The sequence below is a fragment of the Schistocerca serialis genome, chromosome 3 (assembly GCF_023864345.2).
Source record: "Schistocerca serialis cubense isolate TAMUIC-IGC-003099 chromosome 3, iqSchSeri2.2, whole genome shotgun sequence".
Taxonomy (NCBI): Eukaryota; Metazoa; Arthropoda; class Insecta; order Orthoptera; family Acrididae; genus Schistocerca; species Schistocerca serialis.
In genome coordinates this window covers 795,023,933-795,168,111 of record NC_064640.1, presented here as the reverse complement: position 1 = coordinate 795,168,111, position 144,179 = coordinate 795,023,933, and the positions used below count along the sequence as shown (strand labels likewise).

At 40.0% G+C, this 144,179-nt stretch overlaps 2 protein-coding genes and 1 non-coding gene across 5 annotated transcripts in view; 2 read left to right on the top strand and 1 right to left on the bottom strand.

The window, feature by feature from the left end:
- The first annotated feature begins 32,944 nt into the window (after positions 1 to 32,944).
- On the top strand, positions 32,945 to 86,418 carry LOC126470636 (metaxin-2). Of its 2 annotated transcripts, none has more exons than XM_050098616.1 (7): positions 32,945 to 33,086; positions 41,169 to 41,336; positions 43,492 to 43,568; positions 71,051 to 71,143; positions 78,908 to 79,072; positions 82,692 to 82,768; positions 86,161 to 86,418. In XM_050098616.1, exons 1-7 carry the CDS (start codon positions 33,041 to 33,043, stop codon positions 86,318 to 86,320), a joined length of 786 nt encoding a protein of 261 aa, XP_049954573.1. In that variant the 5' UTR covers positions 32,945 to 33,040; the 3' UTR covers positions 86,321 to 86,418. The 2 variants fall into 2 exon arrangements, with proteins under 2 accessions (XP_049954573.1, XP_049954574.1); XM_050098617.1 differs by lacking the exon at positions 32,945 to 33,086 and adding an exon at positions 33,133 to 34,297.
- Positions 86,419 to 101,737: 15,319 nt separating this feature from the next.
- On the top strand, positions 101,738 to 101,811 carry Trnat-ugu (transfer RNA threonine (anticodon UGU)). Its single transcript has one exon. It is a non-coding gene; the product is annotated as a tRNA-Thr (tRNA).
- A 20,010-nt stretch (positions 101,812 to 121,821) lies between these two features.
- Positions 121,822 to 144,179, bottom strand: part of LOC126470635 (cuticlin-4) — a 253,555-nt gene continuing 231,197 nt past the window's right edge. For both annotated transcript variants that reach the window (XM_050098614.1, XM_050098615.1), the window contains exons 4-9: positions 143,108 to 143,325; positions 138,852 to 138,991; positions 138,256 to 138,486; positions 135,693 to 135,855; positions 130,498 to 130,662; positions 121,822 to 124,671 (exon numbers count right to left, since the gene is read on the bottom strand). In XM_050098614.1, coding sequence (XP_049954571.1) covers positions 124,465 to 124,671; positions 130,498 to 130,662; positions 135,693 to 135,855; positions 138,256 to 138,486; positions 138,852 to 138,991; positions 143,108 to 143,325 — 1,124 coding nt within the window. In that variant the 3' untranslated portion in view covers positions 121,822 to 124,464. The remainder of the gene's footprint in view (positions 124,672 to 130,497; positions 130,663 to 135,692; positions 135,856 to 138,255; positions 138,487 to 138,851; positions 138,992 to 143,107; positions 143,326 to 144,179) is intronic.

The window sequence follows — 144,179 nt, the reverse complement described above, 5'->3', positions numbered from 1 at the left end:
TCATGCTTTTCAGTTTCATCATTAATTTTTTTTATGTTTCTAAAACCATCTTTCATCCATTTACATCATCTCCAAATGGCAAACATGGTATGCAAAACAGTGCGCTTTTCACTTCACAGTCAGAAAACAACTTTTCCTTTCGAACCATTCAGAATTAAAACTATAAATATATTTCTTGTTGTTACCTGTGCCTGAATAAGATATTAGAACATGAGGTGCTCGTCGACCTCCTTTCTTAAATGTAGCTTCCTCATGGACAGACAGCTGCGAAAACTTAAGCTGTTGAAATTCGCTTACAGGCACAGAACTTATTCCTTGCAGATGCAAGGCTGTAGGTGAAGTATTATGTAAAATAAAAGGATTGGAGAAAGAAAGAATGAAATAGCATAGCTGAAAGTAGGCTAATGACCTATTTGCACACTTTACATTATTTAAGAAAATGGTACACAGTACACAGTTAAGCACAACACAGGTGGTGCGGGGAAGGGGGGGGGGCGAGGGGGGACTACCTTCCACGAGCACGCTGGGGTTAGCGCTGCAGAAGCGACAGAGCTTCCTGTCTTTCTCTCCGTTGCAGCCTCATTCATGTAATTCCTTGTGTGCACAGGTGCACAACAGCCAAACTCCATGCCACCGGTACTGTGAAGTGCACAATTCCATATAAAGATTTTGGTAGTTTTTTCATATACTGGTAGATGTCTACTGACATGCTTAAGGATTATATAATGTACAAGTATAAAGAAAGAATTAAAGTAAACAGGACTCATTATACTAAATATTATCGATAATGTCAAGCATAAATACAGAGTGCTAACAGTTTCACAGTGCCTGTACACGAGCTGCCTCTGCTGGTAAAGCTTGCTTGATCATGGAGAGCAATGCAGGCGAATTATTATTTTGTTTTTAATTCGTGAGTAATAAACTATTGTAACACATGAATAACTGGGGTGAAAGGAATGGAAATGAAACGGGATGGGAAAGAGATAGGAAGGAAAATAATGACTTCCAGTCGCACATTTTTTAATCAAAATATTTATTTGAGATTATAACAAGAAAACAACTCCATTGAAAGGAATTACAATTACAATTTTAAACCTTTTTTCATTCTTTTTCTGAGTTCTGAAGTAGGCATTACTCATTGTAGTTTTTCTTATTTTCTTTTCAGGCTTTTTGTTGTTCATTTTTCTTTTGTTCTTTATTTAGTATAATACTTCAGTTCCATTTTCATTGCCGTTTAAGTGGTAGTCATGACATGACAGGTATTCAACAATTATTTTAATTTTAGTTTCACTTGCACTGTTTCATTTTCAGTTGAGATGAGGGTAATAAAATGTTTCTTATGTATGTGGTATATATAGTTATTTGAATTGCGTAATTGCAAACAAGGTATGAGAACATATTAGAACAATACAAGGGAGAGCATCATGGGGAAATCTGAATGGCTGTACTAGTGTTACAGGGCACTTTGACTTGTTTTTCTTGTTCCTTTTAGAAGGAGACTTGAAGCCATGTGTTGTGGTAGTGGCTTGCGTACACAGCTTGCTAAATGTATCTAACATTCAGGATAACCTTTTAACATAGTTAACATATTAGTTACATGAGAAACAATTTTCATATATTTTCTTGGTCTGGCAGTCTAGATATGACAGTCAAAGTGAGGAAGGAGTAAAGTAGAAATGAGTGAAAGATTTTATGAGCATTTTGTGATGCAACTAGGTGTATTCGTTACTTACTTGCTGCGTGCATTAGTGAGAATCTTCTTCATGCACTTTGGTGGTTTGTATACAGACATATCATTGGGATAGAAGTAATGGCACTGGAGGAGCAATTTTAAACACTTTTAAACTAAACCTATTAGTTTGTGGAGTGTGGGAAATTGTACCAGTGAAGTCTAAAACGTGGGAATATATACAGAGAAAGCATGTTTTATTTCTTTTTACTTTGATATATTGCTTGATCGGTTTGGGAGTACTTTTTACTTTCACTATTACTTTTTAGATTTATACTTTAATTACTACACCTCACTTTGGAGGTTGCTGTAAGTCTGTGCAGATGATCGTGGGAGGGCTGTTGGTGGTCACATGGCGCTAGGGAGGGTGTCGTCGATGGTTGCCTGCAGAGTACCCGGAGGAAGGTCTGGAAGTTCTCGTGGGTGCTGCTGAGCACCCTTATGTTCCTCCCAGAGGTCCAGCAGGAAGTCGACGTGGTCTGTCTGTCGCTTCATTATGATTGCGTGACCTGTCATCCCGAGGGTCCACGCAACAGTTGCAGGCATCACATTTGTCTGTTTCTTTAGGCTTTATCTGAACTAGTTTTTGGTTTGCTGGTTCCACCCTGTTGACTATTCGGTACAGCTCCCTTTCACATGCTTTGGTAGCGTGCTTTCCAAAATGTTTGACCATATTTGTGGATAGCTGAAATGTGGGGACTTATTTTCTATTTTGTTACTGGCAGGCCTTCTTCTCAGCACCCTCTATATTTTCTTTGCTGTACTGTGTCTGGAATTGGTCACAGTTGTGATCGCATAGCTCTTATCTATGAAATGATGTTTTATGTGCCGAAGCTTATATGGTATGTGGCTAGGATCTATTGGCGGTTCTTGCGATGCTTGTTGCGTTATTCCCAACAATGCTGCACTGGTGCTGTCTTGATTCTTGTCCTTTATTTCTAGAGTCCTTTCGAGAAGCAGCGCTGCACATTTCATTTTGACAGGACATCTCTACATGTGAACCATCTGTAGCATGAAGAACATTGCATCTGTATTAAATTTCTTGCCATGTTTTTCATAACATGTCCTCTGCCCCCATGTTGCAGTCACATCAGTGATACGATGTCTTACACAGGAATACCATACTTTGGTTGCATACATAAGGTCCCTCACGAATGCCCACGAGAAGTAATCCAACAGCGTAATAGGGGAATGTGGTGGCCAGGAAATTGGTCCTCCACATCTGATCCGGCGACTACAAAATTTCGTATCCAGGAAATTGCAAATAGCTGTTCACCAATGTGGCAGAACTCCACTTTGGAAGATGATGTTGAGCTGCAAGTCTTGTATCTTAGGATATACAAACAGCTCCAATATATCCAGATACACCGACACGTTCACTGTGTTTTCTGCTAAGAAGAACACTCCAATAATCCTGTCACGCACTAGCCTACAGCACACATTTAGTTTAGGGCTAATCACGAACATGTTCAATGCTAGCTTGCAGATATTGTGGGTCCCAAATTCGACCATTATACTGGTTAACTGTTCCTGATGCATGGGAGGCTGCCTTATGTGAGAATATACATCCTTTCAGGAAGCAGACATTCATGTGAAAATGCTACAGCATATGCGTAGCAAATTGCTATCGGCGTGGTTGGCCGTTCAGCATCAGATTTTGCAGAATTTTTACTTTGTAAGCATACAGACGAGACGCTGGTGTACTATACATTCAGTGTTGCTCAAGATAATTGTGTTGCCCAGATGCCTGCCAAACTGACTTAGGTGGGTCTCTGAGAAACGCTCGCCAGATGCCCTCCACTGTCCCTTATGAAACACTATGGTGTGCACTGCCATAATGTTTCAGAACACTTCTAGTTGCCAGAAACTTATGATACCATTCCTTAATAGTTTTCCCATCAGCTGACTCACCTCCATGCAACCCACGATAATGTCTTTGCACAATATCCGATTATTTTGTTTTTGCAAACCACACTAATCCTTGTGTGCATTGCTGTGGAGTCCCCATTTTCAATTCATACAATCATGCTGCACTCTGGTGACAATAGTTGGCACACCTGACTCATGGATATTTGTTCTTTCAGATATTGTAGCATATGGTACAATTTCATTATCATATCTACTGTAGGTTTATTTATTTATTTTTTTAAACAGGACACCCTGTTCCTCTACGATGTAACATGCTCAGTATGTTCACCACTGTTCTTGTATGCAGGTACAATCGGGTTCTTCCTCTTTGTTGTGGGTATATCTTATATTAACTCACATTTAAAGAGAGCTACCATTCCCCCAGTGCATGTCCCTATCTTAGTGTATATAAACTCCCATCATCTCTATTTACCGTGTTTTTTATGTCCCCCTTTTTATGTAATCACCCTTCTGTATATTTGTAAAGCCAATTGGCTGAAGAGCAGTGGACTGTGCCGCTGCCAGCCCTCCCCTGCCCATATGGGGCAGGGGAATGAAATTACGATAAAGAAAAAAAAAAAAGGAGCTACCATTCATTACACCAACTAGAAATGTTGTCCAAGTCTTCCTGGAATTTCTTACAGTAGTCCAACGTCGATATTTACTGATACACAAAATCATCAGCAGCGAACAATATTATAGCCCTGTTGGTCCTCTCTGATATATTGTTTATGCATATTGAAAACATTAGAGGTCATATTATGCTTCCTTGGAGCAACCCGATGTTACTCTCGTTTCTGTGGAACATTCGTCGTTCAAGTTAACGTACTGGTTTCTATTAATGAAATATTCGTCGAACCTCTCATATGTTTGCGATCGTGTGTTGGTCAGTAGTCGGCAATGTGGTAGTATCGAAAGCCTTTCACAAATCTAGGAAGTCGGAACCTACCTATTGTTTGCAAGATGTACTATATGAATAAAGAAAGATGTGAGTCACACTAGTGGTTTTTTTCTGAATCCACATTGATTCTTTGAGAGAGACTTGTTTTCCCCCAGGAACGTCGTGAATAATGTTTGAGCTTCAGACTATGCTCCAGAATCCTGCCACAGAAAGACGTCAGTGATACACTAATAAGCCAAAACATTTTGACCACCTGCTTAATAACTTGTTTGTGCGTTTTTGGAACGGAAAAACATCACTGATTCTGGTTATCAGTGATACGACAGCTAGTTAGTAGGTTTGTGGAGGTATGTGCCATCTGATGTCTACGCACAGGTCATAAAATTCGCGTAAATAACGGGTCACTGATTTGCATGATGGCGCCCGACGGCGACCTAGATAGGTTCCATAGGATTTACATCAGGCGAATTGGGTCCTCGAGAAATCAACGTGAGTTCACTCATAATGCTCCTCAAATGACTGTGCGGTTCTAGCTCCGAGAAAAGAACAGTTGTTCTGCTGAAAGATGACACATCGCCATGGGTGATGACGTCAAGCACGAAGGGATGCAGGTGGTTCGCAACTGTCAGAGTGTCTTCAATTACCATCACAGGTCCCATGCAAGCGAAAGAGAATGTCCCTCATAACGTAATACTGCTCCCACCAGTCTGCGTCCGTTGCGTGCAGCACGTTTCGAGCCGCCATTCACCTCGATGACAGCGTTTGCGGAGACGATCAGCGACGTAGAGTAGCAAAAATTTGAATCACCCCAAGAGCTGACACGTTTCCATCGTCGAATCCCGATGGTCCAGTGCCCACTGCAATCGTAATTGACGATATAGTTGTGTCAACATCTGAACACATAATGGTGGTCTGCTGCGGAGCTCCATGTTCGACAGTGTATCATGAATAGTGTGCTACAGATCACTTGTGTCTGCACCAGCATTGTGCTCTTTCGGCAGAGATGCCACAGATCACCATCTATCCTACCTTACACAGCAGACAAGCATCCGAATCGTTCTGTGAAGAGTCGTGGACGTCCAATCATTTAGCGCCTAGTGGTAGTTTAACTGTCTTTCTACCTCTTTCCATAGATGCTCACGATAGTAGCACGTGAACATTCGACAAGCTTCGCATTTTTCGAGATACTCGTTCAAGGGCTCTGGGTAGTAATAATCTGCTCTTTGTCAAAGTCACTTATCTCAATGGATTTCCCTCTTTGCAGCCCATATCTTCGCTAGTGTGATCTCCAACCCTGTCTGCTCCGCTTACATACTTTTGTCACGGATTCATGTGCCCGCAACTGAGCACCCAACATCGCGGTGTGCAGTGGTCATAATGTTTTGGCTGATCAGTGGATTGGTCTGTAATTCTGTGCAGTCAGTCGTTTACAACTTCCTGTAAACGGGAATGATGAGCGCTCTTTTCCAGTTGCACAAAGCTATTCGCTGTACAAGAGATTCTCTATAAATATGAACTAGGAAAGAACATAGTTCTGCGGTATATTCGATGTAACGTCTAACTGGAATTCCGTCACGGCCTGATGCCTTTTTCCCCTAGTACGTGATGATGATGATGATGATGATGATGATGATGATTGGTATGTGGGGGCGCTCAACTGCGTGTCCATCAGCGCCCATACAAAGTCCCAATTTTTGCACAGTCCAATCTATCCACTGTTACGAATGATGAGGATGATGATTAAATTATGAGGACTACACAAACACCCAGTCCCCGGGCAGAGAAAATCCCCAACCCGGCCCCCGTGATCCAGAGATAGCAACGCTAGCCACTATACAACGAGGTGCGGACTCACTAGTACGTGAATACAGTTTCAAATGCTAAATTATGTCTGTGTCTTTATTTTCAACATCAGAGGGAGCCACAAGAAACTGAATGGATGTTTTGAAAGCATTTGTTGACTTTACGTGTGATCAGAACTTACATTCATCGGAATCTGACGGAAAATTATTATAGATTTCACACATGGCCAAGTCGAGATTGTAAGGAAATGTCGCGTTTGACGATTGGCGTATAAAGACTTCAGTGACAAAATACAAACTGTCAATCCATCCGTCACTGAATCTGTCTCTGTCTCCGTATGACTGGAGTGACGATAACCCATAAGATTCCTCTTGCATTCGGCAACATAACTGACCTACTTGCAGAGTAACTATTCATCATGCTGAAATAACAATAAAGCCGTTCGTAGTAGATCAGAATATTTAAGGAAAGATTAGGATCACAACAATCCCACTGGTTTCTTTTTTTCTTTTTTTTTTCTTGTCTTCCTTGCATATTCAGATTTCAGCTATAAATAGCCATCTTCCTTCTTAAAACACAAGGAAGCTACAGAATAACGTTATACAAATGTATATCGTTCTTTGCAAGCAGTGTACAGCAACTGGAGCTACACCAGACGTTACGTAAGAAATTTACGCCAGTAGAGGACTTTTTATTAAATGTACCTGGTTAAATTAGCCTTGTCATAGTGATCAAAGGTATTTATCTATGAGGTTAACAGATCTTCATAAAAACGATTTCTATTAACCTGTTTATGTTTATCTTGTATTAGTCAAAAGTGGTTCAAATGGTTCTGAGCACTATGAAACTTAACATCGGAGGTCATCAGTCCCCTAGAACTTAGAAATACTTAAACCTAACTAACCTAAGGACATCACACACATCCATGCCCGATGCAGGATTCCAACCTGCGACCGTAGCGATCGCGCGGTTCCAGACTGCAGCGCCTAGAACCGCTCGGCCACTCTGTCCGGCTCTTATATTAGTCATTTAGCAGATCACTGAACCACTGTAATATGAGCGACTACGCTAGATTTTAGCTTTTGACGAATTTCAAATTGATAGGGAAATATAGTTTATCAATACGATCTTTAAAAAATCTTTTTTTTTTAATTTCTAATGTGATACAACATTTATGCACAGCACGGTTGTATGAACCTATTAATGATCTTTTACGTAAGATTTGGTGAATCGCTTCACCACTAATATATAATCAAACATATTGTAAATCAGCCAACGGCCTTGCCGCAGTGGTAACACCAGTTCCCGTTAGTTCACCGAAGTTAAGCGCTGTCGGGCTTGGCTAGCACTTGGATGTGTCACTGTCCGGATCTTCCGAGTACTGTTGGCTAGTGGGGTGCACTCAGCCCTTGTGAGGCCAATTGAGAAACTACGTGATTGAGAAGTAGCGATATCGTTCACGAAAACTGACAACGACCGGGAGAGCAGTGTGCTGATCACATGCTCCTTCGTATCCGCATCCGGTGATGCCTAAGGGCCGCGCAGAGTGGCCGTGCGGTTTAAGGCCTGGCCAGACAGAATCCGGCCTGCCGCTGCGACGGACGGCGCAGCGGTGGGCCGGAGCTGTCAGCGGCCAGGGACGCCACACAGGCAATGGCCGGCCGGCCGCAGCGACTCTTGATGCGTCAGCTGTTACGCTGTGGAAGGGGCCAAACCCCATTATTAAGCTTGCATGCGTAGCGCGATTTGCTTGGCGTTAGACGATTTGGAAGCTTCACGAGGGACACGTTACCTTTGTGCGAGTCCTTTTTTTCTTTTAAGTGCAGAAATGAGTAGCTCGCACTAGCGATACGGATACGAAATGGCACCAAGAAGAGGAGATGTTGGGTGCACAACGTTAATAGCAAGAGAGAAAGCTTAGGAGAATACCATCGTCTTTGTATTGATCTAGAGTCTGACGAGGATAGGTTCTTCAAATATTTTCGTATGTCGCGAGAATGTTTCGAGGAACGAGGAACTGCATCGCCTGATAAAACGGTAGCACCGAGAAGTGCACAACTGGAGAAAGCCAATTGATACAAGGCACAGACTAGCCATTTGTTTGAGGCAAGTTTTACCGTTTGTAGCCTCTTTGTGCTTCAAACAGTGTTTACGAGTACAGCAAACGATAGTAACATGTAGTTCCGTATGTTCCGCTAGAGAGAACTTTCTACTTAATTGATTGTTGTCTTTCATTGTATTCATAACATTGTCATTGAATTTAAACAAACTTATCTTTGGTCGTTAACTTATCTATTCGTTCTATCGGCAATTTATTTTAATCTTTTCCAGATACTTGACTACAAGCGACAGTCACCAGAACATACCTTTTTCTTTTCGGTTAGGACGTTCAACAGTTTCAGAAATTGTGAAACAAGTGTGCCAGGCAATACGGACTGTTCTACAGCCCAAGTATTTACCTACTCCTACAACAGAGATGAGGAAGAAATCTGAAGAAGGATTTCTAGAACTTTGGGAGTTTCTGAACTGCCTTGGAAGCATAGACGGAAATCATATCAGGTTAAAATGCCCGAAGGATAGAGGATCCCAGTTCTTCTGTTACAAACAATGCTTTTCGCTGCTTCTCCTGGCGATCGTTGATCCATACTACGAGTTTACAGTAGTTGATATTAGAAGTTATGGATGTCACAGTGACAATACTGTTTCTGAGAATTTAGCTTTCTATCAAGAGTATATCGAGGACAAAAGTATTCTATCTCCAAATCAGGATCCCGGGTGTTATACAATAAGTTGTATTCTCTAACCTCCTACGTAAGTCCTTCTGTGTCCATGATGCATGCACTATGAGCTGCAAGACAGAAACCGCCTCACGCAGCTGCTTCCAGTGTGACCACAGAGCAGTTGAGTGCGCCAACAGGGCCAAGCAGCCGCTCCGGCTTGCGGCGAATCTGTAATCTGTGACAACCCGGCGGCGGCCGGTGCGGCAGGCCGCATGCCGGTGCGTCAGAGCCGCACTCTGGCGTGACGGCCGCCATACAATAACGAGAGATTCAACAGTGCGGCCTGCCGGCTGCGGTTCAAGGCCACAGGCCGGACGGCCAGGCCGCATTCTGTCTGGCCAGGCCTTTAGAGGCTTCATATCACTGATTCTGCGGTCCCTCCCGCCGGAGGTTCGAGTCCTCCCTCGGGCATGGGTGTGTGTGTGTGTTGTTCTTAGCATAAGTTAGTTTAAGTAGTATGTAAGTCTAGGGACCGATGACCTCAGCAGTTTGGTCCCTTAGGAATTCACACACATTTGAACATTTGATGCCTGTGGGTTGAGGATGACACGACGGTCGGTCGGTGTCGTTAGGTCCTCAAGCCTGTGTGGAAGATATTTTTTTATATTGCAAATCGGCATTTCTTGATTATTTTAAAGAGATACGCGAATATACCTGCTACTTTTATTTGTTAAAAAGGGTTTTAAACAAATATATTGGAAACAAACTGGGGTAGTTATTTTTGTAATATAGAGGAGATAATTTCTACTACTTGACGCAAACTGAGGCTGCTGTACTTGTCGTATACAAAAACATCAGTTTCCTTCTGCCTATACACCATGGTGAGATGTACGTCTACGAGTTTGTTGGATGGTAACTCACTCACATGGTTTGTTGACTAAAATGGAACCGAGCGAGGTGGCGCAATGGTTAACAAACTGGACTCGCATACGGGTGGACGACGGTTCAAACCCGCCCCCGCCCATCCTGATGTAGGTTTTCCTCCATATATCGCTTCAGGCAAATGTTGGGATGGTTCCTTTGAAACTGCGCGGCCGACTTCCTTCCGCATCCTTCCCTAATCCGATGGGACCGATGACCTCGCTGTTTGGTCCCCTCTGCAAATCAACAAACCAACCAATTGTTATCGGATAATGTAGTGTTTTAATTACTGTTTTATTCAAATCTGTTCTGATTCTGTAATTTCCTTTTATTTTAGCGCTGGAGATGGCTATTTATAGCTGACATTTGAATATGCAAGAATAATAAAAAACCAGCGGGGTGGCGACTGATTGTTGTATTCCTGTTTATCCTTAATTAATCTACAGTCGCTTTGCACAACGGTTCCTTATGGAGTCAAAGTTGGTTAAAATCAAAATATTTATGGCATGAACACCCTTGTCTTAGAGCAAGTAACCAACTTAGCTGATCTGATCTGTAGTCCCCAATGTTGTTTTTAATTTAAGGTGGGTACTGAAAAGTTTACTACCTACCATGATTCCCACTGGACTGTTATGTTTCTGAAAAATTAACCACTTTGGAAAAAAATATAAGGCTGAAATGAATTTTACACCATAGATTCCATACAATCTTTATCATAATACCTGGCCTCATTGGAACGTCACAGCAAGTAAAGGTGACCTAGCTACGTAATGCGACATGAAATCTGATGGCTCTTTAATTGTTAGCGCAACAATGTGCACAAAGTTACAATTTTTTTGGCTGATGGAGATAGGGGAGAAAGGGCTCTATCCCTCCCGTGCTGTATGTGATCGTAGTCTACTAATAAATTGCTTTCAGTATAAATACGACGTGCAGCATTCGAGCACACTTACTGGATAATTCTTTTGTATCGTATTTCTTCTGTAGGCCAAATTTATGTGCTCAGTGGGAGCACGCTCACACTTAATCACTTTCAGACACTCCAGAAATATTTTCGTATCTGTGCTCTTTGCTGGCAACCCGTCTCAGAACAGTTTGTGCTGGCAGTCAGCAGACGACCATCGTCCAGACAGTCCCTACGCATCGCAGCGAGCACCTATAACCTACAGCACCACTTCTTGTTCTAGCGGTGACAAGCCTAGAGATGTTTATCGTTGTGTACTTTGTACGAGAATTGTCATCGGTAACACTAGTGAATACCATGTTACTTTCGAGAGAAATGCAGACAGTCTATCACTTACATGGATTGAGCCATAAAGACCTTAAGCAGCCCAAAAGTGATATAATACGCATTCAGCTACATTTTATCGAAACCAAACTACACACGTCACAAAATGGTTTGCATCATCTCGGTTCCGAGAGTTCCGGAACCTGTACAGAAAATTGGAATAGAGATCAACATAAACATCATTTCCGCCCTTTTTATTGCTCATGAAAACCACACATTGCATGTTGTAACACCATACAGCGAGACCTTCAAAGGTGGTGGTCCAGATTGCTGTACACACCAGTACCTCTAATACCCAGTAGCACGTCCTCTTTCATTGATGTATGCCTGTATTCGTCGTGGCATACTATCCACAAGTTCATCAAGGCATTGTTGGTCCAGATTCTCCCACTCCTCAACGGCGATTCGGCGTAGATCCCCCAGAGTGGTTGGTGGGTCACATCGTCCATAAACAGCCTTTTCAATCTATCCCAGGCATGTTCTATAGGGTTCGCGTCTGGAGAAAATGCTGCCCACTCTAGTCGAGTGATGTCGTTATCCTGAAGGAAGTCATTCACAAGATGTTCACGATGGGTGCGCGAATTGTCGTCCATGAAGACGAATGCCTCGCCAATATGCTGCGGATATGGTTGCACTATTGGTCGGAGGATGGCATTCACGTATCGCACAGCTGTTACAGCGCCTTCCATGACCACCAGCGGCGTACGTTGGCCCGACATAATGCCACCCCAAAACAACAGGCAACCTCCACCTTGCTGCACTCGCTGGACAGTGTGTCTAAGGCGTTCAGCCTGACTGGGTTGAGTACAAACATGTCTCCAACTATCGTCTGGTTGAAGGCATATGCGACACTCACCAGCGTAGAGAACGTGATGCCAATCCTGAGCGGTCCATTCGGCATGTTGTTGGGCCCATCTGTAACGTGCTCCATGGTCTCGTGGCAAAGATGGCCCTCGCCATGGACGTTGGAGTGAAGTTGCGCATCATGCAGCCTATTGCGTAAAGTTTGAGTCATAACACGAAGTCCTGTGCCTGTACGAAAAACATTATTCAACATGGTGGCGTTGCTGTCTGGGTTCCGCCGAGCAATAATCCATAGGTAGCGGTCATCCACTGCAGTAGCAGTCCCTGGGCGGCCTGAGCGAGGCATGTCATCGACAGTTCCTGTTGCTCTGTATCCCCTCCATGTCCGAACGAAAACGCTTTGGTTCACTCCGAGACGCCTGCACACTTCCCTTGTTGAGAGCCCTTCCTGGCACAAAGCAACAATGCGGACGCTATCGAACCGCAGTATTGACCGTCTAGGCATGGTTGAACTACAGACTACACGAACCGTGTACCTCATTCCTGGTGGAATGACTGGAACTGATCGGCTGTCGGTCCCCTTCCGTCTAATAGGCGCTGCTTATGCATGACTATTTACATCTTTGGACGGGTTTAGTGACATCTCTGATCAGTCAAAGGGATTGTGTCTGTGGCACAATATCCACAGTCAACGTCTATCCTTAGGAGTTCTGGGAACTGGGGTTATGTAAAACTTTTTTTGATGAGTGTATTTTTTGAAGCTATTGGTGAGGATTGGTGCGTGATCTTGGTGGCTACCAGGGCTGATGTCACAAAATTTCGGCGTGGTGACAGCAATTGCTCATGCAACACGCAATCCAAGGAACGTTAAAACACACGATTAAAATTTGCATTGAAATACAAATTATTTAGATTTAGATTAGCTTAAAGCAGGTGATTACCTTCATAAAACAAAAAAGTGCCTGGATAACTAGTTTACTCAAAATATCATGAAGCAAAACTTCACTCAACAATCATCTTTGAGTGTACGAAAACAATACAGGTAATTTCCAAATTAATAAACATCAGGACTATTTTTTGACCAGCGATGAAATTGTCTCGAAATCTGGTATAAAATGTAGAGTGATTCAGAGAGTATGTAAAAATATACCAACAGCAAGACAATCAAAGCCTTTACCGTGCCATAACAGTGGTATGTTACCAACGACAGCGTCACCAAAGCGGCGTTACTAAACACGGCTTTCCGAAAGTCCTTCAGCATAGAAGACGCAATAAATATTCTAGTATAATTTAGTACGAGAGTCCTTCAATAATTACAGCAACACATTTTCTTCTCCGCCAGTTTTTCTTGAACAAATGCAGAATTTGCTGTAGCACATCGCTGGAATATTCTCTCTCCAGCCTCTGTAGTTTCGTGAAGTTCAGATACATGGCGACGCTACACCTACCAAAATGACGTCTATAACGGACGTGCGTTCCAAGCAGAGTGCTGCATTGAGTTTCTTTTGGCGGAAAAGTAGTACAGCGCAGATAATCATAGGCGGTTGCTGAATGTCTACGGAGACCTGGCAGAGAACAAAAGCACGGCGAGTCGTTGCGCGAGACGCCGGTCATCATCGAAACTCGGTAGCGCAGACCTGTCCGACCTCCCGCATGCCAGCCGACCGTACATAGCCATGTCTCCTGCACGGTGTTCGTCGCCACAAAATTCAGACGAACTTCTGCTGCTTCATGACAATGCAAGGCCTCGCGCAAGTCTGCGCACCTGAGAGGAACTCACAAAACTTCGTTGGACTGTTCTTCCTCATAAGCACTACAGGCCAGGTCTCGCAACTTCCGACTCTCATCTGTTTGGCCCAGTGAAGGATGCACTCCATAGGAAGATGCATATGGATGATGGGAAAGTTATTAATGCAGCAGAACTTTGGCTCCGACGTCGACCAGAAGGGTGGTACCGTGCGGGCATACAGGCCTCCCCAGTAAGGTGGCATAAGGCTATATCATTGAACGGACATGATGTTGAAAAATAGGATTTGTGGCCAAAAGTCTGGGGAATAATATGATCTATAAGAATCCTGAATAAAACCAACTTGCTTTCAAGAAAGAAAAAAAAGTGTTACATTACTTACGTAACATCCCTCAGTGTAGCGAAGAAATTTAAGTCACTTAGAAAGGAAAGTCGTCTGTTCCATATTGTGTACCAGTTAGGCTCCTTTATGACTATGCTAATGTAATAGCTTCATATTTATTGAATACAAACAAGCGCTCGCACGATGGCAGAACCATACCTACTGACTGAAAAGCTGTACACGCCACACAAATGCACAAGAAAGGAAATACACTGCCTGACAAAAATGTGAAGCATTCCTAAAGCCTGGAAAGTAGCACAGGTCACGCCAATATTCAAGAAGGGCAATAGGAGTAACCCATTAAATTACAAACCCATATCACTGACCTCAATTTGCAGTAGGAGTTTGGAGCATATACTGTACTCTAACATTATGAATCACCTTGAAGAAAATGACTTATTGATATATAACCAACACGGATTCAGAGAATATCGTTCTTGTGCAAAGCAGCTAGCTCTTTATTCCCATGAAGTAATGAGTGCTGTCGACAAGGGATTTCAGATTGATTCTATATTCCTAGATTTCCAGAAGGCTTTTGATACCGTCCCTCACAAGCGACAATTAATCAAATTGCGTGCATATGAAGTATCGCCTCAGTTGTGTGACTGGATTCGTTATTTCCTCTCAGAGAGGTCACAGTTCGTAGCGATAGACGGTAAATCATCGAGTAGAACAGAAGTGATATCTGGTGTTCCGCAAGGTAGTGTCATAGGCCCTCTGCTGTTCCTGATGTATTTTCATGATATAGGTGATAATCTGAGCAGCCCACTTAGATTGTTTGCAGATGACGCTGTAATTTACCGAGTAGTAAAATCATCAGACGATCAATTCCAATTACAAAATGATCTAGAGAGAATTTCTGTATGGTGCGAAAAGTGGCAATTAGCACTAAACAAAGAAAAGTTCGAGGTCATCCACAGGGGTACTAAAAGAAATTCGATAAATTTTGGGTATACGATAAATCGCACAAATGTAAGGGCTGTCAATTCGACTAAGTACCTAGGAATTACGATTACGAGCAACTTAAATTGGAAAGACCACATAGATAATATTGTGGGGAAGGGGAAGCAAAGACTGCGCTTTGTTGTCAGAACACTTAGAAGATGCGACAAACCCACTAAAGAGACATCCTATATTACACTTGTCTGTCCTCTGCTGGAATATTGCTACGCGGTATGGGATCCTTACCAGGTAGGATAGCGCAATAGGGGTGAGAGTGACACTGATATGATACGCGAGTTGGGGTGGTAGTCACTGAAACAAAGGCGGTTTTCTTTACGGCGAGATCTATTTACGAAATAATCACCAACTTTCTCTTCCAAAAGCATAAATATTTTGTTGACATCCACCTACGTTGGGAGAAATGATCATCATAATAAAATAAGAGAAATCACAGCTCGAACGGAAAGATTTAGGTGTTCCTTTTTCCCACGCGCCATTCGAGAGTGGAGTGGTAGAGAAGTAGTATGAAAATGGTTCGATGAACCGTCTGCCAGGCACTTATGTGTGAATTGCAGAGTAACCATGTAGATATAGATGTAGAGGAGGAAAAGAAATGAAACATCATGGGTTGATAGGGGTGTGATGTTAGCGCAGTGATTCCAAAATTTAGTCAAATTAACAAATAACTTGGCAGTATGAACACACTTATCAACATTACTGCACCCCCTCTTGCCTGGATGCATGCACTGACCCCACTGACAAAGGTCAATTGCCCTATGTATAAAATGGCAGTAAATTCAAATTTTGCCGTTCAATTCAAAATATGGCAGGAAATTCAAAAAATAGCCAGGTTATGCTAGTGTCTTTCCTAAGGAAGTAGGGCTGTTGTCCTAACTATAGACTGATGGGAACTCCAAAATGGTGCATTGTGTCCCCCTCCTGACGCAAGCTGGCTCACAGCTGTTGTAACTGGTAGTAGATATCCTAGATACTGGCACTGAGGTGGAGTTGACATTTGAGGTGTTCTCACACATGTTCTATTGGAGACACACATGGGGATCTTGCTGACCACAGGTTTACCTCAACATCACTCAGACAGTTCATAGGGACACGTACTGTGAGGACAAGCATTGTCCTATTGAAAAATGGCACCATGATAATGTCACATGAAAGGTAACACACGAGGATACAGGGTGCCTGTGATGTACCATTGTACCATCGTAGTTCCTTCAATCTTTATTAGCCATGACATGAAGTCACACCTGATGGTTACTCACACCATAATGCCAGGAGTACCACTGCTTTGACTCTCCAGAACATTGGAAGAATGGGGACCTCTCCACAGGTAGTCACCATACTTATTGAGGATGGTCATCGTGGACATACAGAATTGTGATTCATCAATGAACCCAATGCGATGCCATTCATCAGCAGTCCTGGTTATGACACCACTAAAACCCAGCCATTTGTGTTGTGGTTTTAACTACAGCCTTTGCTACAGACGGTAACTCCTTTGTCTGGCTTAGTCTAGCCAATGGTGCAGATGACAGAGAATGTTACAGCAGAGTCGATTATGGTGCTTGTTCTCAGATGGCAGACATAGATGCGAAGGTGCATGGTACAGCAATCCTCCCTTGTGGTGATCAACTGAAACCTTGGCGAGTAAACCTGTGTAGTTATTCTAGGAGAGTTCACAGGCAAAGTAGGTCACTGATGACGTCATCAATAAGTCATGGGGTTTCCCTGCCTCCACCTGGCAGTAAATTCAAATTTTGGCGTTCAGCCCAAAATATGGCAGGAAATTCAAAAAATAGCCCAGCTATGCTAGTGTCTTTCCTAAGGAAGTAGGGCTGTTGTCCTAAGTATAGACTGATGGGAACTCCAAAATGGTGCATTGTCATACTGGCTAACCTGGGAAACTGGGACAAGCTTTATGACGTCACAATCCAAGACTTGGAATACAAGCACCAGCTGAACTATGAATTCAGTATCCAAGATGGCTGACCTGGAACACAAGATGGCGATCAAGCATGGCGACCTGGTCATATTGGCACAGTTTTATGATGTTACGGTCCAACTCAGACCTGTCAGACTATTTATTACAGTGTGGAATTGTGGCATGTTGGCCCAGACTTGAGATGCTGGTGTGCTCTACTATGATGTCAGAATCCGAGATGAGCAGCCTGGAATACAAGATAGCAATCGAACATAGCGACCAGGGTATACTGGAAGAGGCCCTATGTCAGAATCTCAGTTCTGGTATTCTGATCCTATGACATCAGAGACAAAGGATATTTACACAGGTCCAGGCCTGTCTGCTAACCTACTTGACATGTTTTCCCCTATTCACTCAGAGATGTATGGTAACTGCTCCTCCTAAATCTAAGTTTGGGCGCATCTTTATTTAAACAAGCACCTTCCGGATACGCTCGCCTCTCGACTTATTCCCCTAAGTTAAAGTCCAAACTGTGCACCGTTTAGTAGGAACACTTGACCATTTGTTTAGACAAATACCTTTTCAGGGGGAACTCGCTTTCTGTGGTCGACAATTTCGCCACCAGGCACCACTGCCGCCTCCCAGAAGGCTGCGCGGAGCTGTCAACCGCGGGGGTCGCTGTGTTGCCTAAGACAAAAGAGTCCGGCAGTAGGTAGCCAACCCACCGTCTGTAACTGACAGCTCAGGGCTCATGTGCGGTGGCTCTCGAAAAAAAAGTTAAGGTGCTATACTTCGTTTCATAAGCCGCTGCTTATTTCTTGAACAGCTGTCTTTTGTGACCGCATTCTCCATGCTTTGTTCATTCATTTTTTACTGCTACTTGATCGAATGAAAAATAAATTCTTTCGACCTTTCGCTTGCTGATTTGTAATTTGTTCGAGATTAGATTTAATTTCTTTCTGCTCAGCAAGGATTTCATTACTTAAATCTGTATGTTTCTTTGTGAATGTTTCTGTAAGTTCTTTCTGTGTATGCTCGACCATCTTCTGACATTCAAACACACTCTCCTTGAATTGATTTTCTGAGCTTTGGGGGTTTTGATTTTTTTATGTAGTTTTCGTTTCACGGTATTACTTAATTCATTGGTTCTCTATTTAATAGTTTGTCACATTATGGATCATTTGGTTCATATACTCAAACAGTTAACTACTGCTGACATTCCATTACTGATAGTTGTTCTTGTTTTCATTGTTCTCCAATCTCTTGACACTTACACGTTATACTGGGTGTTTCAAAATGAACATCGGAGTTTTAGGTCTTTGTAGCATTTATTGTATTTAACTTACAATTATAAATAGTACATCAAATGAAAGAGTAGCTCAAACAGTTTTTCTTAGAAGTGTTCAACGTGACCACCATTCGTCACATGGCACACATTAAGTCGATAGGCATGTTCTTCTCAAACCGTAATCAGCGTGTCTCGAGTAGTTGGTGCAACAATGCCTCATTTCTATTTCTTAAGTTGGGTAGTCCAGCTCGTAGCAGAGGCACATACACGTGGTATGAACCTCCAAAGGTAAAAATCACATGGCATCAGATTAGGGGAACGTGGAGGCCACGCGAAGCAAGCTCTGTTATTCGGCCCCTTGAGGCCAATCAAGCGGTCGGGAGCAACGTTCTTTAACCAGTCGCATAATGAGTTATGCCAGTGAGGCGGGACCGAGCGGTGTGGCGCAGTGATTAGCACACTGGACTCGCATTCGGGAGAACGACTGCTCGAACCCGCATCCTGCCATCCTGATTAAGGTTTTCCGTGTTTTCCCTAAATCGTTTCAGGCAAATGCCAGGATAGTTCCTTTGAAAGGGCAAGGCTGATTTCCTTCCCTAATCCGAGCTTGTGCTTCGTCTCTTAATGACCTCGTTGTCGACGGGACGTTAAACACTAATCTCCTCCTCCAGTGAGGAGGAACACCTTCTTTCAGGCAAAAAAGTTCGTAGTTCAGTTTCTTCTTCTTGAGAAAAGAGCCATAGTTCTAATGCCTCAAGATAAGAAATCCCAGTTACAGTTTCTTCGCCGAAAAAATAATGCCCATTAACTTTCCACCGGGATATACCACTAAAAACATTCAATTTAACGGAGTATCATTGCAACTGTGCCATCTCGTGGGGTTTTGCGGAACCCAAATGTGTACATTACGTTTTTCCTATTTCTACGTAGCTGAAATGTCGATTCATCGCTGAAGACGACACGATCCAGAAAATCATCTTTGCTACTAACACTTTCTAATGGAAAACGCAGACAACAGTGCATTTGCACAAGTCTACAAACAAAACTGTTTCACTTGCTCTTTAAGTTGCTGTAATATTTATAATTGTAAATTGAATGTAATAAATGCTACAAAGCCTTAAACCCCAGATATTCGTTTTGAAACACAGGATATTTTCATTATTTATATACATTTCAGAATTCATGGTCGATTCTACATTAACTATTGAACTGTCCTGCATATTTACATCTTCGAAATTATCATTCATAAGTTAAGAACTACTTATTTATTATTTTTAATGGCATTAATACGAGCAGCCAGTACTAATGTAGAATCCCAAACCCGCAATTCCTGTGGATATATTTATCTTGTAATAATTTGGTGTCTGGGTCATAGGTACATGGCTTTATACAGATGTTTGAGTTAATCTTTTAACTTTATAAATGACAACAAAAACTCTGAATCGCCTATTTTTTATTCTTCCATTAAAAAACAATAACATATGATCGATGCACAGAAATACCTTGCTGCCTCAGTGATTCTGTGTTGCCCATGGAGGTAAGAATTCTTACCTCCATGGTGTTGCCACCTTCATCCTTGACAAAAACAATGCAGCACTGTCTTGGAAACATGTGCATCTGTCGTCTGCTAAAGTGTCTGCCAAGACTCTCACAAGAACTGCCCACACAAGTTGCACTGCAAAATAGGAGCACAAGTGCTTGTTGCCTCAGTGGGCTGCTACTTTTATTCTAGTGGCTAGTGACATTATCACCAGCGCATCAACCAAGCCCTACATCATAGTTATGACGTTTCTAATGATTAAAATTAAGTGCTGTATAAATTCAAGTTACTTTGATGGCTACTTATATAGGTAAGTGCACCCAAATGACATTGGGAGTCCCTCGTAAATTTCCAGCTCCATTTGCATGCAAATTGTGTTTATAATATTTTGATTAGACTGGATTGAAATGTGTGGGCAGAGCTAAGAATATACAAAAACAAACATTGCTAAAAATACTAAAATAAAAATTAAACAGAATATTATGTATATGTACATTTAACAGTTATGTTCAATCAGACGATTACAAAACTGTAACTGGTTTCGTCTAGGCAGAATATTATGAAATTTATTGATATGCCTTTATCGATGTTTCAGTTAATTACTAGTTATTGAAACGTCATCATTTAAGTAAAACTAGTTGTCAGAGGTGAAGTATTTTTACCTCCTGTCTCAGTTGAAATACATGAAATTCACCAAAAGGCTTTTCTAAAAATGTGTCAAGATTAAGATGAAATGTGATATCATAACATGTTTCGCAGGATTGGTTGGTGGAAGCTAGTTTCTATAAAATCTGTTATGTCTCTATGAATAAGAGGCGGTTCTGACTCCCATTACGTGTTAGTAATCTTCATTTTTATAGTGTCTGCAGCTGCAATGAATTTTTGAATAATTTCATGGTACCTTCAGCTGACATTCTCTTCATTTGATGTAAGAGTGTACAATTTCGGTCTTAGGCCATTTTCAAGTATCTAAAACGGAACCATTAGATACTGGATGTATTAGTATCACTTATGAATTTAACATAGGAACAATTCATACCCCAAGATATAATAGGAGGATTATAGCTTACTTTAAGAACGATTCTTTAATGGTATATTATGCCATGTATGTCTTCTTCGTGTGGTTCATATAACTGTCATAAAATAAGATAGAAATAATTTTTCGTTATTTTAGAAGCACATTATTTTTGAGCAGTTGTTGCAAAGCTCTTGTATACAGGATGTTTCAGAAGCGATGGTCAATATTCAGGGATCGATATGAATGATCATTCGAAACAAGAACTTCAAGTTAACATAGTCTCTAAAACGCATACCTTAAGATCTATGAGAAATTCTTGATCTGCAAGACTGTGAAACAAATCTCTTCTACTGCAATTTCTGCTTTCCATGTTTTGGGAAGTGGTAGTATGATCCAAAACAAGAAAAAATATCAGTAAACATGTGCTCTAAAATAAACACCTTAAATGTTATGAGCACTTGTTCATTACAAGAGTTTTGGTTGAAAGTAGCGAAGATGAACAAGTGTTCATAGCTCTTAAGATATGCATTTTAGAGTACATGTTTACAGGACTTTTTTTCTTGTTTTAGTTCATACTACCACATCCTAAAATATGGAAAGCAAAGAGTTTGCAGTAGAAGAGATTTGTTTCACAATATCTAAGATCAAGAATTGATCATAGCTCTTAAGTTATGCGATTTAGAACTCACCTTTACATGACTTATTTGTTTCTAATGATCATTCCTGTCATATCCCTGAATATTGACCACCACTTCTGAAACACACTGTACAAGGTCGATGTTTTTAGCGTACTTACACTAGGAGGTTATAATTATTTTACAGTAATTCGCTAATTAAGTTGTATAAGTCTGAGTTCACAATTAAATTTAATTATTGTTCATCACTGGCGTAAATATGACTGCTTGTAATATCTTTAAAATAACTTGTAAATATTTGTCCTATTGTTATATATATGGTCACAGAACTTTAATGAAACAGTACTGAAAACAATAAAAATCGAATAATACGTTTTGTGGCCTGCTTTCTGGTTGCATGATCATTCGCATTACAGTCATATTTATTAATCAGCATACCAATTATTACTTCTTCTGTGGTTCTATAATGCTCCACTGTAGAACTGGTAGAAAATTGTCCAGGAATTTTCCATTTTACAGCTACTTTTGTCCATTTAGAACTATGTCTTATTGGCCTTTTCTATGCATGTAAATTTCAATTTCTTACAGAGCATCCGTGATTTTACCTTCTGTGATTTATGTAATATGTGTGGATGGAAAGTTAGCACAAATTTAAAGGACACACAACAATAAGCAACAATACCCCATCCACCTTTACTGCACACTTGCAAGACACCAACCACAAAATACCTAATATTAATAAATTCGTACAAATACGTACAGTCATACGAGGTTAATCCCAAAAGTAAGGTCTCCAATGTTTTAAAACGAAAATAAACATTTATTTACAATAAATTGTACATAGTGTTGAAGTTTGAAATTTTTTTCTGTTTTTCCACTTAATTACCATTTAGATTGATGCATTTTTGTAAACATAGTAGTTTTTGTATGCCCATGTCATACCAGCCCGCCGCCATGCTATTGAAGAAGCCCCAGACCTCATCTTTCACCTCATCATCATCACTGAAGCAACTTTCAGGCAAAACTTCTTTCAACTTGGAAAACAAGCCCAGAAACAAATGGGTGATGATGTCCCATCCAAACTGTTGCAGAAGATCCACAGTTTGATGGGCGATGTGAGAGCGAACATTGTCATGGAGAAAGCGTATGCCCTTGCTCAACAGTCCTCATCATCAGCTCTGAATCCCTGTCTGAGGTTTTCTTTACGCCTGACAATACCTGTAGGCATTTATTGTTGTCCCAACAACCATGAAGTCGACCAACAACATCCCCTTTCTATCCCAAAAACACAGTTGCCATGACTTTACCAGCAGACTGTGTTCTTTTCAATTTTCGAGGCTTGGGTAAATCGTAATGCTGCCACTCACATGATTGTTGTTTGGTCTCAAGTGTGAAGTGGAAAAGCCCAGGTTGCATCACCCATGACTATTGAATCCAAAGGGTTGTTCTTTTCATCTGCATAGCATTGAAGAAATTGGCGGGAAGTTTCAATGCATTGCTGTTTGTGGTCTTCTGTCAGCATTCTTTGGACCCATCTTGCGCACACTTTCCCAAATTTCAACACTTCAAATTCTGGTGAATCGTGCTTCGTAAAACCTCAGGAACAACATTGCAGAGCTCATCGAGAGTCATCTGCCGATCTTAAAGCACAAGTTGTTCAACCTTTGCTATTGTCTCTTCGGTAACTGGCGGTCTCCCACTACTTTCCTCGTCAAGAATTTCAGTACGACCACCTACAAACTCTCTGCACTATTTGCCGACGTTTTTGACATCCATACACGACTCTCCACACACTTCCATCAACTGTCGATTGGTTTAACGCCTTTTGCACTCAAAAATCAAATAACTACATGAACTTCGCACCTGGAAACAGTGGCTAACAGAAACTTCAACACAACTGGCTACCTCAGAAGAGACTGAAAGCTACTTCGGATCTACGGTAGTTTCTGTAGAGAGTGGAGAGAGCAAGGAAAAAAAACATTATGGCCAACAGCCACACAAAAATCTTCCCTGCATAGCTTAATTAACGAATTTCTATAAAATAATTATAATCTTCCTGGTGTAAGTGCGTTAAAAACATCGACCTTATGCATCAGAGCTTTACAACAACTGCTCAAACGTAATGTGATACTGAAATAACGATAAGCCATTTCTAACTTATTTTATGATAACAAAATGCTGTCATAGGAGCAAAAGACATGTATGGCATAATATTCCATTAAAGGATTGTCCATAAAGTCAGTTATAATCCTCTTAGTACGTGGGTAATCCCAAAAGTAAGGTCTCCTATTTTTTAAAAGTACATAGACCTGTTTATTTCTACATCACCATTTCTTTCGATGCATTTTTGTAGACGCTGTGGCAGTTTTTGTATGCCCATGTCATACCAGCTCGCCGCCATGCTATTCAGAAAATTATGAACCTCTTCTTTCACGTAGTCGTCGGAGCTGAATCGCTTTCCGTCCAAATGTTCGTTTAACCTAGGGAACAGTTGATAGTCACTGGGCGCCAAGTCAGGACTATAGGGTGGGTGGGTGATTATGTTCCACTGAAACTGTTGCAGGAGAGCAACGGTTTGCCGAGCGATGTGTGGGCGAGCGTTGTCATGGAGAATGTTTACGCCCTTGCTCAACATTCCTCTTCTCCGGTTCTGAATTTCCCGCATTAATTGTGGTCCCAGCGATTTAGTTCCGACGATGAAGTGAAAGAAGAGGTTCATAACTTTCTGAACAGCATGCCAGCGAGCTGGTATGACATGGGCATACAAAAACTGCCACAGCGTCTACAAAAATGCATCGAAAGAAAAGGTGATTATGTCGAAAAATACCTAAATGTTCAAACTGTAAACTGATGTAAACCAATGTAGAAATAAACAGGTCCTTGTACTTATAAAAAAAAATAGGAAACCTTACTTTTGGGATTACCCTTGTATATCTTGGCATATGACTTGTTCATATGTCAGGTTCATAAGTGATACTAATGCATCCAGTGTATAATGTTTCTGTTTTAGATACTTTGCAATGGCCTAAGGCCATAAAATAAAGATAGTGTCAGCTGAAGGCATCAAGAAAGCATTTAGAAAAACATTTCAGTAAAGTTGCGAGTAATTTCTAAAAGAGAAACCAAACACAAAAACTTTAACTGCACAAAGAAAACTGATAAACTAAATATAAGTGAAAAGATTTATATTGAAAGGGATAGATAATTTCAAGAAAATTTGTGGAGTGATCGAAAGTGACTATTACTTCACATTCACACTGAGTTTGATATAGCTTCTGTAATAATGTCTGCAACGTTGTTTGTGGCTATTACTAATGTTTGCAACATGTAGCAAACACAAGAACAGTGTTGCGTGGCTTTGTCAGTATAGATCAAAGGAAACTTTGTTTCTGGTGTGTTACCACTAAATGACGTTATTCAACGCTAGTGTTTTTTATGCTCTTTCCTACTTTGTGCAGTGTTGCATGTTGTGTTGTGTTCTGTTGTGTTGTATTACATGTTGTTACATTTCACAAAATAGAATAGACAAGAAACCAGACATTCGAAGTTGTCGCGCTCTTTGAGGCAGAGGAGTATCTCGGACATGTATGTAGCACCTATTATAAAAACAGTAACACGAAGCAGAACTCATTACAGAAAATCTCTATGGGGCTTAGCACTAGTAGTGAAGTGGAAGAAGTTCTGTTTCTCGAAAATGATGATGATTTGGTATAGTTTTAATCTACATATAAATCAGTGATCAATAAAATGTGTATTTCAATATTGTTAATAAAGCTGAATTACCTTTACATAATCCTCGAATACTTTAACCAAAGCTTCACAAATTGCAAAAACTACACAGTCCAGTCACATTAATGTGCCCACGACATAAGTTCAGTATCAGTGTGAAATAACCGCTAACAGACTGCAGGTGGCAGAACCACCAGTGGAGGGTATATAAAACACGTCAGGGAAATGTGGAAAACAGTGCAGTCGTTGTCATAAGGTGGAAATGGAGTGATTTATCTGACATTCAAATGGACATGATCATTGCCTTTGACGCAAGGATGGAAGCATGTCCAAAATAGCTAAGCTAGTAAATTGTTTCTGTGGCTGTGTGGTAAAGCTGTATTGTGTATGGAAAAATGACACAATCCAAAACTGATGCCGATGCAACTGTGGTGCACTATGAGACATAGATTTCAAAAGTGAACAACGGCTGCAGAGATGTGTACGGGGGGAATAGACATGCAACTGTTGAGCAACTGACCACACAGATGAACCTACGAGCTAACAGTGTCTCCTCAACGAGTGTCCAGCGAACATTGCTGCGTATAGGCCTCTGCAGAACGCACTTGGTTCATGCACTTATGCTGACTACTGTTCATCGACGACAAAGGCTGAAATTGGCACGCCAGTACCGCAACTAGACAGCCACTGAGTGGCGACAGACGGCCTTTTCAGATGAATCACATTTTATGCCTCATCGAAGAGTTGGCCGTTGGTGTGTATGGCAGAAACGTTTGAAAGCAAACACCCCGCAACAACTGTCAGAAAGGTTCAGGCTGGAGGGCATTCCGTGCACGATATCGTCATTCTAATAGACACAATGGATCTATACAAGTATGCATTAATCCTTGGGGACCGTGTTCATCACTATAAACAGTTTGTTTTTCCTCAGTATAATGTCATCTACCTTCTGGACAATGCAATGTGTCACCCAATTCTCAGTGTATGTGTGTGGTTCGAAGAACACCAGCATGAGTTTATGATGTTCCCATGGCCACCAAACTCCCTGAATTAAAACCCAGTCGAGAATCTGTGGGACCAGATAGAGTGGGCTGTTCGTGCCATGGATTCTCAGCTGTGAAACCTACCACAGCAGGTCATGGTAATGGAGTCAGCATGGCTCCACATCCCTGTTGCTACCTTTCAGAATCTCACTATCTGCCTGTACGTCTCGCTGTGGTCCACACTCTAAAAGGTAGTTATTCAGGCGTTCAACAGGTGGTCACATTCATTTGACTGGACAGTATGTTAGAGGCATAGCTAGCTTTGAAATTTAGAATAAATATGCAAGGCTTTAATAGGAATCTCCTGTTGCCAGAATCCGAAGAGAAACAACAAGCCTAGCTTGAGATGAGTTGCTTTTTTTTTTAATTTGCGTCTTTCTTTGAAACAACTGGCCCTGTCATATTCGTTACAATTACAAAATCAGACAGTGATATCCTAGCGAAGTTATGAAAGTTAGAACTACCTTCCAAATTTAGCTTGCAAAGCTTGTCATTCCCACCACGTTTTTTATACAACGTTTTGTCACTAATACTGACTACTTAGTCTGTATGCTCAAGTATTATTAATGCAGCATCACATATCATTAATTCATCCTGTTGATGCGGATGCAAAATGTGCGATATTTGCTACCAGTTCTGCATATCAGATGATGTGAATAAGTATGTAGAAATCTTTGTCACTAGTGTAGACAGGGACCTAAAGGACGAACACAGTTGCAAACACCTTGAAGATTTGATGAAACACTGTTTCATACAGAAGCATGTTTTTAAACTCAGTGTAAACTCGTATTTATGTTACATCAGAGCCAAATTTTATTACGCGGAAATTACGCAATGGTCAGCAAAGCGCTTTTCATCTGAAACAATCGATTTGTGACAGATCGATTGGTTGCAATCGTTCTCGGATTTATGAAAAGTATGACGACTTTAATAGAATTATATCACAGTGTCACTAACTGTTAATATTACTACGAGGTCTGTAGTCTAAAGCAGTTAAAGTGTTCCTGCATAAAATTCACAGTTTACAGCTAATTATCGCATTCATATTCAACGCCATTTGCATGGAAACGGTGAGCTGCTATGCTGCCACATACCGAAATAATGTTTTTTATCTGCATAGACTGTCTCTAAAGACTGCAATAAGGTCGAAGTCCGTTCAATGAATCGCCATGTATAATGTCCCTGCTGTTACATTTTCGTTTCTCTCTATCTCGTAGATTTCTTCCTTCTATCTTGTCCTAACATGGGATAATGCACGGATCATTAAACCGATTTCATTGTCTTACACGAGTCTTCCGTTTGATTATAGCCATTTATTGTTACAGTTAGCTTTTTCCCTCTAAAACCAGACTTCAGTGAATACTAGATGCCACTGTTCTTAACTGGGCTACCTAATTGGTAACTTAATTAAGACTTGAATCATTTTTCTTATCATCAACAGGCGATTCATCGGAAAGTCAAATACCCGCGCCCAACACCTACAATCATTCATTATGACCACTCGCCAATGGCTCTTGTCACCTGCGGCGCTAAACGCAGAGCAATACCCTCCCATTGTTGTGGTAGGAGATGCAGTTTTACTTATTCTGACAAGTCGCGGGCTCCATTACTTGCTAGGCTCATATACATATGTCGATATTTGGACATAGTGTAACAACAGTAACCTTATAGCTTGGAGCAGGATGATAATACAATGACAATACAGTAATTTGATGGAAGCTGTTGTTTACCAGATGCGAAAAACACATGGAACACTGAGTAAACTCATTTGCAGTAAGTACCATTTTCCTTTCTGAAGCAAAAGTTACAACTGCACTCCATGGAAATGGCATACCAACTAATTCCAAATTCTACTTTTGTCTTTCAAGTAATGAAATTCATGTAATGTGCTAGTTAGATAGTTTGTAAACTTAATATACTCATTGTTTTGCTTATTCTGTAATTTTCTATCAATGAAGAACCCTGTTCTATTATAAATATGCGATATCAATTAAACATTTTTTATGCAGTGGTCAATACATTGGACTTATATTCAGGAGGAAAGCGGTTCAAATACTTGATAAGATGTCGAATCTACATTTAACATGGCATCCCTAAATCATTTAAGGCAAATGACAGGAAAAATCCTTGGGAAAGGCGATGGTCTATTCCCTTCCCTATTCTTCCCCCAATGCAAGCTTCAAGTCCACACCTAATGACGTCATTGTCGACAGGACATGAAATCACAATAGCCCTTCATTCTTTCAAATAAAAAGTTTTACTCGTTTCTTGTAGTGTCTATAATATTAACTATGTGTTGACCATAGAAATATCTACTCTGTTGTGTTTCTTGGTGATATTTACAATGATCTAAGTAGTAGATACTGACCTTTGGAATTTATAATGAAGTATAAACATCTCTGGGCTGAGAATAGCATATTACACATGTTGTCAAACCAAAGGAGGGAGTGTCACATGATTTCAGGATATCACTATTTTTTTTCACGTTACCCACAGATTGCAATTGTAGTATGATGCATATTTGTCTTGTTTTTACATTTTTCTTTATTGGTAACTGCTATGGTGAACTGCTGCTGCTGTTATGGATTCAAACACGAAGGTTGGAACTTTAAGGTGGCAACTATTTATTTACAGCTTGTACAAAATAGATACATGTTTCAAAGTTTTACTGACCTTCAAAGTAGTCACCAGCATTGTGTATAACCCGCTGCTGTTCATTTTTGGAACACAACATACGACCAGCTTAGTGACAGAAGTGATGACACTTTCTGCAGGACCTGACCATCGTTTTGCAGGACAACGCTTAAGCACTTAAAGTGCAAGCTGGAACTGATTTATTTGACTGATGGGGCTGCTAAGTGCTATACCACCTACTGCACTCCCCTAACTGAAGCCCTCTTGAGTTCAATTCGATTTCTAAACTGAAGGCAACACTTCACAGCATTTGCTTCAGAACTGCTACACACTGCTAAGAGTATCCTACGACTTCAGCATCGCTGGCAACAGGTTACACACAATGCTGAAGACTACTTTGAAAGTCAGTAAAACTTTGAAACACATATCTATTTTGTATGAGCTGTAAATAAATACACTCCTGGAAATTGAAATAAGAACACCGTGAATTCATTGTCCCAGGAAGGGGAAACTTTATTGACACATTCCTGGGGTCAGATACATCACATGATCACACTGACAGAACCACAGGCACATAGACACAGGCAACAGAGCATGCACAATGTCGGCACTAGTACAGTGTATATCCACCTTTCGCAGCAATGCAGGCTGCTATTCTCCCATGGAGATGATCGTAGAGATGCTGGATGTAGTCCTGTGGAACGGCTTGCCATGCCATTTCCACCTGGCGCCTCAGTTGGACCAGCGTTCGTGCTGGACGTGCAGACCGCGTGAGACGACGCTTCATCCAGTCCCAAACATGCTCAATGGGGGACAGATCTGGAGATCTTGCTGGCCAGGGTAGTTGACTTACACCTTCTAGAGCACGTTGGGTGGCACGGGATACATGCGGACGTGCATTGTCCTGTTGGAACAGCAAGTTCCCTTGCCGGTCTAGGAATGGTAGAACGATGGGTTCGATGACGGTTTGGATGTACCGTGCACTATTCAGTGTCCCCTCGACAATCACCAGTGGTGTACGGCCAGTGTAGGAGATCGCTCCCCACACCATGATGCCGGGTGTTGGCCCTGTGTGCCTCGGTCGTATGCAGTCCTGATTGTGGCGCTCACCTGCACGGCGCCAAACACGCATACGACCATCATTGGCACCAAGGCAGAAGCGACTCTCATCGCTGAAGACGACACGTCTCCATTCGTCCCTCCATTCACGCCTGTCGCGACACCACTGGAGGCGGGCTGCACGATGTTGGGGCGTGAGTGGAAGACGGCCCAACGGTGTGCGGGACCGTAGCCCAGCTTCATGGAGACGGTTGCGAATGGTCCTCGCCGATACCCCAGGAGCAACAGTGTCCCTAATTTGCTGGGAAGTGGCGGTGCGGTCCCCTACGGCACTGCGTAGGATCCTACGGTCTTGGCGTGCATCCGTGCATCGCTGCGGTCCGGTCCCAGGTCGACGGGCACGTGCACCTTCCGCCGACCACTGGCGACAACATCGATGTACTGTGGAGACCTCACGCCCCACGTGTTGAGCAATTCGGCGGTACGTCCACCCGGCCTCCCGCATGCCCACTATACGCCCTCGCTCAAAGTCCGTCAACTGCACATACGGTTCACGTCCACGCTGTCGCGGCATGCTACCAGTGTTAAAGACTGCGATGGAGCTCCGTATGCCACGGCAAACTGGCTGACACTGACGGCGGCGGTGCACAAATGCTGCGCAGCTAGCGCCATTCGACGGCCAACACCGCGGTTCCTGGTGTGTCCGCTGTGCCGTGCGTGTGATCATTGCTTGTACAGCCCTCTCGCAGTGTCCGGAGCAAGTATGGTGGGTCTGACACACCGGTGTCAATGTGTTCTTTTTTCCATTTCCAGGAGTGTAGTTGCCACTATTAAAGTTCCAACCCTCGTATATATAAGTGTATGAAATGAGGAACAGTTATTTTTCGTTGAAGAGTCCTACAAGAGCTAACTATACTAGTAGGAGGCGCTTTATTTGTTGAAAAACAACGTAACCTACCCTTCATATAGTAGGGCTATTTTCTGTGATTGTGTAACCAGGTCTGTATACAAGAAAATAGATAGATCAATTTGACAGCGTGAGAATATGTATCAGTCAACCTGTTGAATATGTACGCATTCAAAGCTATGTTCATCCACAGAGAAGATTTTACTCAATATTCTGAGCCATTTCTTCTCTTCTATGCAGATTTTTAAACTACTCTGCTTATTTTAAAATAGTTGCAATAGTAAGCTACACTATTTGTTTGTAAGGCATAGGGAATAATTACGTGTGGGTTACAGAGAGAGAAAAGGATGGGTGGAAAGAGTGTTTATCGATAAGAAATCATCACACTGAATGCAAATTGTCAAAATTAGATAGAGAAATCAGAAACGAACAACACACACACTATTTAACCATTGTAGCAGCTTTACTGGATTTTTCTTTAGTTTATTATCTTCACAGTTCGATTAGAGTACATGAAATATTAGTATCTAAAATACCATCTAAGCCATTCATGTATGTTATTCTGACACATTGACCTGTCACATAGTAGATAACACTGCAGGACTAAAATAAATTTCGCAAACACAACTTAATTACAAGGGTTTTATGAAGCCTTATTCCTTACTTAGTGTATCTGTACAGGTGAGTGAAACACATATTTTTGATTGCTGAATATTTCTTCAATTACTCGAATGTTGCCAAATGATATTTATTCTGTAGTAAATGCTGATAAACCAAAATAGCATGGCCACCTGTATAATAGGATATTGGCCCACCTTTGGGGCACAATACAGTAGTCATTCGGCATGGTATGGTTTCGCCAACTCCGTTGCTAAGTTTTTGAAGGTATGTGACACCAGATGTCTATCCAAATGTCACGCAATACCCGTAAATTACGGGCTAGTGATTTGTGCGTTCTAGATTTGTTCCATTGGTTTCAGATCAGGCGAATTTTGTGGCCACGATATCAATAAGTGTTCACTATCATGCTCCTCAACCCACATCAGTACGATTCTGGTCTTGTGACATAGACAGTTATCCCACTGAAAGAAGCCATCACCGTCAAGGAAGACATCAAGCATTGAAAGTAAGCAAGTAGTCAGGAGTAATGTTCACGTAGTCCATAAGTGTTATGTTTACAGCATCTGTGAGCTCTCAGAACACTGAAGTACTCTAAAAACAGAAAACCATGTGGAACTGTTGATGTAAGGCCCTTACATTCCGATGTACATGCAGGGTAGTGTAAATAGGAGCCCGAATTTCCCACCAAAAACTTAGTAATTATGCTTGTAAGAATAGAGCAAGCATACTACAGCTGTCCAGTTGCCAAATTTATCAATGTTACTCGTAACTGAACGCGAGCCGCCGTGTTATCTCGTAAGCATATATCTGAGTCCCGTATAAAGCAAGAAATATACCTCAAAAAGAATTCAGAAGTAGGTTTATTTTTTCATTTATGTTTCGACAGACACTTTGTGCTTTTCTCTAGAGTTTTTAGTATCCCAATTGATATATCTGAGAAATCCATTTTCGCACCTGACATTTACGGGTCCATAACGTTGACGTTTCTGTGAATTCTTGAGCTAAAATCTCCATAATTACATTTACGCTAGCTCGCTCTATTTCTGTTGACCGCATCTTTAATACTGTGCCAGTAGGGAATCGGATGCCCTTGTGGAAACACTTACTGTCCTCTGAAGGAGATGATGGAGCGACGCTTGTGTCAGCTTTTTATGCCTGTCGAAATCAAGGTGGTTAGAATAATCGAACCTCCTTTGTCGGAACCACAGACTGTGGTCGGAATTATAGGGTATAGTCGAAACCACCGCCGAAACCATGGAGGTATAAGGAGTACCTCCATGGCCGAAACCACAGTCTAACATAATTAGACTGTGGCCGAAACCGTGAGTCGTAACCAAAGACGTTCCTAATCTCCATGGTCGAAACGCTTACTGCCACATGAAATAACGTTGGCTGCACTGTTGATATGTGTTTGTTTGGTGTAGGTTACTAATTTGTTTACGTTTTAGTCTGCAAGACATTTATAAACACGGGCAGTAGGGCAAAATGCCAGGAAGAATAATGCCAGACTACATGTTTGTGGAAATGGGAGGTACTGCAGCGTTGTGTAGCATTTTTTATTACGTGGCGAAAACTCAGTGGTGACTTCATAATTATGACGGTGTTTGGCTCCGTTATTACTGTAGGGGCTGTGTTTATGTTTTCATGGTTCAATTTCTGCAGTTACCGGTGTTTCGCGTCAGTGTGATAATGTAACTGTTATGTGCCGTTTGTAACTTATTGTGATTTGTCTGACAGATTCAACAGATCGCTCGAATACTGTTAAAAACTATTTTTCTCCCGGGGTCTTTATTGATAATACTCGCAGCGGTCTCTGCCGGTGTTTTGTAACAAATATTATACAAAAAAGGCCGTTTTGGGTGTTAGTGACAATGTACGGCACCATGTGTTGTAAAAAGAATCGTTAGGTTGTCGGTGAACAGGATATTGTCAGGCAACATCTGAGGCCGCGTTGAAAGAAGTGGCATTTAATTCGAAGTGGATAGATGATATAAGTACATAATGACAACTTGTGGGCGATGAAAAGGCAGGCTGATAAAAGATGTGCGGTTGAATGTAACGACTTGCTAGAAGAAATAGTCCAGTTACTTAATGGCTACGTTGTGTGAGATGATATTAGAAGAGAAACAAACGTGTTTATGCTAAGAATGATGATATACAGTTTGTAATGGGAAGTTATTATAAAGTTACATTGCCGTTTCCACACAGTCACATTTATAGTAATAATAATATTAACGTATATATTGGGCACAGGTACTGATGCTTCCCTTTGAACTGTTATATCCTGTCCTATAGAATACGCTTGAATTTTGATTTTTGCAGAACACTTTACTTTCGTTTGTTGGTTTCTAGACCACAATAGTTAACACTGCGTTACGCGCTCCGATAGACTGTTGAAGTCCTTAACATTGCGATGATTCAAGGAGAAATGACCAGTGGATGACGTGACTATGGACACAAAAAATTTAGCAAAATATCTTCCTTTATATTCAAGACGTAACAAACTACAGTGGGGTAGAAAGGGGGTTCTGATCGGGGAAAGGAACGAAGATGAGTTGTCCCATTTACAGTGCGGACATTAGAAATGCAGGAAAAGCTCTGTTTATGGAAGGACAAGGAATGAAGTCAGCTATGCCCTTTGCAAAGGAAAAACCCTGACAATTGGCTGAATTGATTTACAGAAGCCATGGGAAAATTAAATCTGGATGGCTGGAGAGGAATTTGAACATTGTCCTCTCGAATGTGAGTCCATTGTGCTACCCACTGCGCCCGATTGCACACTATTATTCATTGGGGACGTAAATGTAGCTATGCAGTATGCTTCATGTATAATACATTGTGATGTGCTTTGCAGGCTTTGTCAGTTCACAACTAACTTCACCTTCCAACCTAACCTTGATAGGCTATGCTACAGCTCTGTTTGCCACCATGTAATAATGAAAAAATAGTAAAAAAGAAATAAACATGTATATTGATGTAGTGTACAACACAATGCAATATGTCATTCGCTCAGTAGATCATCTCTGTAGACCTATATAGGTCTAGTATACAACACATCAGCATCTAAAAATATTACATATTGTAAACAAAACATAGGACTGACATCTACAAATGAAATGTACAAATAAAAAAAAATCCCTGACTCCGTCTACACACATTATTGCTTCATGATTAAAAGAATACACATAAAGTTGTGTTGTACACTAGACTCACAATTTCCTGTTTTAATTTTAAAAATTATTATCTAATATTTCATTCAGTATTACTGCTGTGAAACAACTGAATTTTAATATCTGACAATAATTCCACTTCAGGTGAAGTTCTATTATGTGATACAGGAAAAGTGTCACCTGCCAATATTAAAGAACTAGATGATATGTAGATGTTTTGATTTGTGCTGTCAAAATGTTAAACATTTTTAACTTTCACTGCCAGCATGTGCATTTTCATTTGTTTTACGTATGCTATTACAAACTATGATATTTAAGTATTGGGATAATTCTGGTTATGTGTCTAGTACTACCGTTCTCTCTGCTAGTTTCTTGGATGCGCAATATGTTTATTTGTGGTTTTCAGTCTGCAACCACATTGGTATCTTAAATTAGGCAATTATCATCATGGTGATGTCATTTGACCCTTTGAAAAGCATATAGAGGCACATATCTTCCCAACACTTCTTCATCCTATCAGTATTGGCCTGTCATCTTTTTAGTGTGTTTGAATTGAAGGTGGCTTTCCATCAGTTGTTTGTTTGTAAAAATATGAGAATCACTCTTCTGTTTGTTAGTAATTTCAGTTGTTGCCCGTTGATTAATTGTGACTTCTACAAGATTGTTTTGGGTGTTGGCTAACCATTGTACTTTAGTTTTTGGCTTCCATTTGAATCTGTACTCACGAGAAGTTCATGAAATTTTAGATATTTCTCTTGTAAATTGTTGTCAAGGAGTGCGTTCTTCTGAGCATCTTTGCATCCAGATACCAACTTGGATCTTGAGTCGAAATATTTTCAACAATATCTATCGGTCCACTTTCTCAGTGACATTGAAGAAAAATTTCGTATTACCATCTTGACCTGTTGGTAAGATTCTTCATTCACATTTTTCAAATATGTAAAAGCTGATGGCACGGCCTGCTGAAAATATGTTGACACTGATAGTTAATGGTGGTGGTGGTGGTGGTGGTGGTGGTGGTGGTGGTGGTGATGGTGATGATATCTTAACTGTGTTGAGTGCTTGTGGATGAATGACTGTCTGATAGTAGTGAAGTTTGGCTTTGGTGGAATGCTTTTTGTGTTGTAGGTGTCCATGTTATGCCAGCCATGCCAGTGTTCTCAGTCATTTCACCCAAGTATGTGAAGTGTTTAACCTGAGTAATATTGTCATATTTTGTCTTGATGGATCCAAGGTCTTCACAATGCAAGTCCATGTACTTTGCATTTTTGTAAGAGATTTGGAGACCAGTTTTGATAGCAATCCTGTGGAGCTTTTCTGTGGTATGTCTGGCTTTGGTACTGGTTCCGGCAATTACTGCTAGGGCACCAGCAAAGACAAGACATTTGATATTGATTCATTTTTGTCACTAATTGTTCCAGATTTTCTTTCTCTCATAGTTTGATTATCATATGTAATACCATAATGAATTGGAGGGGAGATAACCCCTCATATTGCCATACTCCTGTTTTTAGTTTAAATGATTTGGATTATGTCAGTTCTTTTCTTATGCGCACCATGTTCACACAGGGTAGTGTGGTCAGTTGAGAGAGAGAGAGAGAGATAGAAAGAGACAGAGTGAGTCTGTCTCTCTCTCTCTCTCTCTCTCTCTCTCTCTCTCTCTCTCTCTCTCTCTCTCTCTCTCTCTCGACCTCTGTGTGAATCAGTACTTAGTGTCATCTTTAGTTCTCGAGCTGTTCTCCACAAAATCAACCTAGTTGAAAGCCTACTTTTATTCACCTGCCTTCTATTATTTTAGTTCTTTGGCTCTAATCTGACAAGTAGGTTATGAGTGAATACAATGTAGGCAGCTGGTGGAAGAGAATTGCTCTGGTAATTAATTGTGTGGGTCCATATAGGCACCTTTTTTGTGGTGGGTGAAAAGGAACAGTTTTCCAATATACATGTATCCCAGTTCGGTTTCATGAAGAGTACTCTAGGTCATTGGTCTCTTACTTAGCTTGCATTTCTCATGGATCTCTTGCCCAGCACAAAGTCCCAAGTGACTGGAAAAAAAGAGACTGCTGTATGTAAGAATGGTAAAAGAGTGGACCCGCAAATTACAGACCAGTATCCCCAACATTGGTTTGCTGCAGAATCCTTGAACATTTTCTTAGTTCAAATATAGTAAATTTTCTTGAGACTAACAAGCTTATGACCAGGAATCAGCGTGGTTTTTGGAAAATATCGCTCGCAAGGAACTCACCTTGCCATTTTCTGACACAATATACTGTGAACTATGGGTGAAGGGCAGCAGACAGATTCCATATTTTTAGATTTCCAGGAAGCATTTGACACCATGCCCCACTGCAGACTTAACATAGGTATGGGCATATGGAATACGGAATATAGAGGAATGTTTCACACGAAATGTTGGCTTTGACCAGTGACGTAGGAAACATGCGACAAAAGTCTTAAACAGTATGGTGACTATAATGTTACATTATTGGCAATTTTTTTTTCAAACGGGCTAAAGTACAGATCAGTCTGTCACCACACCCAGGTTTTTTGAGTATCGCATTCAACCTACACCTCAGGCTAGGCTACAGATCAGTGTGTCACCACAACCAGTTTTATTTTTATTTATTTATTTGTTTTTTCTTTTGAATTCATTGACTTTGTCAACTAAACAACAAAACTGTGAATATATGCACCAAAAGTGATGTGACAGCAGCCATTAACATTATGTCACTGGCCAAAGCCGATGACTCATATGAAACATTCCTCTGGATCCTGGAATAGGTTTCCAGACGTGAGAGTGGTTCAAAGACTTTTTAAGCAATGAAACCCTATATTTTGTCCTCAACAATGAGTGTTTATCAGGGACAAGCATATCATCAGGAGTGCCCCAGAGAAGTGTGATAGCACTGCAGGTGTTTTCTGCGTACATAAATGATGTAACAATGGAAAATCCAGGTTGGAATGTAACAATATTATGAATAGGAAAGTTGCTACTCACCATATAGTGGAGATGCTGAGTTGCAGATAGGCACAACAATAAGCAGATAGGCCTATCTGTGACTCAGCATCTCTGCTATATGGTGAGTAGCAACTTTCCTTTTCATAATATTGTTACATAAATGATCTGGCAGAGAGGGTGGCCAGCAATCTAAAGCTGTTTGCTGCTGATACTATGGTGTATATGAAGGTGTTGTTGGGTGACTGTAGGAGAATACAAGATGATGTAGACAAAATTTCTAACTGGTGTGAGGAATGGTAACTAGCTCTAAGTGTAGAAAAATGTGAGTTAATGCAGATGAATAGGAAAAAATAATCTGTAATGTTGGAATATGGCATTAGTGGTGTGCTACTTGACACAGCCATGCCATTTAAATATCTGGTGTAATGTTCCAAAGCCATATGAAATGGATTGAGCATGTGAGCATTGTGGTAGGGAGTGCAAATGGCTGACTTCGGTTTATTGGGAGAATTTTGGGAAAGTGTGGCTCATCTGTAAAGGAGACAGCATACAGGATGATAGTGTGGCCTATTCCAGAGTACTGCTTGAGTGTTTGGAATCTGTACCAGGTTGGATTTAAGGAAGACATCGAAGCAATGCAGAGGCGAGCTGGTAGATTTGTTACCAGTAAGTTCGAACAACACGGAAGTCTTACAGAGATGTTTTGGGAACTGAAAAGGGAATCCCTTGTGGCAAGGCGATTATCTTTTGTGGAACACTATTGAGAAAATTTAGGGAACCAGCATTGAAGCTGACTGCTGCCAACATACATTTTGTGTAAGGACCATGAAGATGGAAATGAGGGTTTATACAGAGTAATATAGACAGTCTTCGTTCCCTTGCACTATTTGCGAAAGGTGGCTTGCAGAGTATGTATGTAGATGTAGGTATTATATTGGTCTCTCATATATTCACTACGTTGGCTTGCAGTTAGTAAATCATTAATTTGCCCCTGATCTTGAGCATCTTGACAATTATGCTGTCTCCCCTGTGGTAGTTTCTTGTTTTTGAGGTGTAATATGATATTATACATCTGATTGTGTTTCTGTGGAATTGAGTCTTGGTTTGGACGGCTCTATTGAACTGCAGTTTTTCTGAAGGAGTTTCACAGTTGTCTCGAAGTAATACTACAGAATGTCACAATTAGTGAACAGGGGTTGACAAGAGGTTCGTGAACTTAAACCACTTATTGCCCGAACTGCCTGTTTCTGAGCCAAAAATATCCTTTTAGAATGGGAAGAGTTACCCCAAAATATAATACCATATGACATAAGCGAAAGAAAATAATAGGTAGACTAATTTTCGTGTCAAATGATCACTCACTTCTGATGCCGTTCGAATAGTAAAAATGGCAGTATTAAGTCTTTGAACAAGATCCTGAATGTGGGCTTTCCATGACAGCTTACTATCTATCTGAACACCTAGAAATTTGAACTGTTCAGTTTCACTAATCATATGCCCATTTTGTGAAATTAAAACGTCAGGTTTTGTTGAATTGTGTGTTAGAAACTGTAAAAACTGTGTCGTACTGTGATTTAGTGTTGTTCTGTTTGAAGTTATTGCAGATTCCTTCCAGTGCGTTGAAGTGGTAAGCATGTTTAATTTGTCTGATTGTTTTGGATGTTTGCTTCTGTAAAAAATACAGCCAAATGTCTGAACTTTTGGAAAAAAAAACATTCCCTTGAAGGAGGACAGTGATCAATGTATTGTGATTTTCTTTTTGTTTGATATGATGTGTCTGAAATGAAAGGGAGGTCTCTGGACTTCGTGGCTATTCCAGTTTTTCCAGACTTGGATGTGGAATTCTGGGGTGCTATCATATTCTGGGTTCAATCACCTGTGTTTTCATTTTTAAAGAGTAATGCCAAGTTTCCATGCTGATTACTGAATGGTCTCAAACAGTGCATCCCATGTTTGTATATTTGTATGAAGTGACTGTATAAATGGCTGCAATTTAAGTACCATACTCTGGATCATTGTGTAGTATTTTAGGTTTCTAATATTTTTATGATTAGGTCTGAAGCAGATTCTGATTTGTAAGAGATGATGATTGGAATTTCTTTAATTTTTGCATACTCATACATTCATTATTTCTGGGGATTATTTTCTAGTGATAGCTATATTTTTGGACTAGAATTGACCAATATAGTTGACTGGTCATTTCCAGGTGGTCATTTTTCATGGGGTTTCTTAAGGCATATGGACGTTAACTGAAGGTTGACCATTCTACATGCATGCATTGTCTTATTGTATGCAGAGAAATTCATAATAACCTATGTGTACTCTCTTTCTCAGCCAATTTTCACATTAAAGTTTTCAATGGAGGTTGAGGTTGTGACCAGAACTTCTCAACTTTATTTTCATTAGTTTCATTGTTCACAGGAGCGTGTGTATTCACCAACATGTAGGCCTTGTGAGCACATTTAACGGCGAGGAAAGAGAGATACATTCTGAGATACTACTATGTCCAGGAATGCAGTGCCTAATATTAATACCATACTGTTTGTGAGTTTAACTGTAGGTTTTACTTGTGTATATGGCATCCATCTGAATCAAAAGAACAATAATCAGAAAAACACGTCCTGTTTTGCAAGTGTAAAAACTGTGAAACTTTCCCAGATATTTGTCAATAACTTGTGTTTCCTTGTTTTGTTTAACATCTGTATGTTTGCAGTACCAAAAATTAGTTTTCTGTGCTTTGAGAAGTGTGGGGAAACTCTTGGTTCTTCTTTGCATGCTGTCCTGTTTCTTCAGAATCAGAATGGCCCATGTTTGTCTTTGCTAGTAGCAGCTCAGGAATGATGTTGCTCTGCTTCTTGTGTTTTCTTCATGTTAAGTGCATGGTTGCTTTTTAACTGCTAGCTGTGAGGCTGGTGTGATGGAATTACTGACTGTCAATCTACTCTCAGCGTTTTGGTGGTTAGTCCATATTGGCGGCTGGTGGTTCTCTGCAGTGACAAAATAAAGAGCCTTGAGGTGTTTATTGATATTGGGTAGGCATGTCATCCTAAACCAGGTAGGTATGGTTTTCCCACCTAGATTCAGATATACATTTTTTGTTCAAAATAATAGGACATATCTTAACTAAATCGACCCAACTGACTTGGCAGCTAGTGACCTTGTAGTGATTATCATAAAGGAGTTTTCACATTTGAAATAATTCCATATTCGAAACAGCAACCAATTTAATTGATGTTGCGTATAAAAATTCCAATTAATTTGCTGTTTGCAGGACAAAAATAATATTCCTCATCCAACTTTACTAAGTTTTCTGTTCTTACATCTTATTTTACATAGCTTTTGTTTTCCATGAGTGAAAATTACCATTGAACAAAGGTAATGAATGCTCCAAACTTTCTGGAAGTACGGGTATTCAAGAGTTTATTAACCCTTTTGTTATTAACAGCTTGATGCAAAGCATTTTTAAAATGTTACTGTTTTCCAGCTCGAGAGCCGTGGCCATCCGATGCCAAATTATTCCAACCTTATGAAGTGGAACAGATACTACTACCTGACAATGCAAACTGTCTTGCTGTTCAGGCTTACCTTCGCATGTGTGGTCTCAAATATGAAGTTGAGCTTCGCAGCAACTGTGAATATATGTCACCATCAGGTATGAAAACATTAGATTCCACAGTTTGTGCAAATAATGGCACAATTTAGTCTTACAGAATTTCATAATTAATTGTTAATTATCTAGTTGCTTTACTGAGCACAGCAGTGCACTCATCATCTCAAAATAATCTTGCCCAAGACTTGAACTGACTTCCAGCAGTAATGCATATGTTAAGTGCTGATAAGGGCTATTTTAGCCAGGGAACATATCCTAGGATGAAGCTGCATGAGTTTCACATATAAAACAAGAATGTAGTTTTAGGTAATCAATGGGAGATTAGAAAAGTCACTGAGCACTGCAGTTTAAATTGTTCAATTTTCCTTATAGATGATTTGTATTTGGGGATAAAATGTTTCAGAATGTTGTCGCTGCCACCACAGCTTCAATTTTGTTTTTACTACTTTTGTTTGGAATGGAGGCTGTGGTTAGCGGCTTATATGTAGCATAGCTCCAAGTCTTAGGCTTAGTTAGGAGATCACAGTTTGGTTGCAAATTGGTGTAATCAACAAATTTGTTATTGTGAGAAAACTCTCAGTGAACAATTTTGCTATTGATTAAAAAGATAGTAAGTGATCCGAGGTTACATATGTCTCACAGTGATTTGTGTTGTATTTTTGGTTGAATATCATGTGTCACATTTGCATTGTTTTGAAAAATATGTTTTGAACTTTCGCAAGTTTTATATCTGCGTAGTGTGTAACAATGCTGCAAAACTGTTACAGTTGAAATAAATGTAACTGTAGTAGCTGACAGTGGCTTGATTACAAAACTGGGGAGCTGAATCCTGTAAGAGGGGACAAAACTTGATGTGTGAGTTAATTTATGGTGGAGCAGAGAGTCTAAACACTGTCTGCACAGATAAAAGCACAAGACATGTGAGTGATTGAACAACCAAGTATGCAGAAACAGAGCACAGCACAAGGTGAAGTCCGGGTCTGAAATAGTTGAAGTCAATGTAAGAACTAGTGGATCTGGCCTTTTGTTGCCAACAGGTAACCACATTCGCCTGTGGCTCTGCCCATTCAGTGCTCTGCACTCACTGTCTGTGACAGCTTGCGAAACTACTCTGCCACAAGACCCACACCAGCTCATCTGTATTCACATTGATGTCTGCTCCCAATGACACTAAGTTGCTCCCACCTGGAAAGGCCACATAGCACCAAAAATGACTAGGTTTGTACTGTGACCATCGTTACAAAACTGGAGGGGGCACCAGATTCCCCAGCGGAGGGTCTACTCCAAAAGTAGGCGAAGCCAACACAGCTGACACCTCCAGAACAGTGGAAGACTGTGAAGGCTGGTGTAACAGCTGGTCCACCTGTCTTGGCGGGCATGAGAACTCATCCAATGGTAAATGCGAAAAGGAGGGTATAAGTTCCAGATCCATGGGTTCTTCAGTGGGAGTCACTGGCATCCTATTCCACGAGTGGGAGTAAGAGCGACATCCTCCACAAAAAAAATGCCAACCTTTGTGGCCTACCACTACAATTGGAAGCCACCCATGCTGCGAGCTGAAACACCAGGACCAAACGACGGGAGAGCACAGTGGGCCACAATGGTCCGGGGCATTTGAGCTGAAGGTGTACTACGTGGTTGTTGGTGTGATCTTGGTTGAATTCAGCTCTCCCGCTTACTGTAGTCAAGCTTTGCTGTCGTCCTACAGTTTGTACCCCTGATACCACCCTCCATTACCAGATTGATGATTCCTTGATGCCTCAGGATGTGACTTTCCTGCTTCTAATCAAGTTGTACTAAAAATTTCTTTTTTCCCCAATTCATTTCAGTATTAGTTTTCCAATCAATCCATCTAATCTTGAACATTTTTCTGTAGCACCACTTTTCAAATGTTTATATTCTCTTCTTGTCTGAACTGTTTATTGTCCACATTTCACCTCTGTACAAGGATAGACTCCACACAGATACTCTTGAAAAAGAAATTTTATCATTTAAATTTATGTTCAATGTTAATAAAGTTGTCTTTTTCAGAAATTCTTTTCTTGCTATTACAAGTCCATGATACTTCTGTTATTCAGTTATATTTCAAGCTTTATATAGCATGGGAAGACTTGTCTGCTAGTTGGATTTAGGTCATTACTACTGTAATGTTATAACCAACTTTGAACAGAAATTTACAGGTTTTTTTTTTAAATAGGTAGAGTACCCTTCCTCAAGTGCGGTGCATTTATTGTGGCAGAATTGGATCCTATAATTTCATTTGTCAACAGCAAGGTAATTTTTCTGATTTTAAATACTATGTTAATTTTGGCATTGAATAAGCTGTTGTAATCTGCCTCATCTACAGTGTTTGGTTGAAGTGGTAATACTAGATAACATTTTTTGTTTGTGTGTAGGTGAATCAGTTACCTTCTTGTAAATGATGTAAATAGCTATAATTCATTTTATGGAACCAGTGAATAAAAAAGAAAGAAAAAGAGTTCAATTTGGAGAAACAAGCTGAAACAGCTAATCTCTGATAAATAAGAAAAGTGTGACACAGGCCACTTATATTGAAATAAATTTGTCATTAAAGAGTAACATTATTTTCTAGATGGCCATATTTACAAGATTTTTACCATTATTTTCTAAGCTGTGAATAATAATTTTAAAAGTTGTTTCATTTACTGTTTTGAAACATTAAATTGTCTCATGGGAGTCTGGCACAGTTATACTTGCAATGGCTTCATTCACTGATATGGTAATAACATTCATTTGATATGTGTATATTTAATTTAATTCTAGGAAACTAGTTACCAAAGACACTCTCCCTTATTCCTTATTTCGTTTTTAACTTGTTGGGAACTCCTTAAACTGTATAGTCATGTGGACTTATTTGTAGCTAGGAGCAAATTGATAGTATTCTTTAAATTGAAACTTCCTGGCAGATTAAAACTGTGTGCCCGACCGAGACTCGAACTCAGGACCTTTGCCTTTCGCAGGCAAGTGCTCTACCATCTGAGCTACCGAAGCACGACTCACGGCTGGTCCTCACAGCTTTACTTCTGCCAGTATCTCGTCTCCTACCTTCCAAACTTTACAGAAGCTTCGCAGGAGAGCAATTTTCTAACTATACAAACTCATCATATATGACAGAGTTGTCTGCCAACAGCCTCGAGAGAACCAAGAAAACTATCTACCAGGTTCTGTAGATATGTCATAAACAGTATTGCTTCTGTCTTACTTCCTGAAGACACTCCAAAGAAAACCCCTCACCTGAGTAGTCCACGTCCATAGATCCGAAGGGTGGACTATTTTACCTCCGAAATATTTTACCCAAGAGGACGCCATCATCATTTAACCATACAGTAAAGCTGCATGCCCTCGGGAAAAATTACGGCTGTAGTTTCCCCTTGCTTTGAGCCGTTCGCAGTACCGGTACAGCAAGGCCGTTTTGGTTAGTGTTACAAGGCCAGATCAGTCAATCATCCAGACTGTTGCCCCTGCAACTACTGAAAAGGCTGCTGCCCCTCTTAAGGAACCAAACGTTTGTCTGGCCTCTCAACAGATACCCCTCCGTTGTGGTTCTATGGTATGGCTATCTGTATCGCTGAGGCACGCAAGCCTCCCCACCAACAGCAAGGTCTATGGTTCATGTCGGGGGGGGGGGGGGGGGGGATGGGTGTAGGGGTGTAGAATTCCAGGTTATAAAAGATAAATTGTGCAATAGTAAGATGTTGTACTACCCAGATATGAATCTCCCTTTCTGTTTAGTGTCGGACAGTTCAGACTATGGAATAGGTTGTGAGCTATTTCAGGAAAAGCTAGTCGATGGAAAAATTGAACACTGTAGTGTGGCATTCTCCAGCCGCATGCTAAATAAGCACAAATGGGGATACAGCACATCGAAGAAGGAGATGCTCGCAATCATGCTTGGATTTAAGAAATTCCATATGTATCTATAGGGCAGAAAAGTGACAGTATTGTCGGACCACAAGGCTCCGAGTTATCTGCAGGACTGCAAGATACTGAACGACCGCTTAATGCATAGGGCAATGTTCATGCAGCAAGTGGAATATGAAATCCGTTACATCTAGGGTACAGAAAATTGTGTTGCCGATGCTCTGTCCAGATTACCAGTGGGGGAAGAAGACGATGGAAGGGAGGAGCCGAACGAATTTAAGCTACTGTATATGAAGGAGGCAATGGCCTTGCCACAGTGGATACACTGGTTCCCGTGAGATCACCAAAGTTAAGTGCTGTCAGGTGTGGTCGGCACTTGGATGGGTGACCATCCAGGCCGCCATGCGCTGTTGCCACTTTTCAGGGTACACTCAGTCTCGTGATGCCAATTGAGGAGCTACCTGACTGAATAGTAGCGGCTTCGGTCAAGAATACTGTCATAACGACTGGGAGAGCGGTGTGCTGACCCCATGCCCCTCCTATCCGCATCCTCCACTGAGGATGACACGGTGGTTGGATGGTCCCGGTAGGCCTTCATGGCTTCAAGACGGAGTGGGTATATGAAGGGGGTAGCGGGGGAGAACAAAATTCATGTGGTGTGCAAAGATATGTGGCGAGCACAAAACGACGATCCTGAGCTGAAACACATTAAGGTGAATTTCGACAGCAAGGGATACGAGAAAATACCAAAATATTTTAAGATACAAAAGGGAGTGTTATTCCGGCAGAAAGATGAAGAGACTGACAAATGGAGACTATGTTTTCCCAATAAGTATGTGGAACAGTTGATAGGCTACGTCCATATAAGTCATGGACATTATGGGGCCGAAAAGTGCACCGAAATCATCAAGGAATACGCCCATGTAAATAACCTGGCCAGGCAGGTCCACACGCAGCTGGCGGCATGCGGCCATTGCCAACGGCTCAAATACTGCATGACCGCGCAACAGGTGGAAATGCAAAGCATTATACCTATCAAAGTGGGCGAGTTACTGGCTGTGGACAATTTTGGCCCTCTACCCACAGTGTGTGGCATCGTGAAGTACATGTTTGTTATGGTGGACGTGTTCTTTAAGTTTATTAAACCGTATCTGATACGGAAAGTGAATACTAAAACTCTGATCGCCAAATTGGAGAAAGATTATTTCGAGAATATTGTAAAACCAGTAAGGCTGTTGTGTTACAATGGATCACAGTTTATGACTGGGTGTTGTGTGATGTCCTTAGGTTAGTTAGGTTTAAGTAGTTCTAAGTTCTAGGGGACTGATGACCATAGAAGTTAAGTCCCATAGTGCTCAGAGCCATTTGAACCATTTGATCACAGTTTACTACGAATGATTGGAACACATTCATGAACGACCAGTGTGTGCAACATATCCGTATCCGTACCACCCAGCGAGCAACGCGTGTGAACGGTATATGCGGGAAGTAGGACATTTATGTAGGACGTATGCCAGCAATCGTCATTCCAAGTGGGTGGAGTACGTGAGTGCATTTGAGGACGTACTCAACAGTGTAAAAAGTATGGCTACGGGGTACTCACCTTTGGAAGCCATGACCGGGGTGAAACCAAAGTTCCTACTCACAGAAACGGTAGAATTCCCGCCACGAAAAGCTGAATCGGCTGTTGAAAGAGAACAGGCAGTAACAGCCTGCATGAAAAAGTTAGTCACTGAAAGGAAAAGGTGACATGATGGATGATACAGGCCGATGAAGTACAAAGTGGGGGACAAAGTGCTTGTACACACCAAAGAGTGTTCCAGCGAAGTGGACAGGGAGATTAAGAAATTGTTCGAGTTATACTATGGACCATTTGTTGTGGCAGAGTGCCCTCATCCAAATGCATTATCACTCTGTCTTCAGGCCATGAGTGGCCTACCGGGACCATCCGACCGCCGTGTCATCCTCAGAGGAGGATGCGGGTAGGAGGGACGTGAGGTCAGCACACCACTCTCCCGGTTGTTATGATGGTATTCTTGACCGAAGCCGCTACTATTCGGTTGAGTAACTCCTCAATTGGCATCACAAGGCTGAATGCACCCCGAAAAATGGCAACAGTGCATGGCGGCTAGATGGTCACCCATCGAAATGCTTACCATTTAAAATACCCTGTCTCAGGAAAACCTTTGCGTCTAAGAAATGTGATGGATCTGAGGCTATATATAGAGAAAGGGCAGAAGTGAAAAGCTGTTTTAATCTGTAATCAGTGGTAGTAATTTTGGAGGGATAATTTATATGTATTTCTTGGGGATTCATTAGTAATTTCTTACTTTATTGTGTCACTGTGCGTGTGCAAAAGGGGGAAGTTTAGGCACTGAGGATGCGTGGAGGTCAGTGAACTCATGAATTTAAGTAAAATATGTATTGATTTTTTGCTTTGTATAAGAGTGTGGCAAAGAATTTAGTGGTCAAATTTGAAGGGTATTAAAATTTTAATTGTATGTGCACACATTTTTTGGTACATTAAGGTAGGAAGGATTTATTAAAGTCAGTTAAATAGAACTTGGAGGAATTTGAGCTTACTCTGATTCAGTCGTTTGCCTTATGACTTTGTTTCTAAAGTATTGTTTCCCCTGGAGGGAATCTTCAGTTTTGGGAAGTGGTTTGTTGATAGGTTTCTACTTTTGATTTTCGTTATAGACAGATTTGTCACGATAAACGGTGGATCTCAGAATTCAGAGGCAGACACGATTTCTGCGAGGCACTTGGTCAAAAGACTGATGTGAGTTGATCAATACTTCGTGCGAAAATCCGTGTGGGCGTGTGTAGTGCGACGGAAAAAATTAGTGCAAGAAGATGCCTTAGCGCTGAGTGCGCTGAGTGAGTGGTACAAGACATGCTTACAAAAGCGCACATAAGTGAGTGAAAGTGCATTTAAAAATTTTACATCTTGTCCAAAAAAAAAAAAAAAAAAAAAAATGCAGGCATTTATTTAATATGCCGTTTTGTTCATAATTTGGGTTAGTTTAAGTTTATTTTGAAATTCATGCTGCTGCCACACCACGACAAAAATTTTGTAAACGCTATTGGCCTGGCGTTTAATCAGAATATTCTGTTCTTTGAAATTTGGTTTATATGTACTTGTATGAACTAAAGGATGCTACTTCTGAACATTCTGGCAAGCCAAAATGTTAATAAGTGGAAGTGTGTGAGGTAACGAGTGAGTTGTGGCGCCCTGGAAATATTCTAAGTTCAGAGTTGGCGGCCACCGCTGGTACCACACAGCAGGACTGAGCTTGTTGCATCCACATAGTGCCTCACTACAGCCGGAGCACATGGTCCATCCAGCCACGTGTCTGTGAATTCCGCTGTGATGAGGACAGTGCTTTGTGTCGATGAAGGAGATGCGTATGTCGAGAGTGCCAAAGATGGCGGAGTTGTGAAACCATCATGGCAGACATTTCGCAGTTCGTATAGAAATTAATAGTAGCCAGATGAATCATGATACCTTAAAAAGAAACATGTACATTACTCTTATTTGCACGACAATTCTGATGGTGTAATCAGATTTTCAATATCTTTATTAGTTTAAAGTTTAGTATCTGACTGTAAATTATACAAGTAACACCCAGCAACGAATTTCCAGAATATAAACACTTCATCCGATTTTGTCGATCGCTGTGTCTTTAGAAAGCTATTAGTGTAAACGTAAATTGGTATGAATTACAGGCATGTAACTTAAATAGTACATGAGTTATTGAAGGTCAAAGTGGCCGATTACTATCGATCGCGTCAGGCTGTAAGTACTCCACAGTTGCACGGAAAAACATTAGCAGCATGCTTATAAATATATTTATTCATCTATGTCTTTGTTTATATCCAATATATACTATTCATGAAGAAATTGGTTAAATATTTCCTGTGTTTTAGAAAGCACAGAGACATTAGGCTGCTAGCCTACCTTTTGTTCTATTCCTTTGATATATGTTTATTTAAATTTGTTTATGTATCTAATAATGTGTGTTAGAGCACGTTTATGGTCCAGCCATAGGAATAATTATGTAATTTCAAGTTATTTAAGAGTAAATCCAGTATTTATAAAGTGTTTCATTATGTTTGTGAATGTGCGTTTGCTTGAAGATATGACGGGAGCGCTCTAGCCAATCACAGCGCTTGTGAATGGGGAGTTCTGGACAGGACAGCTCAGGACATGGGAGGTGGTGGACGGCATGACAGATGCACAGTGGTGGGAAAGACTTAGAGTGGAGCAGTTTGCGTGTGGTCGCGGAAGATAGAAATATTTCGTAGTGCTGACTTGTGCACTTGTGAGATTTCCATGGCTTCTACAGTGAAGACGTAGTGTGCGTTTAGAAGTGAATATCTCATGAGCTTTGTTGTTGTTCAGAACTAATTACGTGCAGTAGGAATCTATTGTTTGCCTGTTATTCAACTTACATTCTATTTAATTACTGGGCCATCGACACCAGTAAGTGTTTTGCAGAAATATACCGCATTCTCAAAAGTACTTCAACTATCATACTCATCATTTAAAGTCGTTAAGTTAATACCTGCAGATTTTATTTAATTGCAATCTTTCATTTATAAATTTATATGTTACATTCATAATTCGCAATTGCTGGATAATAGAAACCTTCGACCATTCGATTCATGTGTGTATTATTATCGTATACTGTAAACTCAGCAGTATTTGGCCTGTAATGCAGCAACTACAATCCCAGCCCCTAGACAACGAAACCAGCCAGAACGTTTAATATTTAAACTCTGAGGCAGAGGGTACATGGTTGAGGGTCACCTCATTTCATTTCATCATTATATTGGAAATCCTACAGAAGTGAACAGTCATCTGCATTTAGTTGTTACACTTTAGGTGCAGGATTATCATAACTCAATTTTTGAACAAATTATGGTGTGTATAGCAGCCCTTGTCATAGTACCATCATATGCTAATTCTGATTTAAACATCGAACAGAAAATGGATGCTGGTAGTGGCAATTCAGTATGCCATTTCTTTGATTATTCTAAATATATGATTAATTGAATGCTGCTTTTGCCTGTTCACGCAAAGATTATATCCAGAATTTTTGGATTTGTGGTTTGTTCCTTCCTGTTTCTTAAATTTTCAGTTACTCTCATCATCGATTACAAATGGGATATTTTCATTTTTTCTTCTGAAAGCTGTATCAAGTGAAGTGATCCAGTTGTAAGGTTATGAACTCCCATTTGGGAGGAACAGGATTCAAGTCCTCATCAGGCCATCCAGTTTCCCATATCACTTTATGTGCATGGCAGGATTGTTCCTCAGAAAAGGCCACAGTCAGTTTTTTATCCACACATTGTTTGTATCTTGGTGTTGGCAGGTCTTGTTTCAAAAGATTTTTTTCAAATATTCTTATCATAGTTCTTCATAAACTTCACCCATACCACCACCACCACCACCACCACCACCACCACCACCACGAGAAACGGCCATAGCCCTTATAATTATGCCTACAGACAAACATTAAAGTTTGGTACTGAACTTTTATCACTAAATATGCTGCCTACAGCATACTTGATGTGCATATTGCTTTAACTCACATTGGTAATGATGCATGAACAGTATCATTTGTACAGCAGTTGGCTGATAAGACTGCAGTTAAACCACGAACATATGAATCCCTAATCTGACACCTTTGAATCACAAATCCTTTAGGGTCAGACATGTAATAAACTACCACATTATTTTACTTTCAAGCAGCTTAGACAACACGAGGAATAGTATTGACAGTTTTTACCTGAGATAAATATGGAAGATTAACACTTTTAGGTGTTTGTCATGTCTGTTTTGTTAGTGTCTTTTGTATAAGAATATTATGCATAGGGAGTAATAAGAATTTTGCGCCTTATGTTAATGTGCTTCTATGACTGCTGGACATGTGGAGCTGGTTGCCAGAAAACTGGCCGCACAAGTAATGCCACTGAGTGGTTAGATATTATGACAGTGTCTGAAGCAACTCCCTGAGTAAGGTGGCACTTTGGTTACCATTTGAGGTGGTGGTGATTCAAATTTCCTGTCCATCCAGCCACATTCAGGTTTTCTGTGGTTCTCTAAATGGCGTACGGCATTATTATATTGAGATGATTGTGGATAATTCCCTCCTCATTCTTTTCTCAATCTGAGCTTGTGCTCTACATCAAATGACTTCATCACCATTGATCGGGTGTTGAATGCTGCCTTTAATATTCATCTTTTCTGCCATGAAGCAATCAGGGAAATACGGAAGTGTCCGATCCCGCCCGTCTGCTTTGACCCATGACGTCACAAATATGGCAGAAACAAAAACAAACACACACACTTTCCACAAGAAGCCTAATGACACTAACGGGACAAGCGTGGGAAATGGGGTGTTTTGGGTGGGGGGCAAACGAAATATAAACAAATTTAGACGCCTTGCGTAGCTACAACGTGTAAGTGAAGACAGCCATGCATGAATACCCACCCACCTCCCCAGGGGTCGCAACCCCTGCAACCCATAGAAGATAAAGATGCTTCAGTAGCTGATTAGTGTTTTTTGTCTTAAAAAAAAAAAAATCTCACGGGATAGAACGAACAGATCAGAAAGATAAATTTAATAAACTAAAACACAAATTCGAGGAAACAGATAATTAAAATAAGTAATAAGTGTTTTTAAATTAAAAAAAAAATCTCACGAGATAGAACGAACAGATCAGAAAAGTAAATAAAATAAAACAGAACTGGAGACAGCCACACTCAAACCAAACTCCGCGCCGTCATGACGTCACACACGACAACACCCTTACGTCACGGGTCAAAGCCGACGCGTGGGATCGGACGCTTCTGTCGACCCGCAATCAGAGTCTGCATAACATCTCTACCATTTAGAGAAAACAAACCATATATTGGTAGAGAATAAATCATCAGTCATATAGAGGAAAGCTAGCATCAAATGCAGGTTTCATTATTTACCAACAATGCTGCAGCTGTGAATGAACCATGTAATGCATGCAACTGACAGAAGATATCTTATCAATCACTGTACTATTGTAAAATTTATGAAGTAGAATTTTGAAGGTTATAGGATCAATTAAAAATGAAGTTCTTTGTGTTATGTGTTACCTTTACTATTCCGATGTTTTGTGCTTAAAGCTTTTGTTTGAAATTTTATATTGCTTTAATCTCGATGTGGAATTACAAATTCTTTCAAACTGCTGCTTTAGGATTTAAGATACGTTTCATGTATTTGCTGCTAATGTGTTTGTGTTTATGTGTAACATTATTTTGTACAAGTCAATGTGGAACTGTTGCTAACATCCATACTGTGAGATATGGCCTAACTTCAACATGCCATAATTCCTTGTCTGTCATGTGGAGTGACTAAAAATAGTCTCATACCAAGTCAAACTTTTATGTTAACAGTTTCGCTATTATTTGGACATCTTTTAGTTTAAGCTCATTTCACAATCTCTTCCCCAACCTTTTTGGCTTGCTTACTTATGGTCGCCTTTTAGGGTTTGACCTCTATTTTTCTAAATTTCACAGAAGTGCAGCCTGTTTGGGGAAGAACACCTTCATGGTTCATCTATCCACCCTGTGCTGTGACCTGCATGTACTAGGAGAGTTAATTTATGATAACACCTGAAATCCAGCATGGTAGCCAATCTGTGATGGAGGGATTATCATGTACCATCATACTGACAGAGCACAGATCCCACTGCTGACCCTTAAGCTGTAGCCTCCCTATGTATGCAATGGGGTTGATGCCTGTCCAGTCTGGGGCATTGAGACTCTGGGCAGTGGTTACTACGGCAGGTAGCTCTTTCCGTGGTGGTGTTATTTGGTATAGCTCCATATTAAATAAGTAAGAAATGCCGCTTGTTTTCACAAGAAGAAGATGTATTTACATCATAGAGAAAAGAGTCCTACAACAATATTATAATACATAATTCTACTTTACTGTGGCTTCCTCCTCACCTGGACTACCTCCAATGGTATAAGCTGTTGGATTGGCCTGGTAATCTCTTTCCTCTGGAGAAGAGAGAATAACAACATGATAAAGTGTCTCAGACAATTTGTAAGTCATTTACCCTCGTCCTTTTCCACATATGTCAGGGTAGGACGTCTTCTTGGAGAAGGACAATGTCACTGATTCTGATCCTGTGTCTTCTATTGACATTCTGTACTTGAAAGTTCCTGAGTAGCAGTATTGCTCCAGCGATTCCGGATGTCCTCTGTTAGTTTCTACTGGAGCTTGGATTCTTTGATTAAATCAGTTGATGTGTCCAGAGTGCTGTCAGAACGTAATAGTGTTCTCACAAGGCAGTAAGTGTAATGTACAAAATGAAAATTGTGGCAGCAACAAGTAAACACAAGGTGACAGCTGCTGGTGACAAATACGGGAATCAACCAGAGATAATACCAATCATGAGCAACACTGATCTTCAGTACATCAAGATCTGTAGTAAATGACCCACAGCAGCATTAATAGCAGTAATGCGCGTGTAATTTTTATTTGAAAAGTGGATTGACGTGAATTGTGAAACAGTCCCTTTCTGCGAGTGTGAATGCCATATAATGATTGCATGGCTGCTCCTCCTTATTAGCAAAGGCGGAAGTTTTGCTCACAGAAATTCTTCAATGTGTTGGCTGCAGTGATCCTTGCTCCTGGATTTCGTTACCAAAATATTTGTTGCAGATCCAGCTTAAATAAGTAAGAGACACCATTTTCTTTCATAACACCAAGGCCATTTATTTATTTAAAGGGAAAAGAGCCATACAAAGAGATTATAATACCTAATTCTACTGGCCTGTGAGAGGCATGGTGCCCACAGGAAGAGCCTCTGCTCTCAGTAAGTGCCATCAGAGTGGGCAGTACACTAGGGAGTGGATCAAACTCGGCTGTGCTGGTGGCCATGCCAATATGTCTGTCTCTGCAGATAGAAAACAAGATTTTAATGCATAAGCTTACAATCCCATGTTGTGTTTCCATCTTGTCCACACCATGGGATGAGAGTCAGGCAAGGAGAAATACCCATATGTCAATGCCTATTTTTCAATTAAGCGAGGGGAAATCGGCTCCTTTGACTCCTGAACCCACAGTACCGGTGCTAACCACCCCATCACTACATCTGGAGATGCCTCATCCAAGCATGAAACAGACAAGCAGTCTACCACTAACCAATGGCTGAATGAGTCATGGGCTGCAGTTCATAGAAAAAAATGTTCCTCTTCTGTCCTAGAAATCAAGACAGGAAAATCCTCACAGAAGCTGAAACTTCACCAGCACAAGAAAAAATAGAAAGTTAATTTGAATTCTGGTGCTCTGGTCGATCTGGACCCCCACCCCTCTCCCCCCAAGGTTATGCCCATGAACGCTGATGAAGAATCACATACTGATGGAATACCGCTCATCATCAAAGTAATTTGAACTCCTGTTTCCCCTTCGCTGCTTTCTCAGCTCTCAATCTGACGTTCCTTCAATGGAACTGTCACATGTCCAAACGCTTATAAGTTAATGGCTAGTTACTCTGCAGTTGGTCTAGCACTTAAAGAGGAATGGTTCTCAGAAACCCAGCTCACTACTACTAAAAATTACAAATCCTATTGTAAAAAACCACATTGCCATATTTTACGGACTATAAGATGCACTTTTTTCTTCAAGAAATTGCCTCCAAAATTCTGGTGCATCTTAAACTCGAAATTAATATAAAAAGTCCAGTGTTTAATTTAAAATTCTTGCCAGTCTTAAAAAGACCATATATTCAATGCTGTGGGATAGCGATCTCTATCTGGCAACATTGGATTCAACTGACAGTAGCAGTGCATTGATGCGATGAACATGTGCTGTGAGAATTCACAAGCTTACTAACACTGTCTCCCTCCTGCCCCGCCATCACCAGAACACTGTCTAGCCCGATATGCATCATTAGAGTCTGTGGTGCCAGTGAACTTGAATTGAAAGTGATTTGTGTTATCGGTAACAGTACAATATTTTTGTTAGTAGCTAGTTTTGTAATGGAAAAAATGAAACCTACTCATAAGATGTGGGCTATAAATTGGAAGTAATAGCAAATGCAAAAGAACATGGAAACAGAGCAGTTGAGTGGCATTTCAGTCATCCACCAACAGAAAAAACCAATAACGATTGGCAGACTCATAAAGAACAACTGAAGAAAATGAGGCCAAAACTAGAACATGACATATTGAAATTGATTCAAGAACACCATCAAAATGGCATTGGAATTAATACAAAAATGATTGAAATACATGCTCGTAAGCTAGTGCTACAGTGGAACTTAACAGACTTTAAGGGTGGAATTGGTTGGTGCTAAAGGTTTATGGAGCATCATGCGAAGCAAAACCAAAATGTTTAAAAAATGCCACTAGAGTATGAGCAGCAGAGATTACCTTTGCATTGCTTTATTATACAACATCAAGAGAAAACCAGTGTGCAACTAAGCCATATAGCGAATATGGATGAAACTCCTCTGACATTTGATGTGCTGAGTAACAGAACTGTTGCGATGAAAGGTGCTAAAACTGTAACTATAAAAACAAGTGGACATGGAAAAAATGCACAACACTGTTGTCCTTTCTCGTTGTGGTGATGGTACTAAACTTAATCTAATGATCATTTTGGAGTGCAAAACAATGCCAAAAACCTTCTGAAATACTGCCAGGTGATGTTCGCATACATGACAAGTGTTGGATGGACAGAGCTCGTATGAAATTATGGATTAACAGAGTGTGGGAGAAAAGGAAAGCTGCTTTATTGAAGAAGAGTTCTCTTCTTGTGCTAGACCAGTTTAGCAGGCATTTGAAAAATTCTGTGAAAGAGAAATGAAGACAGAGAAATACAGAACTTGCTTTTATTCCTGGAGGACTTACTTTACAATTGCAACTTCTTGATGTCTCGATAGGAAAACAATTTAAAGTGTTTTTGAGAGTGAATGGAACAACTGGATGATGAATGAAACCCAACATGAATTTACACCAAAGGGAGCTTTAAAACGACCTACAAGTGTCAGTGGATAAAACATTCATGGTTCAGAGTGAGAAAAGACGTTATTGTTATAAGAAAAGCTCTCGATGGCAGTGAAGACAATCTTATATATGGAGAGCACAAAGATGATGATGAATAGAAAGAAAAAGAAGAAAGTGCAGATGATTTGCAGGGATTTTAAAGATCAGTTCAGATCTATAAACTAAGATACTTTTTTAGTCTAGCTTTGCAATCTAATAATAAAAATGGTAAAAATGTTATTTTTTTAAAAAAATTGGTTAAAAATTATTAAGGGGTGTCTTATAGTGTGTAGCGTCTTATAGTCCATAAAATACGGTAACATCGAGAGGACATCTGGAGAAGTCAGCATGCACTTAGGCTCTGATATTTTCAGTGAGTAGGTCCACTAACCACTGCATTAGAAGCTGTGGTGGTTGTGTCTGCCTGTCAGTTAGGGTAACAATATGTAATAACTGTGTACCTCCAGACAACAATATGTAATAAATGTATACCTCCAGACATTTATAGTATAAGTTGGTGAAGCCCTTGAAACAGCTGCTTCCACCCATCCATTTACTGGGGGACTTCAATGCCCTGAACTTCTGTGGGTAGTCAAACCACATGTGACAGAAGCCAAGTGTGTAACAATTAATTTCAGACCTGGAAGTCTACCTACTTAACACTGGAGCTGCAACACACTTCAGTACTGTCCATGGAATATGCTCAGCCATTGATGTTACAGTCTGCAGCCCAAGCATCTCATCCTTGATCCATTGGTATGTCCATGGTGACCTCTATGACAGCGACCACTTTCCTACCTCAAACCACGGACTAATGTAACATGTGCCATCTTGGTCATTTCAGAAATAAACTGGCAAGCTTTCACCCCCAAAGCAACGTTTGAAACCAGTCAAGGGAAGGATATCGAAAGAGTGGTACAAGATACTATTGATATGATAACACACACTGAGGAAGCAACAATACCCTGTTCTTCAGGCCCTCCCAACAGGAAACTTGTTTCATGGTGCTCTGAAGGAATAGCTGTTATCAGACAATGTTGAATGGCACTTCAACAACACAGATGCCATCCTTCTACAGAACATTTGATAGCGTTCACTTTGAGTGAAGGCACAGTTATTAATAAGAAAGAAGGCAGGGACATTGGGAACAATATGTATCATCTACGAAAGTGTGCCATCATCTCATGTATGGACTAAACTCGGCCACATTTATGGTCACCTCCTATCCTTAATACTTCCTGGTATCTCCCTCAGTGGCAACATCAGTACTGGCACAGTGAAACTACTTATCCTTCTGTGCACAAGGCCTTGAGTCATACCATGTTCCATTTAGCGCTTTATCAGAGTGTCAAGACACAGCCACTGCATCCAATAAAATCCATAAACACTTTAGCAATGACAGCATAAAACACATCCGCGGATTTCTCAACTGAGACAAGACCCTCACCTTATGACTAATTGTGGACTAATCTCTCTAATGAATGAGCTGTGTAAATTATTCAAAAGAATGGTCACCGACAACATTGTTGGTATCTGCAAGCAGAGGACTCTTTGTCGCAATTTCAAATTGGCTTTCAGACATTCTGCTCCACGATGGATGACCTGATTAATTAGGAATCTTCTGTATGCAACACTTTCATGCTTTTTGACCTGCAGAAGGTGTATGATATCATCAGGCACCATTACGTTGTGTCTACACTGCACAAGTGGGTCTTAAAGGGCTGTTTATCCATTCTTATCCAGAATTTCGTATTCCTATGACTGTTCCAGATACACATATGTTCATTCCTCAGCAACCAATACATACAGTAAACTGAGGTCCCTCAGGGATTGGTTCTAAACCAAATCTGCAATTGTAACTACGTTATCAAATTTTGAAAACTGATATGTGGATTCCAGGCCAGCCAACCACCACAATCATCAACAAGCTGATAAAAATCGAGGGGACCACTGGGATGTGGCACACATCTCTCTGAGCCTCCTGGGAAGATGCCATAGTACTGTGCCAACTACATATTGGCCACTCCAGACTTACCCACAAGTTCCTTTTATGTCAAGAGGACTCCTCCCAATGCAGCTGTGGTAGTCATCTCATGATAGCCGTATTTTGACAGTTTGTGTTCCTTGCTGGCTCATTTGAAATGAGCCATCTACCTTGCTACCTCCACTTGCAGAGAGTGTGATAGTACCTAACAAAGTCAGACATTTCTTGAGCGGAAGTGGATTTTGTAATGAAACTAGTGATCCAACCAAATTTCACACAGGTAGAACTAAGTATCTATGACCATAAGACTTGTTTGTAGTATGTAGTGATACACACAAACTGTCCTTGTGAATCAGTGTATTAGTGAAAGCTGCATCAAAATCCCTACAGCAGTTCCTGAGATTAGCCATCACATACAGAAAAACATTGTGGTGGACCTTAATTTATAATTTGTATAGATTCTGATCAAGTTTTGCTGTGGCAGCTCTTACTTTGCTTCTTTCCTACCAGGTACATCCTCCTCTCTAGCTTACCAGCTCATAGTTCTCATCATAACCATGAGCTGTCACTCCAAATGCAAGTTAAATATGGAACATATAAAAATACTTACATTACACACTCATCATTATTTAGCAGTAATAAATTATATACACAAACCTTTCTGGAGAATCATTGTATCTATTAGTGTAAACCGAATAGAAATCCCCACAAAAGTTCTTGAGATTAGCCCAAACATACAGACAGAAAAACACGGCAGAGGATTCGTAATTTATAATATGCATAGATTAACTTTATTCATTTTCTCACCCTGTCTTAGTAGTACTGACTATGATGATCCTTCTTAGTGTGTCCTACAGTGACCAGCTATAATTTTTACCTGCCGGATTTCATCTCACTTTTAACCATCTGACTTAAGCTAATAGTATATAAATTTTTGATGACAATGACAAGATCACACAGCTTGGAGCTGACAAGTCTCCTTTTTCAGTTTCTCGTTGCTTTACATGACTTTCCAGTGCTGATAACCAAGATGTTTAGTTTCTTTAAACCCATAATAATAATAATAATAATAATGGCTTAACTCATAGATAGCAAGTGATATATTAAGTAGGTCCCAGCTCCCATATTTGATAAATTGAATTGTCTATAAATTAGATGAATCATTTATAGTTACAGTGACTCAAATTGAAATGATAAGCTGCAGTGTTTTATAAGAACTTGTGATAATTTATAATTTCCATCACAAACAATTCCTTTTCCTTCTCCAGTCTTCTTTTCAACTTCCAAAGCTGAAATATTTTACTCTTAAGGACTGAAATTCATCTTTCCATTTTGAGTGCCCATGTTCGTTGAGCTTTAAAGCCTCATGTTAAGATGACATTCAGATTTTGTACTTTATAGCTTTCTATTAAGATTTCTTCATGTTTGGTGAATTTGTTCTTTCCAAAAGTTAAATTTGTTAACAAAGATGCACTGAAAATTCATACATACTATTGATTGTTGTCTGATGTGAAGCAATAAACAGCCAGAAATATAGTTTTTAAAATCATAAAATTATATTTAACCATATTAATTAATAATTTTAGATCTTGGATACACAATTTAATATCTGCACAGACATGACAACCCCGCTACACTACATTGTTGATGTGGGTACTTCACAGCTGATGGTGGCTCAGTACTAACTAGAGAATAGAACCCTGGGAGGAAATGAAAACTCAGTGTGTGACTCAATATACAGGAAGCATTAAGTCCGAAAACTCGTAGAGACGTGCACAGGTATAAACTCGGCACACGGTTGTTGCCGATGGCTGTCAACTGATAACTTGGTGGCAACAACAACTCAGTATGAACTGCAAGGTGCAATTTGCAATATTTGAACTCTGGTGTAAGCAGTGGCCCACCTGGTTTACTGCTGCCCACAAGTAAACACCTCCGTCAGTGGGTCTGTAGATACTACATGGCCCATGCATCCTCCATGGCAAGTTCCTGCACTAGTCCGATGAGTTGCCCATGCAAGCTTATCTGCGCGCATCACAGTGTCCACTCTCAGGGGGCTTGCTGCTCTCACCACTGTATTTCATTCCTTTTTTTCTTTCTTCATTCACCTTCTCCTGTCATTCCTCCACTTTAGTGTTTGAGGTTCCTCTTTTTCTTCTTCCTTCCTGTGTGCTCCTGAAGGTCAACCCATGTGTCTGACACATAACAGGTGACTGGGTAATGTGTAATTTCCAGCCCCAGGTTGACAGGTAGGGGGCACACGTACCCCCTGGTACAGGCCAGACCCAGGGACGGGTGATTGCCTGAGCTGCTACCTTCCCAAATTGCTGATTGGTCCCTCTGTCAGGAGTTCGGGAGCTGTGACCCTGTGACTTGAGGTGTCAGCAATCACCTAAGATGAGTGAGCACCCCTCTGAGGATCTGAGGGGAGAGAGGGGGGGGGGCAGTTGGAAGGATCACTCCTTTGGGGACGCTGACAATCTGGGGGGGGGGGGGGGGGAGGGATTTTCTCACAATGAGCCAATCATCGTCTTCACAGCCAATGTCTACCAAACATAAATGGAATGAAGCTCCCAATTCAAAGACCCTCCCAACTGCACCACAGTTACTCTTGGTTTCATGTACTGAAGATCGTCAGTCCTTTGCAACGGGAAATCCGTTTCTTATTCAGAAAAGTGCTGATGCAATTGCCGCCCCTGTGAAATCCTGCTCTTGTTTATGCAATAGCCTTTTGCTTTTGAAGACTACTTCTGATTCCCAAGCTCAACAACTGCTTGACGCTTCACTTCTCCACGGCTATCCTGTTTGTGTCGAGGCCCATAAAACTCTGAATTCTTCCCATGGTGTTATTTACACTAGGCTGCTCAATGGTCTGACCGAGGCAGAAATACGAACATACCAATCTGATTGGGGTGTCATTGCAGCCCATTGGGTGATGAAAAAGGTAGATGCATTCTTAGTGCCCACACACACTCTTTTTTTTCACTTTTGATAGAGTGGTGCTTCCGTCCAAGATCAAAGCAGGCTATGAAGTTATCACAGTCTGACCGTACATTCTGAACTGGATGCACTGTTGCCAGTGTCATTGTTTCAACCACACTCAAGTGTCCTGTCAACACCCATCCAAATGTGTAATCTTTGGTAGGGATGTGCACGAGGGCGATTGTCCACCCTCCTTCTCTCGCTGTATCAACTGCAATGGCGATCATCCTGCCTCCTCTCAAGATTATCTTGATGAGTGGGCTGTCCAGGAGATCTGGTTAAAAGTGCCTTACCCTGTTGCTCGCAAGTTATTGGCCAGTTGAAATGAAATGGCTGTAAGCATTGTGGGACTTAACATCTGAGGTCATCAGTCCCCTAGACTTAGAACTATTTAAACCTAACTAACCTAAGGACATCACACACTTCCATGCCCGAGGCAGAATTCGAACCTGCGACCGTAGCAGCAGTGCGGTTCCGGACTGAAGCACCTAAAACTGCTCGGCCACAGCTGCCGGCTTATTGGCTAGTCACGAACGCTGCATTCTACCATCTGACACTTACATTATTATTATTATTATTATTATTATTATTATTATTATTGTTGTTGTTATTATTGCTACATCTCACTCCCTGAAGAACGTGGCCATGCAGACATGCAACCTCAAATTCAGCCCTGCAGTTGTGAAATCGGCCAGTGTCATGGTACCATCACCGTTTCCTCGTCCAGCTGTGCAAGAAGTCACCAACCTTTCGCATCACGGCCAAAGGCACCTCCTACACAACCGGCAGGCCAGAAAGGACTGAAGGAATACTCCCACAAAGACTTCCTACGTCCCTCCAGCCAACAAACATCTGAGTGTTTCTCTGCCAAAAGGGTCCAAGAAGTCAAACAAAGGCAAACGGTCTTCTACTCTGCCGACTTGGAGATCCTCTTTGATGGTGTCGCCATGTGGTACCCTCACCCATTCGACCTCCGTGTCGCTGGTGCACACCGCCAACCGTTTTTCTGCCCTGGACTCTGCAGATCAACAGGGGGAGAATGGTGATGCCCCTGTGGATCTCATGGAGCAGGATACTCCAGTCTCTGCACCCTATAACCATGAGTCTTTGAAGGCTGGCACTCAGCAGCCTCCAAGATGACAGCCCTTCATTTCTCCCTTCACGCCTTTCCTCATTACGATTATTCTCCAGTGGAACATTTTTGGCCTTTGATCAAACAAAGAGGATTTACGGCTGCTCTAAGAATTGCAGCATCAGCTTGTTCTCTGCCTCCAGGAAACAAAATTGTGTCCTCACAATCACTTCGAGCTCTTGCATTTCTTCCTGGTCCGGTTTGACCATCCCCCTGAGGACAGCATTCCATCTCATGGGGGAGTCGTGCTGCTCATACGGGATGAAGTTCATAGTTCACCCATCTCCCTGACTACCCACCTTCAAGCTGTTGCAGTTTGCCTTTTCCTTCCTCTCTAGACCTTTTCCCTTTGTACTGTTTACATCCCTCTGTCATTGGATGGGACCAGGGCAGACTTTCTCCAGCTTATTTGGCAGTTACCTCATCCCTTTCTGCTGCTCAGTGACTTTAATGCACACCATTCCCTTTGGGTTTCTCCCAGAACCTGTCTGAGAGGTGCCCTCTTGGCTGACCTTCTCAATCAACTTAACGTCCTCTGCCTTAATACAGGAGCACCCACAGTCCTTTCAGACTCCGCACACACTTATTCCCATTTGGACATATCCTTCTGCACTGCCCAGCTTGCTCATCGTCTCGAGTGGTCCATTCTCTCTGACACATACTCGAGTGACGATTTCCCATGTGCTCTCCGTTTGCTGACTCCTACCCCACCTGCGTGCACACCCAAATGACAGCTTACTAAGTCTAACTGGAGGCTTTCCTCCCTGGCGACCGTTGATGAAGAACATTACCCCAGCTGTGATGACCAGGTAGAATGTCTTACAAACATTAACCTTACCGCTGTAGAGCATTCCATTCCGTGCACTTCCTCTTTACCACACTGTGTCACAGTCCCTTGGTGGACTGAGGTGTGCCACAATGCAATTCACTTGCAGAGACGTGCTCTCCACGATTTTAATCATCATTCTACGATGGCAAACTGCATTCATTATAAACAGTTGCATGCACAATGTCGTCGCATTCTTCCGGGTTAGCAAAAAAGCTAGCTGGATTTCATTCACTAGTGCTTTTAACAGGTCCACTCCCTCTTCCGTCATGTGGGCCAACCTCCGACAGCTCTCTGGGACCAAGATCCAATACCCAATTTCCAGCCTGACAGTAGCAGACAGTGTCATAGTGGATCCTATTGCTATCTCGACCATCTTGGGCCACTATTTTGTGGAGATTTCGAGCTCCTGCCACTATCACCCTGCCTTCCTACATTGGAAAAGTGGAGGAGGCTCAGGGGATACCTGTCTCTTCTCAGAATCATGAGTGCTACAATGCCACCCTTACTATGAGGGAGCTAGATCATGCTCTCACTTCATCTCGATCCTCCACCCCAGGGACAGACGATGTTCACACTCAGATGTTGCAGCAGCTTTCTCTTGCGGGCAAGCACTTTCTGGTTCGTATGTACAAATACACCTGGGCATAGAGGACTTTGGTGTGAAGCTACTGTCATACCCGTACCTAATCCCGGTAAGAACAAACACCTTCCTTCTAGCTACCACCCCATTTCTCTCACCAGCTGTGTTTGCAAGGTGATGGAACCTATTACTCTCATGCGCGGATGGTATGGTGGCTCGAGTCTCGCAATTTACTAACCACTGCACTGTGTGGATTTCGAGCGCACTGTTCTGCAGTTGACCATCTTGTCACTTTGTCCACCCATGTCATGAATGGTTTTCTGCAGAAATCCCAGACTATGGCCATGTTTTTCGATTTGGAGAAAGCCTTCAACACGTGCTGGAGGACTGGTATCTTTCGCACTCTCTATACATGGTGCTTCTGTGACCGCATGCCCCGTTTCCTTTAGGAATTTTTCAAGTTTTCAAGATACGTGTGGGTTCTCCCTTGTCAGACACCTTTATCCAGGAAAATGGTGTGCCTCAGGGTTCTGTCCTGATTGTCATCCTCTTTGCTATTGCCATTAACCCGATAATGGCAGGGACCGATGACCTCAGCAGTTTGGTCCCTTAGGAATTCACACACACACACACACACACACACACACACACACACACACACACACACACACACCTACAATGGCCTGTCTCCTGTCGAACATCTCCGTTGATGATTTTTCTGTCTATTGCAGTTCTCCATGGACTTGTCTCATTGAGCAGCATCTTCAGCAATGTCTCGATTGTCTTCACTTATGGAGAATGGACAGTGGCATTCATTTTTTTCACTGACAAAACTGTTTGTATGAATTTCTGGTGGTGCAGTTGGTTTCTTCCACCTTTACATCTTGGGCCTGTAGCCCTTCCATTAATTGAAACCATGAAATTTCTGGGTCTTATGCTCGATAGGAAACTTTCTTTGTCCTCCCACGTGTTTTACCTGGCAGCCCGCTGTATGGGGTCCCTCAATGTCCTGCGTGTCCTCAGTGGTACTTCCTGGGGAGCAGATTTAACCACCCTCCTCTCTTTGTACCCGTCCCTTGTTCATTTGAAACTAGACTATGGGTGTTTCGTTTATGTATCTGCACGTCCGTCCCTCTTATGCTGTCTCAATACTATCCACTATCATGACACCCGTTTGGGCACTGGTGCCTTTTACACTAGCCCAGTTGAGCGTTTGTATGCAGAAGCTGCCAAACTACCATTGTCCCACCGCCTTGACTTTCTCCTCAGCAGATATGCATGCCATTTGTCTGCCAAATGTGTCCATCCATCCTATGCCTCCTCCTTCGATGACTCCTTTGATCACCAGTATGGGCCACATTCCTCTTCTCTGTTACCTCCTGGAGTTTGCTTCCCACTCTTGCTCTGGCAACTTCATGCTACCTGCCACTTTCCCAATGGGCATGAACTCTTCACCTACTCAGCTTCGCGCAGTGGCCCATATTCACCTTGGCCATAATTCGCTTTCTAAGGACACTACTCCAGCCTCACTCTGTTGTCTTCAATTTCACGACCTTCCCATGGAACTTTGTGATAGATAGTACCTTTGTGGACACTGAGAGGCTCTCGGATTGACCGTGGTGTTGGGTGTGTCTTCATCATTAGCATCGACGCTTTTTGGTAATGGCTTCTGGAACACTGGCTTGTATTTACAGCAGAACTCTTCGCCCTGTATCAGTCATGCAGTACATCCCATGACACAGGCTTTTCAATTGTGTCATCTGCTCCGACTCTCTCGGTGTCCTTCAAAGCTGTGTACTGTACACCGTCCATCCCTTAGTGCTGTCACTTTTCTCACTGTTGATGGAGCCACTGTTGTATTTATGTGGTCATGGCCTGATAGGAAACGAGGCTGCTGGCAAGGCTGCAGTCCTTGTACCTCACCCCGATAGTTCTTACATTTCCTCCGATGATCTCTGTGATGCCGTCTGTCAGTAGATGGTGTCGGTTTGGCATCACCACTGGTCCTCCCTTTGTCTGAGCAAACTTCAGGTTATTAAGCCTGTCTAGGAGCTTGGACAACCTCCTCTTGGTGTGAGGAGATCATTTTAGGTAGGTTGTGCATTGGGCACTGTCTTTTTAGCTATTGCCATTTGTTAAGTGATGCTCTCCTACCACTTTGTACTCATTGCGCTCAACCTTTGACTGTTCACCATTTCCTGATGGAATGCCCTTTTTTTAACCATTTGCATTCTTGTTTGTGTTTGCCAGCTGAATTATCGGCTGTTTTAGCAAACGATGCCCAAACTGTCGACAGCGTTTTAGCAGTATGGCGAAGGCTATTTAATTTTTAGTTTAGGACCTCATTTTCTCAATGGCGTATTTTGTAGACATTTCTCTACGTCCCTGTTTTTAGCTGTCTTCTCTTCTGTCAGTTGGGATTAATGTATAGTCATTTTTAACTCCTCTCCTTGTCTTCATGATCTACAGTTCTGACATGGGCATTTATGATCCTGATTTGGTGAAAAACTGGAGCGGCTGCCAGAGAACCCAGCTGCAGATCAACCACGGAAGGAGGTGATGCTGATTCTGCTGGCTCTGCCACAACGTGGAGAGGCACGGAGGCTGAGGCAATGGAGGGCGGGGGTGGGGGTTGGGGTGGGTGTCCACTGGCAGCAGTGGAGATGAGGCCACCTCCATAGGTGACAGGGGAGGGAGAGGAGGAGGAGGAGCAGGGCGTATCAAAATCCACAGCCTGCACATCGGCAGGCTCAGAAGGAAGTCTCCCTGGGGCCTGAGGCAGTAGGCAACAGGAGAGCAGATGGGGAGCAACATGAAAGCACACCACTGCAAGTGGGAGCATGCATCCAGAAGAATGTCATGATTAACTCTACCATCTAGCTGACCAGAAGACAGCAGTGGTGATGCCTCAATAGAGTGTGAACACAACTGATTTGCATGGTGGTCAGCTGCTCCATATTGACATCCGCCACCAACAACTTCCAACCTTTATCGCTCACTTCAACACCTGGCAGCCACCCTTGCCGACGGACAAAGGATTGGGGCCAAACAGCAGCTCCATGTGGAAAACACAGTGGTCCATAGAACATGACTCAGGGTGCTACAAATCCAGGAGACCATGTGGGTGGCACCCGTCCAAACATCCGCCAGACTACACCTGTTACCTGGCATTGCCCGATATGTAGCTAGAAAACTCAACAGTGTATCATTGGGGGAAGAGACACACACTAACTACTGAATTTGGATCTTGAATGTACATATGAAGCCTTCCATCTCCAAGTTAGAAGCTGGATGGTGGTCAGATGTCAGATACCATTAAAAAAGCAAAAGTCTTCAAACTACCATAACAGAAATCAACTGCCATAATTGGACACCAGCTCTGTGGGGACCCCTCAATGGCAAAAGTAACTGACAATGCATGAATATTGGTGATCGATAATGTGGAGGACAGCCTGGCCATCGGACAAATAACTGACCACCAGCAACCATATGCTGCCCAAAAATGGACCTGTGAAATTCATGTACAGCCTGTCCCAAGGGCGCTCCAGGAACGGCGAAGGAGCAAACTTGCATGATGGCACAGCCTGGTTCTCTGGTTCTCTGCACAGGCCCCACAAGCCCACACCAAATGTTCGGTGTCATGATCAATCACCGACCATTGGACATGATATTGCACCAACACCTTCATACGCTTCGTTCCCCAGTGTGATGCATGCAGCAACTGGAGTATTCAAGGGTGCAACGCCAGGGGGATGACCACTTGATAACATTGCTCCTCTGTGGAAAGGATGAGGACCCCCTGGACAATGTTGAGTTAATAATGTAGGAGAAAAAACATACACCACACTGGATCCACACCCTGAGAGATGCACTCTGACCAACCCACCTGGACACAACAGTTTTCCGGTAAAGCGGGTCAGCAGCCTTGGCAGTTGCGACCTTTTGTGCTTTCAGCAGAAAGTCCAACTGGGTTGACCGTGAGGCATCATCCAATGCAAACACAAGAGCCTCCTGTGAGTCGAACTTTGGAGCAGGCCTCACCAGTAGCTGCGATAGTGCATCTGCACTGACATGCTGGGCGGTGGAGCGGTATCGAATGTCATAACAGTGGTTACTGAGAATGAGGGCCCACCAATACAGTTGGTGGACAGTCCTATTGAGCAGCTTGGAATGAAGGCTGAGAAAGGAAAACAACAGCTTGTGATCAGTGATGAGGAGGAACCTCATCCCACACAAGAAAACGTGAAACTCTTTAACTCCAAAAATAATAGGAAGCACCTCTGTTTCCAGTTGTGAGTAATTATGCTGTACAGCGGGAAGCATCTTTAATGCATAAGCAATGGGCTGTTCATTGTCCTCCTGATTCCGATGGTACATGACTGCGCCAGTACCATGCTGGGACACTTCACAGGCCAGGGTTAAAGGTTTTACTGGTGTAAAAAGAAGCCATACAGGGAGCAAAGGATAAACACTGCTTGATAGACTGAAAAGCTGGTTGACAGTCTACAGACGAACTTAATGCCTTTCTGGTGAAGCCAGTTAAGAGGTTGGCAGATGTTTGCTGACTGGGGAATGGACTGAGCATAATACAGAATCTCACCCAAATAAGACTGGAGCGCTTTCAGGTTCTTGGGTGCTGGCAGGTTGACGACGGCTTCAGTATGGTTGTCTGTAGGGATATGCGCATGACCCAAAAAATGCACCTTTGGGCAGAAAAACCTGCACTTTTCCAAATGCAGTGAAGACTGTTCTTCAGGAGGCATTGGAAACTGACTGAAAGTTTCGTAAATACTCCTCCAGAGTAGTACCCAGATTTCATCAAGATAACGGATGCAACAGGGAATGTCTTCAGTCAAGTGGTTGAAATACAGTTCATAAATTTGAGGCACAGACAAGTTGCCAAAAGGCAAGCGATTAAACTGGTAAAGCACAAAGCCAGTGTTGAGGACCAATGAAGTCCAAGAACCCTCATCAAAGGCAACTGCGGTTAGGTATTGTGGTGAGACGATGCACAAAAAGATGCTGGTTCCCCAACACCTTTGCCAGAAACTCTGCCTGCCATGGAATAGGATACAAATCTGCAGCACATCACGTATAGACTGGCAGTTAAAAATCACCGCAAGGGTGTGCTGCACCATTAGGCTTCTGAATCACCACCATCCAACCAACCCACTGACTCAACGAAGTGGAGAAATGATGACTTGATCTTGCCAGCGCTGCAGCTTGGCCTTTACCTTGCCACACATTGCAAAGGGAATGGGGTAAGGATGACAAAATGTTGGTACCACTGACTGCTTAAGAGAAACATGCGCCTCCAAAGTTGCTGCCTGACGTGAGGTATTCTCAAACTGTGGGCTGTGTGACTACATTAAGAAGTCCAAATTGTTGAAAGGAACAGATTGAGACACTAAATGTGCTTCATCAATGATTTGCAAGCCAAAAACAAAAAAGCGTCCAGCCCAAAAATGTTTTGCACCGATGGTGAATTGACCACTGACAATGTAAGTTGCCATTCCACATTTTTAAAACATGCATAAACACAAAGGAATGCACTGTTTACTATAAGACATAACCTGACTTAGTGGGCGTTGCAATGCTGGGCACCCCAAGACAAAATGAGGGTGATCGTCATTCCTACGTTGACCTTAAATGTGACCGGCCATCCTTCCACAATCATTGTCAGCAAAATACGGCTGGACAACCCGTGGCGGTTTCAGGGATGGCCCTAGAGTCCAGTGAAAACACTTGGGCGTCCAATGACAGACTCTTGTCTCGCCTGCTGTCACAAACAGTTGTCAGGTGGACTATCCAATGGCACATGCCACACGTGGCTTCCCCACATGTGGGCAGTCTCGTCAGACATGCAACAAGTGACAGTTGGGACAGGACCATTGGCTTGCCCAACAAGCAGAAGGAGAATGACGCCATGGTTACAAAAACCACCACAGGTGGGAATAGTGACACCACAACCGATGCAAACATGCCGAGCTTTGTGCAGGCAAAGATAAGAGGTAGCACATTTGGGACACTGAAAACTACACTTACATGAGGGACCCTGCAAATCGGTCATCCGGGCCGCGTACAAGTGCCCATGGCTCTTGTGGTGCTTGTTGAATTGCAGTCATACTACCACCACATGAGGTGGATGTCCAAAATAGTTTGCAACAGACAAATCCTGTCAAAGCGGAGTTTCTTGGGTTCAGTGGAGGGCTTCAAATTCTGGACAACTTTGTGTAAACCTGCGGTTAACAACAACAACAAGGCGGTCTTGTTGACTGGATAAACGATACACCTTACCTTACAGTGTAGCAAGAACTGGTGTAGGTAATTCTCCCACCTTTCCATAGACTCATTGAAACTGGCAAATAGTGGTGGGGGTGGAGGAGGAAACTGCACAACAGGTGCCTGGCGTCCCACTGGCACGGGTACCAAGGAAATCTGCATTTTGGTTCATCAGCCCCTGAATCAACTCCTGAATCTGCACCTTCTGCTGCTGCTGTTGTTGCTGCTTCTACTTCTACTGTTCCCTGTATAGGTGCAGCTGTTCCTGCCAGAATGGCAAAAATGCCATGTTGATGGTAGCCCAGAATTAACACCAGGAAAAGGGAAACAAAAAATAGTGGCAGCATATGTGTAAGAATGTCGTTCATTTCCACTTCTGCACAGGTATGATAACCAAGCTGCACTACACTGTTGACATGGGTACTGTACAGGCGACAGTTGCCCGATAATAACTGGGGAATAGAAACCTGAGAGGAAAGGAAAACTCACTGTGTAAGCCAATCTACAGGAAGCAGAAAACCCAAAACGTCATTAAGATGTGTATAGGAATAAGCTCTGCACATGGTTGGGGTGGGTGGGTGTCGACTGAGTACTCACCATCATCACTGAAATTAGTTAATTTTTTTAATATGCTTCTGTTTCAACAAATCTTTGTTTATCCAAATTATTTCTTCTAGCTCATATGATTTATAGAAAAAACAGTAATTTACACATTTTTCCTCCTGAATAAAAGTAGTTTGTGGTTACCACTATGCCATGTGTTTCCTGATTTAGAATTTCTTTGGTTTCCTTAAATCAGATTAGGCAAATTTCTTTGAAAATGGCCAATTTGCATTCTGTTTCTTCTCCAATCCATGCATGTGATCTGTCTCTAATGACTTAATCATTAATTCAACATGATACCCTGACATACCATTACTTTTCAAGTTTATTTAATATGAATAAGCAAGTGCTTTATTCCAATATACGATGTGATGTTTCGTATTTGTTAAATTCCTCTTGATTTGCAAGGTTTATGTTATATTTTTTAATTTTATTTTCTAGGGAATATCGTTGACGAATGATTTGGATACAGCTGACAAAGGAGACATGAGAGCTTACATGTCACTCGTAAACACTGTACTTGCAGTTGCTGAGGTAAAGCTACTACTTTTTTTTTTTTTTTTAATTAGTCAATCACAATATTATTGCACCTGGGAGTGAGGCTGCTTCAGTTGGCTGATTGTGACACAGCATATAATCGGGGTTGCGGAGGGAAGGAAGGATGGCACAAGTACAGTTATGAAGGAAGGATGGCACAAGTACAGTTATGCAATTAAAACTGCACTAATCTTGGTGATTAATAGTTATTAAGTGGATGGTCCATAAGGGATAAATGCTGAGTGATTCATCTGCTGTATCTGTTTCACCGGAATCCATTCCAATTTCATCCACTGTGTAAGTTTATTGTCATAGTCGTGTTGCATATTCATCTTAGCTCTTCAGACTAATACTGATGATTATATTCTTTACTGTGTCTTCCATTAACCCATCTCTGCATCAATATTCATTTTCAATTTCTTTGACATGTTGCAAGTTCTAACCAAACATTTTGTGTAATATTACATGAGGTCTGTTTGGTTATCTGTTACAGGGTAGTTAAATTAATGGAATAAACTTTTGTCCTGCAGTGTTATGTTTCATTGTACCCCAGATTAACTCTATAGGGTTCAGGTCACAGTGGTATGGTGGGATCGTCAGAGCATTATATCCCTTAAATTTTAAGACTGTATCTGCTTTAAAAACAGGCTTTGGTTTGTAACACACTTGAAAGCTCTTTTGTTGTTCAGCTTGGTTCAAAACTGATTTTGCTCTGAATGACCCATTCAGTTATGTCCTTTTTGTGAGTTCCAGTAATGGGAGCTTTATTTGTCTGAACAGTATGATATGGTGCATTATCAATACTACCAGCTGGGATATTAGGAACCAGTTCCTCTTCTAACTATTTCTGATAATTATATCGAGTCATATAATTGCGAAAACCAAGGAACTTAGATTTGAAATCATCTGTGAATACCACTGGTTTATTTGGCTCTCAAGTATTCAAAACACTTTGCAAAAATGTAGGAGTGCTCTGTTAGGATGTTTCTCTTATTTAAAAAAATTTTTTTTTTAAATAAAATTCCATCTGTTTCAAAATTTTCCAAATTTTCCCTTTCCCTCTGGAAATTTATTTCAGTTTTTGAAAATATAAGCAGCTTTTCCAATGTTTCCTTCTTCTGCACGTTATGCTCCAAAAATTTTCTTCAAATAAGTGCTTTGTTGAAGTCGCCTAGAAAAAGTAATTTTCTAGAATTCTGTTGTTTGCTAAGAGTTTTAATTTTTCCCTGATTTCTTCCTCTTTCTTAAAGTCTTTCAAAATGTATTTTACTGTTCTTTCTGACTTTCCTATCATTTTTTCGACCCACAAGTCTGCTTCCTGTAGAGGCATGATTACCTACTTCTGCTTTTATTCTTCCTGCCAATATTGTACAACTTTGAATATAAGCTGTTTTCCATCTGAGTGTGGCCACTTCCATGACACCACCTCCTGTTTTCCACTCATAGGGTATTCATGATAACATCACACTGCATTTCTGGTGATATTTCATGAGGACATGCTGAAGCACTTGATAGTATATTCACAGTTTACCTGAAAGCATTGGTGGAGAAATGCATTTTCCTTAGTCGCCACTATACATGTTTACTGTAACGCCACTGCGTGTTTCTGATAATGGCCACAGGAGGCCAAGTGCAATAATATTGTGGTTCGGTACTACATGTTTGTATCTGTTTTTCTTCTATTGTTGTTATTGTTGTTACTACTACTACTATTACTATAGTAATACGCTCCCATTTGATTGCATAGAACTGCTATGTTCTCATTACGAGCAAGAACTATTGTAAAGGGTATTGTAGCAGATGTGTTCCTTTAATTTCCATCTGTTTGTCACCATTTGCCTCTGTGAAACACCTAGTTTTTTATGGTCAGATGTTTGAGCAAAACAACTGTAAGACTCCATAAAAATTATGCAATGGGTTTGTGTGTGAATTTTCATAGACAAAGAGAGCATGGGAAATGGAAAAATGGACCAGCTAGTTTTGTAAAGAATAATTTAGATGCTTGAAATGAATTGGTGATTAAGATAAGCTTAATTACTGATTCAAAGGAAAATTCAAATGTCAAGAACAGCTATGAAACTAATGTGCCAAAAATTATTCTATTCAAGCCCTAGTGCTATGTTGTACATAGAAAGTTATGTTGGTGTGATATTTAACTGTTAATAAAAAGTTCATAATAAGAAATTGAAAAATAATACAATCAAATGTCTTGTAAAATAATTTTTGTGACGTAACTAAGAAAACAGATTAGAGAGACATTTGACATACCTTTGAATGGTACTTGAAATCGTATACAGCAAAAAATATACTGATACAGAATTTAAGGTTCAGTGTTTAACTTAGAATCTTGGAACTTCAAAGCATGCTAGAGGGGCGTTTGTCTGGTGGTTTGTGTAGGCAGTGCAGTCTCATGACAGACTGTTTCGACTTTATCACCATTTTCAAGTACGTCTAGATTGCAAAATTGTTAAGGCTTTCGTGGCCACTTGTTGACAAACTGCCTATTGGCTTCTGTCTCGGGTTCTTTGGCCAATGTTCATCTAATGATTTTACTGACGTTTCGCCAGCACGAGTGGCTGGCATTGTCAAAGCTTCGCCCTCCATTGCCGGTGGTGAACCGGAGCCGAGCTCGCAGGCGCAGACTATATGTACCTGGCGTGCCAACGTCCGAGAGCTTCTCTGCGGTCATTTCCGGTGCGGTTCTCCTCTTGCTACCTGCAACGGTTGTTCGCTGCAGTACGGGAAGCCCGGATCCGTTTGCCTTAAGGCTTTCCCCTTTCTTGTTGAAACTGTTCACGGGTTTTCGTATTTCTACAGCTTCTCTGAACAAGCACGTATGATAGTGCTTCTTAACAGCCAGAACTTCCGTGTTGGCGAATTTTATTACGTGGTCAGTCTCACTCAGTGCGTGCTTTGCCAAGGCCGATTTCTCCACCTGCTCCAACCTGCAATGTCGCTTATGTTTTTTGATCCTGGTGTTGATTGATCGTCCAGTCATTCTGACATAAACTTTTCCGCATGTGCATGGTATACGGTATATTCCCAACATTGCAAGTGGGTCCCTTTTCTCCTTTGCGTATCTAAGACACTCTTTGATCTTCCTTGTCGGTTTGAAAATCATCTTTATGCCATGTTTGTGCAATATATGGCCGATTCTGTCCGTCACTCTGGGAATGTATGGTAGAAAGGCTGTATCTGAAATTTCTTTTTCTGATTCCTTACTTCGCCGAGTGTTTGGCTCTGTTACACTTCTAATATAATTTGTGGAGTACCCATAGCTCCTCAGAATACTTTCCAGGTGTTGCATTTCGCGTCTGAGGTGCTGCGGCTCCTGCTCGCGTTACGAGCATATTAATGATGCCTCTTTTCTGGCTTGGGTGGAGGTTTGATAGTTTGTGCAGGTATCAGTCTGTGTGTGTCGGTTTTCTATAAACGCTGTGTCCCAGGTTTTCGCTATCCCTTGTGATGAGCACATGTAGAAATGGCCAGTTTTTTGTCCTTTTCTACTTGCATGGTAAATTGTATGTTGGCATGGAGGCTGTTCAAGTGTCTTAGGACGTCACCGAGCTGTTTGTGACCATGGTTCTACACAGTGAAAGTATCATCGATGTATCTGTACCACACCTTAGGTTTGCAAGTCGCCAAGTCCAGTGCCTGTACTTCAAATTGTTCCGTGAAGAAGTTGGCCACCACTGGACTAAGAGGACTACCCATGGCGATGCCTTCCAGCTGTTTGTAGAAATCGCCATTCCACGTGAAATAGCTCATAGTGAGACATGCGTGAACAGCTTTTTGATGTCTTGTGGGCAAATGGAACCGATCTGTTCCAGAGCGTCACTGAGTGGCACTTTTGTAAAAAAAAGAAACAACATCAAAGCTGACCAGGATGTCGTTTGGTGCAAGTTTCAGTTTCTTGAGCTTCTCAATGAAGTGACGGACAGAATCGGCCGTATAATGCGCAAACATGGCGAAAAGACGATTCTCAAATCGGCAAGGAAGATCAAATAGTGTCTTAGAGCATTAGATCAGCAAAGGAGAAAAGGGACCCACTTGCAATGTCTGGAATATACCGTATACCATGCACATGTGGAAAAGTTATATTGGAATGACTGGATGATCAATTAACACCAGGATCAAAAAACATAAGCGACATTGCAGGTTGGGACAGGTAGAGAAATCGACCGTGGCAGAGCACGCACTGAGTGAGACCAACCACGTAATAAAATTCGCCGACACGGAAGTTCTGGCTGTAGAGAAGCACTATCACACGTGCTTGTTCAGAAAAGCTGTATAAACACAAAAACGCGTGAACAGTTTCAACAAGAAAGAGGAAAGCCTTAAGGTAAATGGATCCTGGCTTCCCGTACTGCAGCGAACAACCGTTGCAGGTAGCAAGAGGAGAACCGCACCGGAAATGACCACAGAGAAGCTCTCGGGTGTTGGCGCGCCAGGTACATATAGTCTGCGCCCACAAGCTCGGCTCCAGTTCACTAACGGCAATGGAGGGTGAAGCTTTGACAATGCCAGCCACTCGTGCTGGTGAAACGTCAGTAAAATCATTAGATGAACATCGGCCGAAGAACCCGAGACAGAAGCCAATAGGGAGTTACGTCTAGATTGATGTGATGTCCATATTACGTCGTTAGTGGGCTGTTTTATAACTGTCATTGCTGTAGTAAGATGGTAAATGTTATGTCCAGATGTTGAAAATAAAATGTTAATTATGATGTGACAGCAGTTAGACAGTTCCACTCTTGCGACATTATATCATTATCAGATACATATGCTGCTGGCCCTAAAGAAGAAAAATTTTCTCTCTTTTTAACAACCAACACACAATATTTTAAAACACTATAGTGTCAACAGTAAATATTGTACTAAAGGATGTAGACATTATTTATTTTATCTATTATACTGACCTTCCATAACTAATATCTCAGAGCTCTGTGCACTGAAAACTTGTCTTCATTCTCCAAGAGAGAGGAAGCAGGAAGGAAAGATAGATAGAAATATTGCTGTCAACTACAATTATATTAAATATCATAAATGGTGTGGCGGTGGCGATGATGATGATGATGATGATGATGATGATGATGATGTAAGTGAGACCTAGTCATTTGTTTCATATTTCCTGGTGTCAAGAGCCCCAATACACAAGAGAGAGCAGATGACAGTCCATTCAGAATTTGTATTACCTAGTAGGAAGTTAAAGATGTTAACTATATAAAAGTAATGTAATTCATTTTGCTTTCACTTCGACACAGTTGTGCAATAGCCTGCAGCACTTAGTATGCATACTTTATTTGGCTCAACATAATGTCAACAATTCACACATTCTTGGTATAACATTATTAAGAGTAGACAGACTTAGGAGATTCTCGTGTGTATATTGATGAGTGTGTGCAGAACAGTAAAATTTTGTATAACATGATTGCATTCATTGCTTGTTGGCCTCCATTATTTACATAAGTTATGATGTGCAATTTGTTCTACTATAACTGCTTGGTGAAAGCAGATGATTTATTTTTATAAAAACTAAAGGCTTTTGCTCATTGTGGAAATGAACTAGCTGCTCAGTGTGACTGGCCGAAGTTGTTACGTACTTTCAGCTCACATTATAAAATAAAACCATGTATTATATTTTACATGCAATTGTTATTTGCATGGGTTGAACTCATTGCCTAGCTTTACATCACATGATTTTCCATATACGAACACTGAACAACTTTTGCTTCATAGACAACTTTAATGATTGAGATACTAAATATAGTTAAAACTTGTTTTCAGTAAATGATTGTTTCAGATTTACCCAATACCATGCTTCCTATTTACTACACTGAGGTGACAAAAGTCATAGGATAGTGATATGCACATATACAGATGGCGACCTTATTGCGTACACAAGGTGTGAAAGGACAGTGCATTAGCAGATGTCATTTGTGCACAGGTGATATATATGAAATGGTTTCCAGTGTGATTATGGCCACACGATGGGGAATTAACAGACTTTGAACATGGAATGGTAGCTGGAGCTAGATGCATGGGACATTCTGTTTCAGAAATCATTAGGGAATTCAATATTCTGAGATCAATAGTGTCAAGAGTGTGCTGAGAATACCAGATTTCATGCATTATCTCTCACCACAGACAGTGCAGTTGCCGATGACCTTCACTTAATGACTGAGAGCCGTAGTGTTTGCATAGAGTTGTCAGTGCTAACAGACAAGCAACTGTGCATGAAATAACCACAGAAACAACACACATCTCCTGCAGTATCTCTCCTGGACTCGTGACCATATTGGTTGGACCCTAGTTGGCTGGAAAACTGTGGCCTGTTCAGATGAGTCCCAATTTTAGTTGGTAAGAGCCAATTGTAGGGTTCAAGTGTGGCACAGACCCCACAAAGCTGGACCTAAGTTGTCAACAAGGCACTGTGGAAATTGATGACTGCTCCATAATGGTGTGAGCTGTGTTTACGTTGAATGGACTGGGTCCTCTCTCCCAACTGGACTGATCATTGACTGGAAATGTTCGGCTACTTGGAGGCCATTTGCAGCCATTCATGGACTTCATTTTATCTTCCCAAACAGTGACGAAATTGGCACTGGGCCACAATTGTTGACAACTGGTTTGAAGAACATTCTGAATGTTTCGAGCGAATGATTTGGCCACCCATATCACCTGACATTAATCCCATGGAACATTTATGGGACATAATCAACAGGTCAGTTCAGGCACAAAATCCTCCACCAGCAACAGTTCAACAGTTATAGATGGCTGTAGGGGCAGCATGGCTCAATATTTCTGCAGTGGGCTTGTAGAGTACATGCCACATGAAGTTGCTGCACTGTGCCAGGCAAAGTGAGGTCCTACACGATATTAGGAGATATCTCATGACATTTGTTACCTCAGTGTATATCATTCACATTTTTAAATAAATTCTTTTGTCAATTTGGTTTTCCAATAATTAAACTGAGTAGTGCAATTCCCTATGTAAAGGAAGAAATGATTATGAGACATGTAGTTCAGGCTCAGAATAGAGAAGTGTGTAGTTAATGTTGTAAGTAGCAGTTTACCAGTGCCGAGAGCAAGAGGACAACTGAAAGAAAGGAAGTAAAAATAAAAGAAAACATTATACCTGGCAACCAAACTTGCTCTGTCCTGTGCTGCAGTTTACCTGCAGATACACTACCCTTTGGTTTTATATAGACACTTCATTTGTAGCCTTCCTAGTGTTTTTATATCTACATCAATGTTCTGCAAGCCTTCTTACATTGTGTGGCAGAGGGTACATGTGTACCACTGCCACCTCAGCCTTATCTGTGTATGATTAATATATATTTTCCAGTTTCCGCCTTAAGCAACAAAATGTCGCTATGCTTCTCTTTACTGCTAACCATTTCAGATCTAGTAATTATAAACAAACATAAACAGTTAGGGCCCGTAGTAATGTAGTCAGTGCCTGACTGTGTAACTGTTTTGACAAGTTATTCGATAGATAAAATTATGGGTTAGCACCTTCATTAGAGTGTGAAGAACATGCAGAAATAAAGAAAGCCTTTTTGATGATGGCTGTGTTATATCCTGGCAGTATTATCCTAACTGATTTGGAGCAGGCTAAGGTGAATAGTCATAAAAGATGCTCATGAGGATAGCAAAAGTGTGCAATATATTCAGTGCCTTCTGTGTTTGTGGAAGACAGTCTAAAAAATTAAAACTGCGAAATTTACATTTTATATACATTATTTATGTTTATTTCAGCTTTATATTTGCTGGTGTGACAAAAGAACAATGAAAGAAGTTACATTGCCTAGAAATGGTTCAGTTTATCCGTGGCCATTGAATCATGTTGTTAACTGGCAGAAGAGGAGTCAGGTTATGAAGAAATTATCAGTTCTCGGATGGGCAAACAAAACATTAGAGGAGGTATGTTTCTTTAACTTCTGTGACTTTTCTCTATTTTTTCCTCTTTATAGATTTTCTTTAAAAGACAACGTACTGTTTTTTAACAACACTGTGCCCATAAATTAACATTAAGAACTTCAAAGTAAGTGTCCATGTTGCATGAATTGTAAAACGTATTCAGCTGCTTTCTAAATACTTCTATGCTTTCATATATGAACTCTTTGTAAAAAGAATATCACCACAGTGAAGGAGAGGAAAAAGTTTTATCTTAAAGAAAGAGAGGTCTGTTCGTTTGAAATGGTGGACAGTATTCCTGATGTTCTTCCTGGAAATCTTAGAGTTCACAGTGGAAGATTCCCAACAGGACTTTTGTAAGCAGTTGCAATTTGCATGTATCAGTTTCTACAGACTATAGCCTAGAAGAGAAATTGAAATTGTGTACGAAAAAAATATAGAATGTAAATAGTTTCTTCATATAGTTCATTTGTAACAACAGAAGAAATGTTATGTCATGTGATTACCCCTACATGTTTTTGAAGACATTATTATTACTTCATGTTGAAATGCAGACCATTGTAGACTATCAGAGGCTAAAGAAATAAAATATCATGTTTACCTGATTATAACATGAGGTTTTTTTTCCCAGATTCATAATTCAAACAATACACTGTTGTCTTATATTTGCAGATTAAACTATTACTGCTGAGGTTACCATTTTTATGTTATTTAGTAGAGTATTTGGGGGTCATCTTACATTTAGAGATGAAGCTTTGGCTATTGAGGTCACGTGCAGAGTTCTTCTGAAGAATGCAGAAGGGCAGGGCTCTGCAAATGATACTAATGTTCCAACAGGCTCAAGATTTCCCAATAGGCCTAGGCACTTGATACAATCATGTGACATTGACTTGCACGAGATACATAAGAAACTATGAACTAGCCACGGCGACGGTCTATTGTTCTGATTAAAATTTGATAATTTTGTGAAACGGAGAAGGAAATAGCATTAAATTCTATCACCTTACAAACTTTTGTTGTATTTGAACAGGTTTACAATAAATATTCTAATACATGTACAGATACAGTGTACAAACACTAATGTTGCTTCTTAAATAAAGGTAACATTCCAAAACAGACATGTACTCCTTCAAAAATCATTACTTGATTCAGAACCCATACCAATATTTTATTTGGTTATGAGAGACTTTAATGATTATTGTTTTTCTAAGTGCATTGCAAATGGGAAATTCAGTCACTGTCATGTATTATTAGAATACTGGGTAAAAAACATTACCAACTTTAGAACATGATGGTGACATTCAGTTGAAATGAGAAGGAAAATTAATCCAGAATGTAATGTCTAACAAAGGAAATAAAACATATTAAACTGACCATAATTGTTATCACAAGAATAAATTGCAGTGGCAAGACCTGTCATGGAGATAGTACCAACAGACATCACTAGATCGCGGTATGAGCAAAAGTTCAAGAATGGGACTGAACTGTAACTGTAAACTTTTATTTATGTATTAGTTTTTTTTATATATATCACCTGCTTACTAGAAGATATTGCAATCTGTCTTTCAAGTTGTTCGAGGTCAGCACCTCAGAAGAGTTGGAAGGGGAGCAGTGACACCAGGTTGGTTGAGAACTATTATGATTGTTGGTAGAGGAGTGATGATCGAGCAGCAAATTTCATCATGTTGGAATCTATTTTTCGCAATTGCTCAAGCTCAGCACTTAGGAAGGGTTGGAAAGGGAACAGTGACACCAGCTCAGCAGAGAACTATTATGATAGAGGGGAGGGGAGAGGTGAGCGAGCAGCAAATTTCTTTGTTGCCAACCGTGGAAATCTACACCACATGCTTTGGCTTTTATGAACTTCTACCATGTTTAAACCACAGTTTGCTTGAATCCATTTGTAGTCGGGATTGAATTGACTTTAAAATTGTACAAATACTCAACAATAGTATTAATTTCTGCAGGAGGTGGTAGAAGTCTAGATAGGAAGGGACCAGTGGCATAGTTACATGTTTCTTGCTGCAATATGTCAGTGCTCATCGACATATATGTCAGAATGAAAGGGAATGTGGCAGCTGGCCTTACACAGCGAATGACAGAGCAGCAGGCAGGCAAAATGTTTTGAAACGAGACATTGTGACATTCACCTGTCAGTGTGGAAGCAAAATCTGATATGTATGTGGAAAAAACAGCATTGTTCACAGTTCCCACCATAATGGCAATCTCAAAAATAGCATCATATTTGGACAAAACAACCAAATATTTGTGACAACAAATATATAAATTTCACAGCTATGCTGTTTGGATGATGATGATGATGATGATGATTAAAATAGTGATACCACAGACTGCTGGGTTAGTAAGCAAAACAGGTAGAAAAGAAAATGGTCTGAAAATTAATGTACACCATTTCTTTTTGTTTATTTTATTTCTCCTAGTGTTATCAAAATGTGTGGACAATCAACAAAAGGCATAAGTTTATAATATGTATAATTTTAACTTTTTGGCAGATACTTCATGTCAATAAAAATTTGTACTTTTGATTATTCAGAATATGTGAAAAATAAATTTTTCTCAAGGAGCCTTTTTTAAAAAAAATAAATAAAGGGAGGGTTGTCTTATATTGAAGGTCATCTCATATTTGGGTAAACATGGTATATTGACAGCTTGTAAGTGTATGAGACTATCAATCTGTATCTGTGATGTTTGACTTTTTGATCATATTTCACAATCTTATGCACAGCTATCCTGGCTACTATCCAGGAACAGAGATTTTTACACACTCTCTCTCTTCTCTTGTTGTATCAGTGTATACAGTCCCTCATACCTTTCCTCAACTTTAATGCCCTGTCTAAAACTTTAATGCCCTGTCTAAACAGTGCAGTGGAAACATTCATTCCTGTCAGAGTTGAATTACTTCAGTCCCACTCCATCACTAGACCGCTTTCTCTAAGTCCTTTTCAGTAGTAGGAAGCCAACTCTGGAATGACTTCCTCCATTATGTCAGAGAGCTGAATAACAGTCCCAGCTTCAGAAGACTGTTAATGGCATATCTGTTAAAGCAACAGTAATATCTGAATTAACTTTACAACTAAGTACACTTCTTTCCAACCAGATGTTCCTCATTTCCCAAAGCTCTTACTTGGTGCAGTGTATCTAAATTTCTGTCCCTCATAATTAGCTATTTATTATTACCATTATCATCATCATCATCATCAGCAGCAGTGGCAATACCACTAGTATTAATGTTGTTAGTTTGGATTCAGTACTGTTATTCACATTTTCTTTATATACAGTCAAATCTTTTTCAGTTATATTAATACCATTTTATTACTACTTATCATATTAAAAGTATCATTTCTTAAATAGGTATGGTGTAAAGAATACTTTAGGTGTAAAACCATGGTACATTATAAGAAGGCTCTAATCTAATCAGATTAAATAAATAAACGAAAGATGATTCAGCTGCTAGTGCACTCACAAAGTGATATACTATGAGATATATTTTGCAACAATTTCCTTCTCTTAGAATTTATGCTATTACAAGTTGTTTTATTTTTTTATGGCCAAAGCAGTTTTCACGTATTTGTTGCTCATTGTTAGGGAACTGTTCATTTTGTAGGTGTACGAAGAAGTAGAAACCTGCTGTAATGCCTTATCTGAGCGACTGGGTGACAAGCCATTTTATTTTGGAGACAAGTAAGTTTTCTCTCCCCTCATTTGTATGATCCACTTACCAGCTTTTACTAATTAATGTAACAAGCAACATATTTGTATTTTAGTCACATGGATTCTCTCCTTCCACTTGATACCCTGTATTCAAAATTGAGCCAGCATGTTAAATATATGCATAAAATGAGAATTATTTAAAGCAGTGTACAATTTTGTAAATTATAAAAATCAGATAATTTTAATAAAGGATTTAATTGCTGATATTGTGCACATCCACATGGCTGTTTAGTTAATGTTACTTGTAGTAATACATTAGATGCAACTTTCATATCATTTTGTTAAAAATGTCAAGTTTTGAGATGTGAGATAGGATAATCAGAGTGGGGAGAAGTCTCTAATGTAAAACAGAGTGCAAGAATTTTTCTTCAAAATTCAAGAATTTTGTGAAGAATTTGATTACATCTTATATCATAATGGAAACTACTGGGTGGCATACAATGAGTGAAGACAATTAATCAGCAGTCTCTTTCTCAGTATTATGAAGACTTTACCCTGGCCATCACAGACAGGCACTGCCCTCCAAACTTCGTCCACCAACATATCTTGTGTGTTATATCTCACCCTTCTGCTAATACTTAAACCACAGTGTTTAAGCCACACAGTAGTCCACCTTCCTCTTCTTTTCAGGAGGCATTGCATAATGGGTTCTTCAGTTCTTAATGTTCAATGATCTGTGTTTGAAACAGATGTTGATCATTTATTTTAAGTATGTTGCATCACATCCCTCATCCACATCTATAGTTATAAAATACTACTTGTCCTTGTTATTTCATTGGTGGACACATTGTCTTCTCTGGGATATGATGTTAGTCTCAGATCCATTTTCTGATATGAAGAAACATTAACTAGTACAAGGATTTTGTTATTCAGGTGGCTTCCAATTGTTTCTCAATGAAATAAAGTTTCTAAACTATGAGACAACTATATTCTCTAATATTCACACACTATTAATAAAAGGTACAGGGTGACACACGGGAGACAGATGGTTTTTAATGAAATAATACTCGGCCAACTTTAAAATTATTGCATGTTTATTTACACAAATCAAAGCTCATTATTTTCCATTTTAGTTAACAACGTTATTTGTGAAAAATAATGTCGTCAAGGTGATTTCCATCATTTCGAATGCAGGACTCGAGTCTCTTCTCAGAATCCTCCATCACACGGACTAAAATCTCTGCAGGGACGGCAGCAATTTCTTGAATGATTGCATTCTTCAACTCATCCAAATTTTGTGGTTATAGACAGTTCTTAAGGTACCCCCACAGAAAAAAGTCACATACTGACAAGTCGGGAGATCTGGGAGGCCAAGGAACATTGCCAAAACGTGAGATAATCCGGCCAGGAAACATGCGTCTAAGAACGGTCATTGAAGTGTTTGCGGTGTGCGATGTTGCCCCATCCTGCTGGAACCAAACGCGTTTTAAAGGGATTCGGCGTCTTCTTAGTTCTGGTTTCAAGAATGTTTCAAGCTTACGAATGTAACAAACCAAATTAACAGTAACTGTGGCCCCGTTCTCTTAAAAAAAAAATAAGGTCCAATAATGCCAACAGAGCCAAGAGCACACCAGATTGTTACTTTTTCTGAGTGTAGAGGACGCTGGTGGATAAGGTGTGGATGCTCTGGAGCCGAGTAACGTAGGTTTTGCTTATTCACGTTCCCGTTTAAATGAAATTGAGCTTCATCACTCATCAATAAAATTTCATTTTCATTCTATCCCAAAATCACTTGCATTCTGTAAGCGAAGTCTTCTCGTACAGCAAAATCAGTTTCCTTAAGTTGTTGGACAATAAGCATTTTGTAGGGATGGAATTTTAATTCTTTATGCAAAATTCATCTAACCGATTCATGGTTGATTCGTAACTCAGTAGCATGATGTCTAGCTGACCGTCCTGGGCTTCTGACTGCCGCTTTCCTTACCCTTTCAACATTTTCTGGTGTCGTTACTCTGCATCTCGGGGCCAGGATGCTCTTCTCTCTCTCTCTCTCTCTCTCTCTCTCTCTCTCTCTCTCTCTCTCTCTGTGTGTGTGTGTGTGTGTGTGTGTGTGTGTGTGTGTGTGTGTGTGTGTGTGTGTGTCAAGTAGTTTGATCTATTTTTTGCAATTCTACATGTGTGCTGAACATTAAATTTGGAATTTTACTTTAATGCATGTATGGAGATGCCTATTCTGCAATCATAGTGTTTGTTATGGGGTTATCAATATTAAACAAACAAGTGAGAATGGTAGCCTCCTATTTATATCAATTTTTCAGGACAGTTGGAAGCAGGAATTTCATCCCCATATGGAACATGCCTATTGTTGGGACTTGCTAGGTGAGGGAACAACTGAAATGTGTAGTGTCAGGCTGATAGGGGAAAACTGCACAGAATGCATTACTCTCTTCTTTTTATTCATGTACTCCCTCGGATCATGTGCCCCCTCATTTGCCTTAACTACAACCTCTGACCAGTTTCATAGATATCTGACATTCCAGTTACGTGTGTAGGAATAATTTACTCCTGTGCATTGCTTTCTCATCTTTTTCCCATACCCCCATTCTGTTTTATCCCAGTGGATTTATACCTTCCTGCACCTGAGCAAGTTTTCTTTACCTGCATATTCCCGTTGTTATCCTGTGCTATATCGCTCCTCTCTTGTATCACACTCAGTTGGAGAACTGTACCTACTATGGTGTTACTGAATATGTACTATGGTGTTACTGAATATATTAAATCAGAAAATAACAAAGAAAAACAGAAAAATTCTACTGACAAGAAAGATGTGAAATGGCATTTTAAAACCTGACATTAGCAGGTATCTTCTGAAAGGATGACCTGAAATGCATGAAATGTTGCATATTCCAAGGCCTTTCATGTTGTGTTGCTTGCAATAGGGTACTGAAAATGTATGTATATGAAAATGGCCATTATTGTAAACCTCTTTCTACTCAAACCTTTCTCCACTGCCTGCGCTAAGTTTCTTGTGACCTTGCATTTTAGATTATCTGCTGTGTGACTTTCCACTTCTTATAGTTGCTTTTATATTATTAAGTTATTATTTCAGAATTATCTGAAAACTGCAATTTTTGCATGAAGCACCATGTTATAAGGTGCTTGTTAATTCTTCTGTGGTGTGCATTACTTTCTGTGAAGTACATTTCTTCCATCAGCATCATTTTGCTTCATAGTTTATACTAATTTGTAAGATTTTGAACACAGTTGAATGTGTATTTTTCCTTAAAAATAGTATTACTTTCATAATTGTTTTTATGTTATTGATGCTGAATTTGACATTGTACTCATTTTAAAATAGATGTGTAATCATGATGTCCACTTATAATTACTTGATTTTTTGACATTCTTTTTTTATTTTTCAGTCCAACAGAGTTGGATGCCCTGGTATTTGGACACGTGTTTAGCATCTTAACAACTCCATTGCCAAATAACAAATTTGCAGCCATTCTCCGAGGCTATTCAAACATAATTCAGTTGTGCAAATTGATTGAAAATAAATATTTCAAAAGGATTAGTCAGTAAATTGTGCTAATTTTGTACAAAGTAGTTTTTGTTATAAAAATTTAAAGGCAGTTGTAATTCTAAAGTTTATTAATAAAGTTGCTTATTTAGTTTTCTTATATGTGCCAGCCAAAGAAATAACATTTCTGTCAAATAATTAGTGTTCCTGTATGCCGAAATGACATTCTCTGTCAGCGTTTTGACTATTTCACATCATGACCTGGAATTAGGAGTGTCTTCTTCTCTTCCCTAGGTATCCCTTCCAAAGTGTTATGCTACCTTTCAGCTAATCTTTGTGATTTCAGTGTACAACTGTGTGCTTCTCCTACTTTAAACTCCTTACCCCATGGGTAGAGACAGGAAAAATAATTTTCTTTTTTTGTCATTGTCTGCCTGGTTTGTTTATTTTCACCCAGTTCTGACATTCGTTTTTGCTGATTTTGATATTATGAGGATTGTCCATAAAATAATGCCCTAGTATTTTTTTTATAGCACTATAGTGCCAGAACAGCTGCCCAGAACCAAAATCTGAACACAGACAATAAAGTACTTGCAGCACAACACCAGACATATAACAATGTGCACATATCCTGCTGGGATGGAAAATTACTTTTCTATTGAATTCTGAAGGGATTTGTGTCCTGTTTGAGACCATCTCCATAGCTGAGTGTTAGCACAGCTGACTGCCATGTGTAGAACGTGGTTTCGACTCCTGGGGCTATCAGGGATTTTTCATGGTGGGTGCACTGGAAGGCGGTGCATTCAGCCTCATGTTACTTGATCGAGTAGTAGCAGCTCCATGTAATGAAAACTGACCATGGCCAGGAGAGTGATTTGTTGGCCCCACATCCTTTTCACACTGCATCCAATAACAAAGTTGGCAGATGATGACATGGCAGTTGTTTTTTGTATCCATTCAGAATACCTTACATGGCCATTGTAGGCACATTAATAGAGTTAAGTATCATCCCATGGTCGCAATAAGAACCTAGAACTGTTTACACAGACTTACACGGATCTGTAATCATAAGAGATACAACCCAGTGTTTCACTGTTTCAATCTCCTCTGCCTGGAGTATTTGCCCTTCACTTTTCTCAGAAGTTTGTTGGTTTAAACATCAAAACTTCATTTGTCCTTAATAATGAAGAAATTTTTATTTTCAACTTGAAATACAGATAATGGTTGCATTCAGTGGTGTAAGATTTTCCTCTACTTTTGCACAGCAAATCATACCAAAGGGAGATCTTTAATGCAATTCATGAGTTAAACTGCATATTTCTGTGGTATGCAAATATAAATGTGAAAATTGCCACATCAACATGGCACCCACGTGGATTCTTTCTATCAGGCAATCACAGCACAGGACACATGACATCATGCAAATGTACTTCTGGCTGTAAAACAGAGCGCTGAACATGTTTATTTCAATTTTTATTATGTGATATTGGAGAGAAATACACTCATCGGTACAACGGGGTTCTTTGGTTTGCTCTGGGAGGAGATCGGAGTGGATACTATAACACACAAAATATTAGCTCACTTTATTATAACATAGATAAGAAGAATTACTTAATTTTGTACAATCAATTTCCACAGGGAAGTCATGAGCATTTATACAGCTGTCTGCACATTAATGAATCACTTGACAGAGACAAAATACAGATCTCTCACTCAGAGTACATTTACCAATAACTTTCATGTAGTGTTCTGCCTAAAACATTGATCACACACCTGACCTACTAAGAGACACTGCTGTTGTCTTATGCAGTGATCGCGGACTGTGTTGAGGTGTCATGTGCTTGGCTGTAAGTACGAGAGCCGATGTGCCAGCGTGGCGAAACGTTTCTGTGCATGGCTACACTGGTGTTGCTCATTCATCAGTGCGACTTTCAGGGACTATCTTTTCTTGTGGTTGCGTTGTGAGGTACCAACCTTGCTTTTGCACCCTGCTCTATGAATGACACCACAGTACTCCCTGCCCCAAACCTCCAGGCCGTCATTGTGTAGTAGCATATGGCGATGGTAGGGAAAAGGGGAGGGGGGGGGGGGACTAAATGTGGATGCAGATGATGAGACACAAAGCTTAACTGTACCTGATGGCAGCTCCCTTCCCATGCCCCAGTATCCACCTCGCGAGTGACCATAATACCTACCAAAAAACTGGTTACATGATGCACGCCTGCATCTGGAGACACAGATGCTGTAGTCATGTGAACAGCAAGGGGATCTTCTGGGCTGACATGATGACCATCTTGGGGTGCTGCAGCATGTCCGTGGACATTGGTCCAGGCTGCAGGATGCCAATGGCGATGACGTCAGTGGCGGGTCAACCTCCATGGGCACCCTCGTGGATGGTGGCAGCTGCGTCTGGCAGAGAGGTGGAGGTGACTGCTGTTATTAACCCCAACAGCGAGCTGGGTCTGTGGGAAAAAATTCTATGGCAGTGTCTCTGACATGCTCGGAAACGCACCACAGATGGATATGGTGATGCCAATGCAGACCACGAAATTGTGCTCCCAACTCCGTTTCTTGCCAAACACTTTAAAAAACATTTCATCCTGCAGCTGAAACAAAATGTTTCTGTAGCAGCTGTAGAAGCTGCTACAGGACATGGTGTCTTTGTCTGTGTAATAATACTGCTGGCGACTTCCTGTCACATGGCAACGAGTGCTAGGAGGACAGAAAATTTTTTAAGGCTTGTTGGTATGTGTAGAAGAAACAGAGGTTCTCCATGTCACTTTGAACTTTCTAATGAACCATTCAGCTTCACTGTTAGTCTGAGGGTGAAAAGGTGACTTAGTCACATGGTGGATGCTGTTGACAGCACAAAACTGTTGAAAATAAACTAATGTGAATTGTGGTCCATTGTCCAAGGCAATGGCCGTGGGAAGACCTTAAAGAAAGAAAATAGAAGACAAAGCCGATACTGTACTTGTATCAGTGGTGAATGTCATGATAAAAACACAAGGAAATGTACTCTTTGCGTCCACTATCAACAACCATTGGGTCGTCATGGTCCAGACTGACACAGCCACTCAAAAAGGCATTGTGACGGAGCTGATTGATGTTACGCATGCACAATGCAACGAGAGGTCATTTGCTCAGTCTGGGCATCCATGCCCAGCCATGTACAATGACGATGGGTGAGTTGCTTTTCGCGAGCTACATCACAGTGGCCTTGATGCACTAAAGACAAAACTTCCTGCTGCAGGGACTGAGGAATCATAACATTCACATTGTCATTCTGCAAATGTAGCAGCAGAAAACCTGACAATGCAAATAGTGCATTGTGATGTGAAAAATAGCAACACGCCACCGGGTGGGGAATGGTTTTCAAACCACCTATAGCGTTCATGTTGCAAAAAAATCTTAAGAGTTGGGTCAGAAGCAGATGCTGTTGCAATACACTTAAAATTTTGAATACTTTCAAAATCCTGAGTATCGATTTGAATCCACAATTCCTCAGATGAATCAACCACTGTGGCAGTATTGAGCGGTAACTGAGACAAGAAGTCAGCATTCGAATGTTGGGTAGTGGGCCTGTGCAAAAACTCGTACTGATAGTTGGACAATACTAGAGCCCAACATTACAAGTTTTGCACTGTCTAAAGTGGGGCAGGCTTGGAAGAATTGAACAAGGCTGTTAAAGGCTGATGATCTGTAATCTAACAGAACTTCCAACTGTACACATATTGGAAGCACTTGGTAACCCCATAGATAACGGTGAACACTTCTTTTTCAAGTTGACTGTAATTACACTGTGCTTTGTTAAGAATTTCAAGGCAAAGTAATAGGTCTATCGGAAGAACCAATTCTGCAAGACAGCACAACCCTAATACCATAAAAAGATGCATCCACAGTTAACACCACAGGTTACCTGGATAAAAATGAATCAAATGACAATTTAATGCATCCATTATTGTTAAAATGCATTGTGACATTCATGGGAACACACAACAGGAATATTTTTCCAGTGCAGCCAGTTCAGCAGAGCTGCAATTTGTGCATAGTTTTTAATGAATTTGGTGTAATAAGTAAGACTCGTGACAGATTGGAGCTCCTTAATGTTATGACCACTAGCAGATCTTTTTTCACAGACAAGTTAGAAGTAGCAGGATGAATTCCCTGTGTATTCATTACATGCCATAAACCATCAAATAGTTCTTGGAAGAAAGAGCAATTTTCCTTTTTGTACTTTAAGCCAGCCACGGAAAGAACTTGAAACAAGCAGTCAAAATTTGTCAAATGTTCAGCAGGCGTATGATCTGCAGCCACAGTATCATCCAAATAATTTGTACAGTAAGGGACTTCTGCTGTTAATTGTTCCAGGAACCAATGAAAAATGGTAGGAGCTGAAGTACTTCCGAACAGTAGTCTTTGAAACTGGGACGAACATAGGCGAGTATTTATCATGAAATATTGCTTGGACTGCATGTCCATCAGTAACTGTAAGCACGCCTCACATAAATTAATCTTGGAAAAGAATCTTCCCTATCAAAGTCTCCAAAGGAAAAGAATCCATCGTGGTTTGTGAGTTTACTGTTACTTTAAAGTCAGCTCACAGATGTAAATGTCCTGACGGCTTTTTGAGAATTAACCAAGGGCAATGCCCATTGACTCACAGAAATGGGTTGAATAACCCCTTTGTCTTTCAATCTTTGCGGTTCTGCAACCTGCTACGAACAGCCTTATGCGAAAAATCTGTCATTGCACACTGTCTTCAACAGTAATGTGCACTTCAAAATCAGTAGCCCTTCATAAACCTGGTTCATACAGTTCTTTCTACTTATTACTCAAGTCAGAAACATTAGTGTGGGGCGCCGAAACACTGATTTGTAACACACTGTTTTATATACACAGGGTGGACAAGCCTAAACAAAGTATGTTTACACTGTTTCTAGAACATTACATGAAATGACACACTTTTGTAACTCCACTTAAAATTGTTGGCCAACTGCACATGACAAATACGGTTATCTCGTGTCCATTGTATGCAGGCAAAACAGAGGAGGCTGCTGTAGCTGTGGGGTACTGATACTTTCATATGGTTCTTTATTAACAAGGGAAACAGATGCACCAGTGTCTAACAGCAATTTTACGGTCTTTTGAGCCGCTCTTGACTGGACAAAAAGTTTGGTTTCTGGTTTTCATACTGCAGAAGTGTGAGACATTGCTTGGACTGACTTTAATTACCTCACCATTACGGAATGCACTTGTTGATAGTTACGCTGCGGCCATGCGCCTGCACTGAATTGGATGTTGCCTAAGCTGGGTTGCCTTGTAAACTTGTGGTCTGAATATGACCTTGCCATCCACACTGGAAGCATTTTGCATCATGACTAGGACAAGCTTTTGTCATGATTCGGTAAGCACTGAGGACAAGTCTTCCTAACAGTATTCTGTAGTATACGTCATGTACCATGATACTGAAAGTGCTTACCTCTACATTTACTTTGTGTCTGAGCCCTGTTTTTATACACTTTATTACTAGCAGTAACTTCAGACTGAGTGTCGTGTGCACTTTGAACAATGCAAATACATGTAGCCTCAAACTCAGCTTCATTTGTGTCCACAAGAGTTTGAGGTTCTACAATAGACAGATCTATTTTCAGATCAGGCAGTGGGAATATATGCATCTGACACATTCTGTACATAACATGACATCACTATAACTGAGCCCATAAGAACACTGAAACCTACAATTCCTGCTAGCCCTTTGACTTCAGCAATCCAATGTTTGAAAGTTTATGCCAGCTGCTTCTTAAGTCTACAAAATTTAACTCTTGGTGCAGCGACATGGACTTGACAGTCATAATGTTCGGTCAACAGCTAAACCAGTTCAGTGCCTAATAGTCTCGGGGAGAGAATCAGGGCACAGTTTTAAACACAAATGGTACATGCCAACTCCAACCATTGACAGAAAAAATGCTTTGCGGGCCATACCTGTAATGCTGTATGTGTCAAAGTGGGCCTCCAACTGAGTCCGATTTTCTGACCATTCCCCATCCTTATTACTGAAAGCGCGAAACTTACATGCAGCAACCTGTGGCAGTGCTGCTTGCTGTGAGAAGAATTGAGTCATTTGCTGGACACTGAGCGACAGTCATTCAATCTGCTGCACCTGAAACTGAACAACTACATTCACAGACATTGCCTGTTGCGGCTCAGACAGTGTTAGACATTTGGTGTAATACACAGAAAAATAGTATCAGAGGCAAGGCAAATCCCAGGTGTCTAAAGCACATGGGACATGCTCACAGTAACACTTCGGAAGCAGTCAAGGCAAGTTTATAATGAACAGCCTCAGTGCCATTTGTTACATTGAGTGGAAGTATACTCATCGGTATGATAGTGGGTTCTTTCATTTTCTCCAGGAGGAGTGGATACTATTGCTCACAAAGTTTTAGTTCACCTGCAACAGATCATTTCTGGACCACAATAGTCAGCGAGTGCCTGGTCACTATTGTGAGTGACAGTGACAGTTGGCCAGTGTCTGTGGGACTGTGGCTATTCTCCTGTCTAGAGATAAATCTCAATCCAACTTATGGTGCTGGCCTGGCCTGACTGGGTGGTCTGCCAAGGCGAATTTGTTTCCCACAGAATGGCTGGTGTTTCCTGGTACCCTATGGGAACAAACTTCTGGAAGTGTCAACAGGCAGCAGCACTGATGTACTCCGAGCATTAGGAGGGAATGAATAATCACAGTGACTATTTTCTACTCTGAATGCTGATTGGCCAAAATGTTGGCATGTGAAAATAATGTCTTGGAGCTATGGCACCTCATGAAGTTGAGGGGTCGGTCAGTGACAGTGGTAAGGTGCACGAGGCGAGTTGAGCTCTTGAAGACATAGGTGGCATGGAGGCGTATTTTATAAGTGCGTAATCATGGAGCAGTAAGGTTCTTTCTCTAGATGTGGAAAGTTCAGAAGTGCATTCCCTTTCACAAATAAGGGAAACATCTTAATCTGTTGCTGGTTTTCGAGGTGGGTGCTTGGTAATAGCAAGTATACATGGACTAAAGGGCAGCGTAACAGAGCGTGAAGCAATGGGCTAACTGGAGACATGTCTGATGGGCGAGGAAGACTTGGCAAGGGATACTAGAAGAGAGTAAACTGTGTTTTGCTTCAATAGAAATTTGAAGAGAGGGGTTCTTGTGTATACTCTTACCCTCTTTGATTTTAGACTGTGTTCCTGTGTGATTTATTGAGGAGATGGTAGAAACCAGTTGGTGACGGTAGAGAAACTGATTGCGGTGTTTGTTGTCCAATCCAGTGGTCAGACTTGGGGGTCTGTTGAGAATAGTTACATTTTTGCAGGGGAGGGAGTAGTTGCACAGTGGAAATGACTGATTCAACCTTGTCTCATGGGCCTAAGCGAGGCTGATGACCCTTATTTGTCTTTATAGCGTAGGTGTAGGAGAGCCTAGAAATTATCCAGGTCTGCCAACAAACGTTTGGAAGGAAGTCTAAGGAGTGATACATTGCATGATTTGTTTTGCACACCGCGCAGCACCGAGAGTTCTTCGATTCTGGCTGCAGCCATGACACGACTTCACGAAGTGCAACAGAAGCTTTGAGACAATGGGTGAGGAGGAACATTTCACATTTTATTATAATGTAGGTAGGAAGTATTACTTAACTTTTTACAATCTGTTTCCACAGGAATGTCATGAGTATTTACAACTGTCTCTGTACATTAATTTATCATGTGATACAGACAAAGTATCAGTCTTTCACACACAGTACATTTGATAACTTTCTCGAAGTGTTCTGCCTAGTACATTGATCACACAGCTGTCCTACTAGAAAACGGTGTTGTCGTTGATGCTCGTGAATTGGCCTGAGTGGTCACATGCTCAGCCATAAGAATTAGAGACGATGCGGCATAGAAAAATGTTTCCAGGCATGTTCATGCCAGTGCTGCTGTTTTGTGAATGAGGTTTGTGGTGACAGATGTTGCAATGTGGTGTGATGTTGTTTAACTGACTGACTGATTTGGTGGAAGAGACCAAACAGCGAGGTCATCGGTCTCATCAGATTAGGGAAGGATGGCGAAGGAAGTCGGCCATGCCCATTCAAAGGAACTATTCCAGCATTTGCTTGAAGCAATTTAGGGAAATCACGGAAAACCTAAATCAGGATGGCCGGACATGGGATTGAGCCATCGTCCTCCCGAAAGCGAGTCCAGTGTGCAAACCACTGCTCCACCTTGCTCGGTGATGTTGTTTAGCCTGTGGCCAAGGTTAGCTTGAAAGGTAATCAGACACCAAGTTGAGTTGTGTGTTTGCAAAATTAAAGTTCTGTGTATGGTATTTTTCATATGTATACTTGTGTACTACAAATATAAATAGTTTAATTGATGCACCACATTAAAGATCTTACAAAAGCTCATAATTTTGTGTACAATAGGTTGTGCAAGTGTCTGGAAATGTCATGTTGGTGGCTAAAACTGTTACTGGAATGGAGTTTATTAGAAATTGGGTATTTTCATTTGAGATCATGTCTAGAACCATGGTGTTTTACAAGGGGAATTGATTGTTATTTATATGGAAGCGTGGTGTCTGTTCTTTCGGACATCTCCAAATGAGCAGACACCACACATTCATGTAATTTAATGATTGTGATGGGTAATGAGTCCACAACCTTCAGTGTGGATGCATATTTCATTCAGTCTCCAGTGGGAATACAAAATTAGCGAACATGGAGGACACAGACGGGGCTGCCACTAGGTGAAATATGAGTCAGCCGGGGAGCATGCTGAGATAGTCCATGGACATGCAGTAAAACTGTGTCTGGATGGCATAGTGGTTAATGCAATTGCGTAGTAAGCTGGAGATTCTGGGTTTGATTCCCAGTCTGGCTCTCAATTTCGCTCATTGCTGCCGATTTCGCACAAAGCCTCGTTGCAGCTGGTACCGTCAGTCCTTTCCCTTTCCTTTCTCCCCTGTCCACCTTCAGTTATATAAATTTTGAGATTATACAGAACTCTCAGTGTTGAGAAGAAAGGTAAGAATCCAGTTTCAGCATTCAAACATTATCAGTTACAAATATTAATAAACTGCCATCTCCTGTATCTGAATCAAATGATTTAGATTATGTACATTATGAGACAAATAAACCACAATTCAGCAGTGGCTTCACTCCTAATGGTGCGTGGAAACAGCCACATGATTCTGAAAGACAACAGAAAAATCAGATGACTCATCGACAATGTAATGAATTCATCATCACTACCAAAGCTCTTCAGTCACAGATGTCAGCAATATCTCTGGTAGCATATGGTTGTTCCATGACTCTGTGATGTCTCCATGACACAATTTGGCAAACTTAAGTTCCTAATGGCCTACTAAAATATCTCCTGATAATGGAGGAAATTGTCAAAAGCTCAAAACTGGCAAATCTGATGCGGCATGAACTCCATGAAGCAGTTATTCAAGAATGTTGTCACAAAAAACTATGTTCTCATGTTACTGCTGAGCTACCAAATAACTGCTTCATTCCTAACTGTTTCATTGTCCCACCAATAGCTAAGGTAGGTGATATGCAACATGAAAGATGAGGTTAGTTGCAGTTTCTGTGTGGAATGATCTTCCTAGACTCAATCGCATGTTTTGTAACATTGCAATGTCTCGTTACACTAGCAACAGGAAGAACATGTTTCCACATCCAAACTATTTCTTATGTTGCATAGCTTGTCAGTCAAGGGCCAAAATACCAAGCAAATAGGCCAATGAGCTTTATTAAGATTTCTTCAATTAATGTTTGGAGCTGAAATGTAGTTATGAATAATATTTTGATTTGCCAGTTGCATTCTGAATACCACAACTAAGAGCAGGGGAATAATTTGGATGGTCCTCCTCTTCAGTAGCTCTCTTAATTATTTTTGTTTTCCTGTCTTAAGCATTCTTCAAACTGTAATAAAAAATAAGAGGTCCACCAAGCTGAGAGGTGTGGAATATCTATGTAGTGCCCCATAATCTTTGATTTTTGCTCTTAATTTAATTTCTATTAGTTTCATACTAATGAAGCCTCTAGGATATTAGAATACAGGTACTCATTTGAGGGTTATGATGGTGCAATTGATATAATGACTGCAACATTAAGTAGTACTCTTCTTGTAACTGAATGCAACTCTCTGAAAACCATCTTTCACTGTTCTAAATTTTCCTGTGCATTAGCTTTTTAAACGATTATGTGCTGCACTCTGATTAACATGTGTTCTACATGGACAAGCAATATCAGAAAACAGTGCCTGGGGACTGCATGTCATTTGTGATTGCAAATTCTTCTTGGGAGTGAAGATACTGACTTAACAAGTCACTTGGAATCCTCAATTCAGTACACTGTTGTTGGTTGGGTGTAAATTCTGCTGACTGTCCTGGAGCTGAAGTGAGGTTTTCCTGTGTCGTACTGAGAATGTTTCTACTGGTTATGGTGAGAATTGAAGTTACTAGATCCTTGGCCAGGACACAGCATGTTATAGGGTAGTACTATTAAGGGCATATGAAGATGCATTTGACCAAACGGTCATGGCTGTGCCAAGATCTCACAGTGCTGAATGATGAAAATGTGTAGATATTAAACAATACAGGGTCTCTGGGGACTCGCAGAATACAAGAGATAGTGGCCGCCCTTGTCAAGGGTCTCAGTATCCAGAGGAATCTTTGGATATGTTGATGAAATTCAGTAGTCTGATTCTCAAGACAAACATTTGGGATTTATATGGAGTGGCCAAGCTAGATTTCTAATATAAAAAGGGTGCAAAACTCTGTTATATTCCAGTTCACAGATATGAAGTTTCATCAGCATTTTCCAACATTTGAAGCGAGTGTTGTGATTTAGCATAGTGGCCCACGGCTGTATGGTGTCAACTTCCAGTAGTGATAGCTGGTCTGCAATTTGATTTTCCAAGGAGAGTGTGTGGGACTTTAAGCTATGCTGTTAACCAGAGGTAGCCATATGGAGAAAACAACTAGCAGTGGAGGTACTGGCCCTCTGAGGCCTGTGAAAGTGTGAATAAACCACATTGTTTCCATGGGAAGTGACATTTTTGATTTTCTGTGACTGTTAGAGCTATGTTTTATTGAGCTGTGATCCAGATTGTTTTCCTTTGCTAAGATTTTGGATGAAATTGCTGGGTATAAATTGAGGGTTAACTGGGGACTGGTAGTGATGTATAATTCCGGTTACATCATAGCAATTTGAAACTTAACTGAATCCATTCAGATTGCTACTACCATAGTAGGTGTGACAATTTTATCCTTCCTTTGTGGGTCAAGGAGAGACTCGTCACCTGCATTTAAACTATTTTTTTAATAATGTACTGTTGGTGTTGATCTAGATTTGCCATAAATTTTTCCCATAACTGCATTGAGTAGTGTTACTGAACACCATATTGTACTGGAACTGTGTTGCCTCTCTCCACACTATATTGCCTCTCTTCACCGCTACCTCAAACTAAAAGTGAGCCTCTAAAAAGACTCAAATGGAACATTAAAACGTGTTACAGAGTGATTAGACATTTAGAGAAAAATTAACACAGGGAACCTTATGCAAGTAATGAATTCTGGTCTCAAAATGTTTTATTTGGTCATCTCTTACATAATCTACAACTGTAGTTTTACAATTTTCTGTATTCTTAATGACTTTTCATGTTTGGCAATAATAAGGTCTGCTCTGAGATTGCTAGCCCAGGAATTAACTTAAAGGCATTGTTAAGCCTTTACAATAGCCACCAAGCTTTCTCACTGGTGTTGGTCTTGTTGAAAATAACAAGATTTCACATAAAATTAATTTATTATTACTAAAGCTGCTACCAGTGTGTGCTGTTCCTGCTACATTTCTTCACCAAAGGGATTAAGCCCATACATAATATTGTTTTCCAGTAACAGGGCACTAGATTTGATCTATTATCATCAGGAGAACAAAAAATGTCATCTACTCGTAACATTTACAGTAAAACCACTGATGATACAGGAAAATGAAAAAGAGAGACAATTGCATCTAGCAGACCAGTTTGACAGTTTGTAGCAAACTGAAGATAGAAAAGCAAAAATCATTGTGACAACTGCTGAAGAGGAGGTCCACTCAGATGATTTGTCCTGCTCTTAATTTATGGTGTTCAGGTTGCAGATGGTGAATCAGGATATTATTCTGAACTACAGTTCACCTCTGACTCCTAGTTACAGAAACAGTAATAAAACTTGTCGGCCTATCCACTTGGTATGTTGGCCTGCAGTTGCCTGCATCATACATTTTAAGTGCCGAGCTGTGTACTTCAAGAAACATGCTGCTAATGTGACAGAGACATGGTAACATCACAGAATATGTTTGTCAACTCTGCGATTGTCAACTTACTTCCTGGAGTGCTTTAGAATTATCCAGCTACGTTCAGTTGCCATTTCAATTAATTATTGTGAAGGATTCTCACTTAAGGTTTGCCACTGACTAACAAATTTATGTGCTTGGGTCTATGATCATTCCATGCAGAAACTACTACTACTCGCATCTTTCATATTGCAGATTATCTGTCTTAGCCATTGGTGAGACAATGAAAGAATAAGGCATGAAGCAGTTATTTGGCAGGTCTGTAGTAACATGTTCGCAGATTAAAGTTTAGCCTGTTAGGTGTCGGTTCCAGTCTCACTGGAAAATACATTTTTACCTAGTCTGTGACAGAACTACAAGCAGCCATACCAAAAATCAGTAAGGAAATCTTAAGAAAACATCTCTATTACGTGTGAATCTTCATATTTTCATGGCAAAATGATTGTGCCGTAAAATTGTGGGCATACAGCCGCATACATTTTACTTCATCTTCCAATATTTCGGCTGTATACCGTCCAGCTGTCATCAGAGTGAGGCGAATCACCTCGGCTCACTCTGAAGATGGCTGGACAGTATACAGCCGAAATATTAGAAGAATAATAGAAATTTATGCTGCTACACACCCCAAAATTTTATGGAACATCTCCATCCATTATGTCTCTTCTTGCTCCTTGGTTCAATACTCTGTAGATCTAAAAGTGTAGAATGGCACATTTTCTAATGTCTGCATTTTTTTACTTCTACCAGATAATTTATAGTTTTTTGGTAATACACTATTTTCTCAATGGAATTGTGACAGAATAATTTGTTAATTGTGTTTAATTATGTGTCTACTTCTGTTGCTACATTTCTGTACTTTTGTGGTAGTTCTGTAATGCTACTTGAGTATGTGTCTTTTACTTACACAATATACACTCCTGGAAATGGAAAAAAGAACACATTGACACCGGTGTGTCAGACCCACCATACTTGCTCCGGACACTGCGAGAGGGCTGTACAAGCAATGATGACACGCACTGCACAGCGGACACACCAGGAACCGCGGTGTTGGCCATCGAATGGCGCTAGCTGCGCAGCATTTGTGCACCGCCGCCGTCAGTGTCAGCCAGTTTGCCGTGGCATACGGAGCTCCATCGCAGTCTTTAACACTGGTAGCACGCCGTGACAGCGTGGACGTGAACCGTATGTGCAGTTGACGGACTTTGAGCGAGGGCGTATAGTGGGCATGCGGGAGGCCGGGTGGACGTACCGCCGAATTGCTCAACACGTGGGGCGTGAGGTCTCCATAGTACATCGATGTTGTCGCCAGTGGTCGGCGGAAGGTGCACGTGCCCGTCGACCTGGGACCGGACCGCAGCGATGCACGGATGCACGCCAAGACCGTAGGATCCTACGCAGTGCCGTAGGGGACCGCACCGCCACTTCCCAGCAAATTAGGGACACTGTTGCTCCTGGGGTATCAGCGAGGACCTTTCGCAACTGTCTCCATGAAGCTGGGCTACGGTCCCACACACCGTTAGGCCGTCTTCTGCTCACGCCCCAACATCGGGCAGCCCGCCTCCAGTGGTGTCGCGACAGGCGTGAATGGAGGGACGAATGGAGACGTGTCGTCTTCAGCGATGAGAGTCGCTTCTGCCTTGGTGCCAATGATGGTCGTATGCGTGTTTGGCGCCGTGCAGGTGAGCGCCACAATCAGGACTGCATACGACCGAGGCACACAGGGCCAACACCCGGCATCATGGTGTGGGGAGCGATCTCCTACACTGGCCGTACACCACTGGTGATCGTCGAGGGGACACTGAATAGTGCACGGTACATCCAAACCGTCATCGAACCCATCGTTCTACCATTCCTAGACCGGCAAGGGAACTTGCTGTTCCAACAGGACAATGCACGTCCGCATGTATCCCGTGCCACCCAACGTGCTCTAGAAGGTGTAAGTCAACTACCCTGGCCAGCAAGATCTCCGGATCTGTCCCCCATTGAGCATGTTTGGGACTGGATGAAGCGTCGTCTCACGCGGTCTGCACGTCCAGCACGAACGCTGGTCCAACTGAGGCGCCAGGTGGAAATGGCATGGCAAGCCGTTCCACAGGACTACATCCAGCATCTCTACGATCGTCTCCATGGGAGAATAACAGCCTGCATTGCTGCGAAAGGTGGATATACACTGTACTAGTGCCGACATTGTGCATGCTCTGTTGCCTGTGTCTATGTGCCTGTGGTTCTGTCAGTGTGATCATGTGATGTATCTGACCCCAGGAATGTGTCAATAAAGTTTCCCCTTCCTGGGACAATGAATTCACGGTACACACACACACACACACACACACACACACACACACACACACACACACACACACACACACACAAACTTGCTAGCTTCAGAGTACTCTTTCCATGAGCTAGAACCCCCCTCCCCCCCCCCCCCCAATACACACATACATATGCATAGTGGTCTCCTTTACTCCTAACATATTTACATTCTGCCAGAACTTTCCGCCAAAATTATTTACATACTGTTCATATGTACACTCAGTTCATAGCTATGGCATTCTTTTATGGGGAACAAATGCACAGAATATGTACAAAATTTTCAAACAGCAGAAAAGGATCATAAGAATAATGGCCAAAAATAGTAGTCAGGGTCACTGTAAAGATATGTTAAAATCACTGGGGATGTTAACTGCACCATGTGAGCATATTTACCAATAACTTGTACACATTAAAAGTAATATTGATAATTACTGAAAAAACAGCCCTGCCCATAACCATGGAATAGGATCTAAGCTGAACTCACATTTACCAAGAAAGAATGAAGTTAAAACTCAAAACAGAATTTACTACCAAGGAATAAAACTCTACAATAAATTGCCACGTGAGATTAAAAAAATTACTTAAGCAAACTTATTTAAAAATGCAGTTAATAAGTACTTGATAGTGCGAATACAGAACAGTGCCCGAACTCTTACGGGAATCGGTAACGCGCCGCGAGTAATGAGTATAATGTGCGGGGGCACTACGAATGTAGTGCGGGACAATACGCTGAGAAGGTGGGTTTCGCGGGAGGCGTGCCAGAGATAAATCCCTGCAGTCGCGCTATCCTCTGTGTCCTCGGTGGCTCAGATGGATAGAGCGTCTGCCATGTAAGCAGGAGATCCCGGGTTCGAGTCCCGGTCGGGGCACACGATTTCATCTGTCCCCGTTGACGTATGTCAACGCCTGTAAGAAGCTAAGGGTGTTCGTTTCATTGTACTTGATAGGCATTAAATTCTATACTTTGAAAATTACTTAGATAGTACAGAGCAGGTGTTTGGTAAAAAATGTAACACAAATACATTATAATAATGATAATAAAAACTCTATCATTACACATAACGCTTGCACGCTATAATGGAAAGTCCAGGCTGGAATATCAATATTATGAAAGGGATAGATTGCTACTCGCCATGAAGGTTACACACTGAGTTGCATACAGGCACAACGAAAAGACTGTTTACACATCAAGCTTTTAGTCAAAGCCTACTTCCTACAATTCAATGCGTCAAGTTTATGGTGAGTAGCAATCTATCCTTTTAATAATATTGTTGATTTTCACACTATACTTCACCTCTTTTTTTCGTATCATGAAAAGCTTGCTCTCAAAGCTATGCAAACCCGGATCTAAGGTATCAGTCCCGGGCGGTAATTTCAGGGGGTGCCAAATTCATATTCTCGAAGAAAAAACCTTGTTTCACAAAGCGCCTAGCATCCAGCGCACTTTGGTCTACCGATTATTCATATGATTTTGAAACGCGTCCCAACTGGTTTTCGAACATTTTTGTACGCTAAGATGATTTCGAAACGAATCATAAGCTGATTTTTGAGTAGTGTATGTTATGTCTCTGCCAGGGGAATCCCCGTCGGACCTAGAAATAAAAAAACCGCACCGCAGGTGGAAGGGGGCTGGGTTATAAGACATGACCTGAATAAACCCGAATCATTGAATGTCAGTCGCTGTTCTGTTGTGTGGTTGTTTGCGTGTGCGAATGATCAGCGGTAATATAGTAATTAGCGAAATCCACAGATTCGGGCTACCAGAGTGGAAACAAACTCCCAATAGGTAAGAAAGGTTACATATTATCTTCTCGGTGTATCCAATAATATGAAAATGTGACAGAAAATTTTTGACACAACCCTACACTACTACAGTTGTACAGCCCTCGGTTAGCAGTTGCTTAAGTTCTTTCCTCGGAATAGCGAGAAAAACACTTTGTACGATCACGGAATAACGCCTAATCAGAGTATAAACGCGGGATAACTGAACCAGTGAGTCTGGTCTGGATTGTAAAGTTAACCAGAGAATAAGTTTTGACAATGGCAGGAGTAGTTGCAGAATTAATGATGACAAGAATGATTGTTAGAATGCGGAAGGAGAAGAAACGGGGACATCACCCAAATTATATTGAAGACGATGACGATTCCAAGTTATATAGAAAATTCTTACTAATACTTGTCGATCTCGATGCTTGAGAAACTGGAGCATAGGAATGAAATGTGAAACTATTTCTTAACATTAAACTTTTTGCTTGTACTAGGCCTAATAGATGTTTGATATTGGTACCTCGTGAATTATATTCTTTCGTCTTAATTAATATAAATGACGTGCATAAAAATAACCATTTGTGCCAAAACAGTCTCCCTTTTTTAGCGTGTGTTACAATTGCAGCAATATTAGAAAGGCCCATTTCGTTTTATTAGCAGACAATGGTCAGATAGACGTAATCAAATCGAGAAACGACACCAGTTTTTGGGAAATTCTATTAACAACTTTTTCAGTATTAGACAACAAAATTTTGATATTTCATGCAGCAAAACGTTTGACGAACTTTAATGAGATAATAGATTCTTTCGCAGAAGGGAAAGCACCCAGTAAAGGTGTAGCATGATTAGAGAGGAAAAAATGCTGGAACCTAAAGATTGAAGAAATGTGTACTGTATTACTTGTCTTTCGTCTTTTTTTTAAAAAAAGGGGGTGGGGGGTTAGGATGTCAAACCAGCCGACTGGGAACAGGAGGGTCCCACAGGACATTTTAATTTTCACTGTCCTGAACATAGGTTTGATGGCTTCCATTACAAAATATACAGACTATAACAAATCACAAAAACTGCTGCAACTGCTTGGATCAGATATTTGTGAACGTAAATTGTACTGCAAAATGTATAGGCCTAATTACAAGCATTAGTGATCACAAAGCTCAAGTTGTGACCATCCAAGTCCACTTACTGCTCAATCAAAACTATAACAGCAAGACAGTTTAAGGCCAATGATAAGTTCATAACGGTATCAGCAAATAAAAGCCAAACAGTATGGAAAATGATAAAGAAGGAAGCAAATAAAGTGTCCCACAAAATGGAAAATATCACTCTTAACCATGAGATGAGAACAAGAATATAATTGATCCCCAGCACATCGCAAATCTTTTTAAATGTTTCTTTGCAGAGATCACAAATAATTAAATAGTCAGTGACAAAACAGATACTAGAAAGAAACAGGAAAACAAAGTGCACTCATGTTCCTCTTCAATCTATGTAGATGGAACAACCCGAGATAAAATCATCAGTGCTGCATCAACTCATAGGAAAATGTCATAAGGGATTGATGGTATTCCTGATTACATTATAAAGCAATGTATTACAAACATTTCACTTCCTCTTGCAGATACAGTAAATTCATCTTTTCTGACAGGCACATTTCCAGACAGTTAAAAAATTGCTAAAGTGGTCTCTATCCATAAGAAAGGAGACAAAACAAATATAGAAAACTATAGACCAGTTTCATTATTATCAGGCTTTAGGAAAAGTAGTATTTAATAGGTTAATGAAATTCTTAGAGTAAAACAAAATTCTCAGTGATTCTCATCATGGATTGAGGAAAAATAAATCAACAACAAGTGCAATCTATGATTTTATAGAAAATGCCCTGCAATCAATAGACAAAAAACAAAGAGCCACTGGCATTTTTTTTGAGACTTAAATAAAGCCTTTGACATACTGGACCACAACATACTGTTGGAGAAGCTCCAAGTATATGGCATTAGAGGCACTGCACTAAAATGGTTCACTTTGTACTTGACAAAAAGTAAACAAAAAATACAAATAAAACATGAACTAAAGGAAAATACAAGAACACGCTTCTCAGATGCAGAAGTTCAAAATAAAGGAGTCCCTCAGGGATCCATTCTTGGGACAATCCTCTTTCTCTTGTATATAAATGATCTAGACCTGTACATTGAGTCACAAACAAACACTATTTTTGCAGATGACACAAGGATCCTAATTACAGGAAATACCCCAAGTCAGCTTCAAACAGCTGTTAATAAGACTACAGAACAGCTAAATAGATGGTTTGAGGTGCATAAACTTATGATAACTTTTTAATATTTTACTGATTCATGATATTTGAGATACATTAAGTGTAATTAAAACAGACTTTCATTATAAGGGTATCATGATAAATTGTAATTGATTTATATTAGCACAGTACATACCCTATCAGATTTGTTCATTAGTTAATCGAGCACAAGAGATTAACATGGGAGTGAAATTAATTATCAACAATACATTCTCTCACATTATGTAAAATGGTCTAAGAATGCTCAGTTAGTTTTTTGATTCCATACCTGAAGAAAACATTCATTACTTTTCAGAGCCGGTTTATGGCACAAACAACTAAAGCTGTCGCTTGGGATGCCAAGCTATACAGGACGTGTGAGGTCTGTTCAAAAAATTCCGGAGCCTTCATAATTTTGCACAAATGGTGTGTTGGAGAAAATTTTGGTTGGCATCCCTGCACACACCTGTGTTTAATGCGTAATTGCTGGAAGTTTCATTGTTGTATGTCTGTTAGTTATTGTTCAGATTGTTCAGTACTGTATTGAGTAGAACATTGTATTGCACAGTTTGTGAATTTTGAGATGCCAGAGTTAAGAGGAGCAATTGCGTCTGCATTAAATTTTGTGTAAAACTGAAGAAAATCTGTACAGGGACATAACAAATAATGCAGGATGCCTATGGTGATTAGTTGTTGAAGTGTACTTGGTGTTACAAATGGTTCACACAGTTTAAAAATGGCCAGAAAGAAGTTAAAGATGACCATTGTTCAGGACACCCTTCAACATCTACCGACGATGCTCATGTCAGAAACATAACTGAAACTGTGTGTGCCAATCAAAGACTGACTGTCCGAGAGATTGCAGAAGAATATAACATTTCAGTTGGATCATGTCATGAAATCCTGACACAGCATCTTGGAATGCATTGTGTTGCTGCCAAGTTCATCTCACTGCTCATGAGTCAAGACCAGAAAGACATTTGCCTTGCTATCTGTGAAGAGCTGTTGGATCATGCAAATGAGAATGATATGTTCCTTATGAGAATTATTACTGTGATGAGATGTGGATCCATGGTAATTGAATTGAGCTGAATTTTATTTGAGCCTGCTGTATTACATTGTGTACAGTGAACATACATGTAATATAGGACATGCCAAAAATACAAAAACCTTCATTATCACATACTTCCTAACTATTCTAACATAATTGATTATAATTAACAATATTTACAAATTTATTGTGAGCGGTATTCATCAACACTGTAACATTCCTTTTAGGTTTTTTGAAAACTTAGTGTCATGTACATTTTCACGCAGTTTTTTAGGCAGACTTCTTAGTAATTTGATACCTGAGTGCTGCGGTCCTTTTGTAGTCCACTCTTCACTGTCTTTTGTGACATATAGTATAGTTTTATTTATGTAAAAGGAGGAAAAAATTAAGATGCATAGTCTTTTGATGATGTTGAGACCAAGGTTCAATCTTCACAATGGGTCAGGAAAGGTTCTCCAAGACTGAAAAAAAAGCTCGTCAGGTCAGGTCAAATGTCACAGCCATGCTGATACTTTTCTTTGACTTTGAAGTACTAGTTCATCATGAATTTGTGCCACGGGTACAAACTGTTAATCGATGATGCTATTGGGATGTGTTGCGACACCTGTGAGAAAATGTGAGAAGCAAATGGCCTGAAATGTTGTGTGACAGTTCATGGCTCTTGCAGCACGATAACCCATTTGCATATTCAGCCCCGTTGGTGCATGACCATGGCACAGAAAACGAAATCACTGTGCTGTCTCATCCTCCATACTCTTCAGACCTGACCCCTGTGGACTTTTTTTTTTTTTATTTCCAAAGTCAAAAACTCCATTGAAAGGATGAAGCTTTGCAATGATAGACAAGATGAAAGAAAATTCACAGACTGAACTTCACGCCATCCAGAAAGAGCCATACCAAGACTGCTTTTGGAAGTGGAAACAGCATTGCGAGTGGTTTATCAACTGTGGAGGAGGGTATTTTGAAGGAGGCCATGCACGATAAGGGAAAGGTAAGCATAGAAAAATTTTGTGGCTGAAGTTCCAAACTTTTTTGAATAGACCTCATATCACAGTTGGTAGTGACCACTTGGGTGGCCGTTCTGAGAGGGGTCACTTGCTGCAAGATTTGTATACAGTGCATATCACAATTAATAGCAAAAACTGAAATGAGTGAAAGTGTTTGAGGGAAAATGTGTTGGTTGAGTGGATGAAGGGGGGTGGGGAGCAAATGATAAGTAGGTTGTGTGGTGGAGAAATGTACTTGAGCTGGCCCTGTACCTTGTTCTGAAGTTAGTACCAGTAAATATATTTAATAAGTATGATTAATGTGGCAGAAGATGGTGTTGAAGCAAAACTGTGTACATGGGCACCTTTTGGTTATTGTTGCTTTGAATTAGAGCATGAATTACCCCTACACCCAACTTTTTGCTTGGGAGAAAGGAGATTGAAATCTTTGTTCAACTATTCTGATTTAAGTTGATTGTAATTTCCCTAAATGATCTGACACAAATTTTGGATGATATAGTGAAATGGGTGTAGCTTATTATGCCAAAAGTATCACGTTCACTTCTCACTTCAGGCAAGTGTTTAACAAGCACCAAATGGCATCTGTTACATCCGGCAATGGCACGTGAAGAATGCTGGGTTCCATCATTATCTGTAAAGCATGTTAAACCAGACATCACCCTACTATCGACTGGGTTGAAGTTGGTTTAGATTGGACTGTGTCCAAGGCAGATGTCACACCAAATAAAACCTCTATATGTTACTTACATGCAAAATTTAGTTTTTATGGCATTACTGAAAAATAAGAAAAAATATCATTATGTGTTTGAAAATGCTTTGAGTACTTTGTCCGATGTAACACTGTTCATTTTTGCAGATGTTTCTTTTCTATCTATCCAGATTTTTGATGAAACAAAACTGTCAATGATCACATTAATGTCACTGTAATGTCTGTGGATCCTGCAGTGTTATTAAAATGATAATTGCTTTGTTTTGCAATAATAAAACATAGTGAGAAGTACAGGGTGATTATAATTAAAGTTAAACTTTCAAAATGCTGTAGAAATAACACCACTGGTCACAATGATGTCAAATTGCAACGGAATATTATCGGAGAAGGGAAAAATGTGTGTAGAAGGAAAAAAAAAGTGTGAAAATTGATCAATAAATGGCGCTGTATGTGTCAAAATACATAAATGAAAACACCTGTCATGCGCACAACCCATTGGAGTTGGTATAAACACTCCAGGTACACGTTCCACATCATTACGAAGTGTCGTATTCATGATCTATGGAACAAGTATTAATCTAATCTAATCTCCTTTCATGACTGTGACATTCGTCATGACTGTCTCAATGCAGGATTGCACTCCGCTTGTAAAGCTGTATTATGAGAATGATGACTGTCCACACATCGCTCTGCAGATGCTCCGGACACTAAAGGGTTTGAAAAAAGGCCTTGCTCCTATGACTACTGTGGGTCTGGAGAAAATGATTCAGAAATTCGAAAAGATGGATTCTTTTGGTATGCAACCTGGTAGAGGGAGGGAACAAATTGATTCGACGTCACTGGAAGCAGTGGCCACAACAACGCAGGAGGAGACGAGTGGTGGTGTGCAAACGTGTAGTGCACGGAGAATTGCCATAACATTGGAATACCTGTGAGCATGGTGCGTAAAATCCTACGAAACATCCTTCTTTGCTATCCATTCAAAATTACCCTTGTGCACGAGTTGCTTCCTGGTGACCTCCAAGCAAGAGAGTTTTGTTTTAGAATTTCTTGCTCGCATGGAAGTGGACAAAGATTGGCTGTGGAAGATTTTGCGGACAGACGAAGCCCACTTCCATCTGACAGAATATGTCAATACATAGAATTATTGAATATGGGCAATGCAAATCAACCGGTACCACTTCATCCTGAAAATGTCACTGTGTGGTGCAGGTTTACGACATCATTTATCATAGGGCCATATCTTTTTGAAGAAACAGGTGCTTCCGGTCATGTTACCTGTATAGTCACTGGTAAGCGCTGTGAGTGTCTTTTGTGCAACCACATCATTCCAGCTCTCCAACAGAGTGGATGGGGTCACTGTTAATCATGATGGCACACCTCTGCACATTGCAGATCCAGTTAAGCAGCTGCTGATAGGCCATTCCGGAAATGCTAGAGTTATAAGCCGCCATTTCCCTATAGCCTGGCCGTCCCAATGACCTGACCTTAATCTGTGAGACTTCTGGCTGTGGAGCTATCTGAAAGATGTTGTGTTCAGTGTTCTGATTGCAAACTTAGCTGCATTGAAGGCACGCATTGCGCAACACATTCCGAACGTGACCCCGGAAATACTTTGCTCAGTTGTGGAACATGCTGTTTCTCGATTTCAACTTGTTGCAGAAAACGGTGGACTGTATATTGAACATGTTTTGCGCCAGCCACACAGAAATTAATAATCCGATCTGATTTTGATTGATACTTTTATGTGGTTTTTGGCCCCAGGACAATTAAAAACTGATGTGATTGATGCTTTTTATGCAGTTTTTGGCCTAAGGTCAATTGAAAACCGATGTGAGTTATGCTTTTTGTGAGGTTTTTGGCCTCAGGACAATTAAAAACCTATTTTACCATCCAATGTGATATGACCTTGCCTTTGTGAATGGGCTTCCGTAACTAACAGTATTACACCTCTACACCCATGCACACTGAGTAGTACAGTTTGTTTAACATCAAGCATTCACCTTAGACGTTGTTGTATGATTCATTTGTCAGTTGTAGTCGACCACTGTTAAATTATGATGCTTACAGCACCATCTATTGCTACATTTTGTAGCTATTTATTTTTCTTGTGCCATATGTTTTCCCCCTTCTCTGATATTATTCCGTTGCAATTTGATGCCATTCTGACTAGTGGTGTTATTTCTACAGTGGTTTGAAAGTTTAACTTCAATTATAACCACCCTGTATATGCTTTCTCAAAATTGGACATCCATTTAACTTCAGTTTCTAGACCAATGCTTCAACATTTCATTTACATACATTTTAAATTGTGTAGATGAAACACAGAAATATTTTCTGTAGCTTTTAATTTTTAGGGAAATGACATGAAAATCCTGTATCTTAAATAAGATTATCAGAATGTTTTTGTATTATAAATATATTTTAGCCCCATGGCTGTCCACAATTTAGCTGTTAGTACATCTACATCTACATCTTTTATGCTATTTTAAGGCCAATGAATATAGAGTGTAGCTTTTTTTCAAATCAGTGTTTTTTCTATCAGTTGTTTAAGAATCAATTATAATGCAACAGGCATAATTTTCCATCACTTTAGTACTTGTTTTGGTATTTGTAAATTCTACATGACTACTCTGCAATTCATAGTTAAGTGCCTTGCAGAGGGTTCATCGAACCACCTTCAAGCTGTTTCTCTAGCAGTCCACTCTTGGGCACCGTGTGGGAAAAATGAACCCTTAAATATTTCTGTTCAGGCTCGGATTCCTCTTATTTTATTACAATGATAATTTCTACCTATGCAGGTGGGGTCAATAAAATATTTTTGCATTTGGAGGAGAAAGTTAGTGATTGAAATTTCGTGAGAAGATACCACAGTGAAAACCATTTTTGTTTTAATTGTTGCCACCCCAATTTGCATATCATATCCACAGCACTCTCTCTGCTGTTCCTCAGTAATACAAAATGAGCTGCCCTTCTTTGAACTTTTTCGATGTCTTCCATCAATCCTAACTCATGCGGATCCCACATCATGCAGCAGTACTGCAGAATCAAACAGACAAGTGTAGTGTAGGCAGTCTCTTTGGTAGACCTGTTGCATTTTCTAAGTGTTCTGCCAATAAATTGCAGTCTTTGGTTCACTTTCCCCACAACATTATACATGTGATTGTTCCATTTTAAGTTTTCATAATTGTAAATCCTATGTATTTAATTGAATTTACGGCCTTTAGATTTGTGTGATTTATCATGTAAGTGAAAGTTAGGAGATTCCTTTTAATACTCATGTGGATGGCTTAACACTTTCCATTATTTAGAGTTAAATGCCACTTTTTGCATCCTACAGATACAGTTTGTACAGAGAAATATGTCAATGACTTCCTGGATAATATGCTTACTCTTGGTAAAAAGGATAACAGTATTACCATTCTCTTAATATGTGAGTAATCATTTTATCGAGAGGTTGTCTTTTAAAATATTTTATATTTGTAACTGATAATGCATATTATGTTACAAATACTATAAGTGGAACTCAATTTTAATATAACAAAATTTTCTATTTCAGTAAGTTATAAATTTTCTTTGAGTTTATGTTAATAATACAATATGCACAGTAGAGCACAATGGTCTGTATTGTTGTTTCTGCATAACTGAATATTGTCTAGTACAAATTTAATGAAGTATACAGATAAAAGAAGAATTTTCTGACAGTTTTAATATTATCAAAGTGTGGCAAAACGAGTTAGAAGAGTCCTCACCAATAAGGGCCTATGACTTATGTCTCACTGAAAAATCTCTGGTCTTTGGCTTACAGCAAAGTACTTGGAACAACCTCAAAAGGATAAGTACAAACCATGGCAGATGTGTGAACTCATCATGTGGATGGGGAAAGGCAACTTAACCATAATGTCAGCGGTGCCAATAAACAAACTGTGTACCAGATAAGAGCAGAATTATCTTTATGGTCATATCCTAGTCAATGATGTGACGTCTTCACTGTGACTCAAGATGAAATAGAATTCACAAAATATTTGACTGTTTGTGACATGTGTTATTTATGGCTTTCAGTTGTTTACATGAACTTTTAATTTTCAACTGCTCTCTGTATCTTACACATTGATCATATATTATTTGCTATGCTGTAGATAGATCAGATCGGGGAAGATCAGTTTGGATTTCATACAAATATGGGAGCACGTGAGGCAATACTGACCCTACGACTTATGTTAGAAGCTAGATTAAGAAAAGGCAAACCTACGTTTCTAGCATTTGTAGACTTGGAGAAAGCTTTTGACAATGTTGACTGGAACACTCCCTTTCAAATTCTGAAGGTGGCAGGGTTAAAATACAGGGAGCGAAAGGCTATTTACAATTTGTACAGAAACCAGATGGCAGTTATAAGAGTCGAGGGACCTGAAAGGGAATCAGTGGTTGGGAAGGGAGTGAGACAGGGTTGTAGCCTCTCCCCGATGTTATTCAATCTGTATATTGAGCAAGCAGTAAAGGAGACAAAAGAAAAATTCGGAGTAGGTATTAAAATCCATGGAGAAGAAATAAAAACTTTTAAGGTTCGCCGATGACATTGTAATTCTGTCAGAGACAGCAAAGGACTTGGAAGAACAGTTGAACGGAATGGACAGTGTCTTGAAAGGAGGATATATGATGAACATCAACAAAAGCAAAACGAGGATAATGGAATGTAGTTTAATTAAGTCGGGCGATGCTGAGGGAATTAGATTAGGAAATAAGACGCTTAAAGTAGTAAAGGAGTTTTGCTATTTGGGGAGCAAAGTAACTGATGATGGTCGAAGTAGAGAGGATATAAAATGTAGACTGGCAATGGCAAAGAAAGCGTTTCTGAAGAAGAGAAATTTGTTAACATTGAGTGTAGGTTTAAGTGTCAGGAATTCATTTCTGAAAGTATTTGTATGGAGTGCAGCCATGTATGGAAGTGAAACATGGACGATAAATAGTTTGGACAAGAAGAGAATAGAAGCCTTTGAAATGTGGTGCTAAAGAAGAATGCTGAAGATTAGATGGGTAAATCACATAACTAATGAGGAAGTATTGAATAGGATTGGGGAGAAGAGAAGTTTGTGGCACAACTTGACAAGAAGAAGGTATCGGTTGTTAGGACATGTTCTGAGGCATCAAGGGATCACCAATTTAGTATTGCAGGGCAGCGTGGAGGGTAAAAACCATAGAGGGAGACCAAGAGATGAATACACTAAGCAGATTCAGAAGGATGTAGGCTGCAGTACGTATTGGGAGATGAAGAAGCTTGCACAGGATAGAGTAGCATGGAGAGCTGCATCAAACCAGTCTCAGGACTGAAGACCACAACAACAACAACAACAACATGCTATAGATTAAATATATTAATGCACACTGTGTCTTCTCAGTATTCAGCAATGGTAAACCAGGATGAAATGTGACATTTATTCAGTGATAGATTGTTACTCACAATACAGAAGAGGTACTGAGCAGTGTAAAAATGGACGGGGAAGCACATGTTTTTTCAAAAATCTAGGTGATTCCCTGTCTATTTTTATGTGCCTATCGGGTGCTCAGCACCCCTCTTTTTAGTGAAGAGCTGTCCATCTTGTTATACAGACAAATTTTTTAAAATTTAGTAATAATACTAGTAATAATAATAATAGTTCTTGAGTTTCATTAACAACAACAAATTTTATGAAATACACTGGTAAACAGACGATCATATGAGATATCACACATTGTTGTTGTGATCTTCAGTCTGAAGAGTAGTCTGATGCAGCTGTCCACACTAGTCTATCCTGTGCTAGCTTCTTTATCTCCAAATACCTACTGCAACCTGTATCAGTTTGAACCTGCATACTGTATTCAAATCTTGGTCTTCCACTACAATTTTTGCCCCCCTGCCCCAGTTACCTCCAATACCAAATTGATAATTTCGTAATGCTTCAGAATGTGTCCTATTAACTGAACGCTTCTTTTAGTCAAGTTGTGCCATAAATTTGTTTTCTCCTCAGTTCGATTTAGTTCCTCCTTGTTAGTTTTGTGATCTACCCATTTAATGTACAGCATTTTCTATAACATTTCAAAAAGTCCTATTGTACTCCTGTCTGAACTGTTTATCATCCATGTTTGACTTCCATACATGACTACACTCCAGACTAATACCTTCAGAAAAGATTTCCTCAAACTTAAATTTATATTAGATGTTAAAAAAACACTTTTTCAGAAATACTTTCCTTGCTATAGCCAGTCTGCATTTTGTATCGTCTCTGCTTCAGCTATCATCACTTATTTTGCTGTCCAAATACTACAGCAAAACTCATCCACTATTGTTGGTGATTCATTTCCTAATCTAATTCCTTCATAAACAATTACTTTAATTTGACTACACTCCATTTGCCTTGTTTTACTTCTGTTGATGCTCATCTTATAACTCCTTTTCAAAGAACCCATTCATTCTGTTTAACTGCTCTTTGAAGTTTGTTGTTGTCTCTGACAGATTAACAATGTCATTGGCAAAACTCAACATTTTTATTTCTTCTCCCAGAAGTTTAATTCCTTCTCCAAATTTTTTCTTTGGTTTCCTTTACTCCTTGCTCAGTATGCAGATTGAACAACACCAGGGACAGGCTACAACTATGTCACATCCTTCTCAACTACTGCTTCCTTTTTAAGTCCTGTGATACAGTCTGGTCCCTGCACAAGCTGGAAATAACCTATTTCTCCCTTTATTTTACCCCTGCTAACTCCAGAATTTCAAAGAATGTATTACAGTCAACATTGCCAAAAGCTTTCTCCAAGTCTACAGATGCTATAACCATAGGTGTGCCTTTCTTTAACCTCTCTCCTAAGATAAGTCATGGGATCAGTAGAGCCTCACATGGTCCTACATTTCCCTGGAACCCAGACTGATCTTCCCTGAGGTCAGCTTCTACAAATTTTTTCATTCTTCTGTAAACACACTACTGGCCATTAAAATTACTACACCACGAAGATGACGTGCTACAGACGCGAAATTTAACCGACAGGAAGAAGATGCTGTGATATGCAAATGATTAGCTTTTCAGAACATTCACAAAAGGTTGGCGCCGGTGACGACACCTACAAAGTGCTGACATGAGGAAAGTTTCCAACAACAGCAGTTGATCGGCGTTGCCTGGTAAAACATTGTTGTGATGCCTCGTGTAAGGAGGAGAAATGTGTACCGTCACGTTTCCGACTTTGTTAAAGGTCGGATTGTAGCCTATCGTGATTGCGGTGTATCGCATCACGACATTGCTGCTTGTGTTGGTTGAGATCCAATGACTGTTAGCAGAATATGGAATCGGTGGGTTCAGGAGGGTAATACGGAATGCCATGCTAGATCCCAACGGCCTCGTATCACTAGCAGTCGAGATGACAGGCATCTTATCTGCATGGCTGTAGCGGATCGTGCAGTCTTGATCCCTGAGTCAACAGATGGGGACGTTTGCAAGACAACAACCATCTGCACGAACAGGTCGATGACATTTGCAGCAGCATGTACTATCAGCTCGGGGACCATGGTTGCAGTTACCCTTGATGCTGCATCACAGACAGGAGCACCTGCGATGGTGTACTTCATGATGAACCTGGGTGCACGAATGGCAAAATGTCATTTTTTTGAATGAATCCGGGTTCTGTTTACAGCATCATGATGGTCACATCCGTGTTTGGCGACATCTCGGTGAACGCACATCGGAAGCGTGTATTCGTCATCACCATACTGGCGTATCACCTGGCGTGATGGCATGGGGTGCCAGTGGCTACACATCTCGGTCACCTCTTGTTCACATTGATGGCACTTTGAACAATGGATGTTACATTTCAGATGTGTTATGACCCGTGGCTCTACCCTTCATTCGATCCCTGTGAAACCCTACATTTCAGCAGGATAATGCACGAACGCATGTTGCAGGTCCTGTACCAGCCTTTCTGGATACAGAAAATGTTCGACTGCTGCCCTGGCCAGCATATTCTCCAGATCTCTCACCAACTGAAAACGTCTGGTCAATGGTGGCTGAGCAACTGGCTCGTCACAATACGCCAGTCACTACTCTTGATGGTATCGTGTTGAAGCTGCAAGGGGCAGCTGTACCTGTACACACCATCCAAGCTCTGTTTGACTCAATGCTCAGGTGTATCAAGGCCGTAATTACGGCCAGAGGTGGTTATTCTGGGTACTGATTTCTCAGGATCTATGCACCCAAATTGCGTGAAAATGTAATCACATGTCAGTTGTAGTATAATATATTTGTCCAATGAATATCCGTTTATCATCTGCATTTCTTCGTGGTGTAGCAATTTTAATGGCCAGTAGTGTATAAAGAGTACAGGAGCTCTGACTATCATTCATAAAGTGTTGACGAGATGCCCTCACCACTACAACTTCAAATTACTGAGGGGACCAAAAAACTTTGATCTTTTAAAATTTATCGAGTCTTTTTGAAGGGATTGTAAACAAAATTTGAAATAAATATGTCAGAAATCCGCCTCATTTGCGAAATGTTACTGGTCTTTACCCAGGTTTCAGCTAGAGTAATCTAGCCTTCTTCAGAAGCATAAAATAAACTACTACATGCCGGAATAAGGCATGGTCAAGCATAAAAACCTAAAGTACCATGTCAAGCTATGTTACTTAGCTGAGGAACAGCCCTGGCAAGCATCAAAACCTTAATTGTAAATTCAGATATGTTTCATATGGTGGTAGCTAAATCAAGTTAGTCTCGCCACAGTGTTAACATCACTCCTACATCATGTTTTAGGCACAAAACCTGTGTCAGTTTTGTCTGTGTTGTGATGCTATAAATATGTTTTGAAAGTATATTGGCAATTTTGGCTATATTTGATTAACACAACAAAAATCACCTGACGTACAGAAATTGGACCCAAATGTCATTTCCGGTGGAAGAAATGCCACAAATCTGAGCTATACACCTCAATCAGGACCTCTCTCATAGGGATCATGAGGACGAGATTAGGTTAATTACAGCATGCACAGAGGCATTTAAACAGTCACTCTTCCTGCACTCCATATGTGAATGGAACCGGAAAAATCCCTAATAACTGGTACAATGGGATGTACACTCTGCCATGCACTTCACAGTGGTTTGCAGAATGTAGGTGTAGATGTAATGCAGTAGTTGCAGGGCACTGTGTACTTAGTATGTTAATGTTAAACAACATTAAAACCTTACAGTAACATACTCAATATTAATAAATTTTCTGAATCATGGTAACTGAAATGTGCTATTTGTATTGTGCAGTTAATATTTTGTTACCTATTAAAATTTTATAGTGTAGTTATTATGCACGCTTTTAGAGCAGAATCTGAAATCACCATACAGAATTTGTCCAGCTTTTGTGTTGTTTACATATCATGTCTAATTCCAAGCTACTCCAGTAGGACAGTGTATTTTCAGCATAATGTCCCTTATTATCTTATCAGTTGGAGCACACTGATTTCAGAATATGTAGTAGCTCCTACTAAACAGATATATGCAATCACATTTTCCCATATATCCAAGTTTATTCACTGTAATGTAATGAGAAGTTTTCTGATTTTTTTTCTTTATAAGCAGCTGCATAAATGCAATGTGCAGTAACATAACAATAAGAGGAAATGAGAAATTGCTGAGTGACCCAAAGGAAGTAAGTGAGAGAGATTCATTGACAAATTTAGTAGGATGAGTCAGGAGGATGTGATTGACCCACCATGGATGGTAAATTCCAGTAATGTCAGTAATTCATTCTTCCTGAGGTGTGTTACGGAATTGGAAATCCCAAAAACCATTTCCAATTTGAAAGCAAATATATCCAGTGGCTGGGAGGATATCTCAAATTTCTGAAAGAATGCAGTAATGAATTAAAAAAGCCACTACAAAATGTAATAAACAACTCTTTCAGTCAGGAGTCATTTCCTGACTTGTTAAAATTCACTAAGTAAGAGCGGTGCATATAATGGGAATAACTAACAATATACAAAATTATAGGCCTATTTCATTGACATCAATACTTAGTAAGTTGAAACTTCCTGGCAGATTAAAAGTGTGTGCCCGACCGAGACTTGAACTCGGGACCTTTGCCTTGCGCGGGCAAGTGCTCTACCATCTGAGCTACCGAAGCACGGCTCACGCCCGGTACTCACAGCTTTACTTCTGCCAGTATCTTGGTAGGAGACAAGATACTCGCAGAAGTAAAGCTGTGAGTACCGGGCGTGAGCCGTGCTTCGGTAGCTCAGATGGTAGAGCACTTGCCCGCGCAAGGCAAAGGTCCCGAGTTCAAGTCTCGGTCGGGCACACAGTTTTAATCTGCCACGAAGTTTCATATCAGCGCACACTCCGCTGCAGAGTGAAAATCTCATTCTGGAAACTTAGTAAGTTGTTGCAAAAGTTACTTCTGGATTAATGTGAATCATTTTTCTATAAGTACAACCCATTAAAAAGCTCTCAGCATGATTTCAGGAAGGGCAGGTCTACAATAACAGCTGTGTTTACATTTTGTCAAATGGTACTGAATAAACTTGATGATGGTAACAAAGTTACTGGCACTTTTTTCCTTCACTCTGTAAATCATTCTGTTCTTCTATTTAAATTAGGAACTTATGGAATCAGAAGAGTGGCATTAGATTTTTTAAGATCCTACCTTGCACACAGGAGACAATGTGTTAAGCTGTATCATACAACTGGGGGATGTATACAAACAGTAAAATCGTCTTATAAAAGCCTTAACTGTGGAGTCCCTCAGGGAAGCACTGTCAGGCCTTTTTTGTTTACTGTATGCACCAATGATATAATAATTCCACAAAATTAAAACCTAGTAAATTATGCCAACAGTACCTGCTCAATAAGCTGAGACTCTACAAATTAGCAGAGCAAAATTAAAATTATACAGAGAACATTAGCCTCATCACAGAATATCTAACCAAAAGCAAATTGGCACTTAATAAGGACAAGGCAATTTTGATGGAGTTTCTCCTAAATTATGAATCAAGACAAGTGGATATTGAGCCAGAATTATCAGCTGAAACAATTGATAAACATAAATTCCTGGGTATTATAGTAGATGAACATCTTACATAGAAGGAGCACATCAGCTACATGTGTACAAAAATCTGCTGTATCGCCTACCTGCTAAGGGCTTTCACAGCCCAAGCAATCAGGATAAGCAGAGTTATTAAACATGATTTTCCAAAATTCCTTCACCAAAGAAGATGAAGTACATATTCCTGAATTCCAATCAAGAGCAACTGCCAAGATGAGAAACAGAGAAGTAGATATCCTCGGTGTAGCAAAGCAGCTTAAAGCCCTTAATAAAGGCAAGGCCTTCAGTCCAGACTGGATACTAGTCAGGTTCCTTTTATAGTACGCTGATACAATAGCTCCATATTTAGCAATTATATACAAGTGGTCACTCACAGAAAGATCTGTACCTAAAGACTGGAAAATTGCTCAAGTTACACCAATACCCAAAAAAGGAACTAGGAGTAATCCACTGAATTACAGACCCGTATCACTAATGTCGATTTGCAGTAGGGTTTTGGAACATATACTGTGTTCAAACATTATGAATTACCTAAAAGAAAATGATTTATTGACACACAGTCAGCACGGATTCAGAAAATATCGTTCTTGTGAAACACAACTGGCTCTTTGTACTCATGAAGTAATTAGTGCTATCGACAGGGGATGTCAAATTGATTCCATACTTTTAGATTTTCAGAAGGCTTTCGACACTGTTCCTCACAAGCGTCTTCTAACCAAACTGTGTGCCTCAGTTGTGCGACTAAATTCATGATTTCCTGTCAGAAAGGTCACAGTTTGTGGTAATAGATGGAAAGTCATTGAGTAAAACAGAAGTAATATCTGGCATTCCCCAAGGAAGTGTTATAGGCCCCCTACTGTTCCTGATCTATATTAATGACATAGGAGACAATTTGAGTAGCGCTCTTAAATTGTTTGCAGATGATGCTGTCATTTACCATCATGTAAAGTCATCAGATGACCAAAACAAATTGATAAATGATTTAGATAAGATATCTATATAGTGCAAAAGTGGCAATTGACTCTGAATAAAGAAAAGTGTGAAGTTATTCACAAGAGTACCTAAAGAAACCCACTAAATTTTGATTGTGTGATAAGTCACACAAATCTGAAGACTGTAAATTCGACTAAATACTTAAGGATTACAATTATAAATAACCTAAATTGGAACGATCACATAGATAATTATGTGAGTAGAGCAAAACAAATACTGCAATTCATTGGTAGAACACTTAGAAGGTGCAACCGTTCTACTAGAGAGACAACTTACAACACGCTTGTCCGCCCTATCCTGGAGTATTGCTGAGTGGTGTGGGATCTGTATCAGGTGGGACTGATGGATGACATCGAAAAAGTTCGAAGAAGGGCAGCTCATTTTGTATTATAGTGAAATAGGGGAGATAGTGCCACAGACATGATACATGAATTGGAGTGGCAATCATTAAACCAAAGGCGTTTTTCTTTGCAATGGGATCTTCTCATGAAATTTGAATCACCAGTTTTCTCCTCCAATTGCGAAAGCATTCTGTTGGCACCCACCTACATAATCATCAAGATAAAATAAGAGAAATCAGGGCTCGCATAGAAAAATTTAAGTGCTCATTTTTCCCGCTCGCTGTTTGAGAGTGGAATGGTAGAGAGACAGAATGAAGGTGGTTGATGGAACCCTCTACCAGGCACTTTATTGTGAATAGCAGAGTAATCATGTAGATGTAGATGTGAATAATAGCTAATATTAGCAAACATCAGTCCTGTAGAGAATCCTTTGTTAAGTATAACATACTAACAGTGTATTCATTGTATGTTCTCGGGACTATACTGTTTGTAAAAGAAGTTATGGAGCATAGTATAATCAATAGTAAAATCTGTAACTATAATACAAGAAAAAGAGGAGATTACCACATAAAATTTAGTAGTAAAGGAACAACAAATCATAGTCCATTTTCTGCTCAAAGTCATTTTTATAAAAGACTGCCAAACAACATAAAACTGTTAAATGGAAACATATTTAAGACAAAATTAAAGCAACTGTTAATTGATAAATGTTTATACTTGATCAAGGATTTTTAATTTTGTTGTGTATAATTTATCTTTATTTCTAAACTCTTATTAATCTTCATACATGAATAAAAAGACTATGTCCATGACTGTAAAAGTTATTATGGACAAATAAACAATTTATTATTATTATTATTTATTTCATGTGTTTGCAAGTTAATTTTGTTATTGATGATCTTACTTTTATATGCTATTTGCATTGTATTGTATATTCTGTTTCATAGTACTTCGTTATTCATTTAAGGCATGTGTGACAAAAATATATGCACCCACCTTACATTAGAAATCACTTGCTTCATAAACAATTCCCAGACAGTCTCTCACACCTGATGAAGTATTGCTATTGCTGTTCGAGATGGAAGTATAGGAACAAAGAGAGTTGTTTTAACCTTATTATATGTGTGTCTGACAGAACAGATATGACATATATAATAATATATATGCACCTTGATGGTAATGATAACTTTAGTGTGAATACATACTATGCCTGAACTCTTGTGGTAGTCAGGTAAAGCTGTGAGCAATGAGGATGATGGGTGGTGGATGCTACATATGTAGTGTGCAACAACTTGAGAATTTGTGTTGGAGGGAAGCATATCCAGATAGTTAAAGCAGTTTAAGGTGGAAACTCGAACATAGCTGGAAATCTGGGTTTGAGTTCCGGTCTGGCACAAATCTTCACTTGTTGTCATTGAATTTAATTAAATGCTCAATTTTGGCTGAAATCTGTATTTCTCTCAAATCATGTTTTTTAACAGAAAGTTTAATCAAAGGGATCCTACTGAAGGCATAGGACAAACAATAAATGACACTGACATAAGATAAAAATATGAAAACTTAAAAGCAGAAAGTAAGAGTAATGTTTGTAAAATGTGTGGATGGAGAGGAAGGGGGAGGAGGGGAAGAGAATATAAGAATTTGGTGAAAAATATGAAAGACAAACAAGTATTTACTATGATGTATTTTGCATCATTAGTTTGGATGTACACTTAAACAGCGAAATCATTAATTATTTTAGTAATACATTTCACAATAGTGTACATGTCATTACATCAGTGTTATTCAGTATTTGTTTCAAAACACTGCAAATAAAATTAAGCAGATTAAATAGCCTTGAGTATCATATAGCCTCTTCTGTTACTCTTAGGCTAAGACAAGAATCACAGAACACCAGAAAAATATCCAGCAAAATTTAGTTTTGATTCAGACATGTTTTTGTGATACTAGGATACTCTTAGTTATTCTCTTATAGATCTTACCACTACATTTTGTTCATGAGCTCTGTCGAGCTTTTCTGTCATTTCTCACATTCTAGTAATGAGAACTATTACTTCAATGAGTAAATGTATTATATGCATAGTATCTATGTACAGAAGTTTTCAATTTAGAGTGGCAGAGGTCCAGAATTTCATTTTAGAATTAGTATAACTAAAATACAAATGGCAGTCATATGTTTAAATACTGGCAGTGAAAATATGCCTTTTAGTCCACACTGTATAAAGAAATGGACTTGCACAACATTATGACAGCATTAGTCTGCTATTTTATCAAGTCATTTGGATTCTTTAGCTCACAATGAAACTGTGAACCAATGCCATATCATGAAAATAAACCGAAATTGGTTCATTCACAAAAGTATAAATGCACCCAACTTTCACTTGACAGTAGCATTTAACTGCAAATCCCTTCACCATAAAGACAATTACTGTGTCAATTTACCAGGCAGTTCCATTTAAACACAGTGGTGTAGCAAAGCACATACACTATTTAAAAAGTAATAAAATGGGGGGGGATGTTGATTTTGATTGTTCATTGTATCTCGGGGAAAAGAATCTGCACAAAAATCTAGGGAAGGTAAATGGAATATCTAGTATTGTGTTGCATAACAATAGTGTCATCTGCAAAATTCTTATTTTTAAGGAATGTTACAGCAGTTTCATTACGTTCCTTCTTAGATATGAATGTATAACTAAATAAGGTTTGCCAATCTCTTTAAGATTATGTCAGTATTTGCAGATTTATTGTGCCCTGTTATTTATGATAATCATATGAAAATAATTACCATTTTTATATTGGCTTTGCTAACCCTCTGCATGTCTGTATCTCCAAGCTAACTGTAAAATCCTGTACACAATCAGAAAAATGCTTCTATCAAAACACATCCCTCTCTCTTTCTTTTGTTAAAAGTGTGCGCATGCGCGTGTACGCATACACACACACACACACACACACACACACACATTATGTCAGATCATTATTTTAATGTTTTGTAACATTTCTTGATGTTATTCTCCAAGTCTCATTTTTAAATTAAAAATCGACTTCATGACACTGTGCTGCACAATAATATCTGAGATTGTGTTCAGTGAACTGCAATGTAGATGTTAGACGTATGACATGACAAGAAAGATTTCAACTTGTCTACGTTCAGACTGTGGGAGATTCCTGTATAAATTAATAATATGACTCTAATTTTGAATAGTAACCTTTGTTCTCTATGCACAAAAATGACTTTCATGCACAGAAATTGATTTTAAATCAAGGTAAATATTTATATCAATAACTTCTTTTGACCTACTTCTGTTACAAAACATAGGTCTATTTCTGTCTTCAGACCTTTGTCACTTGAAATGGGGGATGGAGGCAACAAACAATGAGCCAAAATATTGTTCTTTGATTGTCACTTTCACTGTAATCTTAAATAAACGCAACAAGTCTCACTTTTATGTTATGAATCAAATTTAAGATGAAACAATGTGATTGTGACCTATTCATGTTTTTGTGCTGTGCTTAAATAGGTGCATAGTCCCATAACACTACAGAAAAGTGTTAGTTGACAATGGATAATCATAAAAAACAGCTTTTAATAAATGGATTTGTGAACAACAACAACAGATATTATAGCTTGATACAAAAATTCTGATAATGGATCACATTTACAGTACCAGTGCCAGAAGATTGTGGGATATCTGCCTGCAAACATTTGACACAGGATTTGCCAATGTCCCTGTTCACATGATCCAGAGAACTTTATGAGAGTAAGTTTGCCAACAGTACACTTTCCCTCCAGTGTTATAGCTCTTTTACTACAAATTTTTGTTACTAGCCATAGGAAGAGAAAATATGATAATATTAGAAGAATTTTGACGTCTATACTGTTTTCAGTGTGAATTTCCAGCTACCAATAACTATAAAAGCAGAAACAAGTAACATTTGTTAAAGAAAATTATCTAAATATCTCTCTCTTACACGCGTGCGCACGTGCACACACACACGACACACGCCCACACACACACACACACACACACACACACACACACACACACACACACACACACACACCATCACTGTCATCCTAGAGGAAAGCACAGTTTGTCTATCACACTCTAAAAGTGACTACATCTATCATGATTCAACATGCACATGATGTTGATAGCTGTGGCAATAACAAGAATTTATAGTAAAATCCCAATCTTCTGCAGTAATAAATATATGTCTTGGCATTAGCAGTCTCTGTTTTCATCAGCACTCACTGTTATCACCAAGACATATAAAATATATATTTTGATGAAAGTCCCTATTTTACAGCTCAACTGCTGTGGCTATATGCAGTATTAGTGTAAGGGCCACTATATATGGAACTTCCTGTGGCAGAAACATCTTTCCTGTGACGCCGCCGTGCAAGCAATATAAGGATAGCAGCAATTACTGCAAGCATCAAAATAAGGCCTGCAACTGCTATTCCAATGGCAAAATGCTTTTGAGAAATACATATGCTGTTTGGGTCTTCTTCTTGCTGAAAAAATACAAAATAAAATCTCAATACTTCCACTTTCATTAAAGCAAGCAATACTGTATTCTGTGGAATCTATGGAGGGCTTTCATATTTTATTAATCACATGATTTATAATATTCTTTAAATAGACATTTTTGATGTAATGACTAAAGAACAACAGACACTAATAAAAGTAATAAATGAAATCAATAACATAATGATTATGAGAAAACTATTTAGTTAATTGCTTTATATAAGCATAGTTCTGTAACAGCAACAGAGAGGAATCACAAAATGGTAGGTTAATAGTGTGTTAAGGGATAAACACATTTTTTATATTTAGTAATATCATTTGAATATTTAGAATACTTACACTGGCTGCATGTTAGGAAATGAAGTTACTGAGGGACTGGGATGGGGCATTGGAGAACCAATTGTGCTATCCGTGGATTCAACTATTTTAAGTGAAAGAGTGACCTCTGTTTTAAATCATGGAAGAATGTGGGCTCTTCTAATAGCTTTAATACATCCACCCATGTAATTCTTATACATGGGAAGACTGCAGCTGTACAATCAACAAAACAAAACTGTTTGCATGTTTTGATAAGGTTGGGTATCTTCAGTTGTGTGTACAATTTTAACACTTACTTTTATCTCTTTGAAACACTGAGATGCTTCTGCCTCAAATTAACAAATAGGAGAAAATCTGTACTGTTACTTGACAGCCAGTAGGCAGCATTTAAAGTTTTGCAATTCCAGTGAAGTTAGTAAGATTCAGTATCCCCTCCAGGCTATATTATTTTTACATTGTATTGTTCATTGATGTATTGCAAGCATAATATGGTATAGCCAAGTTATTCCAAATGGATAACACACTGGACCACAGACAGGTATATTACAAACAGTCATTTACTGCCAGGATGTCTCACCATACACAGGCCACAAGAGGTAGGATACTGGCACTCATCCATTATGATGGTTTCAGTGTGGATGAAGTGGCAGCCAGTTGCGGTGTTCAACCTTCTGTGCGTAGAAGTGGATAAAGTGGCAGCCCCTTTGAGGGTCAAGCTTAGGAAAGATGTTGATGCCTCAGCAACACAATGTGTTTATTGACAGCTGGATGGAACATCCATTTTTAAGTGCCATCCAATTCAAGAATGAGACCCGTTTCCCTGGATGCTCATAAACAGTTCACAACTGCTTATGAGATATGGTCTTACAGCCCATAGGGCTGCTACTAAAGAGGCCCTCTCTGATAATCCCAAGCTTTATAGACTTGTCTTCGTTAAACTGAATGTAGACTGTGACTGGTACAACATCATCTTTTCAAATGAGGCAATATTTAGCTCAGTGAATGAAAGTCCTGTGATGGTATACAGACCACAGTGGTGTGGTGTGGCATTTGTGTGATGGTGGCATCATTCTCCCATGCTAGGGGTACGTGTCATCAGATGGGCCAGGGGGCCAGGGATACTTCATCAAATTTAGGGTCACCTCACCACAAATCAGTCTGTGTGCTTTGTGAAACATACTGTGATGCTGAGTGTAAGGATGTGCTATCCTAATGGAGTGATCCAGTTCCAGCATCACTCAACAGTTCACACAAGATGAATCCTGCAGCTATGGTTTTCACAACAGACTGATTTTGACCTGATTGACTGGTCTGTTCAAGCATCACATGAATTTACACTGGCTGACACTGGTGCCACGCACACCTGATCAGCTGTAGGACGTAATGTTGGATACACTGGAGAGTCTCACAGATGTGAGACATAAATCCAGAGCTGAACCATCTCTGTGTCTTGTTGGATAGGTAACTGATACCATTGGTGAGTTGACTTCATACTAGCCTCACCCCTGATATGAAACTTTCCTGGTATCACATTCACCAACTTACATGCCAACATATGATACAACTGTATGGCTGTTAATTACACTCCTGGAAATGGAAAAAAGAACACATTGACACCGGTGTGTCAGGCCCACCATACTTGCTCCGGACACTGCGAGAGGGCTGTACAAGCAATGATCACACGCACGGCACAGCGGACACACCAGGAACCGCGGTGTTGGCCGTCGAATGGCGCTAGCTGCGCAGCATTTGTGCACCGCCGCCGTCAGTGTCAGCCAGTTTGCCGTGGCATACGGAGCTCCATCGCAGTCTTTAACACTGGTAGCATGCCGCGACAGCGTGGACGTGAACCGTATGTGCAGTTGACGGACTTTGAGCGAGGGCGTATAGTGGGCATGCGGGAGGCCGGGTGGACGTACCGCCGAATTACTCAACACGTGGGGCGTGAGGTCTCCACAGTACATCGATGTTGTCGCCAGTGGTCGGCGGAAGGTGCACGTGCCCGTCGACCTGGGACCGGACCGCAGCGACGCACGGATGCACGCCAAGACCGTAGGATCCTACGCAGTGCCATAGGGGACCGCACCGCCACTTCCCAGCAAATTAGGGACACTGTTGCTCCTGGGGTATCGGCGAGGACCATTCGCAACCGTCTCCATGAAGCTGGGCTACGGTCCCGCACACCGTTAGGCCATCTTCCGCTCACGCCCCAACATCGTGCAGCCCGCCTCCAGTGGTGTCGCGACAGGCGTGAATGGAGGGACGAATGGAGACGTGTCGTCTTCAGCGATGAGAGTCGCTTCTGCCTTGGTGCCAATGATGGTCGTATGCGTGTTTGGCGCCGTGCAGGTGAGCGCCACAATCAGGACTGCATACGACCGAGGCACACAGGGCCAACACCCGGCATCATGGTGTGGGGAGCGATCTTCTACACTGGCCGTACACCACTGGTGATCGTCGAGGGGACACTGAATAGTGCACGGTACATCAAAACCGTCATCGAACCCATCGTTCTACCATTCCTAGACCGGCAAGGGAACTTGCTGTTCCAACAGGACAATGCACGTCCGCATGTATCCCGTGCCACCCAACGTGCTCTAGAAGGTGTAAGTCAACTACCCTGGCCAGCAAGATCTCCGGATCTGTCCCCCATTGAGCATGTTTGGGACTGGATGAAGCGTCGTCTCACGCGGTCTGCACGTCCAGCACGAACGCTGGTCCAACTGAGGCGCTAGGTGGAAATGGCATGGCAAGCCGTTCCACAGGACTACATCCAGCATCTCTACGATCATCTCCATGGGAGAATAACAGCCTGCATTGCTGCGAAAGGTGGATGTACACTGTACTAGTGCCGACATTGTGCATGCTCTGTTGCCTGTGTCTATGTGCCTGTGGTTCTGTCAGTGTGATCATGTTATGTATCTGACCCCAGGAATGTGTCAATAAAGTTTCCCCTTCCTGGGACAATGAATTCACGGTGTTCTTATTTCAATTTCCAGGAGTGTAGAAATCTGTGTGAAGTAATTGTATTTTAAGTTTTATCTATTGGATTTGTGCTTCTTAATACTTAATGCATGTAAATTTGAATAAAGCAAAAACAAGCCAATTCAAATGGTAATATAAATGAATCCTAATATGAGACAATCAGAGAAAACATTATCAGTGAATATAAGAGCAGGCAAACCCTGAAACAGTAATATTGTCTTCCTTACTGCCTCTCCAACATTTTCTGCAATTGTTGTGCAACAGAAGTGCAGCCAGGGCATACAAAAACTCTTTTTCAAGTTAATATTCTTCAGGAGCACAAGAATAGCACTCCATGCACTGCGCCCATTTCTCTATGTTAGTCTTCAAAGAAATGAGCACTGCAGAATGTGCAATCAGTTTTTCCTTCAGATTGCACATCTGAAGCATTGCCCTCAATTAAATCTGTACCAGACTTTGAGTGACTGGAAGATTATGTTTCCTATGTTTTTATCTTTTCCTTTTTCAAGGAAAAATTTCAACGTGTCACCTTTAATTCCGCTACAGCTTTCTTCTCTCTAAATTGTTTCAAATGTTCCCCATATGCCTGTATGGAGATGATGTTAGTTACTTAGAAGGTTCAAAACATGCTGATTTTGCTAGAGCTGATGGCTCTTGATGGGGCTTGTTGATGTCAGGAACTGATCTGACACCATTTCGATTCACATTTACTCCATTTTTGTATCTTGCATGTCAAACTCCTAGTGTATTGCAAAGTCACTGTCTCTAAGTATATGCCTGTTACATGGGAAGAGTCCCATTTTCCAGAGGCCATTTATAACATTAATTGTTACTGCTCTCAAATAGGTTGTTCTACATAACTTCGTAATCAAAAATGATGTCTGGGTTATTTGCCCATCAGGTTTCTATTTCTTGGGTATAATGTGTTTTAAATGGTCCCATGAAGTCTATGTGACTGGGTTTTGTTCTTGCATTGTCTATCACAAAAATGTGATATGATAATACTATGAAAAGGATCAACTGCTACTCTCTATATAGTGGAGATGTGGAGTTGCAGACAGGCACTTCAAAAAGACTGCTAAACAAGTGACCTTTCGGCCAAAAGGCCTTCTTCTAAAGTGGACAACACACACCCACGTTCTTGCAAGCACAACTCACACACACATGACAACTGTCTCTGGCCATTGAGTGTCAGCAGCTAGACACATTGGTCTGGTGTGTGTGAGTTTTGCTTGTGTGAATGTGTGTGTGTGTGTGTGTGTGTGTGTGTGGGCGCGCGCGCGTGGTGTTTTTTTTTTTTTTTTTTTTTTTTTTTTTTTTTTTTTTTTTTTTTTTTTTATAAGACCTTTTGGCCAAAACAAAAGCTCACTTGTTTAGCAGTCTTTTTGAAGTGCCTGTCTGCGACTCAACATCTCCACTATATGGCACATAGCAATCTATCCTTTTCATAACTCTTTCATTATTCCATCCTGGATTTTCCAGTGTAATATGATGCCAGCCAAGTATTAGCACAACAGAATCACCACCAGATGGATTCACAAAGTTTAGAAAATTAATGATGAACCCACTTAGTAAAACTATGAGTCCCTTCTTTTAGTCAACTTGTCCCATATATCTATTTTCCATGCGAACAGTTTTGTTTTGTCAACTGTACATTTCTTTTCAGGTTATACACTAAGAACTAAGTGTGGGACTGACATTAAGACTAACTACAGAACTTGCAACAGATATGGAAAATCACAAATGCTGTTCTATATGCATTAATACTGTGATAGCTGTAACAATAAATATCACAGACACATTATGTCTATGTTATTAATGAAAACATTTAATCCATTGGAATGGAGATTTCTTCATAATCATTAAAACAAAGAGGTAAGGTATAATATTGGTCCAAATAAAAGTACATGATTTGCTTCTGTCATATTTTTATCCATATATTTAACTAAAGATCATGATTTCTGTCATCATAGGGGGATTTTAAAGCTAATTGTAAACCGTTGTTAGTGATAAGTACATTCACTTTATATGTGATGTGTACAAATTCTGGGGAATTATATTGCCTCGTCTTACATAAAACAAACTTAATAACTAGGATTTGGAGTGGTGTGCATGTAGTTTTTGATTCTGCAGCTCTATGTCTGAATTGGTTTATGACAACAGCCGTGTTAATTAACGTATGCTAGGAGCGTGGAATTTAAAAATATAAAATTACAGAACCAAAATTTTCTTTCCCAGAACCCAAATTCAACGAATATGTAAGGTCAATCCTCATTGCTGCGTATTTCATAAAGTAAAACTTTGAATATGTTCTTGGAACATTATCATACAATCTGTGAATTTATTTTGGATTTAGATGTTACCTACTTTAGTAAACTTAACAATAATTTCAATTAAAATCCTAAACCCTGGCAATCAATTTTGGTAAAGAAAGGCAGGTGGAGCAATACAATTCCCCTACCTTTGCATGTGTATTTCATAATAATCAATATAACTATTATGCAACATACCTTCTCTCTTGACACATCATCAAAACTGTCCATTTTGCTTATATCAGTGGCTTCATTAACATAAAGACCACTGTATACTTCAATGGTAGCTGGAGTACCAGTCTCTGCATCCTTTGGCTTGGCTGCACGGCGCCTGCGGGAGCCTCTACGCCCACAAAGTGGTGGCTAGATAAATAATAAAGGTAATGTTATATAATTTTATGTTTGCATTATTTCTGTATACACAGTTTTATTTATGAGTAATTGTTTTGGGCATTTGTGACATGTAGTTCAAAATGAGCTACTGCTGCAACAAATTCTGAAGCCTCGTTTGGAATGCATTGCAAACATACACTGAAAAGCCAAACAAACTGGTACACCTGGCTAATATTGCGTAGGGCCCCCACAAACACACTGGAGTGCCATAACATGATGTGGCATGCACTCGACTAATGTCTGAAGTAAATTTGGAGGGAACTGACATCATGAATCCTGCAGGGATGTCCATAAATTTGTAAGAGTATGACAGAGTGGAGATCTCTTCTGAACAGCATATTGCAAGGCATCCCAGATACGCTCAGTAATGTTCTTTTCTGGGGAGTTTGGTTTGGATGTGCAGAGTGTCGCATTTTCCTGCTGGAGTTGCCCAAGTCTGTCGGAATGCACAATGGACATGAATAGATGCAGGTGATCAGACAGGATGCCTACGTACATGTCACCTGTCAGAGTCATATCTAGATGTATCAGGGGGCCCATATTATTCCAACTGCACATACCCCACACCATTACAGAGCCTCCACCAGCTTGAGCAGTCCCCTACTGACATGCAGGGTCCATGGATTCATGAGGTTGTCTCAATACTCGTACACATCCATCTGCTCGATATAATTTGTAATGAGACTTGTCTGACTAGGCAACATCATTCCAGTGATCTACAGTCCAATGTGGGTCTGATGGGCCCAGGCAAGGTGTAAAGCTTTGTGTTGTGCAGTTATCAAGGGTACATAAGTGGGCCTTCAGCTCCAAAATCCCATACTGATGATGTTTTGTTAAATGGTTTGCACGCTGACACTTTTTGATGGCCTAGCAGTGAAATCTGCAGCAGTTTGGGGAAGGGCTGCACTTCTGTCATGTTGAATGATTCTCTTCAGTCATCGTTGGTCCCTTTCTTGCAGGATCTTTTCCGGCTGCAGTGATGTTGGAGATTTGATGTCTTACTGAACTCTTGATATTCATATTACACTCATGAAATGGTCGTATGGGAAAATCCCCAAGTTATCGCTACCTTGGATATGCTGTGTCCCATCGCTCGTGCACTGACTATAGCACCACGTTCAAACTCACTTAAATCTTGATAACCTGCCATTGTGGCAGCAGTAACTGATCTAACAACTGCACCAGTCACTTGTTGTTTTATACAGGCATTGCTGACTGCAGCACCGTATTCTGCCTATTTACGTATCTCTGTATTTGAATATGTATGCCTATACCAGTTTCTTTGGTGCTTCAGTGTATATCTAGAATGAAAAGTTTTTAAAGCTGTAGTTTGAATATAAAGCTTTTTGCAGACTGTAAAGACTCATATGTTTGACTGAGATGAATAACAGCTGATGAAGAGTCTTTGGAAATCCACAGAAAATCGCTAAATAAGTTTTCAAGTAACCCATTTATCACTAGTCAACATGCCTACAGACTGTGGTTATAGATCCCCTTGACAACAGATCTTGCTCCACATGGATATCTTTTAGCAAGTGTCAGATATTCACTGTGACATGGTATCTAATTAAAAAACTGGGACAAGGGTTGTTGGTGATTTTGGCTGTCTCTAAAATGAGACCCTAAATCCCTAAGGTATCTTAACACCATATTATCACTAGCTTTAAAACCGATTAATTACACTGCACATGCTATCACAAATCATTCTCCCAGTATTCTATACTTCCACATTTTCCCTGCACGGTGCTGTATGTTATGAATTAAGTTGTCCCTCCAGATATTGTTCACAACACTATGGGTACTATGTGTTGTGCACAGAAGCAGTGCTCAGTTTATTGGGAGCTACTTGACCATACAACCAAATCTCCCTTTAGTCTTGAACACATTAATATTGGTTGAATATTTAGTAGTAATTTTGTTTTCAGGATGAACATTTCGCTTAAGCAATTCATGAATCACCTTCTTTACAGCTTGATTGTGCTGTATCATTAACACAACATATAAACCAGTTTTCTTGCAGTTGTACATTCACATTTACACTTCACAGTGAAGCCACCAACTACTAATTTTACAACTAGCAACTAATCACGAGGAATGAGATTTTATGTTACATCCATTCTGATTACTGAACACCACCTAGCTCAATGCTTTTTATTGCTAGTTAAGTAGTGAAGTTCCAGAAAATGCCTAGAAAATCTGTTGGATTAACGAAAGTGTTTGATACCACTTTGACAGCTCAACCAAACTCTTTATCTTTCAACCTAATCTAGACCATGGGCTAGAGATCAGCATGTTACAATATCTAAGATTTCCTATTCACATTCATTGGCTTTGCCAACTCACAACCAAACATCACCTTGCAAACTAACCTAGGCTTCATACTACTCTACAGATCAGCCTGACACCCCAAACTCCATTTCAAAAATTAATATCAGTGCAAAAGAAATACTGTCAATGTTCTGTTCTTCTTCTATTTGCACACATGACATCACGTGCAACATCAACATTATGTTACATGGACAAAGCCCCCATCCAGTATTGGTAGCTTAAGTTGACCCAATCTGTTGGTATCTTACAAACTCATATCTGAATACTTATGGATATTGTTCAGAATTTTGTTTGTCAGTGATTCAAAGCTTTAACGACTGTGCCATCTATTGCCCTGCCTGAACACATCATGGACAAAGTTTGTTTGAATATTCCATGGGTATGCAAGAAAAAATTGCTATTACACAAGTAGAAAAAAAAAACATCATTTTTTTTCAAATAATTAAATAAATACTTTAGAAATTCTCTTTATGTTGTTGTCATTATTGTGTTCTCCGATCCAAAGACTGGTTTGATGCAGCTCTTCATGCGGAAGATAAGCCGTGGTCTCAGTCTACAGTTTTTATCCCCCACACTTCTTTCCATAACCAAACTGACATTTCCTTGATGCCTCAGGATGTGTCCTGTCAACAGAACCCTTCTTTTAGTCAACTTGTCCCATAAATCTATTTTCTCCCCAATTCATTTCATAACCTCTTCATCAGTTATCCAATCTACCCATCTAATCCTCAGCATTGTTCTGTAGTGCCACATTCCAAAAACTTCTATTCTCTTCTTGTCTGAACTGTTTATCATCTTTGCTTCACTTCCATACAAGGTGACACTCTACACATATGCCTTCATAAAAGACTTCTTAACACTTAGATTTACATTTGATGTTAATGAATGTCTCTTTTTCAAAACTTCTTTATTTGCTTTTCTCAATCTGCATATTATATCCTCTTTACTTTTACCACAGTCATTTTTTAACTACCCAAATAACAAAATTCATCTGCTAATTCTAGGGTGTCATTTCCTTATCTAATTCTTTCTTTGCATAATGTGTATTTTTTTCAACCTAAACACTATTTTGTTTCCTCTCTGAAACATAAAAATTTTGTTAATTCAACAAAATTTGTAACCGGGCATGGTGTGTAATAATAATTTACTGCCAGTCATGCTTTGTGTCTGGTGCAGTTAATTGTTAAAGCTACCCATTTTGAATGGCTGTCAACATTTTTTTTTTTTTACATAATTTGGAATTACAATTTCAGAAGAGCTTGAGAATTTATGTGGTCAAAATTCAAAAGGAAAGTGAGTATATTCAAAGGGTCACAAGTATAATGCTAGTGTACTAGGATCACAAGTATAATGTTAGTGTACATTCACAATCAGAAATCGTATGTGTGAAATGGGCAAAAACAGTGAAATTTAGAGTGGAAATGAATAGCACATTATTTGAATTAATTGGTAATATCTTACCACCCTTACTCATAGTGCTGCATTACTTCAGCCATCATTATAAAGAAATCAGTTCATCTACATGTATTTGCCTCTTTATCTTAAATTTATTACATTTTTGAAAAGCATAAAGGTAATTCAGGAATTTAGAGGGCTTCAAAAGGAAATACTGCTATTTTCTTCTCATTATTCCAATGGGCATTTCATAATGCCTTTTACTGGATTTGTTATTTCCTGTCAGAAAAGTTACAGTTTGTATTAACTGATGGGAAATCATTAAGTGAAACAGAAGTAATATCTAGATCCACTGCTGTTTTAATCTATATAAACAATTTAGATCATCTAAGCAACACTTAGATTGTCTGGAGATGATGCTATCATTTATCGCATAGTAAATTTGACACAAGGGCAATATGAATCATAAAATGAGGTTTATGAATTATAAAATGATTTAAAGAAGATAAATGTGTCATGTGAACAGTGACAATTGACCCTGAACAATACAAAGGTGAAGTCTTCCACATGAGTGTTTAAAAACAAAGCCATTAAATTTTGGTTACATGACAAATCATACAAATGAAAGGTTGTTGATTCAGCTAATTATCTGGGGACTACAATTACAAACAACTCAAACTGGAAACCTCACATAGAAAATGTTGTGGGGACGGTTAACCAAAGATGGTATTTTTATTGGCATAACACTTAGAAGATACAAAGACTTTATATACTATGCTTGCCCATCCTCTTCTGGAATATTGCTGCATGGTATGTGGTCCTTACTGGACAGAATTAAAAAGGGGCACCGAAATAGTTCAAAGAAGGGCTGCTCATTTTGTATTATCATAAAACAGGGGAAACAGTTTCACAGATATGATAGCTGAGTTGTGGTGGCAATCATTAAAACAATTATACTTTTCTTTGTAGTGAAATCTGTGCACGATATTTCAACCACCAACTTGTTCCACCAAATGCAAAAAATTTTTTGTTGACTCCCACCTACATAGGGAGAAAGATGTCATGATAAAATAAGACGAATCAGAGTTCACACAGAAAGATTTAAGAGTTCATTTCTTCCACGTTCTATTCAAGAGTGGAACAGTCGAGAAATAGTTTTGTGAACCCTCTGCCAAGTGCTTAAGTGTGAATTACAGTATAGTGATGTAGGTGTAGATGTAAATGTAGACTACAAACCTACAAGTAATAAATAGTAAATTATAAAAGCATAACTTTACCAGATCATTGCAGCCACCACCAGCTTTTATGCAAAGTTGAACATTGCATTGGTAGTACACTGATGCTGTGTATGGAAACTTGTGGGCTTGGAAATGTACAGATGCAGTAGTTTTGCTTCCATTGTATTCAAACTCTCCCATAATTTCGCCATCTACTGGGCACCTGAAAGAAAATATTTTGTTAACACTGGCATCTATTGATATTACAATAGCCTAAAAGTAATTTTGTTGTGGTAATGGAATACCTAAGTACTGCTGATTTACATACATGCTGATTACACATATAAAATATATTATAACTAAACCAATCACTATATACATTCACTATGAACCTTAGGTTACTAAAATACACTCAAGTTTCTACAAAACGTTTTATACATTACACGTTTATAGATACACAAGAGTGGGTTACATGAAAAGAAGTAGTAAATATTATTACTGAACACTTCTTATCTGATAGAAAGCAATCTCTAATAAGAGTGGAATTAAAGCAGATGTTTGCTGAAGAGCCATGAAGGTACATTTGTTTTGCCAGAATAAGAACATCACACAGATACTCAACAAACTTCAGTCAGATGATTGATTAGTTGCAGCGTATGCATCCAGATTATTATGAATTCATGTACCAGTTGTAGAGGTTCCGTCTGCTTTTGTTTCCTTTGTTTGTTGTCCGTTGTGTTGATGTACTGGCTGAAAAATGGGGTGTGGAAGTCAAACATGGACTACTTTTGATGATGTAGCTGACAGATGCTCAATTGCATTTCACTATCTTTTACTTTCACTTTTCACAGCCTCCCATGCACACATTTAATATGGCAAGTGCACTGTTGTTTAACTTTCCATAAGGCTCATTAATAGTTAGCAGGCAAACATCCACTTACTGATACAAGAGTTTATTGTTGAACATCTATGAGCAGTAAAAACCTAACCACAAAGTTCACAGTTCTTGAAGAATAGAAAAGTACGTATGGAAAGAGATAATGTCATTATTTTTACACACGGCCTATTGGTGTAACAGTTATTTCACTGTTAAGTTGATGCATTGTTGTCGTTCTAACCAACATAGGTTCCTCGTCTGAAACTCGGCCGTGGACTGACTGTCTCATGACAAAAAATTGGGTGCTTAGATATCATCGCAATAATAGGTACTGAAACTTCTCATTGTTCGATGTTTAATTTACAGAAATTACAGTTAAAACTTAACTCATTTGATTAACTGAATACATGGAAAAATTGCTTCTCTTTAACAGTTTCTTCTACTACAAGGGTTACGCCAAATTATATGTTTAAATCATGATATTAACAAATGCACTTACATAAACAATACTTTTGACTAAATTGTTAATTACTTCGGAATTAATGAAGGGCTGGTTTTGCTAACATGTTTTCGACTAGAGCCAAATAGATACTTTAAGAATACTAGTGATTCGTCTTCCAAATGTTTATAACTAGTATAGAATTTATATTTGTTTACACATCAACAACAGAATTTATGTTACAAAACAATTACCGATTTCACCGTATAACAAAAGATAATAACTAGGAATAGTCAAAATAAATTAGAAAATCAATTACATACATAAAACTAAGCACAAAATTAGATCTGTTGTTATATTCTTTAAAATTAATGGCCAATCTTTCTCTTTTATGAAAATTCAGATTACATTCACATATGTTAATGATAATTAGTTAAAAGTGAAAAAATGAATTCTACGCAGGCAGATGGCAAAACAAGTGGGGAAGTAAAATTATCCCAGCTTGCTTCATCACACAGTCTTTCCCTTGGAGCCATTTAGCCGGAACATAAAAGTTTTCTTTATGTAGTACCTCATAATATCGTACAATAACTGTCACCAGTGGTTCAGCCAGAACTGCAGTGGCCTTCTTTTTGCCTTGAATAGATTCGGAGGAAGGCCACTGCAGCTGTGATCAAAATACAATTTCTGATCAGTGACAGTTATTTTATAACATGACACAGCACTGTGGCCAGAAGACTCTTACAACAATTGCTCTGTCCATGGGAGTCTATGCATTTACATGTACCCATTGTTTGATTGTCCTTTTATGATATGCACAGTGGATATGATTTGAAGATAACTGGTTCACGGATTGTATATGCATGTTAATTTATGTATCAACTGTTGAACACTTCCACTGTACAGTGCATGGCTTTTTTTTGCCATTTCATTGTTTGTATTTTATCCAGGAATCCCACTATCATATTAACATTACTATAACATGTATAAAACTGTGTGTATTAAAGGAGCATTTATCTTTTGCATGCTGTGTCCATTGTGACTCATCGTAAAATATGCTGTTAAATATAAACCCATTTAGCTCACTATATATTAGTGTAAATGAACTGAATGAAGAAATGGCACTTTTGTTTCATGAATTGTCAATAAAGTAAAGTGTCAATATATATTTCAAATGAATATTTTCTCAGAAATACATGACAATTTCTCACAAAATAAAAGAAGAAAACCAGGCACACAACAAGTGTCCATATTTATTTCAACTGATATTTGAAACTCATGTTATGTGGGGAAAAAAGAGCACTTACCCATCTGAATTGATGAGTTTCTGCTCTCCCCATCCAAGACCATCCCGTACAAGACAATCTGATACCCGTAAACCATAAGTATTTTGTTCATCTATTGAAATTACAAGAGTTAAAGGGTCTCCTATCTTGACATTTTCTGCAACTTCTTTCAAGGCTGGATCGCCATAAAATATTTTCATTGTGCAGCCTGGCATAGGTGCCACTGCTTTCAGTGGAGTTGCATCAACCATGCTGTCAACATAAAAAAATTATTTTAATCAAACAGTAGTGTATACAAAATACAAAGAAATTTCTCTGTGTGGCACTGATTATGTGAATTTTTTAAATCAGCTATGTGTTTACATTTCATCACTGACTCAGTTTTTAACTGCAGCCTGACCTCAAGACAATACATTTACCAGTTGCCTCAATTAACTCTATATTTTATGCTCCCCACCATATAGGGCACTTATAAATAAGTAAAGTAGGCTTCTGTCTTTCAATGAGAGATTTTCTTTTAATAATCCATACAATAGTTTCTAGTGCTTCATATAGTAGGTCAAAACCTGAGAAACAGAACATAGTCAAAATTAAATTCATGCTAAATCTCTACATACCTCACATTCATATTATTGGAGATAAGTTTATCCTTCGTTTGATAGCGACATCGAATGTGAAATCCTCGACCTTGATTAGTCACCAGTTTCAAATGTGGTTGTATAACAATAGTATTGAAGTATTCAATACCACCATCACCCTGCAATGACATACAAAATTTGTGTCGTACACAATTTTCATGATGAATATAAAAATAAAAATGACTTTCTGCAGTCATTTCAAATTAAAAACTAGGTATTTCCCGTTTTACATTCATTGGTCATTGTGAGAGGACTCACTTTCTCAATTCATTTATTCATATGAAGTGAAATTACATTAAACTAACTGATCACATTTGTCATGTAACGGGTACTACTCCGCAGTTCTCGTTGTGCCATACCACCTGCCAGCAAATGTTCCACTCCAATTCACTTCTGCCTTGTCTCCATTTACCTTAGCACTTCCTACTGGCTGTTTTCTTATGATAGTTTCCCAGCATGCGCATATTACTGATTTTATTCCATGCACCATATTGTAAACAGTTCTCTTCTACGTGGTTTATTTATTAGTCTCCTTTCTGTAGCATCCTAAAGTGCAGCTTATTCCAATTCACACATGGGTAAGTTTCAGTATTGGTTATGCATTTTAATTTAAATATGCATTTCTTTCTCAATGTCCTTCTGCAGACATTCAATTTTTAACTGTTTCCTACCATTTCTGCTGATTTCCATTTCTAGGCAATAATTGCAACACTATTGTTATTTACTTTTCACATACTGCCATACTGTAATATTTTTCTATACTGCTACTCAGCAAATAGAGGAGGCACTGAACAGCTGACGCGACACACAGTAGTATCTTTCATACTGTGTATAAGCCCCACATGCAAGATCTTCCCTGTACATTCACTACCACTTTATACTCCAGCCCTGTAACTTGCATTTCTTACCTCATCAAAGGCTGAACCACATGCAAATGCAGATACATTATGCAGCACGTTTGGGAATCCCCATTACAAACTTCTGGGACTTGTAGAGGGTACTGGGTAGATAATATTTTGAATTGAAACTCTTGTCTGGAAGCATACAGTTTCCATGCTACAACCATTTGGACACATATTGGCGACACGACCACTTTTACAAATAATTTTTTAGGAGCTACTCAGTACATCGTTTGTTCTACTATTCCACTCATTAATAACCACAGAAACAAAAAGGAAACTTAATCAGTTTTCAGAAACACTGTTGTTTACAGTATGGCCTCTTCCAATTCAGTTGTGCCACATCTCCTTGGAGCACCACAGTCACGCCTGCTGGTGGTGAAGTTAGCCCTTTCTTGAAGCCGTAGTGTAATTGTGGTGAAAAGGGTATGTGATGGAGTTGAACATTTTGGATAACAGTCTTGATAGAGGTGACAAACAGCTCTGCGATTACTGTGAGCTTCACAATACAGGATTATGTCAGTGTGTTCTTCAACATGTACTCTACCATGTTGCTCTAACACTCACAGACATATGAATGAAGCTTGAACTAGGTCAGAGAAGTAGGACAGATGTCAAATGTCATCAGCCAATCTGATGTAAGTAACCTCCCCCCCCCCCTCCCCCACCATAACAACCCTGTTGCATACATACCTAGCAAACATGTTTACAAATGGCTGTAGCACAGAAACGGTACATTTCTGGGCAAGCGTTCCAATTAAGAATATTGTCTGCTCAGTCCCCTCTACAAGCCCCAGAAATTTGTAACAGGAATATCTGAACACCCCGTACATCAACTTTTCTGTAAACACTGCATAGCATTCTATGTGGGTATGACCACTCACAAATTATCCATCAACAGCCACCATCAAACAATTGCTGAGTATGATGCACAGCTCAGTGTAGTGTCCCATTTATATTACCATGCAACAGCTGTTGTTCTGATTTGTGCATGTGGGAATTCTCCTTGTAACACATGCTTCATTCTGAAAAAAAAAACCTTGGACTAAAACTTATCTAGTTCCTGTCCCCTGCTTGCCCTTCCATACCTTTCTTCTCTTCTGTTCCAACACCAAGCTCTTATTCACTGTTGTTATTTTCTCTTTCATTCCATCCCATCTGCCTTCTTGGAACTTTTTCATCTCTTCTATAACGTTTTCCAACCGTGAATACTTTCCTCAGTATTCTATTTCTTTTTTCACCTCTGTGTTCCTCTCGGCTTGCCTCTCCCCTAACCTTCATTTGTATGAATCTACTTGTACCACCCCAGCAAGATCTTTCCCAAGTACCATCTGTCATGTACCTCACTCTCTGCACTCCACGTCCTGCTCTCAGCCCCCTCCCTCCCCCCGCTCCCCTCTGTTCTTTTCCACACTTTCCCAATTAGCGAGCACTACGTTTTGTTTCCTCTGATTTGACAAAGGACTAAAAGTTAAGTGTTTCCCACTTTTTTGTGCACCTCCACTGCTTACCACCTCCTCTGCTTGGTGAGTCTATCCTGTTATACATATTTTTTTCCATTCTGGATATTCCATTATTGCAAATGTTGCTGCAGAAGTCTTCAAATCAGGCATCTACCTCATCATGTATTGTTGAACAACAAATTATCAGCAGGTCCTCTTACTTTAAAACCAAATTTTTTGTGTTATGATAAACAAATATTACCATTTAAATATTCCTTGCAAAAAATGTCAGCACAGACTGTTAATTGCATTTATAACTCCAAATTTTAACTGTTTTTGCATGCTTAATTATATTGAGCAGCATCACAAATATCAGTATATCACAGCTTCTTCAAAATAATTTAAAAAATTACAAGAGTGAAAGTTTTGATAATTTAACAGTCTTACAATACTTCTTCCACATACTGTTAATAAGATATTCTAGGTGTGGCAAATGTATTGCAAAGCGTACTTTGTTATGAGTTGAACTAGATTTTTCTACATTTTCAGGTAAGCAACACTTTCTTAGTAAGTAAACTGCCTATTTTGTGAGATGCTTCATACTTGATCTTTTGTTACCATTCAGTTTTCATACTAATACTTTGCTAGTGCATACCTTCTTTTTATAGTTTATTTTCATTAATATTTTTGTTTGTCACTGTTTATTTTGTTACCTTAGCCATTCCTCACAATTTTGTAAAAACCAAATCTCAAGTAATCTCTTTCATGTAATTCAGTGGTATTTGCACAAGTTTCTACTTTGCTTGCCATTGTCTTTTTTAATGGCTTGCCATTATTTCTTAGTTGGCAACAGATTCCATTTCAGTTTTAAGAAATGTAGTTCAGTCATGTGCAACTTCCTTTCCATTTGCAAAGTATGCACATCCTCAGGTTGCTAGCTACAAATTTATGTTTCACATTTGCTCTCAACAGCTATAGCATCAACTAAGTTTCTTAAATAACTTTTTTTACTTCAATTTGTTTTAGCTTTTGTTGCCATAACTCTCCACTTTAAAGTGAAAGAAAAGAAATAATCCTCATTACCCTGTATTATTTAACTTTGTCAGAGTGAATTTACTGTGAAGATGAGTATGTTTCAGCTCTGTGATTGACAGTCTCAAAATCCCTCACACTCATTCTAAGAAAATGTTGCTACCTAAATGCAGGTAACAGAAACTTATTTAATCATAACAAAAATTCTCTGCTAAGTGATCACCAGATGCATGCAATTAGGAAATAATGATATTCTTATTGAATAAATATACGTGTGGCTTATGGTTAAAAAGTAAACTGCATCAGAACACCATTTCTTTAATTTCATCAAATATGACACACTTTCCAAATGTGTTGCAATACTGTGTAAAACTTCAGCTAAATTATTATAATTCTTGAACACTGCAGAAACAAAATTTCGTCACATTCTTTTTTATGTAGCATTGAAGTTTTTAGGATATAAGTAAGTATTATTGTTATTTACTATGCAATCATTGCACAGTGACTGTAGATTCATTCAGAATAAAATGAAAGGACTTCAGATGGTTAGCAGAACCCCCCCCCCCCCCCTCACACACACACACAACTTTCTGTGATTGTAGCATAATTTTGTGATATATTTGGTAAAAAAAAGTGATCTGATACACATTTCTGTAATAATGTTAAACTTAGTTTAAAATATCTAAATGTGCATTAAGTTCTGTACTATCTAAATCTTACATGAACTGCAGATAACAAAGGTGAAAGTAGCACAAGAAATTAATACAGTTTTGTGCAACGAACAACAGATGAAACATAACAGTGCCAGTGCTCAGTGCCAGTGCAAATAACATGATACAAAGGTAAAAAAATAAAGACTCACAAGTTCAGTACTCATCGTGTTGCAAGAGCGAAGTGGCAGTTTGTAACGGACAGGTGATGGCTGTTGGAGAAATTCAGCCATGCAACTGGAATTCTTCGACAGCCCCCGAGGGTACACCATACCATTGAATGCACCAGTCCTTGTTCGTATTGCCACAAGGATCTCATTGCTATTACACTCTATTCGTACGTCCTGATCAGAGTTCCATTTTGCTGCTCCTGTGAATAGTTGAAAGACATAATTTCATGTACTATGCTCATCTCCTAAATTTGGATCATCAACATACAGTCCCATTTATTTAGGAAACCTGGACTTTTTAACAGTGGTGATGTCACCCATGAATCTTTCAAACACACTGTTGTAGGAAGTAAAAAGTACTTGTACAAAGTTCTGTCACAGTCTCACATGGTATTTTCAAGCTACCAGGTTACTACACATGCAGTGCTACTCCTGCTGACACTTTCTGAAATCACCTAAGAAACAGTTAGTTTAGTACAGCAAAGTGATTGTATGTTTAGTTACATATGTGTGTCTTTCTGTTTCAGACCTTTCCAGATGAGTTACATCACCCTAAAATTCAGAGTTAAGGCAGTTGGTTCCTATCTGTGGGACAGCATTTCAATAAATCTCTTCCCATGGAGACAAAGATTTGACAGTTCATATGAAGTTGAGATTTATGATGCTGGTAATGCTTCCAAACTGTACATGTCCCTGGAGATAGACAAGATACAGTGTCTTAATTAATTATGTGCATTTTCTGTGGTTCATAATTGTGAACTCTTGCAATGATGTGGAATGAGTCATTTTTAAAATTATAACACATCTTTTCAGTGGGAAAAAATTTCTTGCCCAGTTCATCAGCTTTCAGATGCTCCGGTGATGGTGCCAGATTGATATCAACACCCAGCTAGGAGACAAAGTGAAAAATGACATATGCAAGAGAAGTTGTGTCCAAAGCGAGTCCAGACGTAGGGTTTTACATGTTTCTCAAAATTACTACAGGTGAGGGGCAGGGCTATCCATTCTACAATGGCAGAAATGAAGAACAGTGTTCTTTCTCTTAGCATAAATA

Coding starts and splice junctions, on each gene's coding strand:
- LOC126470636 (XM_050098616.1), top strand. CDS start 33,041: ATGCCAGGAAGAATAATGCCAGACTACATGTTTGTGGAAATGGGAG. Junction 41,337..43,491: donor TGAATATATGTCACCATCAG/GTATGAAAACAT, acceptor TTTTTTAAATAG/GTAGAGTACCCTTCCTCAAG. Junction 71,144..78,907: donor CTGTACTTGCAGTTGCTGAG/GTAAAGCTACTA, acceptor TGTTTATTTCAG/CTTTATATTTGCTGGTGTGA.